The 144,179-nt window shown below is 41.8% G+C and overlaps 2 protein-coding genes across 14 annotated transcripts in view; one reads left to right on the top strand and one right to left on the bottom strand.

Annotated features, from left to right (window-relative positions):
• The window catches only part of KDM6A (lysine demethylase 6A), a 209,309-nt gene extending 207,491 nt beyond the window's left edge, over window positions 1–1,818 (top strand). For all 12 annotated transcript variants that reach the window (XM_033412200.2, XM_033412202.2, XM_004283395.4 and 9 more), the window contains one exon: window positions 947–1,818. In XM_033412200.2, the coding sequence (XP_033268091.1) occupies window positions 947–976 (30 nt within the window). In that variant the 3' untranslated portion in view covers window positions 977–1,818. The remainder of the gene's footprint in view (window positions 1–946) is intronic.
• Window positions 1,819–39,678: 37,860 nt separating this feature from the next.
• Window positions 39,679–115,308, bottom strand: DIPK2B (divergent protein kinase domain 2B). Of its 2 annotated transcripts, none has more exons than XM_033412198.2 (5): window positions 115,190–115,308; window positions 82,210–82,474; window positions 48,109–48,282; window positions 44,775–45,063; window positions 39,679–43,494 (listed from the first exon to the last, which is right to left on the bottom strand). In XM_033412198.2, coding segments are annotated over exons 1-5 (1,071 nt in total). In that variant the 5' UTR covers window positions 115,192–115,308; the 3' UTR covers window positions 39,679–43,153. The 2 variants fall into 2 exon arrangements, with proteins under 2 accessions (XP_033268089.1, XP_004283442.1); XM_004283394.3 differs by lacking the exon at window positions 115,190–115,308 and adding an exon at window positions 90,635–91,056.
• Window positions 115,309–144,179: the final 28,871 nt, after the last annotated feature.

The raw sequence follows: 144,179 nt of genomic DNA on the forward strand, positions 1-144,179 counted from the left end.
TTCACTTTTCTTCCTGGGTGAGACCAGCCCTAAATAATGTCACAGTAATTACATTTAAAAATCTGTGTGCTTTTAGAACACTGTCACATCCTTTATGTCATTTGATCTCAGTTGATAAAATGTTTGTGTTTATAGGTTATTAGTGTCCACAATATGAATCAGTATGTATGCTTTTAAATATACTTCTGCTTTTAGAGCTAATTGTATTTATTTAAAATCTTGTCCTTGCCAGAAGTATTAACTTTATGGGGATATTTGATGGAGCTTAACTTCCTGCAATGTTATATAACCTTATGAAATTCAAGTATCTTTATAAATTGCATACAGTTTTTAATTTTAAACAGCAGATGCTTAGGGGGAAGCATTTTACTCTAGCACATCAGTAGTTTTATGAATAGAAGAGAATTGTTGAATTCCCTCAGTACTTTTTCTCTTACATATGTGATCAGAAACTGAACTTTTGAAATTTAGCTCCTGATACTTTCACTTGAATGGTCTTCAGGATTGCTTGAAGAAGAAGAAAATTATCTGGAATATGTTAAACAAAATTTATTATCTAGTTGAGTTAGCTTCTGAAGCAAGTCACTAATGAAATCATAATTGATTTGTTATATTATTTTCCACAAGCCTTCTTTATATTTTTAAGCAATCTCAAAAAATGGTCAACCTAATAACATTCTAAGAGTTTTTGACTAATTGGTGAACAAGTACCAAAAAATGTGGATGTGCTGAGTTGGGTAATGGTCTCAGATTCTTAGGAAAATTGACCAGGTGGGAGACAGTAAGGGAGGTTGGTTTTGCTTGACAGAGTGTGGCAGGCCGTTGAACTTTCTTGAGAATTGTTATTTCCTTTACTTTCATACACAGGCTGTGTTTGTAACCTGGAGCTAGGGAACACTATTAACAATTTGTATACCAAAGTAACATACTTTACTTTTCTTTTCAGGCTCCTCCATTACCATCCTCCTCATCTTGATATTGTTCCATGGACATTAAATGAGAACTTTTCTGCTATTCAGGAACTAACCCAGTTCTGCACCACTGGTTTTTGTAGCTATCTCGTAAGGCTGCTGGCTGAAAACTGTGTCTATGCAACCTTCCAAGTGCGGAGTGTCAACCAACTGGACAGGGGAGAGCATTGCTCCTACTCCAGGACTCTCACAAAGCTGATCAGCTGTACTTCAGAAAAAAAAATAATAATTTCCATGTTTTGTATATATCTGACAAAACTGGCAACATCATACAGACTACTGACTTGAAGACAACCTCTTTTATATTTCTCTATTTCTGGGCTGATGAATTGGTTTTCATCTATCTTTCCCCCTTCAGAATTTTCCTTGGAAAAAAATACTAGCCTAGCTGGTCATTTCTTTGTAAGGTAGTTAGCAATTTTAAGTCTTTCTTTGGTCAACTTTTTTTTAATGTGAAAAGTTAGGTAAGGAACTTTTTTACTGCTTTTATGTTTTTCTGTCTTGTTTTGAAACCATGACGGTTATTACACTTTTGGTTCCTAAATAAAAAGTTTAAAAAATTAACAGCCAAGTCACAAAGATAATGGATTGCACATAGACTAAGGAATAAACCAGATTTGTGATTTTTGTTTCTAATCTTGATGTAAATTTACACTATTTATAAATACATATTTATTGCTTGAAAATATTTGTGAATGGAATGCTGTTATTTTTTCCAGATTTACCTGCCATTGAAATTTTAAGGAGTTCTGTAATTTCAAACACTACTCCTATTACATTTTCTATGTGTAAATAAAACTGCTTAGCATTGTACAGAAACTTTTATTAAAATTGTTTAATGTTTAAAGAGGTTTCTATTGTTTGAGTTTTAAAAAGACTTTATGTACAGTGCCCAGTTTTTGTTCATTTTTCAAATCTGATTATATATATTTTATATATACTTGTATATGTATATATAATATATATAGAAATCTGGATATATATGTATAAAGATTTAGAGCTTAAATTTTTCTCGTTTTAAGTTTCACATCTATGGTAGATTTTTGAGGTGTCTACTGTAAAGTATTGCTTACAAAAGTATGATTATTTTTAAAGAAATATATATGGTATGTATCTTCAAGACCTAAAATGTCAGACTGGTTTATTGTTAAGTTGCAATTACTGCAATGACAGACCAATAAACAGTTGCTGCCAAAATGTAGTATAATAGTAGAAAACAAATAGTGATTGAACTTAAGATTTCAAAGGGAATGTTCTATGGGCTTGACAAATCCTGTACATCACTTAGTAGTGTTTTATATGGAAAAAAGATTCAGATGAAGGGCTCTATTTTAGAATGCAAATAAATTAAGAGACTTATTTTTTAATGTTAGGCAGTTTTGACATTTCATGCTTTCCTGCTTGCATGACATGATTTGGGCAGGGGAGGGAGTCTTCCAATTCCACATCACTAATAAAATATAGTAAGCTATATTAGCATTAACACGTCACTTCTAATTACCAATAGTATTTCATTTTATAATAATGGTACCTTGTATTTGGCACATATTCTCATTTTATCATGCTGTTCTCTCTAAGGTTTTTCCAGGAATATTCAATGAAGGCGCATAGAGAATGCTATAAAGGAAGTTATATATAACTAAAGAGAATTTATAATCCTAACTGGTGAAATGCTGTGCTGACTGCATTAACAAGTGCTCTTTTTCAGATAGTTGTGGAGTATGTTGTCCTCCTAGAAACCGTTTGAAGGCTTTAAAGCACAGAGATATTTTATCCAATTAGTTAATAATTTGGTAAATAATTGAATTTGAATATCTACTAGCAGCAATCATCTCTTAAAATTTCAGAAGGAAATAATTACAAATTTTAGTTAAGAAGCAAGAGTGCTTGTCTAAGTGCTGCTTAAGATGTTTAACCACTGATTTTTTAAAAGAACTCAAGACGGGCTTCCCTGGTGGGCAGTGGCTGAGAGTCCGCCTGCCGATGCAGGGGACACGGCTTCGTGCCCCGGTCTGGGAAGATCCCACATGCCGCGGAGCGGCTGGGCCCCCGTGAGCCATGGCCGCTGAGCCTGCGCGTCCCGGAGCCTGTGCTCTGCAACGGGAGAGGCCACAACAGTGAGAGAGGCCCACGTATCGCCAATGAGAAAAAAAAAAAAAAAGACAAAACATTTTTGCAAATAAAAATTGCAAGTCAAAGAAATTAACACAACGTTGTAAATCAACTATACTTTAATTAAAAAAAAAAGTGCTATCCAGAAGCAAAGATTATAAGAATGCTAAAGCTATGCCTAAATGTTCCTTAACCATTCCTAGTTTATCTTACTAACACAGTGTCTCATTTTTTCTATGGTTTTATTAAGATGGTTTATTGCCAAGATTAACATAAGTTGTCTGACATTTAAGAGTAATTTAGTGGTGTTTCACTAATACAATATTTGGAAGTTAAAGGTTCAGAGTAATACTTGCTCACTTAGTGTTTGAATGGGTAGAGGATAAGAGACAAGTCAAACCTATCACCATTAGTCTGAGGTGTAACTAGATGAACAGAGTCTTGTGTAAACTGCTTTCTTTTCTTCAATTTAACTGCTTTAATAACTTACATTTTTCAGGTTGCAGAAGAAATAGCATGCTTTTTTTCTCTCTTTTCTTTTTACTGCTTATATAGGTAAATCCAGCTAAGCACACACTATCTGGGTGCCTTAATAATGAAATGAGTTTGCATCATTTGCACACACATTGTTTAGAGAAAGAAACTAATTATATGACATATTAAAAAAAGGTGTTGATCCAGAAAGTGAGAACTAAATCATATTCTTTTCTCGTTGTCACCAGCTAAACAGGAACTCTTACACCATCAGTATAGCAATTTAACTTGTTTAACCCATTTAAGTTAAATCAATTAAATTTTGGCTTCTGTATTTTGAACTAAAATCTAAGTCACTTTTCCAAAGTAGTATTTGACAGTTGGGACTCTCAAATTACTAGTAATAGGTAACTGAAATAAAAGATCACGTAATATTATGAAATTACATTAAATGAAGTGTCTGCTTCTCAGAACTTAAATCTTTAAATTATCATGTGTATTTTCATTTAGTCAATATATTTATTTAGTATCTCCTAAAAAATGAATCTGAATAAGATGTGATCCCTGCCTTTTACTCTTCATACATGCACCTCATATGGGAGATTCATGTAATATGTCAAGCAGAACCTAGAAGAGATAAGAAAGGTGAATAGTATTGATTGGGACTTGCATTTCAGCAGGGTTTGTATCACACCTAGAGCAAGAGGATTTGGGAACTTTGACTAAGGGATTAGAGGAGTGTACTGGAGAGTGGAAGCCCCCGATGTTGAAAAGCCTCCTCTGCCGTGAGAGATGTTTACACTTTACCCTGTAGTTAATGTGGAACCATGCACAGAATTAAGCAAAAGAACAGCATTGAATTTGCAGTAGTCTTCGTGCCTGCTTTATCTTCCACATTGCTGCTAGAGGGGCATTTCTAAAACACAGAAATTCAAGGAAGAGGTGATTTGGACTTGGACTTTGGATGTTGTGAGGATGGAAATAGGAGCGCAGATTTGGAAGACAAAAGTAAAGTCCACAGGACCCATTAGATGTCTACCCGTGGGTGGAGGCCCTTCTAACTAGAATGGAAAATCTGAGTACAACTGCTTGTAACGCACCTAAGTAGTTGAAATTAGGAGAGACCTGAACCGGAACCATGTATCTTGCTGTCCATCATCGAGGTGGTGCTTAGAGCCAGAGGAGGTAAGATCATACAGGAACTGTATGGTGAGGAGAGGTCGATCAAATACCCACCTAGGAACGTCAGCATGTAAGGGGAGAGGAGATTGCAAAGGAGCAGAAAGCTAAAAGAAACCAGCCAGGGTGATCTTAGACACGCTAAAGTTTTTCAAAAGTAACAATTCCATGTTGCAAAGATGAGGATTAAATGGATTTCTTTGGATTTGGCACAAGATGGTTGGTGACATTTGCCAGAGCACCTTCAGTGGAGCAACAACCGGATGGATTGCAGTGGACGGGAAGAGGTGCTGAATTTGAGGGGGTGGTGGAGTCACTTCGGTCTTCCAAGAGCGCCAGGGATGCAACTACATTGGTCTTTGTGAAACAGCAAACAGTCATCAATTTTAAACATTTTGTATCATTGTCTTGAGTGCTTTACACAGTAATTAATACTTTTGTATATATACCATGAAGCAACCCATGTGGTATTTTGGTTTTGAAAGGAAGAAATACTTTTCAGTTGAACATGGAAATGAGGATGGTATTTTTTTAGTATGGCCTAAAGATACCTACCCTTTACTGAATACTGTTGCAAAGCATAGTGCTAAGTACTTTAAATATATTCTCTTTAGTCCTCACAATGACCCTCTGATGTACTGTTTTAGCCTCATCTTACACATACGTAAATTGAGGCAAAGAGAGGATCATGTAACTTGCCCAAGGTTTGTGGTTATTAAGTATTGAAGGTAAGATTCCAACTATGTTGATCCGACTCCAGAGCAAGTGCTATTCTACCTCCTACTGCAGAGAAATAGGAATTGCTGAGTGCTTACTCTGTAGTCACGTTTGAAAGAAACTTCATTTTGAATATTTCTTTAACAAGAGAAAAATGTTTTAAAATGTATAACGTATAATTAGGCTGACATTTTTATAGTCCAAACCAGAACCCCTTTGAGATCGAAAAGGGACAATGCTATTAGTTGGGCAGGACAACAGCCAAGAAATGGGGCTATCCTGGGCAAGCTGGGATGTACGTCATAGTGGTTACGTTTGTGTTAAGAAGAAGCATTTGGGTGCTGGAGAGGGTGTGGAGAAAAAGAAACCCTCTTGCACTGTTGGTGGGAATGTAAATTGGTACAGCCACTATGGAGAACAGTATGGAGCTTCCTTAAAAAACTAAAAATAGAATTACCATATGACCCAGCAATCCCACTACTGGGCATATACCCAGAGAAAACCATAATTCAAAAAGACACATGCACCCCAATGTTCATTGAAGCACTATTTACAATAGCCAGGTCATGGAAGCAACCCAAGTGTCCATAGACAGATGAATGGATAAAGATGTGGTACATATATACAATGGAATATTACTCAGCCATAAAAAGGAACGAAATTCAGTCATTTGTAGAGACGTGGATGGATCTAGAGACTCATACAGAGTGAAGTAAGTCAGAAAGAGAAAAGCAAATATCGTATATTAACGCATATATGTGGAACCTAGAAAAATGGTACAAATGAACCGGTTTGCAGGGCAGAAATGGAGACACAGATGTAGAGGTCAAACGTATGGACACCAAGGGGGAAAGAGGCGGGGGGATGGATTGGGAGATGGGGTTGACATATATACACTAATATGTATGAAATAGATAACTAATTTTAAAAAAAGGGAACACTGCTACAGATCCTACAGACAGTGAAAGGGTAATAAAGAACTATCACAAACAAAGCATTTGGGGAGTAGTAGTATTTACCTCCTCCTAACATCATATTCCTAGATTTTTGCGCTCTTAGAATGGGAAGGAAGCATGGGTTTAGGTTGCATGAGGACCCTCAATTGTGGTTGAAAAAGACGGTGAAAATGCAAGCAATGAATTAAAGTGGAAATGAGAAAGGAAAAGGAAATTCCTGTTAAGTCTTAGTGATGTCTACTGAGTTGTACCCATCCTAAAACCAAATAATGGCACTTCAACAAACTAACAAGAAAGCGAGTAATATTCTCAATGTAAAGATTAATATGCATTTTTCTAAACTCTTGGTCTGACTACCACTTACCAATCTAGTTTAAGGTGGGAATCTGATTTAACATATTCAAAGTATGAATTTTAAGTGTACCAACCTGAAAAAGATGTAGAATCAGTTTTCTCAGGGTTTTAAAACTTCAGTGCCATGTAGTCCAGTGCCATGTAATCACTTCGAAGTGATTAAACATGTCTTAATGTGAACAACAGAAAGATTCCTCATGAACATAGGGACTGTCTTAAGGTATTATAATCGTGTGTGAAAGTGTAGGATGGCTTCAAATAGATTAAAGGTATGATTAACACCAAGCAATACTCTGAATTACACCTACTTCCAAATGCCCAGTTACAACATTTGTTAAAGAGAGTAAGGGGAAGAAAAGAGAAAGCAAATTCACTGATTTTGTAGGCATGTATAGTTAATTGTAGCTAAGCATTAACTTTAGCTCTCCACTTTGTGATAGAATAATACACTTGGCAGGGTGAAACTAGATGAGAATGTTATCTTTAGAGAACTTGATATATGTGATTTAAGTGTCATCTTTCATTAAACGTACTCAGATGCAAATTTTGAAATGTCTGCACATGGAAAGGATTCTATGTCTAATAAATGGAAATCAGTACCCAAATCTACGATCAACAAGATTTTCTGGGTTACAGTACTGAAAACATTTGGGAGGGGTGGGGACAAGCTCAAAACGATATGAGTTATTGATACATCAAAAATTTCATTTAAGGAGCTTCCCTGGTGGCGCAGTGGTTGAGAGTCCGCCTGCTGATTCAGGGGACACGGGTTCGTGCCCCAGTCCGGGAAGATCCCACATGCCGCGGAGCGGCTGGGCCCGTGAGCCATGGCCGCTGAGCCTGCGCGTCCGGAGCCTGTGCTCCGCAACGGGAGAGGCCATAACAGTGAGAGGCCCACGTACCGAAAAAAAAAAAAAAATTTCATTTAAGAAAAACTAAGTACCAAAGGTTTGAAAATATAACTGCTGTATACAAAACCTGGATAGTTTGAAAATATTGATCAGCCTACAAATTATCCTGTCATAAATTTTTCTGTATCAGATGGGGCTCATAGTTCATGAATTGGAATTCCTTTGTAAGATTATCTCCATCTGCTCCTCCAGATAAGGTCTGCACAAAAATCTCATGAATAAGAGCCCACTGAAGAGCCGTGTGTGAACATTAGGTAATTTGCTAGTTGACATTGAAGTTCATGCTAGCACTCTGAAACCTGAATTTTAGGCTTGCTTCAGTATCCATCTAGCTCCCCACCTCCACCCTTTCTTTTGATTTAACTTTATTTTCAAAATATATAACATTTACATGGTTCAAAATGCAAAACTATATTAAAAGGTGCTTTCTGGGAAGTCTTGCTCCCATCCCTTTCACCTTCAGATTTCTCCACCCACCACTGATAAGTAACAATTTTCAATTTATTAACTCATATTTCCTGTGTTTCTCTTTCTAAAGTAAGTAAATTTGTTATATAGTCTTATTTCCCTTCTTTTTTACACAAGATGTAGCATGTTGTATACATTATTTGGCATCTTGGTTTTTTTGTTTGGTGTTTTTTTTTTTATAGCAGCTTTGTCATAGCAAAAATGAAAGGAAACAACCCAAATGTTCATCAACAGATTAATAAACAAGTTGTATATTAGCCATACAAAGGAATACTACTGAGCAATTAAAAAAATTTTATTGGGCTTCCCTGGTGGCACAGTGGTTGGGGGTCTGCCTGCTGGTGCAGGGGACGTGGGTTCGTGCCCTGGTCTAGGAGGATCCTGCGTGCCGCAGAGCGGCTGGGCCCGTGAGCCATGGCCGCTGGGCCTGCGCGTCTGGAGCCTGTGCTCCGCAATGGGAGAGGCTGCAGCGGTGAGGGGCCCGCGTACTGCAAAAAAAAAAAAAAAAAAAAAAATTATTGAATGAAAGATTTTTAAATTCTATAGTGCTTTACAATTTTCAAAAGTTTCACACACATGATTTCATATAATCCCATAACCCTTAAAAAAAAATCCCCTACCCCTATATTGTCTCTCCCCCTGCTCCCCAGCCCTCCCCGCACTACTAACCACTAGTTTGTTCTCTATATCTGGCACCTTGGTTTGTTTTTCTTTTTTCCACTGAATATATCCTAAAAATTATTATCAATTCATGGGACTCCACTGTTGTTTGCATGTACTATATCCAAATGATGGACATTTGAGGGTGTTTTCAGTCTTTTGATATTTCAAATAGTGTCTCAATGCACTTATGCATATGTTGTTTTGTGTTTATGGAGGTATATATCTTCAGGGTAGAGTCCTAGAGATTTGATTGCTGGGCCAAAAGGTAAGTGCATATATAGTTTTGCTTGATAATACCCTTCATAGCTATACTGTGTTGCACTCACCCCAGCAATGTATGAACTTGGCTATTTTTCCTACAGTCTCGCCAACAGACTGTATTGCGGAGCCTTTTGGAATTTTGCAAATATGATTGGTGAAAATGGAATCTTAAGATAAATTTAATTTTAATTTTAGGTTGACAGATTTTTCATATAGTTAGAGACTATTTGCCTGTGTTTTAAACTTGCTTTTTTATCTTTTGAGATATGGTTGCATACAGTAAGCTGAACAGATCCTAAGTGTACAGTTTGATGAGTTTTGACAAATGCGTACACCATACCTCAATCAAGAATGTATTGCCAAATATACAATGGAGAAAAGACAGCCTCTTCAATAAGTGGTGCTGGGAAAACTGGACAGCTACATGTAACAGAATGAAATTAGAACAGTCCCTAACACCATACAAAAATTAACTCAAAATGGATTAAAGATCTAAATATAAGGCCAGACACTATCAAACTCTTAGAGGAAAACATAGGCAGAACACTCTATGACACACATCACAGCAAGATCCCTTTTGACCCACCTCCTAGAGAAATGGAAATAAAAACAAAAATAAACAAATGGGACCTAATGAAACTTCAAAGCTTTTGCACAGCAACGGAAACCATAAACAAGACCAAAAGACAACCCTCAGAATGGGAGAAAATATTTGCAAATGAAGCAACTGACAAAGGATTAATCTCCAAAATTTACAAGCAGCTCATGCAGCTCAATATCAAAAAAACAAACAAACAACCCAATCCAAAAATGGGCAGAAGACCTAAGTAGACATTTCTCCAAAGAAGATATACAGATTGCCAACAAACACATGAAAGAATGCTCAACATCATTAATCATTAGAGAAATGCAAATCAAAACTACAATGAGATATCATCTCACACCAGTCAGAATGGCCATCATCAAAAATCTACAAACAATAAATGCTGGAGAGGGTGTGGAGAAAAGCGAACCCTCTTGCACTGTTGGTGGGAATGTAAATGGATACAGCCACTGTGGAGAACAGTATGGAGGTTCCTTAAAAAACTAAAAATAGAACTAACTACCATACGACCCAGCAATCCCACTACTGGGCATATACTCTGAGAAAACCATAATTCAAAAAGAGTCATGTACCACAGTGTTCATTGCAGCTCTATTTACAACAGCCAGGACATGGAAGCAACCTAAGTGTCCATCGACAAATGAATGGATAACGATGTGGCACATATATACAATGGAATATTACTCAGCCATAAAAAGAAACGAAATTGAGTTATTTGTAGTGAGTTGGATGGACTTAGAGTCTGTCCTACAGGGTGAAGTAAGTCAGAAAGAGAAAAACAAATACCGTATGCTAACACATATATATGGAATCTAAAAAAAAAAAAAAAAAAGTCATGAGGAACCTAGGGGCAAGACGGGAATAAAGACGCAGACCTACTAGAGAATGGACTTGAGGATACGGGGAGGGGGAAGGGTAAGCTGGCACAAAGTGAGAGAGTGGCATGGACATATATACACTACCAAACGTAAAATAGATAGCTAGTGGGAAGCAGCCACATAGCACAGGGAGATCAGCTCAGTGCTTTGTGACCACCTAGGGGGGTGGGATACGGAGGGTCGGAGGGAGGGAGACGCAAGAGGGAAGAGATATGGGGATATATGTTTATGTATAGCTGATTCACTTTGTCATAAAGCAGAAACTAACACACCACTGTAAAGCAATTACACTCCAATAAAGATTTTTTTTTAAAAAAAGAAAAAGTACTGCCATTGCCCTAGAAAGTTCCCTTGAGTCCTTTTCTATTCTATCACCTCCTCCCTTGCCATTCTCCCAGGCAACCACTTTTCTGATTTCTGTCCCCATATATTAATTTTTCTATTTTTAAACTTCATAGAAATGAAAGCATGCAAAATGTACTTTTTTGTGTGTTTGACTTCTCTCACTAAGCATAACGTTTTTGAAATTCATCTATGTTCATGGGTGTATCTATCAGTAGTTCCTTCTTTTTTTATTGCTGAGTATGATTTCATTGTATGAATAGAATACAATGTTTTTATCAATTCTCCTGCTAATTGTATTGGGTTGTTTCCAATTTTTGCTTCTGATTTTTTTTTTTTCCCGAGAAGAAACATGGCTGGATCATAAGTTGGGTATATATTTAACTTTGTGAGAAATTGTTAGACATTTTTCCGAAGTGGTTGTACCAGTTTATACTTCTCCAGCAATATGTGAGAGCTCTAGTTGCTCTGCATCCTTACAGAGATTTGGTGTTGTTAGATTTCAAAAGTTTAGCCATTCTAGTCAATGTATTCTCCTATGTTTTCTACTAGGAGCCTTATAGTTTTAGTTTTTACAGTTAGGTGTATAAGTCATATCAATTTAGTTTTTGTGTTCTATGAAGTGTTTCAATCAGCTAGTGTAAGTTTTCCAACTTTGCTTTTCTTTTTCAAAGTTGTTTTAGCTTTCTAGGTCTTTTGTATTTCTAGATGAATTTTAGCTTGCCAATTTAAAAAAAATTCTTTTGGAATTTTGACTGAGACTGCACTGAATCTATAGCTCAATCTGTGGAGAATTGACATCTTGACAATATTGAGTTTTCAAACGCATTAAAATCATATTTTTCCATTGATTTAGATCTTCTGTAATTTCTCTCAGCAGTATTTTGTAGTTTTCAGTAAACAGATCTTCATATCCCTAAGTCTTTTATATTTTTGATGCTACTATGAATTGTGTTTTTAAAATTATAATTTCCAATTGTTTATTGCTATTTTATAGAACTATAAATGATTACTGAATATTGACCTTGTATCCTGCAAACTTGCTAAGCTCATTTATTAGTTCTAGTAGATTTTCTGTAGATTTTTAGGGTTTTCTGCATAAAGAATTATGCCATCTGTGAATCAAGATAGTTTAACTGCTTCCTTCCCTTGTATTATTGCCTTTTATTTCTTTTTCTTGTTTTTTGCACTGGCTGGAACCTCCAGTACAATGTTGAAGTGGTCAGAGAAGACATCATTGTCTGTTCCCAGTTTTAGGGGAAAGTAAGTATGATGTTAATTGAATGTTTTTCAGTGTTTTTCATCTTGTTTTTCATCTTCAGGATGTCCCTTGAAGATTGAGGATGGCCCCTTCTATTGCTGGTTTGCTGAGATTTTAAAAATCAGAAATGTATGTCGAATTTTATAAAATGATTTTTCTGCATTGATTGAGATGATTATATGGTTTTTCTTTTTTAGTTTGCTACTATGGTGAATTACATTGATTGATTTTTTTTTTTTTTTTTTTTTTGCGGTACGTAGGCCCCTCATTGTTGTGGTCTCTCCCGCTGCGGAGCACAGGCTCCGGACGCGCAGGCTCAGCGGCCATGGCTCACGGGCCCAGCCGCTCCGCGGCATGTGGGATCTTCCCAGACCGGGGCACGAACCCGTGTCCCCTGCATCGGCAGGCGGACTCTCAACCACTGTGCCACCAAGGAAGCCCTGATTGATTTTTAAATGTTAAACTAATCTTATACTCTTGGGATAAACCCACTTGCTCATGATGTTTTATTATTTTATATATTTTTGCCAATTTTTTGAACTGAATTTTTACATCTGTGTTCATGAGGGATATTGGTCAACAATTTTATTTTCTGATAATGTTTTTGTCTGGTTTTGTTATCAGGGTAATGTTGGCCTCAGAGAATGAGTTGGGAAGTATTTTCTCCAGTTCTCTTGAGTTTACGTAGAATTGGTATTTCTAAATAAAATATTTGATAGAATATTTTAATTACAAAATTAATTTCTTTAGTTTATATATTTCTTCTGAAGTGAGCTTTGGTAGTTTGTGGCTTTCAGGTAATTTATCCTTTTAACCTCTGTGGAATCTATAGTTCTGTGTCACTCCTGATATTAGCAAATTGTGCCTTTTTTTTTCCCCCATCAGTTTGGCAAGTGGTTTACAAATTTTCTTGATCTGCTCAAAAAACTAATTTTGTTTTTCATTGATTTTCCCCTATTGTATCTCTGTTTTCTTTTTTCCTTGATTTTCTCTCTCATCTATATTATTTTCCTTCCTTCTGTTTACTTCAGGTTTCTTTAGCTGCTCTTATTCTAGTTTCTTTAGGTGGAAACTGAGATCATTGATTTGAGACATTTTCAGGTATAGTCATTTGGTTCTATAAATTTCCATCTAATTAATGCTTTATCTGTGTGTCAGGGGTCCCCCAAGACCAGGCTCAGGCTTGCTGATTTGCTAGAAAGAATCACAGGACTAAGAAGCTGTTTTATGCAGTTATAGTTTATTACGGTGGGGATACAGATTAAATTCAGCAAAGGGAACACACACATGGGGAGAAGTATGGGAGAGACCAGGCTCAAGGTTCCAGGTGTCCCCTCCCAGTGGAGTTGCCCGGGATGTGCTTAATTCCGCCAGCAACAGTGTGTGACAAATGTACAAAGTGTTGCCAACCAGGAAAACTCCAGGATTTTTATTGGGGGTCAGCACCTGCATGACCTCAGCTACTCAGACTCCAGACCAAGACTCACAGATAAAATGCACGTATTCACTATAAATCACATTAGCAGCATAAACTATCTGGTCAAACTGGTACAGCATGGCCAAGACAGACATTAAAAAAAAAAAACAAAACCCACAATACTCTTAACAGAACATTCCAAGAGCTCAATGTTTAGTTCCCAGGAGATGGCCAAGAGTTTTTCCTGGGAATGTGCAGAATTTGAGCAATCCAGTCCTACTGAGTTAGCCTTTTTCTTTACAAGCTGCCTTCCACAAACTTGGATGTAATGTATTTTCATTTTCATTCATTTCAAGATACTTTCTGGTTTCCCCTTTGATTTCTTCTTTCAAACATGGATTATTTAACACTGTGTTACTTTAGCTTCCAACTGTTCGGGGCTTTTCAAGATATTTTTCTTTATTTCTAATTTAATTCCACTACAGTCAGAGAATATATTTTGTATGTCTTGAATTCTGTTAGATTAATTGAGACTGTTTTATGGCCTGGAATATGGCCCTTGGTAAATGTTCCATGTGTGATTGAAAAGAATGTATATTCTGCTGTTGGATAGAATTTTCTATAATTGACAGGGCAAGTTTCTTGATAGTATTATTCAAGTCTATTTCTATACTGATTTTCTGTCTATTTTTTCTATCAGTTATTGAGAGAGTAGTGTTGATCTCTACAACCAAAATTGTGGATTGTCTATTTTTCCTTGCAATTCTTTCAGATTTTACTTCATGTATTTTGAAGCCGTGTTATTCATTGCAAAAGCATTTAGGATTGTTATGTTCACTTGATGAACTGACCCCTTTATCATTATGAGATGACCTTTTTTATTCCTGGTAATATTCTTTGCTCCAAGTTCTGTTTTGATCTTTGAGCAAAGATCAAAAAACTCCAGCTTTTCTTTTTTATTCTTGGCCATGCCACGTGGCTTGCGGGATCTTAGTTTGGCAGTGAAAGCGCAGAGTCCTAACCATTGGACTGCCAGGGAATTCCCTACTCCAGCTTTTTTTGATTAGCATTAGCATGTTGTACTTTTTTTATGCGTTTGCTTTTAACCTTTAAATAAGGTTTAAATAACCTAAATAAGGTAACCCAAATAACCTTTAAATGTCTTTAAATTAAAAAAATTTTTTTAAATTTTGTTGCTATAACAAATTACCACAAACTTAGTGGCTTAAAGCAACACACATTCATTATCTTATAGTTCTGTAGGTTACGAGTCCAGTATCCATCTCACTAGATTAAGTCAAGGTGTCAGCAGATTGCATTCCTTTCTGGAGTCTCTAGGGGAAAAATCTCTTTCCTGCTCATTTGGGTTGTTGACAAAATTCAGTTTCTTGTTCTTGTAGGACAGAGGTTCCCATTTTCTTACTAAAAACTGAAAGCCATTTCCAGCTTCTAGAGGCTGCTGCATTCTTTGCCTTGTGGACCTCTTCCTCCATCTTCAAAGCTAGCAATGGTTGGTTGAGTCCTTCTTATGTCACATTTCTCTCCCTTATTTTGTCACATCTCTTGGACCCAGCCAGGAAAGCTCCTTTGCTTTTAAGGACTCCTGTGATTAGGTTGGACCCACCTGCGTATTCCAGGATAATATCCCATCTCAAGGTCCATACCCTTAATCACATCTGTGAAGTCATTTTTGCCATGTAAGATAATATGTTCAAGGGTCGGGTGTGGATATCTTTGGAGAGGGGATGGGGGGCATTATTCAGCCTACCACAGGTTGTATATGCCATTTGTATTTAGTGTGCTTATTGATATACTTTGATTTAAATCTACTACTTTGCTCTTTGTTTTTCATTGCTCCCATTTGTGTTTTGTTCTCTTTTTCCTCTTCTTCTGTCTTCTTTTGTATTGATTTTTTATGCTTCTATTTCCTCTCTTTTGTTGGCTTATGAGCTATGGCTCTTTGTTGTATTATTTTAGTAGTTGTTTTAGGGTTTATATTATACATCTTTAAATTATCACAGTCTACCTTCACATATTATATCACTTTAAATATAGTTTAATAACCTTAAAACATTATACTTCTATTTCTGTCATACATTTTACATCACATAGATTATAAACCCTACACACATTGTTGTTAGAATTTTTCTCTGGCTGCTTTAAAGATTTCATCTTTTTTCCCTAGTTTTAAGCAATTTGATTATGAGTGTCTTGGTGTAACTTTATTCGTGTATCTTTGGCTTGACATTCTTTGGGTTGCCTGAATCTGTGGAATTATAGTTTTCATCAAATTTGAAAAATTTCAGCCATTATTCCTTCAAATATTAGATTTTGAGTCTTCCTTTAAGTATTCTAAGGATTCATATGTTAGGCTACTTAAAATTTTCCCATAGCTCACTGATCATCTGTTCCCTTTTTTTTTTGTTTTTTGCCTTTTTAGTTTCTGGGTTTCATATTGGATTGTTTCTATCACTGTCTTTCATTTCACTAAATTTTACTTCCACTGTGTCTAATTTGCTCTTGATCCTAACTAGTATATATTTTACATCTTAGACATTGTTATTTTTATCTCTAAGAAGTTTGATTTGGATATTCTTAATATCTTCCATGTCTTCTGCTTTCCTTTCCTTTCTTGAACATATATAATGTAGTTTAATAACTTTAATGTCCTTGTTTACTCATTCTATCATCTATATCACTTCTAGGTTTATTTTGATTGATTTTTCTTGAAATTATGGGTCATATTTTCTTGTTTCTTTGCATGCCTGATGATTTATATTTAATGCCAGACAGTGTGAATTCTACCTTGTTAGGTTCTGTCTTACTTCTATAAGTATTCTTGGGCTTGTTTTGGGATGTAGTTAAGTTACTTGGAAACAGTTTGAAACTTTCAGGTCTTGCTTTTAAACTATATTAGGTGAGACTAGAACAGTGTTCAATCTAGTTCTAATTTTGTCCCACTACTGAGGCAAAAGCATTCAGAGCATTCTACCTGATGCCATGTGATTTATGAGGTTTTTCTAATCCAGTTGGTGGGAACAGGAACAGGAACTATAATTGGCTAAGTTAGCTCCAAAGGACTCTTTCTCTAATCTTTTTGTGTGGTTCCCCTCTCCCTTACACCTTCTGGTCTCAAGTAGTTTCTTCACACCCATGTTGATCCTTTCAGTTGGAAGACTTGAAAGGAATCATAGGCAAATCTCCAGAGATATTGTTTTGTGCATTTCCACCTACTCTGGCGCTCTGGATTTTTAGCTGTCTTGGCCACCTTGAATTCTCAATTCTGTATCTTCAACTCAGGGAAAGTACTGAGTTCTGGGTTCCCTATCTCTTGGTTGCAGTCTGGAAACTCTCTCCAAGCAATAAACTGGGGCAGTGATTACTGTCTTGTGATGCCTGTTTCCAATGTCTAAAAACTATTGCTTCATATAATTTGTCCAGTTATTTTTTAAGGCAAGAGAGTAAGTTCTGATACTCCATCTTGCTGGAAGCAGAATTCTCTGCTTTTTGTTATAGAACTATTCTCCTTTACTTTTTTATGATTGTTGAATTTTATTCCTTTTTCATTGCTGTTGCAAATAGAATTTTCTCTTCCACTATGTCTTAGAAATAATAATTGTTTGATATATAAAGACTATTAATTTTTCTGTGTTACTTTTATATTGTTGCCTTCCTAAACTTTTCTTATTATTTGTATTAGTTTCAGCGTTAATTATCTTGGGTTTTACAGATATATTATTTTAACTATAAATATAGTTCTACCACTTCCCTTCCTATTTTTATGCCTCTAACTGTTTTGTTTGGTTGTACTGGTTAATATCTCCGTACAATGCTAAATATTCACACTCTTCTATTTCAAACCTAATATTGACAACTAACCTCAACTTGTATCAGCTAGGTTTATTTTTAAAGCCTCAGACTGATGTTAAGTTAGGGAACAGTCTGGTGACCAGTGAAGAAAGTCTCTTTTCAAAGTGGGGTTAAATTGAGGGAATCCAGGATCCAATAGTGGATGGTCCCCAGAATGTCTAACAATGTATTGTGAACATTCAAGTGGTTATTATGCTCAACAACATGTATGGGTAAATGAATGTTCTGATCCACTGTGTTCTAAGCCTTTTAGTTTCCCATTGAAGACCTTTCTGTTGCCTTTTCTGCTGCTATTGGATAGAGTGTTCTATAAACATCAATTAGGTCTAGTTGGTTGGTAGTATTCAGATTTTCTATATCTTTGCAGACTGTGCTACTTGCTCCACTGATTATATAGAGAGAAATTTTGATGTCTCCAAGTATAACTGTGTTGTCCATTTTCCCTTTAAATTCTGTCTGGTTTTGCTTCATGTATTTTGGGTCTCTATAGTTAGGTGCATAAATGTTTAGGGTGGCTATGTCTTCTTGGAGAATTGACCTTTTATTGCTGACAATTTTCCCTGTTCTGAAATCTACTCTGCCTGACAATATTATAGATACTCCAGCTTTTTTTGTTTAGTTTTATCATTGTGTGTATGTATTTAATGGGTATGCATTTCTCAGGACAGGAAAGGTATGAACAAGAGATATAACTTTTTTGTATAATTTATATTTAGAGTTCCCATTAACTGACTGAGAGACAACCACAGTCAACTCAGGGTTCAAGACCCTCTCCAGTGTTGAATCTCAGTTCTGCAGGGGACTTAAGTGACACCAAGGCTTGAGGAGGGGGAGTCACTCTGTCAATGCAAACATCTGCCAATATACCTCATTCCCCATTGTCTCCTGTTATCGGGTCACACAGACTTGTTCTTCATCCTGGACATCAGGCCTCTCTCCATTGTTGCCAGCTCTTAGGGCCCCATCCACACTGCTCTCAGCTTCATGAAAATACTTTCTGGGTCTCTTTGTGCTGTATTGGCATGTGAGAAGACTCTGGAAGGCTGCCTTGGGCATTTCTTCCTTGAGTACCCCACATCCGCCCCCCTCCCTTCCCCCTCCATTTCTTTGGAGCTGCCACAATGCAGTTTGATCTGGGGTAGAAGAAATATTCATTTTTATAAGTTTTTATTTTAATAATATATAATATTTTGATATTTTTCTAACTTATCGAAAAATTGTAAGATTAGAACAAAGATCTTTATTCAGATTCACCAATTGCTTACAATTAGCCACATTTGCTTTGTCATTCTTTCTATGTTGCACGTGTCTTTCCTAAATCATCTGAAACTAAACAAAAACCAAAAATAGAGTAAATCAATAAAATAAAATATTAGTTCTTTGGAAAGATCAACAAAATTGATAAACTTTTACTAGACCAACCAAGCAAAAAGAAGACACAAATTATCAAACCCAGGAATGAAAAGGGAGGGCATTCTACTGACCTTACAAAAATTAAAAGCATCATAAGCAAATGTTATGAACAACTTTAGGCCAACAAACTAAACAATTTAGGTGTCTTAGGCACACATTACCAAAACTGACTCAAGAAGTAGAATCCAAATTTAGGAATATACTCAAGAGAAATGAAAGCATGTCTACATGAAGACTTGTGCACAAATATTCATGACAGCATTATTCATAATAGCCAAAAAGTAGAAAGAACCAAATGTCCATCAACTAATGAATACATAAATAAAAGTGGTCTATCTGTACAATGGAACAGTATTCAACCATAAAAAGGAATGAGGTATTGGTGAATCTTACAGCATGGATGAACCTTGAAAACATTATGCAAGTGAAAGAAGCCAGTCATACAAGACCTCATAGTGTATGATTCCATTTATATAAAATGCCAAATAGGCAAACCTATAGAGACAGAAAGTAGATTAGTGGTTGCCTCAGGCAGAAAGAGAGAATGGAGAAATTGGGGGAGGAGAGATAAAGGCTAAAGAGCTTGCAGCTTCTTTTTGGGGTGAAGCAAATATTCTAAAATTGATTGTGGCAATGATCGTACAACTTTGTAGATATACTAAACTCTACACTTTAAATGGATAAATTTTAAGGTTTGTGAATTATATCTTAATAAAGTTGTTACCAAAGAAAAATTAGAAAAAGCTGAATGGTAACAATAACAAGTAAAGAGATTAAGCTGGTAATTAAAATACATCCCACAAAGAAATGCATAGGCCCAGATGGCTTCATTGGTGATTTCTCTTAAATATTTAAGAAGAAGTAATGTCATTCCTTTACAAGCTCTTCCATAAAATAGAAGAGAAGGGGACACTTCCCTATGAATTCTATGAAAATAATATTACCCTGATACTAAAGCCAGACAAAAATACCACAAGAAAGAAAGATCACAGACCAATATCCCATGAACATAGATACAAAAATTCTTCAGAAAATATTATCAAACTGGATCCAGCAACATACACAAAAGAAGTATGCATCATGACCAACTGGGATTTATCTCAAGAATGCAAGTTTAGTTTAACATCCAAAAATCAATTAATCTAATATAACTTATTAACAGAAGTCCAAAACTACACAATCATCTCAATATTTGCCACACAAAAAAATCTGAAAAACTGAATACCTATTCAAGAAAAAATAATCTCAGCAAACTCAGATAGGAGGAAAACTTCTCAACCTGATAAAGGGTTTCTATGAAAACTCCACAGTTATCATCACACTTAATGATGAGAGACTGAATGCTTTGCAAGATCAGAAAAAAAGACAAAGATGTCCACTCTCATTTTTATTCCATCATTGTACTGGAGGTTTTGGTCATTTCACTAGGCAAGAAAAAGAAATAAAAGGCACCCAGCAGACTTTTTGAGGGGGGAGGTGTGGTGTTTCTTTTTTTTTTTTTTTTGTCATCTCCGATTGGCATTTCTGGGTTTCCAGCTTCTACAATACCTAGTCCAGGATATATGGAGGCAAAAAGAAACCCAGGGAACTCATGCATGTCATTCTTCAGGATCCTGGGCTCCTAGCCGATCAGCTGCCATGTCTTCTCTTCACCTTTCAAAGTCATTTTAATATTTGTTTTTTTAAAATATAATATTCAGGTTTTCTACCTTAGTGGAAAGGATAGAAAGAAGCATGTCCATTCCATCTTGGTCCATAACCAGAGGTCTGGAATATTTATTATTAAAATGTTTATTTTGGAATAATTTTAGATTTTCAGAAAAGTTGCAAAGGTAGTACGGAGAATTCACCTATACTATTCACCCAGTTTCCCCTAATGTTAACATCTTATATAACCATGTTATCTTGATCAAAACTATGAAATTAACATTGGTACAATTCTGTTAACTAAACTCCAGACTATTCGGATTTCACCAGTTTTTCCACTAATGTCTTCTTGCTGTTCCAAGATCCAATCCAGGATACTACACTATATTTAGTCATCATATCACCTTAGTTTCTTCCAATTTGTGACAATTTCCTGAGTCTTTCCTTGTTTTTTATGACCTTAAAATTTTTGAAAGCACTGAAAAGCTCTAAAAAGATAAGAAACTGGCTACATGGGGGGACTTCCAGGGATAGCAAACTAGGTCACTTGGGGCCAGGGGTGAGAGTAAGACTTCTCTCTGTCTACCCTTTAGTTGTGTGCCTTTTGAATTTTGTATTCTCAGTAACCATTAAGATACTGCTTTTATTAGCCAGAGTTCTCCAGAGAAACAAAATCAACAGAACGTATGTGTGTGTCTATACACACACGTATGTATGTATATGTATGTGTGTGTGTATATGTGTGTGTGTGTATATATATGTATGTGTGTGTATATATATATATATATATATATATATATATATATATATATATATATAGCGAGAGAGAGAAAGAGAGAGAGAGAGAGAGAGAGAGACTGACTTATAATGGCTCATGCAAATGTGGAGGTTTGGCAAGTCCAAAATCTGCTGGGTAGGCCAGCAGGCTGGAGACCCAGGGAAGAGTTGCAGCTCATCAAAGGCCATGTACTGGCATAATTCATTCTTGCTCAGAGAGGTTAGTTAGTCTTTGTTCTAATAAAACCTTCAACTGATTGGATAAGGTTCACCCACATAATGGAGGGTAATCTACTCAAAGTCCATCAATTTAAATGTTAATCTCATCTAGAAAACAGCTTCACAGAAAACATCCATAATTATGTTTGACCAAATATCTGGGCACCGTGGCCCAGCCAAGTTGACACATAAAATTAACCATCAAACTGCTTGTTTTAAAATTATTTGTTTAAAAAAGACATTTGAAGAGTACTGGTCAGGTATTTTGTAGAATATCTCTCAGTTTTGGTTTGTCTGATGTTTTTTTCATGATTAGATTTGAGTTATGGGTTTTGAGGATGAACACTACAGAGCTAAAGTGCCTTTCTCACCATATCATATCAGTGGGTTCATGATATCACATAACTTTGTTACTGGTGATTTTGACCTTGATCATTTGGTTTAGGTGCTGTCCACACGTATTTTTAGTTTAAAGTTACTATTTTCCCTCTCCATACTCTATTCTTTCAAGGTGAGTCACTAAGTTCAGACCATGCTCATGAGGAGGAAATTAAGCTTTACCTCCTAGAGGGGGTAGAATCTATATGTATGTTATGTGGAATTCTTCTGTAAGGAAATTTATTCTGTAAGGAATAGTTGTACCATCTCCCCCATTTATTTATTCATTCATTTAATCAATTATTTATATCAGTATTGACTCATGGATATTTATCTTATTTTTGGAGTTATAATCAAGTACTACTGTTATTTATTTTGTTGCTCAAATTATTCCAGCTTTGGCCAATGAGAGCTCTTTCAAGTTGGTTCTTGTGTTCTTTTGACAAGCCTCCTTGCATTTTTATGGTTTTTTTTGTTTTTGTTTCTGTTTTTTTGCGGTATGTGGGCCTCTCACTGTTGTGGCCTCTCCCATTGCGGAGCACAGGCTCCGGACGCGCAGGCTCAGCGGCCATGGCTCACGGGCCCAGCCGCTCCGCGGCACGTGGGATCTTCCTGGACCAGGGCATGAACCCGTGTCCCCTGCATCAGCAGGCAGACTCTCAACCACTGTGCCACCAGGGAAGCCCCCTCCTTGCATTTTTAAAAACCATTTCCTAATTTTCTGGTACCACAAAATGCTCCAATCTCATCTTGTATTTTCTGTGCCCCAGCCCTAGACTTAGTCATTTCTCTTAGGAGCCCTGGTTCCTTTTATTGATGAATGGTGTTAGAAACCTAGGTCTGGGTGATAGGTGTGCTCATTGCTACTGGGCTGTCACTGCTTTTGGACCCTCTACAATGACAAAACTAGGAAATATATGTATGTGTACTAATTCATGTATACACATATATCCACAATTCTATCTGCATATATTTTAAAATACACGAGTTCACTGACATTAAAAAGTACATGGAAATTAATGCAAAAAATTAAAATCATTCCTTGCCTTCCCAATCTTCCATAATTGTTTCATCTATAACAACAAAAAAAAAGTGATGTAATTACATACATACACACATAAACATGGGTTTATATTGGTATTGGTGACTTGAATCCAGCATTACAGTGTTCAGTCTAGCCTTCTGTCTTCCCCCTTTGTTTATTTGTAACTACTTACTCTGGTACCATGGCTCCTATTATATACAATTTACTTATTTGTTCAGCCCTAAAATACACGTAAAGTAGTTTCAGAATTACTATCCTGCATCCCTGTGAAGAAAAAACTTTACAAAGTAGAGTACAGTATTTTTATATAGTTCTTTTTGTCTTTAGTCTTTGAGTAGCTAATTAAAATACCGTTTTCCAAAGTTACTTTGGTCAGCTCCTTTTATTATACCCACCCACATTGATGAAGTTATGTCATACATCTGTAATACAGTTAGATTCATTTGTCGTCGTCTGCATTCCATCCATCCTGGTCTCCCCTGACAACTTTGTTGATTTTTTAAAATTTATATACAGGAAAGTTCACTCTATATGCATAGAGTCATGTATCCACCACCCCCAGAAGAGTTCAATCACCCTAAAAATTTACCTTTGTGTCCTTTCCCAGCTCCTCACACACCCACCCAGGGCCAGGGCCTTTTTGAAGGGTTGGTTTCCAAGTCTGCAGAAACCCTGACACTGACTCACTGAAACTATTGAGATGAGACAAACTGGGGTGCAACAGAACACAAGAATGTGATTTCTTCCTTCTGGCTGCCCTCTAGAGGCTGGATGAGAAGCCTGCATCAACTTCCAGAAGGAACAGAAAAGGTCTGTAACCATCAGTTGGACCTTTGTCTTTCTCAGATACTGTATTTCACACAAGTAGTAAGTGGTTGTGATTATATATGTCTTCCTTCTGGAAAACCATAAAGTCGAAAAGTCTACTTACCCAGACTGGTGGGGAAAAAACGTCTCTTAATATTAAGAACATGACCTCATGACCTAATCTTTAAGCAGCGCTGTGAGAGGCCAGAGAGGAGACCTATGTTTTTGAATAGACACCTTGCAATTGACAGTGAAGTAGGTATAACATTTTTCTTATGTGCCACTGTATTCAATTGAAAATATTTCATTTGGTATTTTTGCATCTCTAGTTATTAGCGAGATGGGTTTACAGTATTTTTTTTTCCCTTTGCTATGTTTGGGCAGGTTTTGGTATCAGGATTTTGCTCCTTTTAAAAAATACGTGTAAGGATGACACACTGGATATGGATAACGACCCAGATCTGGTCTACTTTTGGAGCTGATAACTGGGGGCAAGTGAGGCTGTGAGCCTCATGGGAGTCCTAGCAGGGAAAACTTGAGTGGAGCTTTGTTCTGGATGGACTGGTCAAGCTTTGGAACCAGAGTAGGAGAGCTCCAGGGAGGGGATTAGAATGAGGTGGCAACTGGAAAACACTCAGGTCACCAGGGCATGGATCTCAAGGTGGGGGTTGGGGGCTGGCATTGGATTCCCTCAGGTGGGTTTGATCATCTGGACTTCCAAGAGACCAAAGGTAGCTAAAAGGGTGAACTGTGTCCTTTCCATGTCTGAGTCTAGGGAGATGTGAAGTGACCTTGGAGCAGGAGGGTTTTCTTCTAGGGCTTCAGCAGGTAACTGGTAGCCTGCCTGTTGCTACGGTGAGCCCCTGAGAGATGAGACCACTTAGTCTTCTACCACATTGGGATCTATTGCCCCTGTTCTTTAGTAACTGGACTTCAGCCCCAAGTAAAACTAACTCATCTAAGGAGTCCCAGAAGCTAGACAAAGGAGGTAATTCAGATCATGGTTAACACATGTTCACCAAAACTTGTTCAAGATAACCACTTGAATTAAAAAAAATGAACATGGGAGGAGTCACTTTCAGTGCAAAATATTTTCTGAGTCAGCATAACTTCCCAACTGCTCAATTCAGGAACTGATTAGAAAAAAAGGATGGTCATTGTTAGGACACAACATGGTGGCTTGTAAACTCAAGTGAAGAAATACTTCAAAGCACAGAGCAAAACACAAAGATGGAAAACTTGAGGAACTTGTCATAAATTGGGGTGAATGTATGCATGAATTTCTTTAGTGTACACCCAAGAGCAGAACTGCTAGGTCATAAGGGTATGTGTATCTTCACCTTTATCAGAATATGCTTAACCATTTTCTAATGAGATGGTACCAGTTTGCATACCCATCAGCCATTCTGAGTTACCTTTGCTGCACATCCTCCCCAACATTTGGTATTATCAGACTTTTAAATGTTTGCCAATATGATACGCGTATTGTGTTATATCATCATGGTGTTAATTTGTATTCCCTCTTTAACAATGAAGTTGAACAGTTTTTCATATGTTTATCAGCTATTTAGATTTACTTCTTTGAAATAGCTATTTCAGCATTTTGCTCATTCTTATACTGAGTTGTCTTTTCCCCTTTCATTTGGGTGTAAGTATTCTTTATAAATTCTGAATGTGAGTCCTTCGTTAATGAATGAGTTGCAAATATCTTCTCCCACTTTGTGGCTTCTTTATGGAGTCATCTGATGAATAAAAATTTGTAATTTTAGTGTAGTCAGATGTATCAATCTTTTGTTTTATGATTAGTGCTTTTTGTGTCTTGTTTAAGAAAACTTTCCTTGGTCTCATGTCATGAAAATATTCTCCCATATTCTATTCAATAGCTTCAAAGTTTTGTCTACATTTAGTTTTATAATCCATCAGAATGTTTATGTAAGGTGTGAAGTAGGGATCCAGGTTTTTAGCCTCTTTCAATCTGCCAAATATCCTCACATGAGTAGTAATCTTTTATTATCTCCCCCTCGTTCTAATCAAGGACCTCAACTGAGCACTCTCTAGCACTTCTCCCCCCACCTGAATTCTCATTAAACCAACATAGTTCAGATCTTCCCTTTCTCTCATATGGCAAAATGTTTCGTAGAGACAGTGAACAAGATAGTGAACATGGGGCTGATTGTATAATGGATAATGAAGACAAGAAGTGCTTAGTAAGAGGGAAACTACTGAGAGTCAGTTTCGGCAGGAAAGGCCCCTCCAGGAGGAGGTAGGCTTCAGCTGGGTTTTGGAGGACGATTAGTCCTAGGAAATCCCAAGCAGGAGAAAGAGCAAATGCAGGGGTGGGCTTGGGCTTGGAGTCTGGTGGTACATTCTGGTTGGTAGTCACTGCCACTGTGATCTGACCCTGTGGCCTGGCACACAGGATCTGCCTAGCTGGATCCCATTCCGAGGGTTGGAGGTGGGACGTGAATGTGACCAAAGGTCCTGACACCATCAAAACATTATAGCATGATGGTTAAGTATGTGGACTCTAGAGTCAGACCTAGGCTCAAATCCAGGTCCACTGCTTACTAGTGTGTGCCCATGGGCAATTTACTACTATGCACTGTATCGTGTCCCCCTCCCTAATTCATATGTTGAAACCCTAACTCCCAATGTGATGGCGTTTGGAGATGGGGCCTTGGTAGGTAATTAAGTTTGGATGACATCATGAGGGTGGGGCCTTCCGTGATGGAATTAGTGTCCTTATAAGAAAAGGCACCAGAGAACTTGCTCCCTCTCCCTGCCGTGTGGGGACATGGCAAAAAGACACTGTCTACAACCACGAAGAGAGTTCTCTCCAGAACCTAATCATGCTGGCACTCTGATCTTGGACTTCCAGCCTCCAGAACTGTGAGACCATAAATTTCTGTTATTTAAGCCACCCAATCTGTGGTAGTTTGTTATGGCGGCACCAACCTAAGACACTTATCTTCTCTAAGTCATGGTTTCCTCACCCATGAAAAGAATAATATAATATTTACCTCTCAGGGTTTATATGAGAAGTAAATGCAAGCAAGAAACAAACATGCAAATGACAAAATGATTTGTTCCTGGCACACAGTAAACATTCAACAAATCTGTGAAGTTACCCTTAAGGAGTGGAAATGGGGGTAGGGCAAACAGTCAGATATCATCGCAACTTTGGGGAACCCTCTTTAGCATCATAGATTCTGCAAAGGAGACCAGATCAGTTTCCTTGGTCTCCATGGTATGGGGTGGAATCAGTAGTCTTTATTCCAGACCCATCGCTAATACCCTCTCCTGAGTGCCATAGTACAGCTAAGGGATGAATGGATAAGACAGGGCCATCTATGAAGAGGTGGGTTCAAACCCCACAGATGGTGTCCACGTCATTTACGTTAGACTTGCCAGAATCTGAAGAAATTCAGCCAAGCACAAAATTTTAATTAAAAATAAAAACTTGAGCCCAGTCACGGCTCCCATTGCTATTGCATTTCATTGCCATCAGACACACCTGCCTTTGGACAATTAGAAGCATTGGATGGCTTCCTTGATTGGGAAAAATTGGGGCAGTTCTTTGATGCTCTAAATCTATCTGTGAGCCGGGCCTCTGGCCATCCCTCCAATGTCTAGTTGGTCTCGATGAGGGCTTTGGACCCAGACCAAACTGCCTTGGTCTTCTCTAGGAGAAATGGATTCTTCAGTAAAATGGGGAGTGTACATATGTCCCACGAAGACACGTACAAGAACATTCACAACGGCTTTATTTCTAATAGCTCCAAACTGGCAACAACTCAAATGTCCCTCAGTGGATGAATGGATCAACGATAGATGATATCTCCACACGATGGAGTTCTACTCAGCAATAAAAAGGAATGAAGAACAGATACACGACATGGATAAACCTCAAAAACATGTTGAGTGAAAGAAACCGGATGCAAAAGAGTACACACTGTGCAATTTAGGTGAACTTCAAGAACAGGCCAAACGAATCTATGGTGGGACCATCTGGAATTATGATGACCTTTGTTGCAGGTGGGAAGGGGCACAGTAGTGAATGGGAAGTTACACGGAGAACGTTTCTTGGGTAATGATGGTGCTCATGTGGGTGTAGAGATATGAAAATTCATCAAACGGTACACTGAAGAGGTACGCCTCTTAGATGTCTAAGTCATACCTCAATTAAAATAATAAGAAAGAAAGGGTGGGAAGTGAGGAACGGAATCATCAAACCAGCAGAACACGAAAGGCGGCTAGTTGGAAGAGCCACGTAGGCACGTCCTCTGCGGAAGGGAGCAGGCAGCTGCAGCGTGGCCCCGTGAATGGAGCCAGTGTTCCGGGCTGTTTCCTAGGGGCGTCTGTGTGGAGTCGGCCCAAGAGGGGAGGCCTGACTTGGTCTGGGTGCAGGGGCTGGCTCTACTGGGCCAGGGATTCCTCAGCCTCCAGAAACAAATTATGGCATTGTCTTTCTGGGAAGACAGATAATTTGCTAAAAATTGCACGAGCTTTTGCCAACCCTATTCACAGCCTCTTAACCTTTTGGCAGCTGCTTCAGGAACGTCACAGAGCCAGTTGAGACAGTTTCCAGAGTGTGACAGAGTGGGCGTTAATCCCACAGATTTGCTGCCAAACAGGAAGAAAAATGGCAACTTAAAAAAAAAAAAGGCAAGGACTTCCCTGGTGGCACAGTGGTTAAGAATTCGCCTGCCAGTGCAGGAGACACGGGTTTGAGCCCTGGTCTGGGAAGATCCCACATGCCGTGGAGCAACTAAGCCCATGTGCCACAACTACTGAGCCCGCGTGCCGCAACTACTGAAGCCCACGTGCCTAGAGCCCGTGCTCCGCAACAAGAGAAGCCACCGCAGTGAGAAGACCGCGCACTGCAACGAAGAGTAGCCCCCGCTCACCGCAACTAGAGAAAGCCCACGTGCAGCAACAAAGACCTAACACAGCCGGGGGTGGGGGGGGAGAAAGAAAATGGCAAAGGAATAGTGGTTGGAGACTAAGACTGCTTTACTGAAGGGCCAGAGTGCCTCCCAAAGCTGCTGCCCAGTTCTGTGCTGGAGTTTCCTCCTGTTCTCAGAGGGCCTCTCCCACCAACACCGTGGCCTCACTTGCTTGTTCTGTCTACGCTGAGCCGCTTTCTTCATGAGCAGAGTCGCTTGTCCCCTTTCACTCAGCCTAGAGTGGCCCCTGCTTCCCTTTCTTTCCTCCCATGGGTCCCAACAGTGGGACGACAAGTTGGATTTCTCTCTCTCTCCCTCCGTCTTCAACATGTAATTTTCATGCATCTATCCACGAAAAGCTCTATTGTGGATTACTCTTTGGTGTAACAGTAGCCCGAAATTATGCACGTGCAACCTTAACAAAAATTTTTTAATGTAAAAATATTACTCCCCATTTTCTATGAGTACATGAGGGCAATATAAACTATGATTCCCCGCACAACTCACAGCTCTAAGGAGCAACGCACAACTCAAATGGAAACTGAGAGAAAGCAGGCTGCGGATTTAGCACTGAAGCATATAAAACAAAAGGGATGGTCAATGTGAAAATGAGTTTTTCCAACTTTCATTGTTAGTCACCCAGTTTCTGAAATTCTTCTGAAACTTTGTGTGGGTTTCTTTTTAGTTCCTGGGACTTAACTGGAAAATAAACATCAAAACAGCTTCAGATTTTTTTTCAATAAGGTTTTATCTCGGTTTTTTTTTTAAAAAAGCAATCTTGGCGCTGCAAATGAAGTCTGTCTCAAAGTCAAGACCAAGACTCAGAGGCCTTGGTCAAGTCCTAGTTGGCCAGACTGTCTTGGGCATGGCTGGTCCCAGGCCACTGGGCATGCATGAGGGAGAAATCTCCGCTCTTTGAAAATGTCTGCATTTTTTCATAATAAAAAAATACATCTGGGGCTTCCCTGGTGGCGCAGTGGTTGAGAGTCCGCCTGCCGATGCAGGGGACACGGGTTCGTGCCCCAGTCCGGGAAGATCCCATGTGCCGCGGAGCGGCTGGGCCCGTGAGCCATGGCCACTGAGCCTGTGCGTCTGGAGCCTGTGCTCCGCAACGGGAGAGGCCACAACAGTGAGAGGCCCGCGTACAGCAAAACAAAACAAAACAAAACAAAACATCTGGATGCCTTTTCTTTTATTCTTGGTCCATGTTAATGCTTTCAATTTTTGTATAGTGAACACATACTTAATATTGTTATTAAAATATTTTTAAAGTTCAAAAAGAATATTTATTAAATACAGAAAAATAGAAATCATTTTCTAAAGAATCCAAAGCCCTTTATCTGAATCCAACCACTGTTAATATTTTGTTATCTTTACTTGCAGTCTTATTTCTGTGCAAAACTTTATTTACTGAAAAAGAAAAAGAAAGAAAAGAAACAAAAACAAAAAACAGGAACAGAAAAACTCAACACATATAGAACATTTTTTTTATCTGTTAGTTTCACTTAGCATTGGGGTCATGGCATTATAACTTCTCTGTAAATGGTATTTTAATGTACTTGCGTATATAATTGTGTGGGTGCAACCCTAAATACATAGGCATTTCTCCACTCTCGGGAATTTAAATTATATACAGCTCTCTGCTATTTAAAATAATGGTGTGATTATAATTTCAATGCATAAGTCTTCTGTTTCTTCTATTTAAAGTCTTCTAGTGTTGCTTTAGAAAAAAAATTTTTGGCAAAGTTATAGACGTATATAGTTTGGAGAGTCATATATTGCTGCAGGGATTGTTAAAAAAACCAGCTTCCCCCCACCTTTTCCCCTCATTTGCCTTGTCAAACGGCTAACAATATCTTTTAGCTAATTCTTTTGTCTACTTACTACCACTTCTGTAAATAACAGGTTTGAATGGAGACTTCTTGATTTTTCTGTTGTAGGCATTATCTGTTGAATCTCTGCTATGGAAGATACAGACTTGTTTTGCTTTATTTTTGTTCTTCCTCGCCCTCCCCTCCCATGCACACTCTTCCCATACTCCCAATATGAATATATCATCATTCTGGCTAAGTTAATATGTAGTATTGTTAAAAGAAAAATTTCCACAGACAATGTGCTGATCTAGTAGGCTTTTATTCAGTGATTCATGAATTATGGCAGCATCCAATCTAGCAGATAGGAAGGAACTCTGCAGAGCTGTACAAGGTGAGAGATTTTTATGGACCAAAGTGAGCAGAACAAGGAAGTCACACTGGGCATTTGCTGATGGGTTATATGGTGAAAAGGGAAGTGTTGGACCAGGTGAGGTATCTTGTGCAGAGCAGGCAAGCACTGATTGGCTGACCTAGGCCTTCCTTTTCCGGGAGAGCCGAGCATAGAAACTTATTTAAATTTTGGCTTGCTGGCATGTGGCTTAGCATGAGTGACTCCATCTTGGGCCTAATCTGGTTACTTTAACAGTTTTGATTCCTATGTCTATATAAATGCCATTCAAAGCTGAGCCATGTAGTATACAATGCTCACTTTTCCTTTCCTGCATAACTTTTTATTTTCTCAGAAGTTCTTAATTGTGTTGTTAAGTCCTTTGCTTGGTTTTCTATGTATTCACTGTTAATTCAAATCCGATGGTCTAAATCTTCTCTCAAGACATTCAGATGTATCAGGTTTGTATGAGTTGCATCTTCCCAAAGGTATGGCTCTTGAAGCCTTCCGACCTGCTCCCCTGTGGACTACACGGCCCTATGCCTGGTGCACAGCTGTCTCCTGGGACCACCCTTTGCCATCATCCAGGGACCTCTTCTCCTTTCTCCCATACTGGATCCCTTGTTTCCTATATCTCAGGTCTCCTTTATCTTGGTCTACGGTCCCCTTTTGGTAGAACATATCCTCCAATAGTGTCCTAAGACAGAGTGCTTGAAAATGAAAACTTCTGAAAATTTGGGTGTCTAAGATTGGTAGTTTGAATAGATATAGAACTGACTGATGTTTGGATAGAGAATTGAAGGTGGGAAATAGTTTTCTTTCAGAAGTTGGAAGTCACTCTCTACTGGCTTCTAATGTTGTTAAGAAATACAAGGCTGTTCTGACTCTTGACCCTTCATATGTGATCATCCGTCCCGCTCCCCAGCCTCCGGAAACTTGTAGGGTCTTTCCTTTGTCCCTAGAGCTCTGAACAGTCATCCTTTGTAATGGGCACTCCAAAAGTTCTTCCAATGTAAACACTAATGTCCTTTCATTCTGGGAAATTTAATTTTGTTGTTGATGATTTCCTCCTGTGTGTGTGTGTGTCTGTCTGTCTGTGTATGTTTCTATTTGTGTATCTGTGTGTGTGTGTCCATGTTTGTGTCTGTATCTGTGGTTGGGTATATGTGTCTGTGTCTCTATATATGCCTTTGTGTGTGTGCCTATGTCACTGTGTGGTGTCTGTGTGTCTGTCTATGTGTGTGTGTATCCTCTTTGGAAGTCTTATTATTCGATAAGACCTCCTGAACTAATTCTGTAATTAAATTTTTTCTCTCATTTTTAGTCTGACTTTTTGTTTGACTTCCTGGGAATTTTTCCACTGGCCAAACCTGGGAAAATTTGGATCACCCAAATAAATGATAATAATAAATTATAACTGTTGAATAAAATAAGAATCTCTGAGTCTATATGTATTTATATAAATGTATTAATAAGTAAGTAGGAGGGAAGAAAAGGTTTTTTTACACTAGAATGCCAACTAATAAATGTAAAAGGAATAATAAACATTTAAAAATCACCATTTGGCAACCATCACAGTAATAATTGATTCAGGCAAGAATCATCAGTGGATGCTAAAATTAGTGAGTGTGAGTTTGATGAATACAGGACATTTACATAATCTCAAAGTATTTCCTCTCCAATTACAGAGTAAATGTACAGTGGAGAAATCTGGCAGACCTCACCTTAACCAAGTGAATGTCACCAAAAATGGGACAAACTGACCTCATGTATTTTCTGATAGACTGCAATGAAGAGAGCACAGCATCACTTCTGAGGCATTCCTGCCCAAAATAAAAAAAACTAAACTGAGTCATGAGGGAACAACAGACAAATCCAGATTGATGGAAATTCTACAAAATAACCAGCCTTTCCTCTTTAAAGATGTCAAAGTGATGAAACACACAGGCTGAGAAACTGTTCCAGATTAAAGGAGACTAGAGACACATGCCAACTAAATGCAATATATGATCCGGAATTGATCCTGGGCCAGAAAAAAAGTTTTTCTATGAAGGACAATATTGGAGAAATTGGCAAAATTTGAATAAGGCCTGTAGGTAGATAACAGTGTTGTATCAGTGTTAATCCCCTGATTTTCAGAATTGTGCTGTGGTTATTATGTAAGCTTTTATTTTATTTTTAGGATATAAACTCTGAAGCATTTAGGGGCACATCTGCAATTTACTCTAAAAGGGTTCAGAAAAAAATGGAGGAGAGGGGTGGTGGGGGAGAGAGAGAGAGAGAGAGATGGAGAGGGAGAAAATGATAAAGCAAACACAGGAAAAAATTTAACACGGGAATGTGAATACAGGGTATATGGGAGTTATTTGTACTTTTCTTTCAACTTTTCTGAAAGCCTTAAATGATTTTAAAATAGTGTTAGAAAAAAATAGAAAGGAGTGAGGAACTAAAAAGATGACTGGATGCTCTAGACAGTCAGTGGGGTCTGCCAGCTGTGACCTTATGTGGCGGGGGTGGGAGGTGGTTGAGGGACTTCTGATGTTGGGATTTTTTAGCCTTTTCCCAGGAGGCTCACTTGTCAGTTCTCCTGCCTTGGGGGGAAGTGCACAGCCACTGTGCATACATGCGCTTAATCCCCCAGTTTTCAGGGTGACCTGCTGCCCTAGTCTCTGTGCTGTCCCTGAAAACCCTTGGATTGACTCCCTCCAGGGAAGGAGCTTCCGATCTGTTGGATCTTGGAGGGCCATCACCTGGCCATTACCCGGCTGTGAAGGGTTGGAAGATGGGGGAAAACTGGCATCCAATTCCTTCTTAAAATAGCCTCACCCTTATTTCAGCCTTCTCCCTAATTTCTTGAGGGATCTAGAGCCATAAATTCTTCAACGTTTTGAGAGATTTTGTGATGTGAATTGGGATGGTTCTCAGCGTCCTTTGTTGCCAGCTTAGGATTCAGTTCTTTTGGTCCTGCTAAGTTATTTGCTTTCCAGCTTTCAAAATTTTGTTTCTATTTTCTCCTCTCTCATTTCCCCATGTGGTAGTTTATACCTATTAAAAATTCCACTTACTCTCATTTTAGTAGGGGTTACAAGTGTTCAATCCATGATTTTTAACAGTCAGTCTGTGCATAACTCGCTCTGCATTCTTGATTACTTCCTTTGAATAGCGTCCCAGAAGTGAAATTATTGGGTAGAGTGTGCAATCCTTTTTGAGGCTCTTGATGAACATTGCCAGATTGCTTTTCGATAGGATTATATTTTCACCAAGTTTCCATGACTTGCCTCTTTTCCTGAAATTTTGCCTGCCTTGGGTAGGATTATTTTAAAAACACACACACGCACACAAATGTGTTATTTTGACGAAGGAAATATTAACTCACGTTTGGCACAATTCGCCCTAAAGAATGATTTTTTCAGAGAGAAGCTCCAGGTAGGGGCATGAGGTGGTAAGCTGGATTCAGCTAAATGGCTGGGGGCAGGTCGGGGGCGGGGTTTGGGTGAGGGTGTGTGAAGGGGGATTTCAACTCTCTACGTGAGGCACCATGGTTTGTAGGTAGAAAGGAAGGAATCAGAAGTGAGTGTGTGAGCCCCAAGTCTCTACTGCCTTCCAATGTGGTAGGGGTAACCCTGGTTCTAGTACAGGCATATTCACTTGGGCAAATTGAACAATGGAAATGGTGCAGTGGTTCTTCTACTCAATGAGCATCACCCTGGAGTGAGCCCTAGATGGCAGACCTGAATCTTAATTTTATTTATTTATTTATTTTTATTTATTTTTTAAAGTTGAAGTCGAGTTGATTTACAATGCTGTGCCAATCACTGCCATACAGCAAAGTGACTGAGTTATACACATCTGAATCTTCCTTTTAATCCAACTTAGTTTCCATGTGTTTTTCTTAGTCAGGGCCATCTTGTCACACATATAATGCTTTTGTCTTTTGTTTTATATAGCACAGCCCCAATATGCAAGCCAGCTTCTTTACCTGGTGCTGAACAATTTCTGCTTCATGCACTGAGTTGCCTTTTTGACTTTTTATTTTGGAAAAATTTTATTTAATTAATTAATTTATTTATTTTAAAAAATTAATTTATTTTTGGCTGTGTTGGGTCTTCGTTGCTGCACGCGGGCTTTCTCTAGTTGTGGCGAGCAGGGGCTACTCTTCGATGCGGAGCACGGGCTCTAGGGTGCGTGGGCTCAGTGACTGCAGCACGCAGGCTCAGTAGTTGTGGCTCGTGGGCTCTAGAGCACAGGCTCAGTAGCTGTGGTGCACGGGTTTTTAGTTGCTCCGCGGCATGTGGGATCTTCCATAAAATACTATGTACTGATCTAATAGATCTTATTGGAATTTCAACAGTTGTCCCACTGAGAAAGAGAAACGTGGACCATTGTAGCTGGGAACCGGCCTGGCATCGTCAGGCCTTCCTCTTGGTGTTGCTCAGAGCTGGCCTGGGCCTCGCAGCTGGGCCCTTTGTGTTCTCCTTGAACCTAAACAATTTCTCAGATCACTAACATTAAACAAGACCACTCTGTGACCACGATGAACCAAGACAAAAGAAGTCTACTAAGGTCTGAACACAAACAACGACATGAACATTGTTTAAACAAAAATGACCAAACATCCCCCTATCCTGGCTACTGTGAGTGACTGCTGCTTTCCTAACTATGGCATTACCTTGCTTCATTCCTCCTGCTTTATAGATAAGATCTATTGAGATGTGCAATCATGGATTTACCCCTCTTCCTGATAGCATTCAATCTAGAGCAAAGCCCTGCTTCCTTGAACCCTCCCCCAAATCACCTAAAGAGCCCAAATCTTCTACAAAGTCTTTTCTAGCCCCCTCTTACTGAGACACCTCACGTTGCTCCATGATGTGCGCTCTCCCTTGTTTTGATGAGCAATAACTCCATCTTGTGCAACTACAGCAGTGTTGCTGGTGAGTTTGGGCTGGTGGGTATCGACACCACTGATATCCTTTTTCTGCTCCAGGATCCAACTGAAGACCCCACATTGTATGTAGTTCTCATGTCTCCTTAGTCTCCTCCAATCTGTGACAATTCCTTAGTCTTTCTTGGTCTCTCATGGCTAGTGGTAGGTTGTCCCTCAATATGTCTGATGTTATCTCATGATTCAATTGAGGTTTGGCCTTTGGGGCAAGAATACCACCAAAGTGATGCGGTGCCCCTCTCAGTGCATCATATCGGAGGATACCTGATGTCTATGTGACTTATGACTAGTGACGTTGACCTTGATCACTTGGTAGAAGTTGTGTCTGCCAGGTGTCTTCAGCATAAATTTACTATTTTTCCCTTTGTAATTATGAGTGTGTTGTGGCGAGATAACTTTGAGACGATGCAAACATCCTGCTTCTCATACTATGATCTACTAGTTTTAGCCTCACTGGTGATACCTGCCTGCAAGAATTATTACTGTGGTGTTTGCCAAGTGGTGATTTTCCATTCCCATCATTTCTTCTACATTTACTAATTAGAATTCTACCATAAGGAAGAGCTCTTGCCTCCTCCATTTCTTTACTTATCTGTTTATTTATTTATATCAGTATGGTCTCGTAAGAATTGATTTTATTCTATGTGTTATTACTACCATTATTTATTTGATATACAAATTGTCCCAAATTTGCCTCCTGGGAGCCCCTTCCTTTCTGGCAACACAAGAGTATTCCAGGCTCATCTTGTACTTTCCCTGTCTAGTCTTGGAATCAGCCATTTCTCCAAAGAGCTCTGGTTTCTTTTACTGAAGAAACCAAGACCTGGGCACTAGGTACTGGGGTGTCACTGCTTATAGACCCTCTCAGAGACAGAGCTAAGAAATATATTTCTGTACACTCACATCTTAGTGATGTGAGCGGTGGGATGGAAACATACATCCGGATGAGTTGATGAGCTCCAAGACTGACCAAGTCCACCAGTGTGCACCCGGACAAACTCCTCTTTTGAGCACGAAGTGCTATTTGGGCATTTTGCCAATTGGTTCTGATGTCTGTCTGCTATTGAGGACCGTTTGTGAGCACTGACTGCTATTTGGGCATTGTGCATACATATGAGAAATCCTTAGAGAGTGTCATACAGAGTGAAGTAAGTCAGAAAGAGAAAAGCAACTATCGTATAATAACGCATATATGTGGAATCTAGAAAAATGGTATAGATGATCTTAGTTGCAAAGCAGAAATAGAGACACAGACGTAGAGAACAAATGTATGGATACCAAGGGGGAAGGGGTGGGGTGGGAGGAATTGGGAGAGTGGGATTGAAACATATACATTATTGGTACCATGTATAAAATAGACAACTGAGCGGAACATGCTGTATAGCACAGGGAACTCACCTAGTGCCCTGTGATAACCTAAATGGGAGGGAAGTCCAAAAGGGAGGGGATATCTGTATGTGTATAGCTGAATCAGTTTGCTGTACAGTATAAACTAACACAGTGTTGTAAAGCAGCTATACTCCAATAAAAATTAAAAAAAAAAAGAAAGCCTGAGTTCATAGTGATACCTCCAGTTCCAGTCTAACATCAGACTTCAAAATTGGAAGGAACACAAAATTCCCTCTTTCTTGACTTGTAACTCCTTTCTCGAGCCATGAGAAGCCCGTCTCTCACCATCCACAACATATTTACCTACTTGCTCAAAACTTAGTTTCGGAATTGCTAACCCAGATTTTCATGAGAAAAATATTTACTGACTAGAGCACAGATTTTGTGGATGGTTCTTTCTTTCCTCTCTCTTTTTAAATTGAGGTAAAATTCACATATCATAAAATTAACCGTTTTAAAGTGTGTGTACACTTCTTGATGTTTTTCATCTTATACTATGTAGTCAAAAGGCTTAGTTTCCAAGTTACTTAAGTTAGTTCCTCTGTGTAGTTATTTTATTCATTTGTAATACAGTTGGGTCCATCTGTTATTCTTTGTATTTCATTTTAGTTCAACCCACCTCCTGGTTGATCTTAACTATTTATTTGTGGGTTGTGTGAGGTATTCCCATGGTTCTAAGAGTCAGAGTTATACAAAAAGGCATGCTCAGAAAAGTTTCACTCCCCCCTCATCCCTGCTGCCCCACTCCCATTCCTCTCTTCTTTCCACCGCATTGACACCCACTCCCTGTAGGGAACGAATCTCATTAGCTTCTGGTTTATTCTTTATTTATTTTTTAATTTTTTTTTTGTGGTACGCGGGCCTCTCACTGTTGTGGCCTCTCCCGTTGCGGAGCACAGGCTCCAGACGCGCAGGCTCAGCGGCCATGGCTCACGGGCCTAGCTGCTCCGTGGCATGTGGGATCTTCCCGGACCGGGGCACGAACCCATGTCCCCTGCATTGGCAGGCGGACTCTCAACCACTGCGCCACCAGGGAAGCCCCCTGGTTTATTCTTTAGATCTATGTATCTATACACCCACACATGCATATACACACACACATACATATGTGTGTATGTGTGTATATCTTTTTTTGCATCACAGGTGAACGGATACATAAGTGTTTTCTTATATCTTCTTCTTTCTTACATGAAAGGTAGCATCCTATAAATAACCTTGTGAGCTTTTTTTTCCCTCATGTCATACTATATCTTGCAAATCATCCCATGTCAGTTCCTAGAGACCTTCCTTATTCATTTGTAGAACTGCATAGCACTCCTTTGTGTCGATGTACTGCAGTATATTCAACCACTCTCCCATGTACGGGCACTGAAGTTGTTTTCTGTATTTGCAATGACAAACAACGCTGCAATCAATAACTTTGACGTACTAATTTTGGTGAGAGAGGCTGGCACAAGATCTGAAAGCAGACGAGCCTGCTTCCAGAGCCGCTGATCCCTCTGCGCTGCCACAGGCAGCTCAGACCTGAGACGATGCCCTGCTCACCCTAGTGGGCTGGGGGTGCTCTCTCTCCTTGTCTGCTTCTACAAAGAGCTCCAATGGGCGGGTCACTGGTTGCTCAGCTCCCCTTTGCTGGCCTATTCCTCTAAGTTGCCTTCTTAGAGGGTCATTACATCTGCAAATCAGGGCCCTCAGCCTAGGTGTTGACCATCCTGCACAGTCCGCAGATGCAACCATTTTTTAAAAATGACGTGAAAAGCTGCAGACCGATCTGACTATACTTGTGTGCACGTGAGCTCAGCTGTGTCAATATATGTGAGCAACAGGCCTGAAGTGGGCAGGAAAGCCACATCACCACACACAGGCAGTGAGCTGTGAGCTTTCAATGGGCCAAGAGGGATACTTGAACCTCTCGGATACTAAGCGCGGGTGGACTTCCCAAGGATCCCAACGTTACCTGCTCAAGGAGGATTCCCTCCTGAGCCTGGTGGAGACCTAGGCTGTGGAGGCGAGTGTAGTGGCTGCCCGGCTGCCAGTCATGATCATCCCAGAGTCTGGAGAGCGGGAGGGAAGAAAAATGGCCCCAGGCAGACTGTCCGGCAGCCTGCGGCAGCCTGGTGGTTCCTTTGGTCTGGAGCAGAGCTTTGGGACAGAGATCAGCGTCCCTCCAGAGAGGCTGCAGCACTCACCTTGGCTGTGTGAGGAGCCCTTTCTGCCAGGAAGCCCTCTGCTCTTGCCCTACATTTACCATTAAATATAGAACGCCCGTATGTGCCAGGCTCTTGAGAAACGGTGTATTATTTAAATAGGATAATAACCCTGCAAGGGTAAATCTTTTTCTCATCTTTTTATGAGTGAGGAAAGAGAGACTCAGAGAGGTTAAGCAGCTTGCCCAAGGTTACACAGTAACCAGCAGAGTCACGATTTGAAGCCAGGTCTGTCTGATTCCAGGGCTCTAGACCTTTTCAAAATGAATACAAATCCAACAAAGTATTTATTTTAGCTCTAGAGGAAACATTCAGGCTCATGCAGTCACTTATAGGCAGAAGTTAGATGCTACAGGGGAGGACTAGGAAAGCAGGAGACCTAAAAATTGTCACTTTGAGCAAATCGCTTGAATCAGTTTCCTTGTTTGAAAAGTAGGACTTGCCCGCAGGGCTGTGGGGACGCTGAGCTGATAGCTGAAGCCAATGGAGTCTGTTCTCCTATGTCAGTTTCTTTGCCATGATGGTTATTAAATATTTTATATCACCTCTGGCTCCACAGCTACTCCCCTTGGTTGTGGAGATCAAGTGAGACCCCAGTAAACTCCAAGAACCCTCTACACAGAGGTTAATTAGTATTCTCAGGCAGCCAGGGCTGGCTTCGTGGGCATCAACGTACAGCCGTACGGGGCCTGCACTTAGGTTAACACTCTGCTGGCCCCATCTTGCAATTCTCAGTGACAGGAGGCCCCACGTTTTCATTTTGCAGGGGGTCCCACAAATTATGCAGCCGGTCCTGCAGGCAGAAAGACAGTGGCTGGCGAAACGCAGAAAAAATAATGCCTCCAATCAGATTCCAGGGGGATGAGAACATAGTACGATGGCTAGGTCTCTTGAGGGTTGACTCACTTGTCTCCTGGCTGTTGAGGGGAAAGAGCTGTTCTCGAGGATGTGGCTGCGGCTTGTATATGTTCAACATGGTGTCTTTGTCCGTTTGGGCTGCTGTAACAATACCACAGACTGGGTGGCTTATAAGCAGCAATTATTTCTCACAGTTCCAGTGGTCAGGAAGTCCAAAATCATGGGGCTGGCAGACTCAGTGTCTGGAGAGAGCAAGCTTCTTGGTTCATAGCCAGGACCTTCTTGCTGTGTCCTCACATGGCGGAAGGAGTGAGGGAGCTGTCTGGGGTCTCTTTTATGAGAGCATTCATGAGGGCTCCACCCCCATGACCTCCAAATACCATCACATTGGGGGTTAGGATCTCAGCCTATGAATTTTTGCGGGGGACACAATAAATCAGTCTAAAGCACATGGTGTATGAAGAGCACAAAAGAAAAAGGATTGAAGAACACAGTCATTATTCTCAGCAAGAATATTTTCTGAGCACATGCTCTGTGCCTAGCCCTGTGCTGGTTGCTACGGGGAATACAAAGAGCTCTGTGCCACTAGCATCTTCAGGGAGCTCCCAGCTGGATGGGAAGGCGGAGCACAGATCTCTCTGGAATACCCTTGAGGTTAGCCTCAAATGGGTGCGGGCCTGGGGTTCAGGGGTACAGAGGTAGGATTCAGAAAAGGCTTGCTGGGAGCTGGGCTGTCAGGAAAAGCTTTGGGTCAAGGTAGGACTCAGGGTCTTCAATGATGCCCAGGACTTAGTCAGTGGAGGAACGGAACCGTCCAAGCCCCAGCCCTGGTTATGGACGCATAACACACTCCTTCCTGGTGGGTCTGGCTTTTGAATCCATCACAATAGACCGGAGCTGGGGAGCATTGCAAGTTGGGTTCTCTGGAAGCAGACACTAAGAGTTCGGTGTATGTGTTTGTTTCCTGTGGCTGCTATAACAAATGACTCCACAGTGAGGGCTTTAAACGATAGAAATTTATCCTCTCCGAGTTCGGAAGGCCAGAAGTCTAAGATCAATTTCACTGGGCTCAAAAAGCAAGGTGTTGGGAAGGGTGGTCAATCCTCGCTCTCCAGACCAAGCCAGGAAGCAACTGTCTCAAAGACTCTCAGGCAGCCCAAGCCTGCCCTCCCAGAAGCTTGGCCTGGCACCCTCACTGTTACAGTTGCCCCAGAGGTAGTGCCCGGAGCAGTCAAAAGGGAACTCCCAACCGCACCGCAGTGTACCACCGAACAGGACTTTCCTTGGCTACTCTTTAAATGTGAGTGGAGGGACCAGAATTGGGCAGGACAGAGGCTGAAGGGGAAGGCAAGAGGAGCCTGGACGGGTAGCAGGAGTTCTGGAACTATCCCAGCAAGTCACTCTTCCTCCCTGAGCCTCAGTTTCCCCGTCTGCAGCGTGAAGCCTATTAAGCCAGGCACTCTGACCTTAAAGGTGGTGATTCAGAGGTAGAAAAGAGGAAGCCGACTGAGAGGTGCCTGGGGGGTGGAGGGCTGGCAGGGAGGCTGGGCAAAGGTCCAAGGAAGCCTCACTAATGTTTGAGGGGCCCGGGCAGGAGTATGCACGGAGACCCACATACCACGTGGCTAAACATTTTAAAGACATAAAGCAAACTGCTGAATAAAATATATTCCGTTGGCTGACCTTGAAAAACTATTTTTAGAATGACCTGTAAGGCCAAGTTTGAATGAAAAATCTCAGACTACTTAAGAGTCCTGCCCTGGAGGCCACGGTGTGGAGAGAGCTGGCCCTGGTTCCCGGCTGTGGCTACAATGAGAATCTTCGAACTCACAGACCTTCTGCTCCAGGGAGCAGAACTGGCTGAGCGCCCTGCGCTGTGCTTTGAAATCCATCTTTGCGGTTGGGCTGAGGCCACGCTTCCCACGGGCTGTTCCCTGCCACAGGAATATAAGGGCTCTCCATTCTTGCGAAGCTCCTCTGATGGCTGGCTTTGCCTCGAGGACACCCTGACGGTCTCGCTGAAGCTTCTTTCGGTTGTGCAGATGGCAGTCTGGGATGCCCCAACCTGACCTTCTTGCCCTTGCTTGGGGGAGGGAGGGGTCAACCTTACAGCCCGGCCTGATGGCTCTCCCAGCCTTCTCCGGCTCCCTCCTCCTTTCCTCCCCCCCGCCAGGCATCTTCCTTAATGTTGATACAATCCTTGCCCATTTAATCCTGTCTTGACACCTGGTTCTCAGAGGACCTGGACAAACACATTGGCCCCCAGCCCAGCCCTCTTCTCTTCTTACCCCTGGCTCCTTCCCACACCATGAAGTGCCTCTCTGGACACTTCTGGGACAGAAGGGCCTTCCGTCCACGTGTCCCCTTGTCCTGCAGTCTCCTCACCCTGTGGCAGCACGGGGAGCGTAGCAGGAGGGCTAGGGCAGGGGTACAGTCTTCCCTCCGTGCCAGCCTTTTGACCTCCACGGCTCTGTCACATTTGCCCTGGCCGTGCATGCTTCTGGAACATTCTTTGTAACCACCTGGGCTGGGGGGAGGGAGCACGTGTCCCTGGCCCTTCATATCTCTGTGTTTTTGCACTAACTCAAGAGTCTGGTGGAGAAGAGAGAAAAATGAGGCTCAAAGAGGCCGAGTGAGCATCCACACCTGGTTCTTCCGATGCCCACCCTTGGGCTCTTCCATGGTGACCCAGCCAGTGGGGGTAATCATGCCACCCGATGGCATGACTGCCCTCTGATGTTTGGCATGTTCCTTTCTCCCTGGGAAACAAAGGTACCTTTCTCCCAGTGTCTAAAAGGGAGCAGCTTCTTTCAACCATGCAGCAAGCGAGCGGGCAGCGGAAGTTCAAGGAAGTGGTCCCCGGAGGCCAGCAAGGCTCCAACCCCTCAGAACTTATCATTATACTTGCAGTCTGGGTAGCGGTAGGCAAATCTGGGGTCACAGGTTCTCAGGGGCCTCAAGATGTCCTTCAGCCGGCTGGCGGCTTGGAGGACCTCGGGGTCTGGCTGGGTTCCCTCCCCACAGCGAGCGAGCTCGGCGTCTATCTCCTCCTGCAGCGGGGACGGGAACTTGGCCTGGAGAAGTGGGGGCAGCACCTGGCCACACACCAGCACCAGGCTCTGCTTCTCAGGGATGGTGTCGCAGGAGGGCAGCTCGGTCTGGCAGCCAGAGACCAGGCAGCTGAAGATGTCTTTATTCTCTCCCGCCCTGGAGGCCGCTTGGCTGCCTACAAGAGAATGGAAGACATCACACACCCTACAACCTGTTCTCCTTGCGGGAAGGCATCACTAATGAGAATTGCTGGGCAAAGTGGTTCAGACTCCTAGCATCTCCTGTCACCAGGAGATTTAGGGCTCAGGGACACAATGGCACCTGATGAGACCCTGGGGGGAACTCTCTTGGCTACAATAAGGTGAGGCCTGGGACTTCCCTGGCGGTCCAGTGGTTAAGACTCTGTGCTTCCACTGCAGGGGGCACGGATTTGATCCCTCGTCGGGGAAGTAAGAGCCTGCATGCCACCCAAAAAATTAAAAAAAAAAAAAGATGAGGCCTGGGGATGGAAAACGCACTTCTTCCTACCAGAACTTGGGCTTCTAATTGCAAGGTTCTCATGCATATCGTGATTCTCCCATTATTATGACTGAATTAGGGAGCTCGGGAAATTCCTAGGGCCGGTTTCATGTGCCCTCTTTAAACACAAAGTTGGGAGAAAAAACAGGTAATCCAGAATATGCCTTCCGTGGGTTGTAGGGGGACTGCTATTCAGCGGTTCACATATCCCGAATATTCTGGTATCAGCCCCACTTCTTCTCATTTGATTCTTCTTGAGAAAGGCAAATCAGGACATGAGTAAGCGTGGTTTAATTGGTCTATCTTTGTAGGCCTTCTCATATAAACAAAATCAGAAATTGGAAATTAAAATCCTCTGTCCTACTATTGGGCTCAGAATATCTAGTCACCATTACAGACTGCGATGTTCAAAGGGTTCTAGAACCCTGGATGAGCCTGTGCACATCATCAAAAACACGATTCACTCATACACCTCATTCGGTGCCATGTTTTTCAATTAGAAAACTTTATAAAAAGCAAAGGTGCCCAAATGGATTGCGAAATGTACCACTGAATCAGCCAGATAGTTCAGATAAAGCGTCTGATGAGAAAGGCTCTGAGGGGGAGATGTATGTCCCCGCGCCACACAGACCCAATCAGACAACGGCAGTGCCCTCAGAGGGTGAAGCTGGGGCCATAGCGCAGTGCAAATCTCCTCCTCCTGTACTGACAAGGTCAAGTCCGGTTCCCCTTTGGAGCTGGAGCAGAGACTTAAAACGGGGAGAGGGACTCTCTCCCGTCCCAAACTTGGGCTGCTCTCACTATGACACAGGGAGACTGGCGAGGCCCAGTGGTGTGAGCCACACCCCACCCCCAGGCCCCGTTGTCACTCCTCCCTAGCGCCTGTCACCCTGGCTTCCCCTCTGACAGCTGCTCAGCCAGGCCCATGCTGGGTACCTTCCTGCCTGTCGATGACGCCCAGTGCGCTGGCATCCCGGATGAACAGATGCCCGTTGTTGAAGATGCCAAACATGTCCACATCCACGTGGGTGAAGTAGAAGAAGTAGTTCAAATCGTTGCTTCTCAGGGACTCCAGGACACCCAGGAGCTGGTAGGCCAGGTCGGCCGCCTGGTCTGCGGGTGCACCATAGAATTCCTGCAGCGGGCTGGTGCTAGTGCTGACCAGAAATCTGCCGCAGGAGCCCAGGTACCTGGGCAGTGGCCATCCCTCAGCGCCTGGGAAGATCTGCCAAGCGAGAGGAGGAGGCATTAGAGGATTAGAGAGAAAAACCTCCTGAGACAGTTCCCTCCCTCTCTCTCTCTCCCCCTCCCTCCCTCCCTCCCTCCCTCTCTCTCATTCTCTCTCTCTCTCTCTCTCCAAGAGCAGACAGAAATATCAGCCTTACTCAGGTACCCAACGTCTCAAGACACGTCAGCAAAGCATCCCTTAACCTTGTTTATACCTCTTGGAACATGGCAATACCTTGCTCCCCCCGTCCCTCCCCCCACCACTTTTTTATTCCATTGTTGATGGAGGGATTCAGAAAAGGGAGCTCTTCTTTCCATATTGTAGATTGCATTTCAACGAAGTTGCCCCAAGCGAGGTAAGAGAATGCCGATGCCCTTGCTACAATTTTAGAGGGTATTCAGGCTTCAGGGAAATGTGTTTATTTGAAGAGTTGTACAGTTGAAGAAATATGACTAGCATTTCAGATTTCACAGACATCACGGCTTAGGAAGAGGTTATGGGGGAAAAAAGAGAGGGTCAACTTAAGGCTGATTTAAAGAAAATATTTTAAAAAATAACAGTGCAGGCAGTAGATTCTGGGATAGGGCAAAAATTATGAAGGTGACCCTTGGGTGACTCAAGTTTTGGGAACTGCTGCACTGGCCCTGGGCGTGGTCCTGGGCAAATCTGCCTGGTTGGGGTAATTACACACTCACAGAGACTCCCCAACTGACTGGAACGTTCTGACAGCCTAACACAGGTCTAGGGAAGCACACAGCTCTACCCAGTTTCCTCTGTCTCCTTGTAAGAGCTCCAGGAGTTTTGGATTAACATATACACACTACTATATATAAAATAGATAAACAACAAGGACCTACGGTATAGCACAGGGAACTCTACTGAATATTTTGTAATAACCTATAAGGGAAAAGGATCTGAAAAGAATATATATATATATATATATATATATATATATAAAACTGAATCACTTTGCTGTATACTTGAAACTAACACAATATTGTAAATTAACTATATCTCAATTTAAAAAAAAGAGTGGAGGGAATATCCTAGCTTTTTTTTTTTTTGACTATTTACTGAGGCAGCTATATCTAGAATGGTGTTTCTTTATGGGAGAAATGACAGAAACTATAAATATTAACACTTTTTTCCCTCATTTTCCTTCTTAAAAAAACAAAGTCATCCCCCTTTCTGATAATTTTCTGTGGCCTTCTGCCGTTTTAACCCGCTCACCATGTTGTGAAGAACCTTTACTTGTCCCCCCCCTCCGCCCACTGGGGCCTCTCCACTGTGTGCCATGCAGAGAGGCCCCCGGCCCCCTGGCGATGTCTAAATGTGCGGCCACGAGTCATCCCTGGGTTGGGGGCAGATCGACGCCATGCCCTTCCTGGGCGGAGCTCAGGGTGGATGAAGACTCCCAGCCCAGACCTCTCAGGAGCCAGGGCTGGAAGCAGCCAGGTCACCTGCCTTGGCCACTAAGTGTAGGACAATTGGAGAAGAAGGCCTCTGAGCGTGAAGGAAAACCAGCAATTCCTTCTTCTCCTCTAGGATTTCAAATGCCAACGTTAGTAGGCAGCTTTTAGCAGGAAGAGCGTGGACCCTGAAGTCAGACAGCTCTGGGTTTGGGTTCCATTGCTGACACTGGCTAAGGGACTGTGGCCAAGTCACTTCACAGCTCTGGGCTCCACTTACCTCATCTGGAAGAGGGGACAATAATAATATTCCTGTGGGGTTGTCGAGTTGTGAGCATTAAATGAGATAATGATGTAAAACATTTAACACAGTGCCTGGCACATAGCTAGTGCTCAAGAAATGAGTTGTTATTATGTACTTAGCCATCATGCCTTTGGCCAATGATATATAGTTAATATATTATATATAAAAATAATATGGGGCTTCCCTGGTGGCGCAGTGGTTGAGAGTCCGCCTGCTGATGCAGGGGACACGGGTTCGTGCCCCGGTCCGGGAAGATCTCACATGCCGTGGAGCAGCTGGGCCCGTGAGCCATGGCCGCTGAGCCTGCGCGTCCGGAGCCTGTGCTCCGCGACGGGAGAGGCCACAACAGTGAGAGGCCCGTGTAACGCAAAAAAAAAAAAAAAAAAAAAAAAAAAGTTATTATATAATATCTCATAAATAATTTTAATAATATAAATAATTAGAATTAAATATATTATAAACAATTAGAACAAAATAATATAGTATAAATAATATTAAAATAATAATTATATTATAAATAATTATATTTATTTATAAATAATCATAATAACTAATATAATTATTAATTAGAATGATTAATATTAACACAATACTACAAATAATTAAAATATAATCTCGATATAATTATTATAGTTATTAAAGTCGATATAATATTATAAATAATTATAATATAATATAATTAATAACACTACTAATTATTATTAACTGTTGTGGGGCTTCCTCCTCCTCCACCCCCTCCCCTTCCTGCACCTTCTCCTTTGCCTCTTTCTCCTCCCTCTCTTCGTCTCCCGCCCCCTCTTTTTTTTTTTTTTTTGCTGTACGTGGGCCTCTCACTGTTGTGGTCTCTCCTGTTGCGGAGCACAGGCTCCGGCCGCGCAGGCTCAGCGGCCATGGCTCACGGGCCCAGCCGCTCCGCGGCATGTGGAATCTTCCTGGACCGGGGCACGAACCCATGTCCCCTGCATTGGAAGGCGGACTCTCAACCACTGCGCCACTAGGGAAGCCCCTCGTACTGATCTTTGAGACACCTGGTCAAAGTCGCCCTCCTCCACAAAGCCCTTCTGGGCTGCCTCTGGCCGTGAAAGTGGCCATTCCCCGCCGCCCCTCCACCCCAGCTCCCACACCTCTTTCCTCTGCAGCAACCACAGCACTTCCCCACTGCAGAAGCCAACACATATTTACTAAATGCCACAAAGGTACTAATGTGGGCTGGTGGCCCCAAGGTGTGCAGTGATGGCAGAGACAGCTCAACCCAGGGCCTGCTCCCTCGGAGCCGGAAGTGAACCCGCTCCCTGGACGGGCTTTCCGGGGCCGGGGGTCCCTGCATACCTGTAGGAGGATGGGATGGGCGTTGACAGCTAGCGTGTAGAGGAGACGCAGCTTGTCGCGGTCCGTGAAGTGGTCCATGAAGATGCTGCCAGCGTCGGCCACCTCCGCATAGCGCCGGACCACGCGATCCAGGAGTCGCTGTGACGGGCAGCGCAAGAGGGGGCTGGGCAGGCCCTGCAGCAGGTGGGAGAGATTCCAGGAGGAGGAAAGTGTGCTGAGTGCTCGTGGGCACCGGCAGGACCGGCACGGGCAGGCCCTGCTATTGGGGGAGATCGTGGGGTTGTGGGGGACCAACTAGGCCCTGAGGGGGTCTGGGGGGGTTATGGAGCACAGTACCCCTGGGGGGCGTGGTGGGAGGGCCCTGGGAAGGCTATGTGAGGGAGGGCGGGAGTCGAGAAGGGACTGAGCGGTCCTGGGGTCAGGGGAGGCGGGCACTGGGCAGGCAGTGCATCCCTAGCAAGCAGCTGGAGCCTTGGAGACCCTGTGTCTCCACCCGCAGTTTGCAACTGAGGAACTGGAAGTCTGCAGAGTGTAGGTAGGTGTTGGAAGGGCTGGATTCAGGATTTGAACCTGATATGAACTGCATGGTTGCCCTCCCCACACCCCACCACATTCATATGTTGAAACCCTAATCCCCAGTGTGATGGTATTAGGAGGTGGGGCCTTTGGGAGGTCACTTGGTCATGAGAGATAGTGAGTTCCCCAAGTCACACATACCTAGTATTTGTACTAAGACAGTACACCAGGTGAGAAGCAGGTAGGTGGAGCCAGGTAGGACCTGCATCCTTATCTTTACTGGGGTTGTAACCCTGTAGCTGGGTGAGCTCAGAGCACTCATTCATTCACTCACCCACCAACATTTGCAGGGAGTCTACCAAGGACCAGACTGTATTTGAGGCACTGCAGATGCAAAGGGGACCACAGTCAACACTGCCCTCCCAGGCCTGTCGGGCGGGGGAGACCATCAAATGCCCAGCAGTTACGACGTGGTGCAGAGGGAGCTATGACTGGTGTGAGGTCAGGGAGATATGGGAGCCCACAGGAGCAGGGCCACACCAGAATTTTGGAGGCGTTGGCACCTCCAAAATCCTTTGCCTTCATGGGCCCCTTCCTCCATAAAAAATATTAAAAATGATATTTTACAACTGCATCGGTACAAATACCTTAATATTATATATTCAAACATGTTCTTGGATCTAAAAGATCGAATTTTTCTTCTGATTTTAAAAGAAATCAAAACATATTTGTGGGCCCCTCAAAGGCTTCTTGGAAGACAGTGAAGTCTAAGTGGAGGCCTGAAGCAAGGGTAGAGTTAGCGTGCAAAGAGGGTGGGAGGGTATCTGTGCAGAGGCAACAAGCTGTACAAAAACCTTAGTGACGCATATGACTGCCCAGAATAAAGATTCCATTCTCAGCTTCCTTTGCAGCTAGGTGTGGTAACGTGACTAGGTGCTGGTCAATGAGATATAAGTAGAAATTTCTGAGAAAGGCCCTTAAAGGGAGCGGGTGTATCCTTCTTTACTCCTTCTTCCTTCCTGACTGGAATGTGGAAGTGATGGCTGGTGCTTGGGCAGCCATCTTGGACCAGGGCATGCTAAGGGTTGTAGAGCAGAAAAATGAAAGTAGCCTGGATCTCTGACAATCCCAGAGCCACTATATCAGCCCTGGACAGCTATGTATCAGTTTTTTTTATGTAAAAGAAAAGTATATTTTGATCTTGTTTAAGCCACTGTTACTTGGATTTTTTGTCACATGCAGCTGAGTCTAATCCTAAATGTCACAGAAGAAAAGAATGGAGGCAGGAAGATCAGTTAAGAAGATGCAATGGTCCAGGTGTGAGATGAGAGAATGAAAAGATTTGAGGGTAGTAGAATCTACAAGTCTTGGTGATCGGCTGAATGGGGGAGGGGGCCAAGGAAAAAGGAGGTGTCAGAGCTAGTACCCAACATGAGGGTGGACACCAGAGGTATCATTTGTGGAGGTGATTTTAAAACATGTTCACAAACTCTTTGACACTCCTCCCATCGAGGGTGGAGTCTAATTCCCTTCCCCTAGAGTATGGACTGGCTTTGGTGACTCTAGTGACTGGAATGCTTATGGGAGTGATGCTGTATGACTTCTGAGCCTTGGCCATGAAAGGAGATACAACTTCTACTTGGCTCTCTCTTGTACCCAGCCAGCATGCTGTAAAGAAACCCAGGCTACATGGAGAGAAAGCAAGACCCTTAGCTCTCACCCAGATGAGTGCCTAGTTGACAGTCAACCTCCAACTTGCCAGACACATGACTTGGCCATTTTGGGAATGGGTCCTCCAGTGCTGTACTGAACCACCCCAGCTGATGCCATGTGGAGCCTCGTGAGCCTTCCTACCAAGCCCTGCCCAGATTGAATATTTGTGAGCAAAACTGATGATTCCTGTTGTTTTAAGCCCCTGGTTTTGAAGTGGTTTGTTACTCAGCAATAAATAACTGGTATATTTGCTGAGAAGGTTCTGGGCCATCTCTAGAACTATAGCTGGAAGAGGCTCTAAATCCATCTGGTACCCCAATCTCCCTTTATGGTGGAGGCAGCTGCTTCCCAAGGTCCCACTCACAGAGTGGGGCTGCATCTACTCCTGTTTGGTTTGTGCTGGCCAAGTGCAAGCCCACAGTGATATTGGCCAACGGCAAACAGAATTAGGAAACCAAACATTTCCAATAAAATAATGATTCATTATTTTATTGGAAATACACACTTTCTGGGGATTGCCCATTGCTCTGGAGTTTCCAAATCACTACTCCCTTCTCTGTGCATGGGCAACAGGGCTAACTCACCATCTTCCAATGAAAGACAAAAGGAAAACCAAACACTGGCCTTCTGTTGCCCCTCCCTCTCTCATGCCCGGTTTCCTCATCCTTGCATTTCCTGTCTGGTGACATCCCTAGGGAACCAGCCAGTGGGTCAAGGTCTTCACGGTGTGGTGCAAGTGACCGGGCTTTTGCTCTGCTGCACTGTCACCTCACAGGGGTCTTCAGTGCACGGTGGTACTGAGAGAGATTGTCACGCTTCTCCACCTCAATCTCTAATAGTTTATAAAGCAGTCAATGAAATTTAATGGGTACATCATTGTGATGGTCAGTTTTATGTGTCAACTTGGCTAGGCTATGGTGCCCAGTTGTTCAATCAAACACTAATCTAGGTGTTGCTGTGAAGGTACTTTGTAGAGATGGTTAACATCTACAGTCAGTTGACTTAGTAAAGGAGATTATCTTTGATAATGTGGATGGGCCCGATCCAAGAAGTTGAAAGGCCTTAAGAGCAAAACTAAGGTTTCCCTGAGGAGGAAGAAATTCCACCTGTGGACTATAACATCAGGTCCTGCACAAGGTTCTCCAGCCTGCTGGCCTGTCCTATGGATTTTGGACTTGCCAGCCCCCCAATCTCATAAGCCAATTCCTTGAAATAAATCTGTTTTTTATATATATATATATATATATATATATATATATATATACACACACACACATATATATACAAACATATATACACACATACATATATATCATATAATATTATATGTTATATATAATTATATTGCATATTATTATTTTATATAAAATTTATTATATTAACATTTATACTATATTTATTAATATTGGTTAATAAATTATTAATATTGTATTTTTGTGTAATATGTTATCATAATACCATATGTACATTACATATATATAATATATACACACACATACACTGGTGCCAAGGGAAAAAGCACTTGTTCTGTGCGGAAACAACAACAACTGAGATGGAAATCTAGATTTGCTTTCACTTTTGAAGCTTCTAGTGAAATCTGAGTACACGAGAAGTAACTTCCCCAATGAGCTGTTTGACCTTCGGTTGGCTTTTATCCACATCCTGTCATGTGTTTTCTCAAAAAAATCACCAGCAATCAGCGGTGTCCCCATTTAAAGGGTTCTTACCGGAACAGAAGCGTGAAAGTTAAATTGTCTAGACAAATGATTCTGTGACTCTGATGGAGAGAGCTGTGCTGCTTGTTCCTCCCTAGAAGCCAGAGAGAGAGAAGAGAGTTCAAGAGAGCAGGAGGGGGCTTTCCTCAGAGCAGACCACAACTTAGAAGTCATGTGGATCTTCAGTAACCTACCCGGAATTGCCCTAGTCCTTCTCAAGTTCCATGCCATGGGTGAGATCTACCCAGCTTGAGGGTCCCGTTGGAAGTGGAAGATGGCAGCAGGGAGACAGCATCTCGGCTGGGGTTTGACCGCCTGCCATCACAGAACGTGGGGCACATGCAGCCCATTCCCAGTGGTCCTGTGTGTTGGTGAATTCCGGAGGGTGGCAAGGGAGCTGCATGTGGAGGGCTGATGCAGAATCCTCTGTGGTGATCACTATTTGAAACCATGGTTGGCAGGACACAGTTGGGGAAAGGAGGGTAACACTTTCTGGAAGTTCTAAGTGTCAGGCCATATGGCAAGCCTTTCACAGACATTATCCCGGCATACACAGGGACTTTTAGCTTTCAGTTTTCTCTTGCCCTGTGACTCTCCTGGAAATTTAAAGTGATTGATTTTAAAAGAGCTTAAACAGTTTGTGGAAAATGCAGTGACATTAAATTTCGCAGCTCGTGCTGGCCAATGCAAATGGTAGACTGCATTATCAAGTGATCTAGTAAAATGCTCCCATTTTCCAGATGAGAATACTAAGGTAGGGACCAGGAAAGGGAGGTGACTTGTTAAAGATCATGCTGCTTATTGGTGCACATTATCCTCAAGTTCATTTCCCATATTAATGATCCCACTTGGTTCTGGATGACTTTCAGCTGTTTCCACAAAGCAAATGCTACTCGAAAGGCAAACATTTATGAAGCAACCTAAATGTCCATCAACAGATGAATGGATAAAGAAGTAGTATATATATACACACACACACACACACACACACACACACACACACACACACACACTGGATTACTACTCAGCCATAGAAAAGAAAGAAATTTTGCCATTTGCAGCAACATGGATGAACCTGGAGGGCATTATGCTAAGTGAAATAAGTCAAACAGAGAAAGACAAATATTATATGATTTATCACTTATATGTGGAATTAAAAAAACACAACAAACTAGTGAATATAACAAAAAAGAAGGAGACTCACAGATATAGAGAACAAACTAGCAGTTACCAGTGGGGAGAGGGAAGGAGGGAAGGACAATATAAGGGTAGGGGATTAAAAGGTACAAACTATTAGGTATAAAATAAGCTACAGGGGTACATTGCACACCACAGAGAACATAGCCTATATTATTTAAGAAAATCAAAGCAAAGATTTACCACCACTGAATACACTTTTTCTGATGAAAAAAAATATGTAGAAGAAAGAACACTAGCTGCTCTTAGAAAGAGAAATCTAAGAAGTCGGCTTTCCTTTAAGATTGGAAGTCAGCAAGCTGAGGTCACAGTGCTAACAAGGCACGGTTTGATTCAGGAATCTGACCTTCTTTCCAAGGACATATCCAACTAATGAAGAGCTTCATGCTGAAATGAGAATTAATTTTCACTTCTCAGATAGAATCTGTTCTTTTGTTCTAAGGCTTTAAAGAACATAAAAATTAGGCAAATAAAAATTATGTTTGCAAATTACGGCACACCTCTAAAGATAGCAGATGTGCTAACTCCAGTCACTTTATTCCCCTCCTTACCCTTTCCAAGGGCTACCACCATCTTCCCCATCAATGGATCAGGACACAGGCGGTGCCCACACTGACTGTAGAGAATGGTTAGCCCGTGTACTTTTTTCCATGCACCAAGAGGATAGACGTTTCCAAAGTTGGCCATCATGGGCGTGTTCATTGTGAGATATTCAAATACTATGGAACTGTACAGTGTGAAAGTAAAAAAAAAAGTTCATGTTGCTGCCCACAGAGGCCACCATTGTTCTATGTGGGGATGTACGAATACACACATGTAGTGATACCAGAAGAAAAAAAAAGATTGGAAGTTAGCTTTTCCGCTAAGAAGGTTGCCCTGGCCAGCTCAATTTGGAAAGCTGAGGGAAATCTTGAACAAATGAGTTTTTACTTTGAGTGAATTTACTTTTATCAAGCTCTCCTAGCACCCAGGGAGAAGAGAAAGTTCTAGTGCTAATAAACCTGCGAGTTGTCTTTCTGGTTGCACACCTCAACACTTTTCACATGATTTAGTTGTTAAATACGCTTGTGAAGCAGGGTTTAGGTTAATTATGTATCCTAGTTAATCAATGTGTCCTAATTAGAACAATGACGATTCAATAACTATATCAGTTGTGGATAATTAACCGCAAAGTTCCGAAATATGTCTTCAAGCTGCATTGTATTCAAAACCATGAAAATCCCTGTTTGGTTTATGTTATTAAGAGAAACAGCTCACGGTTCTTTTCCAACTTCAGTAGATGGATTTTTCCCCCTCTTTTATTAAAGTTCTTTCTGATTTTTTTTTTTTAATCTGAAACCCAGACTCAATGTGGTTTGTTAACTTTTCATTCTACAAATGCTGGCCACCACAGTGATTATTTTGGAGAAACCCTCTGGGTAATTTTCAAAGTTCAGACATCCAAAAATGTCCTCATAAATCTCAGTCTTTTATGTTACTTTATGATGCAGCTCATCTCAGCCGCTGTTACGAGGTACCATAAGATATTGTAGCCTTATGACAGGCCCCTTGCCCCACTGGGAAGTTTCTCTCTGGTACCGTTCGCCTCGGCTGAGCAATTTAGGTTCCCTGCAACTTAGTCACTGATGGAAAGTTAGTCACAAAGGGTAGAAGCAGGGACAGGAAGTCAGCCAAGAGTGGGGCCAGAATTTGGAGTTTGCCTTGGATCATCTCAGAGCGGATAACATACCCTGCAGCGTTGACTAGATGTTAAAACAACATTAAATCAAAAACTAAACAGACTTGGTTGGGCGGGGTGAGGGATATAAAATGTTTCCCTCGCACTGGAAGGCCTGTCCCTGACAGAGCTCCCATTTCCACATAAAACAGAGCCTCTAGCTCTGTGACATCCTTTCTTTGGGCGGGGTTTCTGTTTGTTTAGATTCTTGATACTCCGCAGAGTTTCTGGGTTGAGCCCTGATAGAATGTTTGAGAAGTTCTGTTTAAATCGATGGGGAGGTCTCCCAGGAGAGAAGTAATGAAGATTCCCCCCAGACGTGATCTTCTTCACGTCTAACCTCTCCAGGCCACTGCCTGCCTCCATTCCATCTTGGAATTCATTGGCTTGGGGTGGGGTCTTGGCCTGGATAGGTGGGCAGCCTTCACCCCCCAGCTGCAAAGGTGAAAAACTGGATTCAATACCAACTTCGAGAGGCAGTATGACAAAGTAGTCACAAGCCTGTCCTTTAGAGGCAAGCTACCTGGGTTCAAATCCCAGCTCTGTCACTTAACAACAGCCTGACCTGGGGCAAGCTCTTGAATTGATCTGTGCCTTAGTTTCCTCGTGTGTAACTGAGGGATAATATAATAATAATAAGGGGACTCTGTGACTTATCTTCTAAACCTGGATAGTTTTGAGAGTGAAAGGGATGATATTAATAATTAAATCGGGACAGCTGGCGTATGTTGGAACTGTCTCAAGCAAACCTGAATGTATGGTTATCCTAATAATTGTGGTACCCACCTCATCAGGGTGTTGGGACGGTCAAATCTACGGGGAAAGTGTCTGGTACATTGTTGGGGTGGCTAGTAGAGTAGCCTTATTCAGGCTTCAGAGGTGGCGCTAGGCCTCTCTCTGACGGGACAATGACGCTAAAGCAGGCTGCATGCCAAACTGCTGAGCTACACCCAGGCCAGCAGGGGTGGCGGCACACACTGTAAACCACTAGATAAGACAAGGAGTAAGTCACAGGACTTCTTGCACCTTGAGGGCCTGGCCAGCCCCCAGGGATCAAGAACATTCCAAATACCGTATGCTAACACATATATATGGAATCTAAGAAAAAAAATGTCATGAAGAACCTAGGGGTAAGACGGGAATAAAGACAGAGACCTACTAGAGAACGGACTTGAGGATATGGGGAGGGGGAAGGGTAAGCTGTGACAAAGCGAGAGAGAGGCATGGACATATATACACTACCAAACGTAAGGTAGATAGCTAGTGGGAAGCAGCTGCATAGCACAGGGAGATCAGCTCGGTGCTTTGTGACCACCTAGAGGGGTGGGATAGGGAGGGTGGGAGGGAGGGAGATGCAAGAAGGAAGAGATATGGGAACATATGTATATGTGTAACTGATTCACTTTGTTATACAGCAGAAACTAACACACCATTGTAAAGCAATTATACTCCAATAAAGATGTTAAAAAAAAAAAAAAGAACATTCCAAGACTTATGAGTTAAGACCAAGGCATTTATGACAACAACCAGAGCTACAAACTTGCACGTAGGCTGACTGTTATCAGCCTGCGGCCTGGTGCTAAAAGCTGGGCTCCTTCAGTGACAAACGTCACCCGTGGGGTGGAAGCACCACCGGGGACCTTCCCAACTGGGACTCCAGATTGCTGTTCAAGGCACCTCCCAGCGCTTCTGGGACCTGGATGTAGGTGCTTCCCCAATTCGGTGATGTATAAACCTCTGTCTTTACTATTCTTTCTTAGTTAGTTATACTGTTCTTTTCTTAATTAGTATACTGTAATCTTTGTTAATTCAATAAACTCTCTCTAAATTCTTGTTTAACTGAGTGTAGAGTGATTATTTTGCCAGCGAATCCTAAGAACCTTGAAACCTAAAGTAAGGCTTTCGGCAAAACATATATGGGAAGGCTCTATGAGTATTTGCTATTATTTGCCCCAAAGATAGCACCTTTCTCAATTTTCCCACTTCTGTAAGTGACCTTACCATTCTCCCAGTCTTCCAGGTTAGAATATCTGGAGCTATTTTCAACTTCCTTATCTTAACGGCTGGTCTCTCTCGGCTTTGATTCCCTATGTCAAGTTGTGCTGTCATCATTGTGATCTCTAGCATCGTGTTGTGTCCATTTGTGTCATCAGTCACCTCTCCCCCAGCTTGTGCTCCCCCTGGGCTTAGCTGGCCTGGAGGTGTGCCTTTAGGCAAGTCCCTTTCCCTTTCTGAGGCCGTTTCCTCATCTCTCACGTGGGCATTATGGTAGATGGTTGGTTTACACCAGGTACGTCACTCGGTTGCCTGGCTCTAGCTGGCCCTCTGGACATTGTAGGTACCTGATACTACTTTCCTGGATGCGTGATAAACATCTCACTGTGCTTTACACACTGTGGAGGGCTTTGTGAACACAAGGTAGTGTTGTCAGTTCCAAGGGTCAATGGGGGTCAAGGGTAAAATGCCCCCTCCCCAAATTTCACAATAAAATGGATCTCTGAGTAGGAAATAAGGTTGCCTTTGGAGGGTCAAACAAATGTACTCCACATCGTGACTATGTTGACCCAGGACTGTCTTTAAATTTGGAAAAAAAACAGTTGGGAACCCCAGGAAACCCTAGTCAGGGAGCTCGGTAACTTCAGAGGGAAGGGTTGGGGAATGAGTGTTATCATCTTGTCCCCTATTTGGAGTGGGCAAATAGACATAGTGGTTGGTAAGATTGGGCACCCAGACAGGAAAATCCGAGGGTCAGGAGTTGGCTTTGGGGTCTGGGGAAAAGGGCACCCAGCCCGTGGTCTCCAGCAGCCTGTGGGCAGGTGGCCAGGCCACTGAGGATCACTTGGTTGACTTCCCTCTCGGATCAGTGCTCACCCAACAGGTTTCTGACTACGACTTATCTTCCACTGAGGAACCCTCCTTAGTGGTGGAGCCAGGATTTGAACCCAGGCCTGAATCCCAGGCCAGACTGTGCTGCTTTCTTGCATTGAAACTCAGCCTCTCCTCCCTACTTTCTTCACCAGAAGCTGTGTTTTGGGGGCCTTGTCCTACTTTTGCTACACAGCCTCACTGACCTCACTCCCTTGCCCATCCACCCCGCATACCACTTTTAGGTCCCATTTGTGGAAAGATCCACAGTCTTCAAATCACTTTTCTTTAGAAATGTAAATTCTCAGATTCTGCCTCAGACCTGCACAGTCAGAAGCTCTGGGGCTGCGACTCAGCAGTGCCAGTGTCAACCAGCCCTCCAGGGGATTCTGATGTCCGCTCAAGTGTGAGAACCACTGTCTTATAGAATAAAATTTAGCCCCTCACCCCCCTGCCCCAGTCCTACCATTGCAACGTCTACCCACTGCTCTTGACCCGTACTGTAATCAGGGGGCATGACACTTGCCACTTCCCACAATTACATCTTGTTCTCATTTTCATGGCTTTGCCCAGCACACTCTTCTTTTATTCCCTGGAAGATATGCCCTGGTCAGGGCTACCTCCCCTTGCCTACCTGTGCCCCTTACTGTCAAACCTTTAGCAGTCAGAGGCTCACTTGGTGGTGATCCTGGACCCTTCTTCCATGGGGTAGTCAACATCTTGGGTGACCCTGCTGGTGGAAGTGGTGACTAGCTTTTTCCTCCTATTGGAGTCTATCTCTTTCTTCCCACCTCGTCCGTCATCCATCTTCCTCCATTCAGGGGCCCCAGAGGCTTTGCCACTGAAGCATTTGTGGGTTGCTCCAAGATTTTCACTGCGGTAGATGAAATAATCATTGTGGCAGGCAATTCAGCTGATAGTTGGGACAGGCGGGGCAGCTGACACAGAGTAAAACACGTTATTTCATGGTCTGTCATTTTGATTCAGGTATGCCAAGGTTGGTCATAATTCTCCACTGGGCCATTTCATTTTATAGGCTGCTGTTTTTTTTTTCTTTCTCTCTTTCTTTCTTTTTAAATCAAAAGACAGGAAGCCAAGTGCTTGTGACAACTCATTTGTGCATGCAAAGTTGCAGAAACTCCCAATGAAACTCAGTAGCTTCTGCAAAGGTCCTGTGGTCCAGGAGGCTCAGAACGAATTCTGATTGTCAGGAAAACCTTCAAACCAGCCTCGAGTTTGCCTGGGGGGAGGGACTACCAGGCTTCTTTTTATCCCCACCCCCGCTGTTGAGGTTGTACCACCTGTATCAGCCAGGGTTCAATCAGAGAAGCAGAATCACTAGATTTTTAAAAAAAAACAGGATTTGAACTTATACAATTGTACAAGCAGGTTAAGTAGTCTCTGTAAGGCTGTTGATCTCCCATATGATGCTGGAGCTTGAAGTCCATAGGCAGGCAGCTGAGAAGGGAAGACAGACGCAAAATGGGGGAAGATCAAGGACAACATGAACCCACAAGCACAAGATGGAGCTCATGACAATGGACTGAAACCCATGTCAGTTCTTATTGCCTCTGAGCTTGATGGTGTGGAGACCTGAAGAAGCTGGGGCCCTTTGGCATGAAGCTAACCCTAGCCTGGGAGCCAGAGAAGATGAAGCAGGAGCCCAGGGGAAGGCAGAGCAGACATGCAATACCGTGTGTGAGCCACAAAATGGCCACTGTTGCCCTTCCGCCCTCCCAAACTCCCAACAGAATCTCTCTAACTGGAAACGTAAGGGAAGGGAAGTCTGGGAAATGTAGTTCAGCCTGGTCATGTTGACACATGCCAAACCTACCTCATCACCTTTGGCTCCTTTGCTTCTCTCTTGGTGACTTTTCTGCGACCTTACTGAAGTATCTCACTGGACCCCAACCACCCTAAGTATGTATTTGAGGAGTGGCGGTTTGTCGTTCTGAGGAAAGCCTGGATAGAGGCACAGGCTCGGATAGGCCGCTCTGGGCCAGGGTTGTGGGTGAGGAGCTCTCTGTCAGATGGGAGCCAGTGACGGACTGTCTGGTTAGGTCCTGGTTGGCTGAGCCTCCTTTCTGTTGCCAACCCCAACCCCTATTTCCCCCACCTTTGGTGCCCTCACTCCCCTGCACCCTGGTACCGTCTACCAGATCCTTTCTGGGATGGAGGGTAGGGTTAGGAGAGAGAGAAAAGCAGCCACTTCCTAGAGAATGGGTATGAGAAAGTAGAACAAGAGGCCCTGGAGAGAGAGGCTGCAAAGCCCAGAATGGCCAGAGCTGAGTGTTTATCCTGACAAGGAAGTGCTAGCCATCCAGACTAAGGTCGGTCACTAGACTCAATGGGTCTTTGGACTGCATTGCAGGGAGAACCAAAAGGAATTTGGGGAGTCTTCCCCCAACTCAAATATACTGTCCTAACCACTCATGTGGGTTAGGAAACTTGTCAAAACTCCCCCGAGGCTGTTGCAAATCATTTATTAAACAAAAATTTATCAAGCCCCTACTTTATATAAGGCATTGTGCTAAGCACGGGAGTCACACATTTAAATAAGAGAGGGTCCTGACCTCCAAAGAACTGGTACTCTGGTGGGGCAGAGTGACATTTATACTACAAAGTTCAGTACAGGGCAAGATGACACAAACGCTACAAGAGGTGTAAACAAAGTGCTGTGAGAATACAGAGGAGAGAGCAGTAGGGGAATCCAGGAAGGCTTCACAGACGAGGTGGCATGAACATGGTCTCGAAGAATGAGTAGGATTTTGTCAGGTGGACCTCTAACGTCAATGCATTTCAAGCTGAAGGATCAGAATTGAGCAAAAGCAAGGAACAGACTTAAAGGCCATATCTGGCCAATGGAATCATCAGGAAAGAAAGTTGGGACCAAACTGTGAGGCTCTTGAAAAGCATATTTAGGAATTTAGGTTTTATTCTACAGATATCATACATAATCTTAGAGGCAAAGCTTATTGGCCCTGAAGATGCCACGAACACCCTCAAAAACTGCTGATGGGAGTTCAATTCAGTTTGGTAATTTAAAAGATTTAAAAAGATTAAATTAAAAAGATTTAAAAATGTTCATACCCTTAGACCCAGTAATTCCACCACAGAAAGTAAGGAAGCAGCAAAGCATAGTACTTAAGGGTATGACTTCTGGAATCAGGAGATAGACCTTTGTTCAAATCCCAGTCCCAAACTTTTCTAGCCAGGTGATCTTGGGCCAGGTAAATAAATCTCCCTAAGCCTCAGATTCCCCATCTGTAAAATGAGAACAAGGATATCTCACAGGTTGTGAAGATTAACTGTGACAAATGTGTATGAAATGCCCCTGGCCCATAGAAAGTAGTCAGTACGTGGTAGTTTTGAAAAGGAAATTTGTCTCAAGAACATAGCACAGGGAGATCAGCTCGGTGCTTTGTGACCACCTAGAGGGGTGGGATAGGGAGGGTGGGAAGGAGGGAGATGCAAGAGGGAGGAGATATGGGAACATATGTATATGTATAACTGATTCACTTTGTTATAAAGCAGAAACTAACACACCATTGTAAAGCAATTATACTCCAATAAAGATGTAAAAAAACAACCAAAAAAAACATTAGTTCCTATAAGAAAATAGTTTTCATTCAGAGTTTCATTTTATTACCTTAAAATAAAGACACAGACCTACTAGAGCATGGACTTGAGGACACGGGGAGGGGGAAGGGTGAGCTGTGACAAAGCGAGAGAGAGGCATGGACATATATACACTACCAAACGTAAGGTAGATAGCTAGTGGGAAGCAGCCGCATAGCACAGGGAGATCAGCTCGGTGCTTTGGGACCGCCTGGAGGGGTGGGATAGGGAGGGTGGGAGGGAGGGAGACGCAAGAGGGAAGAGATATGGGAACATATGTATATGTATAACTGATTCACTTTGTTATAAAGCAGAAACTAACACACAATTGTAAAGTAATTATACTACAATAAAGATGTTAAAAAAAGAATATAATATAAAGTTCAGGCAAAGATGTTGCAGAAAGATGGTCATCAAAGTATTATTTATAATAATGACATCAAATGATATAAACACTCGTGAATAACATTATGGTCTACCCACGTGATGAAATGGGGCTTATAAAGAATTTTAATGATATGGGGAATAGTATGTGATATAACATTAAGCCATAGAGAAATATGCAACATGAAACATATAACTTATTTTTTCTTAAGTTAGATCTGACTAGAAAAAAGACTAGAAGTAAAAACACCAGTGTGTTAACGGTGATTGCCTCCGGGTGGTGGCTTAGAAAGCAATTTTTCCCCCTACTTCCTTATGAGTTTTTTTTTTTTTTTTTTTTTTTTTTTTTTTTTTTTTGCGGTACGCGGGCCTCTCACAGTTGTGGCCTCTCCCGTTGCAGAGCACAGGCTCCGGACGCGCAGGCTCAGCGGCCATGGCTCACGGGCCCAGCCGCTCTGCGGCACGTGGGATCCTCCCGGACCGGGGCATGAACCCGTGTCCCCTGCATCGGCAGGCAGACGCTCAACCACTGCGTCACCAGGGAAGCCCCTTATGCGTTTTTAAAAAATATACTTTATAAATTTTTATAATAAGTATATGTTATTTAATCATAAAAAGAAGGGAATTCCCTGGTGGTCCGGTGGTTAGGAATTGGCGCTTTCACTGTCAGGTCCCGTGTTCAATCCCTAGTTGGGGAACTAAGATCCCGCAAGCCGTGAGGCATGCCCCCCTCCAAAAAAAGTTAAACATTGAACTGGGAAGGGAAAGATCTGTTATTTTGAGAGTGTCGCAGGTAGCCAGGTTGAGGATGTGTCTGAGAAAGGAAAGGTGAGAGGCAAGGAGACAATTGATGGGAAGAGTTGAGGGTGCTGCATAGGAGAAGGACTTGGCTGAAGGTGTTCTCTGTGCACAGCCAGGAGGTCTGTGTCAAGGGAAGGAGGTCTGTCATGGGGGAACTCTTGCAGGAAAACGTGCTCAGACAATATGATGGCCTCCTGAGCTGTGAGGGCTTGAGGTATTAAGGTGAAACAGTTAACTAAAAGGGGAAGCCCTAGATTGTTCACCATTGGGTAATGGGCAGGACTTCAAGGAGGACAGAGAGATCAGATGGATCCAAGGATGATGAATATCAAGAATTAGGTAAGCCCCATGACTGTAGCCATCTGATCCTATAAAAATCAGATAGCGTCACATATAGGGTTCTTTAGACCCAGAACTGTGAGGAAAGGACTATAATTTTAGGGTGAAAAGAAGGTGCCAATCTCAAGATGCTAGAAGGCAGTTAGATTGGTTGGTTAATTAAAAAGTCATTTGTAGGGAATTCCATGGCGGTCCAGTGGTTAGGACTCCATGCTTTCACTGCTGCAGCCCGGGTTCGATCCCTAGTCGGGGAAGTAATATCCCACAAGCCATGCGGAGTGGCCCCCCCAAAAAAAGAAAAAGAAAAACAGAAGAAAAAAGTCATTTATATTCTAGAGACCCCCCCCCCCAAACAATGGCATATATGCTGTCCACTGTCTTGTCCCCAGAACTGGAAAGTGTCACAGGTAAATAACCACCTACTGAATCTGAATACATGATGTTGTACAGAAAGTCTCCACCACAGCCAATGCCATTTGGGAGGCCCTAGATGCCGGGTTAGCCTGAATCACTGACCTTCCCAGAAGCCTCTTGGTAGGAGGCAGTGCTTACCTAGAGAAAGTGGAGGAAGGGCAATTGGTTCTTGCTTTTCACCTTTCCTTTTGGTGTCTCATCTTCCTTTTGAGGTGCTGTGCTCAGAAGTGCTTGGACCAGCTTACCAGGCAAGCCCTTGGGGGAATCACCCCTCCTCCTCCTTAGCAAGAGGCCCCCCATCTATTTCTTCCTCCCCTGCCCTGGGTCAAAATGCCTCAGCCATCTCTCTTCCAAGATAACTATGGAGAGATCAAGCCCTGGAGAAGCTAATGGATAACTGTGTCACCATCCGTCTCACCCAAATTAGGTAGACATTTCTGGTATCAAGAGTCATATTCCAAGGAGTAGAAACCATGGGACTTTCAAGCTTGTTAACACCTGAGTCATGCCAGTAAAGATGCTCTCTTGGGGAAAGACGGGACTTTCAGAGAGTCTGAAATCTGACAGCCTCTAGAGATGACCAGGGAGTTAGCACAGGTGTGGATCAAGAGTCACCCTGAAGCCATGAATAGTGAGTGGTGAATGATGTCCTATTCATTCACTCATTCAATCACTCCTCTATTTCCCAAAGATTTATGAAGTGTCTACACAATGTCAGACATGTGTGTGGGAAGACATTGATGAATAAGATGCAGTGCCTCCCCTCAAGTAGTTCCCTGTCTGGTTGGAGAGTCAAAAAAAGAAAGAGAGAGAGGGAGAGAGAGAGGAAGGAAGGAAGGAAGGAAGGAAGGATGGAAGGAAGGAAGGAAGGAAAGAAGGAAGGAAGGAAGGAGGAAGGGAGGGAGGAGGGAAGGAAGGAGAGAAGGAAAGAAAGAAAAAGAAAGAAAGGAAGGAAAGAAAGAAAGAAAACAATGCCATGTACTCTATAGAAAGTGTTTTTCTGGTCTGCTGTAAGTGTGTTATTAAGTCAGATTCTCCTCTGGCTCTCATTGCAGGCTTGATTCCTTTCATATGTGCTGGGCTGAAAGCCACAGGTATTCCCCACACTTTCTTCAGCGTTGAAATAGTATCCAAAATGCCAAAGCCTTTTAGAATAAGGTGAGAGTTTCAAAAGCAAGAAAGATGGCTTTCATAGCTATATTTAGGATTTGCATATATGAATGCAATAGCACCAGTTTTTTTCTCTCCTGGACAGTAGATCATTTTGAGATTTCTAGTGCTGGCCATAACAGAGTAACTGGTATCAGTCTTACCCTTCTGATGCAAATAGCTATAAACCCACACAAAACATATAAAACAACTGTTTGTGGGAGTTGGACCACCACCCACATAGGGCAACAACCCTTGAGAGAAAGGATGCACATGAGCTGAGCCCCACATTCACACTGTCTTTTCCCCCAAGGACATTTTCCAAGCTGCAGTGCAGGGTCTTGCTGGGTAAAGGAAACAGCAATTAGGATTTGGGGCTGCCTGAGTAGCTGGGATTTGGGGGGCAGGGTCCTATAAAGGAAAAGCCACAGAGAAGGAGCGCCCAAAATATATGTGAAAGTTTCCCTCAGATCTTTGGCCAACTCCTAAGCTGCATAAGAACAAGGTGGGACTCTAGAGCCCTAGCAGAGAACCACGTTAGAAGGCTGTATCACTGAGCAGAGATTTCAGAGGCCACATAGCACTGGAGAGATGGGGGTCTGGGCTAGACATCTTAGTGAGCACCCTGGGCTTTTGATTGGACCTCAGAAAGTCCACATTCCAGTGGTAAGGCTCAGGTCCTACCAGCAAGGACCATGTCCTGGGAGTAAGGGCAAAACTGAAAGAGACCTGCACTAACGAAGTCTTAATCCCAGCCTCAACAGGATTAAGGCAGTGGTTCTAGACTGGGGGCAATTTTGCCCCGCAGAGGACATTCTGCACAACATCTGGAAACAGTTTGGGTTGTCACAGTTGGGGGTTGTGTTGCTACTGGCATCTAGGGGGTGGGGGCTGGGGGATGCTGCTAAGCATCTTAACAAATGCACAGGACAGCCCCCATCCCAATCCCCTAACAAAGAATGATCCAGCCCCAGATGTCAATAGTCACAAGACTGAGAAACCCTGGATTCAGGTGAGCAATTTCGTTGGCTGCTAGAGCAAAACTCAACCATCTTTAGGAGAAGACAATGTAATTTCGAACCTCTACCATGTGTTATCCTTAAAATCCAGCATACAGTTAAAAATTACCAAAAAATGTGCAGAAGCAAGAAAAACGAATTGATAATCAAGAAAAAAGAAAACAACCAACAAAAGCAGAAGTAGAATCAGAGATAATCTGGATTTTAGAATTAGCAAGTATAGAATTCAAAGTAACTGTGATTAAGATTTCAAGAGAATAGAAGAAAAGACAGGCAAAATTAATGAAAGGGAGAGAATTTCAACAGAGAATTGGAATCCACAAAAAAAAATTAAGTTGACATTTAGGAATACAAAATGCAATATCTGAAATTAAGAAGTTACTACTGGATTTAACACCAAACTGGGCACAGCAGAACATAAGATTAGTGAGCTATGTATGAGAGAGAATACATGAAAGCTTCTAGAAGTAAACAGGGGGATACCTTTGTGACCATGGGATAATCGAGATATTTAAAAGAAAATAATTGATAAACTGGACTTCATTGAAATTAAGAATGTCAGTTTATCGAGAGATACCATTAAGACAGTGAAAGGGCAAGCCATGGGCTGGGAGAAGATATTTGTAATACATTTATCCAACAAAGAACTCATATCCAGAATATAAGTGTAACTTTTACAAATCAGTGAGACAGACAACCCAATAAAAAATGGACAAACAGGTTATGCCAGGACTTTACAAAAGATGGAATCAAAACAGCCAATAAATATATGAAAAGGGCCCTTATATTGTAAGTTATGAGAAAAATACAAATTCAAACCACACAATGAGATATTGCTAGACACCCACCAAGATGACTAAAATGAAAGACTAACAGTATCAAGTGTTGATAAAAACGTGGAACAACAGAACTCTCTCTTCCGTTGCTTATAGGAGGAAATCAGTACAACTACTTTGGAAAACTGTTTGGCAGTATTGACTAAATCTGTCCATAGGTACAGTTATAACCCAGAAACTTCACTTCTGTATGCTTACGTTCACCAACTGACATAAATAAGAATGTTTGTTCATCAATGGTAGGATGAATAAATTGTGACATCATCACACACATCAGTGGAATATTCTACTGCAATGAAAAAACAAACTACTGGTCATGCAACAACATGGTTAAGTAGCATAACATGTTGAGGACATACTGTGTGATTCCATTTAAATGCAGTTCAAAACCAAATAAAAGTAATTTATGGTGATTTAGGTCGAAATAGTGGTTACCATTGGGAGGGGGTGAGGAGATCAACTGCTCCAGTTTGCCTGGGACTGAGGGGTTTCCCAGGATGTGGGACTTTCAGTGCTAAAACAGGGATAGTCTCAAGAAATTCAGATGGTTGGTCACCCTAGAGGCAGTCTTTTTAGGGAGGGCACATGAAAGAGCCTTCTGAGCCTTCTGAGGGGCTGGAAGTGTTCAGTGGATGGTGGTTACATGAATGAATACATGTATAAAAATTTATCTAGCTCTGCATGTTAGATTTGTGCATTTAAATATGTAACTTACACTTTGAAAAACTTTGAAAAGAACTCTATTTTACAAAGAATAGAGTGAAAAGAAACTAAAGATGTTTTGAGTAGGGCCATGGGGAGAATCTTGGTGGGTAACAAAGTAAAGGCCTAATTTTCATTCTTTTTTCTTTTTAAATATTGACATATGTCGTGAATTTTAAAATTTATTTATTTATGGCTGTGTTGGGTCTTCGTTTCTGCATGAGGGCTTTCTCTAGTTGCGGCAAGCAGGGGCCACTCTTCATTGCGGTGTGTGGGCCTCTCACTGTCGCGGCCTCTCTTGTCGCGGAGCACAGGCTCCAGACACGTAGGCTCACTAGTTGTGGCTCACGGGCCCAGTTGCTACGCGGCATGTGGGATCTTCCCAGACCAGGGCTCGAACCTGTGTCCCCTGCATTGGCAGGCAGATTCTCAACCACTGTGCCACCAGGGAAGCCCCCAATTTTCATTCTTAATGTTTGCTTGTCTTCTTTGACAGGTATTGGGAGTTTGATCTGAAAAGGGTGGAGCAAAACGGTGGTGAACAGGTATGGGAAGCCAAAATGCGTAAAGGAAGCTTCCATTGTTTGGAATGAGTTGTCCCACCTGGAAGATTCACAGAGACCTTGCAAACAATATCACTGAATCTTGGGCAGTGAATGCAGAGAACAGAAAAGGCATGAAAATCCATTTCTGATATTCAAAGGAGCAAAAGGGTAGATTTTACAAATTACTGGATCATAGGAAATATTCTAAGACAGGGTATTAATAGGATGATTTGTGCACCTCTAGAAGAGGAAGTGATGATCTTAAGTAGTTACTGAGGATTCATTTAACTGAATCATTCTAGACTATTTTTTCTTTGACATGGTTATTTGATTTTTAACCATAGAAATGCAATAGACTTAGTATATATAGACTTTAGTGAGGAATTCAATGGTAAGTCTTAGGATAACTCTTTTTTTTTTGTCTGGATTGGGTCTTCATTGCTGTGTGCAGGCTTTCCTCTAGTTTCAGTGAGTGGGGGCTACTCTTCGTTGCGGTGCGCGTGGGCTTCTCATTGCGGTGGCTTCTCTTGTAGCGGAGCATGGGTTCTAAGCGCACGGGTTTCAGTAGTTGTGGCTCGTGGGCTCTGTAGTTGTGGCTCGTGGGCTCTAGACCGCAGGCTTAGTAGTTGTGGCACATGGCCTTAGTTGCTCCGCGGCATGTGGGATCTTCCTGGCCCAGGGATCGAACCCGTGTCCCCTTCATTGGCAGGCAGATTCTTAACCACTGGGAAGTGGTTATCAGGGAAGTCCCTCATGATAACTCTTAAAGGAGACTGTGAATTAAGATTTTGATGGCATAGAAAATTAAGATGATTAGTAATTGGTTAACTGAGTTTACCTAACAGTGAACGGATTCATCCACATAGAGTAAGAAGGCTTTCTCTTTGGCCCTGTTCTATTTAATATTTTTATTAATGACTAGGACCTAGATAAAAGTCGTGTTCATCAAAATTGAACGTGATATGTAGTTGGGTTGATAGTGACTATAAGTAACACAATCAAGGTGACAGACTGGAGTAATGGATTTAATCTGAGAAGATCATACTTAATGGGATAAATAAAAGGTTCTGTTCTCGAAAACTAAAATCTAGCTGCACAAGGGGTTTTGGCTGACACAACTTTTCACATGTACCAGTAGGAAGGGAATGACCAAGATAGCAAAGAGAATTGGGAATGTTTAGATTGCAAAACCAGGATTTAGGAGGTGAATGTATGGGAGGGGGAAATGTTACGTTTAACACCAAGGAGTAGAAATAACTTAATAGTTAAAATTAGTGAAAGCTACAAGAAGACAGATTTGAGATGCACTTCCTAATGATCCGTTTGGTTCAAAGAAGGAACAGGTTGTTTCTGAAGGTAGTGAGTTTCCTGTCACTGTATGGTAGGACAAAGAATGGAAATAGTGTGAGAATTTGAACTGGTGGGCTTTCGAGGTTCTGTGAACTCCAAGAATCTATGACATATGTATGGTTCAGTGGGTAGTAATCTATTTTGATCTTTAACAAATTGACCTATTGCTCTGTGGTCTGCTGTCTCATGTTAGGACCAAATTGACATATAGATCCCCAGTTTTATGTCTTTTTGTCTTATTCCTCCCCATTAATGACCAAATTTGTATTGAGAGCTGCCTGACACAACACTGGATTGGCTTCCAGTTATCCTCTGAGCAGTGATTTGGCAAAGCAAATCACAGATTAGGGATATGTAGAGTTTTTAATCATTGTTATTTTCTTGATATGATTACTATTTCAGTTTTTTGCTCTGTGGTTCAAAAGATAATGTTTTTAAATGCCAGGTTTGGTAGGTTTTGGGGCTTCCCCGTTTCATTATTGTTTATGTCTGATTTTATTGCCTTTTAATCAGAGAAAAAAGCCTTCGGTATCTCTACTTTTTAAAATGTATTGAGGGGCTTCCCTGGTGGCGCAGTGGTTGAGAATCAGCCTGCCAATGCAGGGGACATGGGTTCGAGTTCTGGTCTGGGAGGATCCCACATGCCGCGGAGCAACTAGGCCCGTGAGCCACAACTACTGAGCCTGCGCGTCTGGAGCTTGTGCTCCGTAACAAGAGAGACCATGATAGTGAGAGGCCCGCGCACCGCGATGAAGAGTGGTCCCCGCTCCCTGCAACTAGAGAAAGCCCTTGCGCAGAAACGAAGACGCAACGCAGCCAAAAATAAATAAATAAAATGTATTGAATGTTTTTGTGGCCTAATAAACAGTTTTTAGAATGTGACCAATATATCAATTATTTCTATCATTAATTTTTTCAAGTGAATATCTTTATAGATATATATACCATATAGCTTAACCTCTGCTTACTGCATATTATGTGGACACACGTAGAGGCATAGCCAAACCCCAGGACTCTGAGCCAAGTCATGCTATAGCAAAAGCATTTGTCCCAGAGTACATCACGATAGGGATAGCGAGATAGCAAGGAAAGAAATCAAAGAACAAAGGGTGGCTTGATTTATTTAAGAAGGTGCTTGGTTGGCTAACATCTAAGTTCAGGGAAAGTGGAGAGCCCTGTGAAGGCTAAGTCTGCTCTAGATGGTCCATCCTGGTGACTGCCCAGGCTTCAGTAATGCTTTGGCTGGGAGCTGCCTCTATTCTGCATTTGAGACTCATTGAGAAGGAACCACTGGCAACTCATCTCATGTATACCTTCCCTGAGTCTTCTCTTGCCTCCTTTTTCTTTTCCAACTTGTCTGTGTCAAGGCTGGGGAAACCTTTCATTGTCTCCTTTTCACTCGTGAGATCCATCAAGAATAATTTAGGAGTCATTTTCGAGGACAGGCTGGGTGATCTATGAGTCATTTTTCTATGAGCCTAGGATACAATGGAGACCTGTAGATTCATAATTTAGCCACTGTCTTCTTCCAAAGGATCCCTTTGCCACAAATGCTGAGGTGACGAAGTCTCGGTGGTTTTAACTCTAAACATATCCCGTGATTCAAAGTCTTATTTGTTTCAACTCTCAACAATTATATGATGGAAAGGAGAAAGTGGACTCTGGGTTGGTGGGTTTCCTCCAGAAACTCGCATGGGCAACAAAAAAGAAGCACTACTACATCCCCACGGTCGCGGAGAGCCAAGTCTCGCGATCTCATAGTCACAAAGGGGCCCTGCTTTCCGAAGACCGTTCAGCCAGAGAGTGTGCGCTGATGTCCTGCGAATATTACTCTGTGTGACGGCGCTTTTAGTTGCTTAAATTTCCTCTTCCATTTCAGCTTTGATTTCCATGTCAGTTAGATAAGTATGAAAATGGTACATCTACCCATCAGCTGTTCTCCTTTCGGCATCAATATAGCCATGTCATTTTTGTAAAAAAATGAATGCAACTTTTTGGAAGGGTCTTTGACCTGGTAGTTTGTGAAGGATTAAAATATTTATAGTCTGAAAACTAGCTGTGACTACAATATAAAATTTCCATCTTCATTCAAACACTTTATCATAACCTGTCTTGTATCAGAACTAATCAAATCTGGTCTGTCTCCCCCATTGGGGTGTCATCTCTCAGAGTGCAGGGACCTTGTCTTGACAGCCTTATACCCTCCTAGGGCATAGCATATGTCCTGCAAACACCCCTTAAATATTTTTGAATTAAATTCAAACCAAAGGGGAATTTTATTATTCGTTTAGCAGTTACCTCTAAAACTATATTCTGATATAATGGTTAGCATGCATTTTGGTTACTTTGCTTATTTCCCTTATTGTATTTATGTGAATGAGACCAAGGAAGTAAAATTGCCAGGCATCCTGGTTTAAACAAAGCTCCCTGAACACTCTATACCACCATCTAGTGGGAGGAAAATCTCCATGGTCATCAAGCCGGTTCCCAATTGAGGAAGAAACGGGATCTGTGTATAGAACAATGTCAATAGCAGCTGGCAGTTGAGGGGATGGGAGGGGGACACGATGGAGGAGATGTGTTTTTCTCTGATTAGCCACGTGCTTCTGAGGGGGGTTGCCTCTTTGTGCCTGGCGTAATAGCAGAGGAAGCCTTCTTTGTGGTTTTGCGAACAAGCACATCATGACAAACCCTGGGTGCTGTTCTTGGCTGTGGTTCTATTTGTGGGCTAGTAATTTAGGCTGTGAGATATTCCCATTAGAACGACACAGCTTTTAGAGGAGAAAAGTCACAGTTTTATTAGCGTGTTACACACACACACACACACACACACATGCACACACACTGCATTGTTTCACCCTCTTGCTGATTCCTGGTCCTGTCCCACTTCCTTGGCAGCCCCTTGCTACAGTGTATTGCCTGTGGCTCAAGAGAGTGTCCTTAATACAAAACTGCACTTGGTCGTGCAGGAGGGGAAGCCATGAACTGGCTGGCTCAGATTCTGTTGGTAATCACTGGGGCTTCTCATCCAAGTTGACTTTCTTTATTCATAAGCAGGACCGACAGTCAATGTATACAAGTTTTTGTTTGAGCACTTGTTTTCATCTCTCTTGATTGGATGGGTGACTTTCTTTTCTCCCCACCTTTGGTGATGCTGGGTCTATTTGAAAGCACTTGATAGGTGAGTTTTGCTAAGAAGAAAAGAGCAGGAATTTGGGTACTGCCTGGATAAGGTCTGGGAGGGAAAGGATACAGAGCACCTTGTGCTTGCTGTGGGATCCTAAGGGCAAAGGGTCTCTGGAAAGGACAGGAGGGTGAAGAGACAGTGCCATAACTGGATGGCAATGACCTTGAGGTGGTGGATGAAAGAAGCATGGGTTTGTCCAGAGTTTATAAAATGGCTACTGAAATTTTTCTGGTTTTTATAAGGAAAGGAAAACTCTCTGGTGGGGATGGAAAGATGGACTAGGAGATCCCCCCCTCAAAAAAACGAAAAGAAAGAAAATGGTTATGATTTTGGCTGTGTCTAAACAAGGTGCTGTTAATGGATGCCTTTTTAGTAGAAAAAAGGAAAAGGAGTACCTTCAAGACGGCGGAGGAGTAAGACATGGAGATCACCTTCCTCCCCACAGATACACCAGAAATACATCTACACGTGGAACAACTCCTATAGAACACCTACAGAACGCTGGCAGAAGACCTCAGACCTCCCAAAAGGCAAGAAACCCCCCACGTACCTGGGTAGGGCAAAAGAAAAGAGAATAAACAGAGACAAAAGAATAGGGACGGGTCCTGCACCAGTGGGAGGGAGCTGTGAAGGAGGAAAGGTTTCCACACACTAGGAAGCCGCTTCGCGGGCGGAGACTGCGGGTGGTGAAGTGGGGGAGCTTCGGAGCCTCGGGGGAGAGCACAGCAACCGGGGTGCGGAGGGCAAAGCGGAGAGATTCCCGCACAGAGGATCGGTGCCGACCGGCACTCACCAGCCTGAGAGGCTTGTCTGCTCATCCGCCGGGGCGGGCGGGGCTGGGAGTTGAGGCTCGGGCTTCGGAGGTCTGATCGCAGGGAGAGGACTGGGGTTGGCTGCGTGAACACAGCCTGAAGGGGCCAGTGCACCACGGCTAGCCGGGAGGGAGTCCGGGGAAAAGTCTGGAGCTGCTGAAGAGGCAAGAGAACATTGTTTCGGGGTGCGCAAGGAGAGGGGATTCAGAGCACTGCCTAAACGAGCTCCAGTAATGGGCGTGAGTCATGGCTATCAGCTTGGACACCAGAGATGGGCATGAAACGCTAACGCTGCTGCTGCAGCCACCAAGAATCCTGAGTGCAAGCACTGGCCACACCCCCCACCATCCCTAGGAGCCTGTGCAGCCCGCCATTGCCAGGGTCCCATGATCCAGGGACAAATTCCCCGGGAGAGAACACGGTGTGCCTCAGGCTGTTGCAACATCATGCTGGCCTCTGCCACAGCAGGCTCACCCTGCATTCCAATTATAACTACAATACCCCTCCCTCCCCCGCCACCTGAATGAGCAAGAGCCCCCTAATCAGCTGCTGCTTTAACCCCGTCCTGTCTGGGCGGGAACAGATGCCTGAGGGCGACCTACACGCAGAGGTGGGGTCAAAACCAAAGCTGAACCCCAGGAGCTGGGCAAACAAAGAAGAGAAAGGGAAACTTCTCCATGCAACCTCAGGAGCAGCATATTAAATTCCCACTATCAACCTGATGTACCCTGCATCTGTGGAATACCTGAATAGACAACGAATCATCCCAAAATTGAGGCTGTGGACTTTGGGAGCAACTGTAGACTTGGGGTTTGCTGTCTATGACTGATTTGTCTCTGATTTTTATATTTATCTTAGTTTAGCGTTTAGCACTTGTTATCATTGGTGGATTTGTTTATTGGTTTGGTTGCTCTCTTCTTTATTATTATTATTTTATATTTAAATAATTTTTTTAATTAAAAATTTTTAAATTTATTATTATTATATTTTTTCTTTCTTTTTTTCTCGCTTTTCTTCTGAGCCATGTGGCTGACAAGGTCTTGATACTCTGGCCTTATGTCAGGCATGAGCCTCTGAGGTGAGAGAACCGAGTTCAGGACTTTGGACCACCAGAGACCTCCCGGCCCCATGTAATATCAATCGCCAAGAGCTCTCCCAGAGCTCTCCATCTCAACGCTAAGACCCAGCTCCACCCAACAGCCAGTAAGCTCCAGTGCTGGATGCCCCATGCCAAACAACTGGCAAGACAGGAACACAACCCCACCCGTTAGCAGAGAGGCTGCCTAAAATAGTACTAAGTTCACAGACACCCCAAAACACACCACTGGACATGGCCCTGCCCACCAGAAAGACAAGTTTCAGTGCCACCCACCAGAACACAGGCACCAGTCCCCTCCACCGGGAATCCTACACAAGCCACCAAACCAACCTCACCCACTGCGGGCAGACACCAAAAACAATGGGAACTACAAAACTGCAGCCTGCGAAAAGCAGACCCCAAACACAGTAAGTTAAGCAAAATGAGAACACAGAGAAAACACAGCAGATGAAGGAGCAAGGTAAAAACCCACCAGCCCAAACAAATGAAGAGGAAATAGGCAGTCTACCTGAAAAAGAATTCAGAGTAATGATAGTAAAGATGATCCAAAATCTTGGGAACAGAATGGAGAAAATACAGGAAACATTTAACAAGGACCTAGAAGAACTAAAGAGCAAACACAGAATGATGAACAACACAATAAATGAAATTTAAAATTCACTAGAACGGATCAATAGCAGAATAACTGAGGCAGAAGAACGGATAAGTGACCTGGAAGATAAAATAGTGGAAATAACTACCACAGAGCAAAATAAAGAAAAAAGAATGAAGAGAATTGAGGACAGTCTCAGAGACCTCTGGGACAATATTAAATGCACCAACATTCAAATTATAGGGGTCCCAGAAGAAGAAGAGAGAAAGAAATGGTCTGAGAAAATATTTGAAGAGATTATAGTTGAAAATTTCCCAAACACGAGAAAGGAAATAGTCAATCAAGTCCAAGAAGCCTAGAGAGTCCCATACAGGATAAATCCAAGGAGAAACATGCCAAGACACATATTAATCAAACTATCAAAAATTAAATACAAAGAAAAAATATTAAAAGCAGCAAGGGAAAAACAACAAATAACATACAAGGGAATCTCCTAAGGTTAACAGCTGATCTTTCAGCAGAAACTCTGCAAGCCAGAAGGGACTGGCAGGACATATTTAAAGTGATGAAAGGGAAAAACCTACAACCAAGATTACTCTACAGCAAGGATCTCATTCAGATTCGACGAAGAAATTAAAACCTTTACAGACAAGCAAAAGCTGAGAGAGCTCAGCACCACCAAACCAGCTTTAGCACCACCAAACCAAATGCTAAAGGAACTTCTCTAGTCAGGAAACACAAGAGAAGGAAAAGACGTAGAAAAACAAACCCCAAACAATTAGGAAAATGGTAATAGGAACATACATATTGATAATTAGCTTAAATGTAAATGGATTAAATGCTTCAACCAAAAGACATAGACTGGGTGAACGGATACAAAAACAAGACCTGTATATATGCTGCCTACAAGAGACCTACTTCAGACCTAGGGACACATACAGACTGAAAGGGAGGGGATGGAAAAAGATACTCCATGCAAAATGGAAATCAAAGAAAGCTGAGTAACAATTCTCATATCACACAGAATAGACGTTAAAATAGACAGTATTACAAGAGACAAAGGACACTACATAATGATCAAGGGATCAATCCAAGAAGAAGATATAACAATTGTAAATATTTATGCACCCAACATAGGAACACCTCAACACATAAAGGCAAATGCTAACAGCCATAAAAGGAGAAATCGACAATAACACAGTCATAATAGGAGACTTTAACATCCCACTTTCACCAATGGACAGATCATCCAAAATGAAAATAAATAAGGAAACACAAGCTGTAAATGATACATTAAACAAGATGGACTTAATTGATATTTATAGGACATTCCATCCAAAAACAACAGAATACTCTTTCTTCTCAAGTGCTCATGGAACATTCTTCAGGATAGATCATATCTTGGGTCACAAATCAAGCCTTGGGAAATTTAAGGAAATTGAAATCATATCAAGTATCTTTCCTGACAAGAACGCTATGACTAGATATCAATTACAGGAAAAAAATCTGTAAGAAATACAAACACATGAAGGCTAAACATACACTACTTAATAACCAAGAGATCACTGAAGCAATCAAAGAGGAAATCAAAAAATACCTAGAAACAAATGACAAAGAAAACACGACGACCCAAAACCTATGGGAAGCTACAAAAGCAGTTCTAAGAGGGAAGTTTACAGCAATACAATCCTACCTCAAGAAACAAGAAACATCTCAAATAAACAACCTAATTTTACACCTAAAGCAATTAGAGAAAGAAGAACAAAAAAACCCAAGGTTAGCAGAAGGAAAGAAATCATAAAGATCAGATCAGAAATAAATGAAAAAGAAATGAAGGAAACAATAGCAAAGATCAATAAAACTAAAAGCTGGTTCTTTGAGAAGATAAACAAAATTGATAAACCATTAGCCAGACTCAGCAAGAAAAAAAGGGAGAAGACTCAAATCGATAGAATTAGAAATGAAAAAGGAGAAGTAACAACAACACTGCAGAAATACAAAGGATCATGAGAGACTACTACAAGCAACTATATGCCAATAAAATGGACAACCTGGACGAAATGGACAAATTCTTAGAAAAGCACAACCTTCTGAGACTGAACCAGGAAGAAATAGAAAATATAAACAGAACAATCCCAAGCACTGAAATTGAAACTGTGATTAAAAATCTTCCAACAAACAAAAGCCCAGGACCAGATGGCTTCAAAGGCAAATTCTATGAAATATTAGAGAAGAGCTAATGTCTATCCTTCTCAAACTCTTCCAGAATATAGCAGAGGGAGGAACACTCCCAAACTCATTCTATGAGGCCAACATCACCCTGATACCAAAACCAGACAAAGATGTCACAAAAAAAGAAAACTACAGGTCAATATCACTGACAAACATAGGTGCAAAAGTCCTCAACAAAATACTAGCAAACAGAATCCAACAGAACATTAAAAGAATCATACACCATGACCAAGTGGGGTTTATCCCAGGAATGCAAGGATTCTTCAATATACGCAAATCAATCAATGTGATACACCATATTAACAAACTGAAGGAGAAAAACCATATGATCATCTCAATAGATGCAGAAAAAGCTTTCAACAAAATTCAACACCCAATTATGATAAAAACCCTGCAGAAAGTAGGCATAGAGGGAACTTTCCTCAACATAATAAAGGCCATATATGAGAAACCCACAGCCAACCTCGTTCTCAATGGTGAAAAAAGTGAAACCATTTCCACTAAGATCAGGTACAAGACAAGGTTGCCCACTCTCACCACTATTATTCAACATAGTTTTGGAAGTTTTAGCCACAGCAGTTAGAGAAGAAAAAGAAATAAAAGGAATCTAAATCAGCAAAGAAGAAGTAAAACTGTCACTGTTTGCAGATGACGTGATACTATACATAGAGAATCCTAAAGATGCTACCAGAAAACTACTAGAGCTAATCAGTGAATTTGGTAAAGTAGCAGGATACAAAATTAATGCACAGAAATCTCTGGCATTCCTCTACACTAATGATGAAAAATCTAAAATAGAAATTAGGGAAACACTCCCATTTACCATTGCAACAAAAAGAATAAAATACCTAGGAATAAACCTACCTAAGGAGACAAAAGACCTGTATGCAGAAAACTATAAGGCACTTATGAAAGAAATTAAAGGTGATACAAAGATATGGAGAGATATATCATGTTCCTGGATTGGAAGAATCAACATTGTGAAAATGACTATACTACCCAAAGCAATCTACAGATTCAATGCTGTCCCTATCAAGCTACCACTGGCATTTTTCACAGAACTAGAACAAAAAAATTTCACAATTTGTATGGAAACACAAAAGACCCTGAATAGCCAAAGCAATCTTGAGAAAGAAAAACAGAGCTGGGGAATCAGGCTCCCTGACTTCAGCCTATACTACAAAGCTACAGTAATCAAGACAGTATGATACTGGCACAAAAATAGAAATATAGATCAACAGAACAGGATAGAAAACCCAGAGATAAACCCACGCACATATGGTCACGTTATCGTGGATAAAGGAGGCAAGAATACACGATGGAGAAAAGACAGCCTCTTCAATAAGTGGTGCAGGGAAAACTGGACAACTGCATGTAAAACAATGAAATTAGAACACTCCCTAACACCGTATACAAAAATAAACTCAAATGGATTAAAGACCTAAATGTAAGGCCAGACACTATAAAACTCTTAGAAGAAACATAGGCAGAACACTCTCTGACATACATCACAGCAAGACCTTTTTTGACCCACCTCCTAGAGAAATGGAAATAAAAACAAAAATAAACAAATGGGACCTAATGAAACGTAAAAGTTTTGCACAGCAAGGGAAACCATAAACAGGACGAAAAGACAACCCTCAGAATGGGAGAAAATATTTGCAAATGAAGCAACTGACAAAGGATTAACCTCCAAATATACAAGTAGGTCATGCAGCTCAATATCAAAAAAACAAACAACCCAATTGAAAAATGGGCAGAAGACCTAAACAAACATTTCTCCAAAGAAAATATACAGATTGCCAACAAACACATGAAGGGATGCTCAACATCACTAATAATTAGAGAAATGCAAATCAAAACCACAATGTGGTATCACCTTACACCAGTCAGAATGGTCATCATCAAAAAATCTACAAACAGTAAATGTTGGAGAGGGTGTGGAGAAAGGGGGACCCTCTTGCACTGTTGGTGGGAATATAAATTGGTACAGCCACTATGGAGAACAGTATGGAGGTTCCTTAAAAATCTAAAAATAGAACTACCATTTGACCCAGCAATCCCACTACTGGGCATATACCCTGAGAAAACCATAATTCAAAGAGTCATGTACCACAATGTTCATTGCAGCTCTATTTACAATCGCCAGGACATGGAAGCAACCTAAGTGTCCATCGACAGATGAAAGGATAAAGAAGATGTGGCACATACATACAATGGAATATTACTCAGCCATAAAAAGAAACGAAATTGAGTTATTTGTAGTGAGGTGGATGAACCTAGAGACTGTCATACAGAGTGAAGTAAGTCAGAAAGAGGAAAACAAATACCATATGCTAACACATATATATGGAATCTAAAAAAAAAAAAGGTTTTGAAGAATCTAGGGGCAGGACAGGATTAAAGAGGTAGACATAGAGAATGGACTTGAGGATACGGGGAGGGGGACGGGTAAGCCGGGACAAAGTGAGAGAGTGGCGTGGGCATATATACGCTACCAAATGTAAAATAGATAGCTAGTGGGAAGCAACTGCATAGCACAGGGAGATCAGCTCGGTGCTTTGTGACCACCTAGAAGGGTGGGATAGGAAGGGTGGGAGGGAGACGCAAGTGGGAGGGGATATGGGGATATATGTATACATATAGCAGATTCACTTTGTTATACAGCAGAAACTAACACAACATTGTAAAGCAATTATACTCTAATAAAGATGTTAAAAAAAGAAAAGGAAAGAAGGAAAGCTTGTTTAGCTGTGTGTTAATGCACGATGACAAAATTGGTAGAGCAAGTTTTAGCACAAGAAATTGAAGAAAGGGACCCACTTATTACAACAACACTGCCATACGTATCTATGGTGATGGACTTTTTCTAAAACATCTTCATATCTATAAGCTCACTAGTATGAATGAATCTGGTAAAGCAGGCACTATTTGCTGCCTTTTGAGAAACAGGGAATCAAGGCACCCAGCACAGTGTCTGGTGATAGTAGGCATGCAATTAGGATTTCTTAACTAAGTGAAGTAGAGTCATGTGAAATCAAAGAATGTCAGAACTGGGAGGGCCTTTGAGATGATCCAGACACCTCCCCCCAGCACAGTTTTGGAGGACGAATGTCAGGGCAGAGTGGGGAAGTCCTAGACTTAAATGCAATGTCAACTGGTCAGTGAGTGAAGGATCCAAGTCAATAGTCTGTCCTTTGTCCCCATATAGGCTGTTATCATAACATCCACTACAGCACTTTGTGGTGGTTTGTGTTCTTGTCTGTCCTCACCATTGGGCCACATGATCCTGGGGGGCAGAGCTTGTGTCTGATTCATCTTTGTCACATGGATGAACAGGAACCAGAAGCTCTCTGCTCTTCCTGGGTCTCTGAGCTCCTTCATGTTCTGCCACAGCTGTTAGTGGCAGAGTCAGGACTCAACCACAGTTTCCAGACCCCAGGGATCCTTTGCCCCTACCACAATGTCTATACTCATCAAGGTAGATGGCATTAAATGTACTGGGCAGGTTGCTTTGGACTTCCTAGGCCTCCTGGGATAATCCCCACTGTATTATGGAAGTGTCTAGAAAATGAAGGAAAGAGGGAGTCTTCCTTAGTTCAAAGCCCAAGGCCAGTTTAGCCACTTTCTGTGGAATCTCAAGTGTATCTTGTGCACCAGGATGTTCTGTCCTTTGGTACATTTGCTAGGTCCCAGGTGGAGGTATCCAGGGCCGGTGCCTTGGGGGAAATGTGCCTGTCAGCGTGGGACCAGACAGCAATGGGGGCAGGAAGAAGTGATGGGATTTTCAAGGGGTTCTGAAACAAACCCTTGTATATCTTGTTTTGCTCTTCCTGGGGCCTTCTATTTGCTCCTGAGCACGTATTTGAGGCAAAGCAGAGGAGGTCTCATATTAGTCCTTCCCATGCCTCAGTATTAGCTGTGGTCAGCCTGAGAATGGCAGATGGTGGGTACCCAGGCCAGTGCATGGAGGCTCTGTCTGCAGAAAGAGAGGCACAGGGGCATTGCACCTAGGGTGTGTACCATGGTGTGGGCTTTGATATCTGTCCTCTGTCTTCTGGTTCTGCCCAGTGTTGAGAAGCTCCCATAAGGTTCTTCCCACCTGAGCCTCCACTTCCAGTTTCCCACACCAACTCCAAGACCCTTAGGTTGGGTCCTGCCACCACCTCCCCAACCTGGCAATAGTTTGACTTCCTCTGGCTTATTTTCTCCCCACTCCATGCCAGTGAGATTCATAAAGTGCAGAGTACAAAAGGACCACATTGGAAAGCTCAATATCAGATGATGGCCATGTCACCAGCAGCTCGATGCCTCTTGATTTCAAGGCAGTTTCCACACGACTTTAGAGTAAAGCCACATGGTCTTGCCACGTGGTCGAGATATGCAGGGACCAGTGATTCTGCTTTGTTCTGGGTTGCTCATCTCAAAGAGACCAAAAGGAAGGTCTGTTAGTGCTCAGAAGTTACCCAGGCAGCCTTATGTGCCCATATGAAGGGGCTAATGGCCTGGAGAGTCCAAGAAACAGACTTGGCATGCCCCTGAGGGATGCTAAATCCTCCAGCCTCATCATGACAGGGAGACTGAGGTGAGCCTCTCCTCTCTCATCTTTGCTGAAGGTGAGCGGCTCCTCAATCCTTTGAGGCAGCATCTTCTGCCCCAAGGGGCCAGCTGGATGTGTGTGGAGTTACATGACTGTGCTGGTCCGGATGAAAAACACGATACCAGTGGCGATAGTGCAGGAGGGGACAAATGCAGGATAAGATGGCACTGGCAACGTGCTGAAGTTCTGAAGGCAGCCTACTCGTGGGAGTGGGTAGGAGCTCTCAGATGTGAGGAGGGAGCTGTGTTATCAGAGTCTGCTTTTGCAGTGACTCAGGTTTGGTTCTTCTTCATGGTGGGAGATCAAAGAGGAAGCTGATTTTCAAAGTGGGGTCTCTGGATCATGAAACGGGATGCATATGGGAGCTTCTAAGAACGGTCACCGTTTAGGGGTTGGCAAACATTGTGGTGGGGTGGGGGGAAGGCTGGTGAGGGTCATCCGTCCTTCAGACCAGAGGTGGGAGCTGGGAACTGTTTTCCAAAGAGTCGCTGAGAGTCATATCAGAGAGAATGGAGAATGACAATGGGAAGGGTCCCTATAACTAAACCTGTTTAGTTCCTGTCTTGTCACAAGCCATGCTGTTACATGACATTGTTTTGTCCCACTTTAGACAGACTACAATTCCTTTTGCCCAGACTGAGATGTGAGCTGGGAATGGATTCTGCACCCTCTCCCCACCCCCAGGGCCAGTACTCTCACCTGCACCAGGTCCGGTGTGAGGCGCTTGGCCTGCAGCCATTTCTGGAACCTCCCTGTTTTCCGCAGAACGCGCTCAATGCTGCAGGTCTTTGGGGCAGCTGCGGAGGCACAGATTCTCCTGTCCGAGATCTCGTTTTGGTGTTTGCTGACCAGCCTTGAGATCTCCACGGGGCGCCAGGTTTTGAAATCATCCGAGTAATTTACAGGGTAAGAAGGCAAGTCGTCGGGAATCAGTCCAAGGCGTGAGGCCAGCCAGTTGTCAAACCTGGAAGAATAGCCCTTTGGGGATCAGCCTGGGAGCTGGAGAGAGGGAGCAGGGACTAAGCAGGGACGAGCCACACTGCCAGAGCCAGCAGAGCCCGGGGACAGGGAGATGGGGGAGAACATCTGCTCTGATCCATTTCTTCTCCTTAGACTGGGAAGCTCCAAGCTCTCCTGTGAGAGGACTATTTGTGTTTCCTCAAACTTAGGGAAGTGTATATGTGTTGTCAGAAAAGGTGAGGGATCTGCATACCGAAACCAAACTTTTATCTTTTTCATCCAAATGGCACAGAAGGGCTAGCCATGGCTTTCTGAACTTCTACTCCACATGAAGGCAGCAACTTTACATATGCTGGTACCTTTGATTCTCCTAATAACCCATCCCCACTTTACAGATGTGGAAACTGAGGCTTGCGGAGCTTAAGTGCCTTGCAAGTTCAGATAATATGTTGCTAAGCAGGGATGCAAACTCAGGGCTGCCTGTTAGAAAAACCCATGATCTTTCTGCTTCGCTGCACTGGTTCTAGCAAAGGCCCACTCTGTGAACAACGGCTGGGTCTTGAAACCACAGTTCTTGAAGAGGCTTCTGGTCCTGAACTGGGGAGGGCACTGCCTCTTCATATCCAACCCCAAAAAGCCCCATCAATTTTGCTTTCAGTCCACAGATAAGTTATCAGTACCAACCAAGTGTCAGGGAACAGTGGCTGCTAAAGGGTCACCAAATTCAAAGCTATGTGGGATCCAGGAGGTGTGTGATTCCACACAATGGAATCCTCCCCAGGGGAGAGGCACTGGCCTATTACCATTTGCTGATTTTCTAGGCACCACCTTGACCCTTTTCTCCAGTCATTCCTCCATCTGTGTGCCGACAGTTCCATCAGGGAAGAATGTTCAATCTCCTTCTGATTAATGTATGAAAAAGTACTAAGAAAATGTGTCTCTTCATTATTAATAATAATTGAGGGTTATACTGCAAATGAAAATTAGGCTTATATGTGATACATTTAATTTATTTTTTTAATTTATTTTATTGTAGTATAGTTGATTTACAATGTTGTGTTAATTTCTGTTGTACAGCAAAGTGATTCAGTTATACGTGTATATACATTCTTTTCCATATTCTTTTCTATTATGGTTCATCACAGGATATTGAATATAGTTCCCTGTGCTATACAGTAGGACCTTGTTGCTTTTAATTTAATTTCAATAAGAATCTTTAAATTCTTATTATTGGGCATTACTGGGCGACCTCATGATAATGAGTTTTGGAGGAACTAGCTCCAAACCCTACATTGTATTGTTTTCTCACTTATATGATACAGTTACCCTCTTAGGGTAACTAAGACTCTTAGACTGAAAGCTTTTCAAAGAAGGTGCTCTAAGAAACTGTCAGTAAGTACCTTCTGCAATGCAGGACCATTCAAACTGCAGTGGAAGTAGGCACAAATAATTCCATTCAAGGACATTGCCACAGATCTGTTTAGAAAGACCAGACACCGAAAACTTGCAAGGAATCAACTCTATTGGAATTTTTAGGACAACCATGGGAAATGATCCTCCCCACTGGGAGAATAAGGAAGGGCCTAGGCCTCCGAGGCAGGCCTGTTTCCTGTAGCTACTCTTGTTCATGGGGGTTCAAACCACCCCTCCCCAAGGGCCTGTGACTAAGGATTTATAACTAGGTGGCTCTCTTTGATAACAATAACAGCAATACACATTTATGAATCACTTTAGCAGTCACTTTGCTGAACTCTGTATGTGCATTAAGTCAGTTAAACCTTTCAACAAACCTATGAGGTCAGCACTGCTATTACCATGCAGATGAGGAAACTGAGGCACAGAGAAGTTCAGTGATTTGCTACAAGTCACACAGCCAGGAACTGGAGGAAGTAACCTTCAGGGCTCCAGAGCTTGTACTCTAAACCACTTTGCTGCTACTTAGTCCTCTATCATCTATTTTATGAATTTGTGCTTGGTAACAGACGGGTAACATTATTAGGAGTTATAGCTAGCAGGGTCCTTAAAGATGATTTTGTCCCTGTCCCCCTTCCATTATATATATATATATATATATATACACATATACATATATACATATATATACACATATACATATATGTATATATATACATATACATATATATATGTGTATATATATATGTGTATATATATATATATTTAATTCTTTTCCAGATTCTTTTTCCTTATAGGTTATTAGTTCTCTGCGCTATACAGTAGGTCTTTGTTGGTTATCTATTTTTTTAAACATCTTTATTGGAGTATAATTGCTTTGCAATGGTGTGTTAGTTTCTGCTTTATAACAAAGTGAATCAGCTATACATATGTTCCCATATCTCTTCCCTCTTGCGTCTCCCTCCCTCCCACCCTCCCTATCCCACCCCTCTAGGTGGTCACAAAGCACCGAGCTGATCTCCCTGTGCTATGAGGCTGCTTCCCACTAGCTATCTATTTTACACTTGGTAGTGTATATATGTCCATGCCACTCTCTCACTTTGTCCATTATAGTTTGAGGATGAGAAAATTGAAGATGACTTGTCTGAATAATCATAGAAAATTAGTGGCAGGGGAGGACAGATCTCAGGGGTCTCTGTCTCCCAGTTTGTGGGGATGGCATGGAGATGGATGCCCTACCCTGTGGGATAACCTCATTGTCTTCTTTTTCTGTCCCCACCTTCTGAGGAGGCTCTACTGAAAGGACAGCACTGACTTGGCAGGTGACTGTAATGGATCCCGGTGCATGTCCAGCCATGGCTTGAGGTGTCCCATGAGGACCAACTGAGGACAAATAAACAGGTTTACAGGACACACTTCTCCCCCTTTCCAAATGGTAATAACTTTAGGATGCTGAATGGGAAACAAATGAATATTCTTACAACTTTGATTACCTACTTTATTAAACTGAAGAATGTCAGTGAGAAAATGGGCCCTGCTGTTTATTCACTAAAATGTTAAAATCCTAGAATTTGGAAAACCACAAAATAGAGGCAGAGTTCTAATCTTCCTTCTGAACTGACATCATGGGCATGTTTGTAGTGACCCTGGCTGAGTTCCTCACTGGGTTAAAAGATGGACAAGCAAGATCATAGTTTCCCAGAGCTGGAAGGAAGAATAAATGTCATGTGGTCCCATCCCTGCAAGCTCCTCAACATGGAGAGCAGGCTGGGGGTGTAGGGGAGAGTGATAACATTGGAATGAGAATGTATATTTCTTGTGTTTGCATCCCGTCAAACACTAAGTTTGTAGCCACGCCTCCCTAAATATTTCGTGCCTCTCTTCCCTCTTCTCTACCCCTCAGGACACTTAAAACATCCAGCATCTTTCCAAAGCTCTCAGAATACAGTTCATACTTCACAAGGCTCTTCCTAAGCCCATCTCCTGCTGCTCCCCTCACAAGCTTGCGTTGGTCTCACCAAACCACTGACCATCCTTGGCTAAGCTGTATTGTTTTGGGCCTCTGAGCCTCCACTCATCGTGTTATATGCTGATCCCTTTATCTGAGACACTTTCTCTTTCCTCCCTGGATAATCCCTACCCGACACATTAAACCCCAGACAGGTATCATCTCTTCTGATTCTCACTCCCTCATCCCCCCAGTCTGAGATAGGTTCCCTCCCACATGCTCCCATGACATCCTGTGTAGGACATTTTGTATAGTCCTCATACTCTGCTTTAATCATTGGTTCATGTCTCTGTCTTCCTTCAGGGCCAGGACTGGGCCTCCTTCAACTTTGTAACTAAGTGCCTAGCAGAGTGCTTGGTTCCAAGTTAGTACCCAATGATTTTAGTTGGATGGATGGATGGTTGGATGGGTATTTGAATGAACAGATGGTTAAGTGAGTAGAGGAATACATGGAGGGATGGATGAATGGGATGCACAGAGTGAAGGTTGGGTGGAAGGATGCCTAGAGGGATGCTTGGATGAATGGGTGAATGGATGGATGGATGGGTGCATGTATGGAGGATTGAATGTGTAGATGGATATTTTTGCCATAAGCTCTGGGGCCCTGAAGCTCTCAAGATCTCTGAATTCATTTGAGGAAGTGAATTAAAGCAGTAATTACTATCACCTTCTGAGGTGAAGGAGAAAGACAAGGGCAAGGGAGAAGGGAAGGCAAAAAAAAAGCTTAATGATTTACTTATTTTGCTGTGAGTCATCCACCACTCAGAAGTATTTAAACATTCTTGAAGACTTTGGGAATGGGGGGTGAGGATGTAAGGCCATTTGGGTACAGTAAGGAAGGCAAGGTAAGACGTCCATCCTCGTAAGAGCCGAGGAATCCTTAGGAGTGATTCTGATCAGAAATACTGCCATTAAGTACCCCATACCCCACACTTTCACCTTACCTGTTACTCGCACATACGCAAATACTGATCAATCAGATCCTGGTAGAACTTGCCAGTTGGGGTGGTCACTTAGAATTTTATATATAAGGATATATTCAGTAGGAAGAATATGTAAATCAGGTTGACTCATTTTTCTAGCTTCCCTTAACTTATTCATTCATGATTTGAAAGTCAACATGTAATGCATGGAAAACTGGTACTGAAAACATTCTAATGGTCAAAGATCATTGGTTGTGTATGGGAAGCATCAGATTCATGATTACCATTCTTGCCAAAGAAAAGATAGGGAAAGAAGGAAAGGTGACATCCTTCCACCAGTCATGTGTCTTCAGCCTACCCAGCCAGTCCGGGGAGCTCACCCTCTGTTTGTTGCTGAACAACAAGCATTGTCCAATCCTTATTGAGGACCAGGACTGGAGTTCTAATGCTTGCCTGGCTATAGCATTTCAGCCTAACCTCTGAAAGTTTTGGATGGGCTTTCTCCTAAGGTAGCATTATGACCAGTTTTAAAAGTGGAGAAATGTTTGGAGATGAACAAAAACGATGAGCAAACACACCATTGGAAAGAGAGGCAAAGGATGTGAACTTGTAGACAATTTAGCAAAGAAGAAATACAAATGGGCAAGAAGCCTGCAAAAAGGGCTCAACTGAGAAGAAATCCATAATAAAAATAATAGTAATAGTAAACACTTCTGAGTATGCAAAAAGTAAACTCTATAGGTAGAAGTCTCCATTTGGAGATATATATATATCTCCAATATACTTGGAGATATATATATATATCTCATATATATATATATCATATATATATATCAGATATATATATCAGATATATATATATATATCTCATAATCCTAAAAGTTCACTGTATTTTTTGACCCAGAAATTTCACCTTTAGGAATTTGTTACAGGAATTAATCACTGATGTGCATAAAAGTCTAGCCACAGGGATCTTCAACATAGCACTGTTTATAATAATGAAAAGTGAAAAAAAAAACCCTTGTTACCCCACAATAGTTGATTAGTTAAATAAATTATGGTTGTTTGATGCAATCGAATACCATGAAACCACTAAAAATCAAATTGTGGAGAAGAATAGTTAATGTGGAAAAGTGTTCCGATACATGGTTAAATAAAAGTTTCCAAAAGAGTATGCATAATATGATCACATTTTTGTTGAAAAAATTTTAATCCATACTTAGAAAAAAGGTGGTAAGGATCATATACCAAAATGTTAACTAAACATTTTGAGGAATTGTCTGTGATTTTTATTTTGTGCTTTCTTTAATCAATATTTCCTGAAAATTCTAAAATAAAGAGATATCACTTTTAAAATAAGGAAAATACTATTTACAATGTAGAGAAAAGGCTATAACAAGTCCACGTTCCCAGAGCCACTTACTACCTCTCGCTGCTTCCTTGCGCTGAGGATGTGATTTCTCAACGTGAAGCATTCCAAACCTCAACCTGCCCCGCCTGGTGTTTCCCTGCTTGGATCTGCACACTTCCCTTTCAGGCGGGCGCACGTGGAAAATGAATTCTGAGGGAGCTGAAGTAATATCCTGAACTCAACTGGAACACAAACCTGTTTGGGGAAATGCTTCCTGAATATGGTCATTACCTGACTGTTGAGAAAAACCTCATTTCTTTCCACTTGAAGAGCCGACTGTAATATTCATACACTCTTGTTTACTTATCTGGAGGAGGATATGAATCTGGAGCTCTTCCTCAGTTGAATCCCTTAATTTCCCTCCCTCTTATCTTAAAATATGTCCATATTCTTACTGCCTTCTTTCTCCAAGGAATCAGTGCCACTTCCCCTGTGTTTTTGGTCCTCTCCATCCCATTTCTTAGGTGGGAAATCTTGAGTTCATTTCCAACATCTTCATTTCCTGTCACATCGAGTTGATCAACGAAATGATTCTCTAGCTGAACTGACTTGCATCCTTCCTGCCCTGCTTTGTTCCCAATGATCTTTCTCTTGGACTAGGAGAACTGGTCTGACAGCCCCTGCCAGCATCACCAGGCTGTTCTGCACACTGCTTTCCAGAAGATCTTTCCAAAATACAGGCCTCATCTTGTCCCCACCCTACTTAACATCCTCACCATTGCCTGCAGTACAGCTTCCTCAGTTGGAGGTCTTTCAACTTTTTAACATTCAAAATGCCTTAAAACATGGTCTAATAGGACATGTACACACTACTATATATAAAATAGATAACTAATAAGGACCTATTGTATAGCACAGGGAACTCAATACTCTGTAATGACCTATATGGGAAAAGAATCTAAAAAAGAGTGGATATATATATATGTATAACTGATTCACTTTGCTGTACACCTGAAACTAACACAACATTGTAAATCAACTATACTCCAATAAAAATTTTTTAAAAATGGCCTAATAGGAAAAGTTCACATCCACTCCCTATAACATCTACCATCTCACAAAAGAAGTTCTTTTTGTTGGTATTTTCTATTTGTTATTTCTGTTTAGTAACTTAGTAGAATACTCAAATATGTCTTTGGTTAATACAGATTGGAAATAAAATTATCGTAAATGAATGCCTTCTGCTTAGTCATCAAATCTTACAAGCCAGAGGCAGGGCCTTGGGGGAAGGCACAAGAGAAGAGGCCTATTACAAAGGGTCTATTGAAAAGGCTGGAGACCACTGGCTCACAGGTTAAGTCCCAAATCCTTGGTATGGCATTCAAGGCCCCTGGCCCCATCTGACCCTTCCAACCTCCTCCTGCTGCCATGCCTCCACATGTGCCCCATGCTCCAGCCACTAAGACTTCTCACCTCTTCCCACACCGCTGGGCCTTTGCTCAAGCTGATCCTTCTAACTTAAGCCCCTCTCCTCCCACTAAATTTCAGCTCATCCTTCAAGGTCTTGCTCAGAACACCTTCCCCTGGAGAAGCCTTTCTCCAGTCCCCATTTGGAATTAATATCCTCTCCCTGGACCTCCCCGAGGTCCTTTACACTTCACTTCTGGCCTGCATCAGATCAAGCCTTATTGTTATTTGTAACACCGTTCCCCTTCCCTGATATCCCGGAGGGCAATGACCAGAGTTATAGCAATGCCATTACAGCACGTGCTGGGTCTTGGCCATAGTAAAGGCCAAGTAAAGGCCAACACATTGACTGTGTGTTGGCAGGCCTGAATTCCAGAGTGTGGTACTATTCTTTGGTGAGAGCCAGGTGCATTGAGATTTACTAAACTTAGGTTTTCCTCTGATCAAGGCAACATCTCACAGCAGAAAACTTGTTCAGAAACTTTGGAGCAAACTGCCTCGGTTTGAATTCCAGATCTGCCACTTATGAGGTGGTGACCTTGGGCAAGTCACTGAACCTTGCTAGGTCTCAGTTCACTATCTGAATCATGAGTGCAAAACACTAACTGCCAGGATTGTTGTGAGGAGAAAATAAAAACAGCTTTAAATTGTCTGTCACATAGTAAGCTGTCTACAAATTTTATTTCCTTCCCACTAAGAGAAATGAACTTGGTAAACTCAATAGTCCCAGGCTACGCCATTCATAGAAAACTTTAAAACTTTAAGCTCCCATTTCCAAAGGAAACTTTGGATTTAACATTTAGAACTGGAATTTGGCTTCACACCTTACCCCCTTCCCATCCCAACTTTAACTCATTCCCACTATGATTAAATGGCTTTGCTTCAGCTCCCACCCATAAATTCATAAATTACATCCTGACTTGATTTCAAGAAACTCCTGGACATCATCACATGAAGGGAACAGAATTTTGCCCCTCAGAGTTATCTGATTGAGATTCTGACCTTATTTCTTCTTTAAAGAACTTCTTGCAAATAGATGTCCCGATGCAGGCATTACATTTATCAAGACCGAGGAAAGTCCTTCCAAAATTGTAGCTGGTTCTGACTCGGGGCACCAGAGAAGGAGAGGGAGAAGCCGGCGAGGAGACAGAGTAGCTCAGGCCTGAGACCCACAGCAGCAGGGCTGGCCAGCCCGGGTGGAGGGCTGCAGCTTCAGGCCCCAGCCGCGGCTCCATCATGGGCTCGGGACTCCAGCTGCAGCCCTTGGCTGCCCACTTAGGGCTGTGCAGAGGCAGGTCTTGGCAAAAGAGAGAGGGCTGGCTTCAGGGCGCTGACCCCATCCCAGCTTCCCAGGTTTCTGTTTGAGGATGCTAAGGAGCTTGGGGCTAACGAGGCTGGGGAGGAGGTGAGGAAGTCCATGGAGGATGCTGATAACACCGTTTCCAGAGTTACTCTTCCTCTGCCCTGGGGCGGCTGCTGCAGCCTGGGGAGGGGCTGACTAGCAGATTTCGGGAAGGACAATGGCCAGGGCCTCCCTGTGCAGTCTTTTTGACAAACACAGGATATCCTGGCTGGGCAGGAAAGGTCCATGCAGGATGTATGTCCGACCTGGTTTCCACCTGGGAGTGTCAAAGGATCTTGAAGGTCTCCGCCCTCCACTGTTTTAATTCTGGGTGTATCTGTCCCTATGGATCACACACACACACACAAACACACGCACACCAGCCCCTCCCCGGCCCCCTGCGGTAGATAATTTGGCCTGTCCCTTAACCAGCCATATTTGGCTGTGAAATAACTAGAAGTCATTTTACCGGCCATTAAAGGACACATTTGATACTGATTTGAAAGGTGAAGCCTTTTTACTCCTTAGGGAACAGACAAACGCAATCTGAGAAGAAAGGAGGGGAAAGGACCCGGTGGCCTCTGGCATGATAAGGGGAGGACCAGAAAGATCCTTCTGCCTGCACCCAGCTGTGTCTGTCCCTCTCCTCCTTGCCTGAAAGTCCCTCTTCCTTTACTGCCTGACCTCCCTTCTCAGTGGCCGGCCTGACTTGGTGGGATATGACTGCCCCAGGATGGCCTTCCTCATGACACCAAGAAAAGGTCCATAGCATGGAGCAGATGGCAGTGCTAATTTAGGAATATGTAGAGAGGACCAAATCAGGGAAGGCAGGCTTGTGTTGGGAGAAGAAAAAAAAGCTGGGCATGGCCTCAGGAGAATTGGGGAGTTTTGCTAAAGATTGATGGGAAGAGCAGGGTACGGGCAGTTCTCTGATGGTTAAGCATGTGCTTATTAGCTAACTGTATATGCTCCTCAGTCAAATGTCATGCTTTTTTTTTTTTTTTTTATCGTGGAGTTGTGAGAATTCTTTATGTATTCTAGATACTAGTTCTGTGTTGGTTATGTGGCTTGCAAATATTTTCTCCCAGGTGGTAACTTGTCTTTCGTCTTCTTAACGGGGTCTTTTGCATTGATAAAAAGTACAGAAATACTGAAAAAAAGGTACAGGGCTAAGTACAGATCCCTGGGGAAAGTGCTGCAAATGGTGTTCCAGATTCAATGTGATTTAACAAAATATATATTGTACTTACTGTTACCTCAAGGTTTTAATTTAGGTCCTGCAGGTGATCTCAGCAGCAGGGGAGCTAAGAGCCCAGGCAAGTTGCTCATGGACAGTACAGCAACACGTTGTAGGAAGGGCACTGACTAAAGTTACTAACTGTTCCAGTTTGCCCAGGGCTGTTGGTGTTAGTCCTGGAATCTCAGGTAACCCCTTAATCTTGGGAAAACTCGAATGATTGGTCGCCCATGTGAGGACCTGATAGACCTCCCATAAGAGTTGTATGAGATGAGATCTCAGGTGTGTCATTTGGCTATTAGGTTGAAGGACAACATTAAAGGTTGGAGGGCTTGAGAGGCACCTTGGAGGCAGACCTGTAGATCACACACACACACACACACATACACACACATACACACAGAGGTTTTTTTTTAAAACTTAGTTAACTTTTTCTCATGTCATTAAATATTCTTCCATGAGACCATTTATAAGTACTGCATTCCATTATATAGATGTCATACAATTTATTTAACAAATCCCTTATTTTTGACACTTTGGTTGCTGACGGGTAGGATTTTGACAGCTGAAACTCCCGAAAATGATGGAAACCAGATTTTTTTCCTCACTTCCAAAATGCCATGAATTGTAAGATCTACCATCAATTTAAATAGCAGCGTTTTAGAGGAAAAATATAAGAAACACTATATCAAGTATCCATTTAAAAGTGCTCTAAATTATCCCTATAACTTTAAATATATGCTACTTCCCATTTTTGAATCATGACCAAATTTTGGTTGTGTTTTTCACATTCAGAGTCTGAACGTATACTGAGTTGCTCATTTCAGGGGACTTGCTGCTTTTCATAATGTTCTCATGATTCTTAGTCTCTTTGGTACCTTTAGTGATATGGCAAGTATAGCAGGTAAGATTTTCAGTCTATACGTTCAGATGTGAAGACCTACCTTTACATTTTATAATTCATCCTAATTTTTATTTTGAGCCTTCCATTCTGGATTGGTGGGAAGTCTTAGCATGGTTATTTCTTGAGTTCTTCCCTTCTCTTCTGGAATTTCATTGTGGTTCGGTGAGATTTACTCAACATTCAGCCACTGGGTGGAGATGTTTGGTACCACTGCCCGCCATGGGGCCTGTTATGATTAGTCCAAGTTGCTTCTTAATCCCTTCAAACTCTACTTGGGGCTCATGCTTCAGCCTGCAAGACCGCCCACCACGCCTTTAGATGAACCTTGAGTGTCACTTCCTTTCTGGGGTTTGCCACTCCCTTACTCTTGCATTCCTGGTCCACCAAGAGGCCATATTTACTTTCTAACTTGCCACATTCTCCCCCTGACGGAATGAGAAAGGGACTGTCTGCTTGAATTGGTAGGGGATGGGAGGGGCAGAAAGAGGAAAATACAAGGGTAAAAAAACACAGGTTACTGTCTTCAAATGCTTTTCTGCCACACAAAATATATCAGGTTTTGCTTGCATGACTTATTTGGTTGGAACCATAGTTTCACTTTTTCCCATAATTGAGTTATTTGTCACTAGAAGTTAAAGAGCTTCCTTAAGAGTCAACCAGCCCCTGGGACAGATTTTTCAGAACCTAGCAACAATTCTTCATGATGTATACTCCACCAGGGCAGAGATTTTTTCTCTCTTTTGCCTCAAGCCTCCAGAGAAGTTTATAGCATATGCTGCCTCATTTTAAGTAAAAATTAGGGATCCAAGTTAATATACAGCTGCAATGACAATTAGATGAACTAATCCCTTCTACACTTTGCAAAATTCTCAGTCACAGGCAGCAAGGAGCCTTTTATAACTTCTTCTTTAATTCCGAGGCTGACAGTTTTCTTGTGACTTTGAGTATAAGGGGCTTCCTAATTTCAGAAACACTGAAGATTAAAAAAAATCTGTGGCTCAGCACTGAAGAAATCTGCAAGGCAGCCGACTGCCAGGAGGAGAAACAATAAAAGAAGTATTTTGATTTGTTTGATCCCAGGGGTGGGACACATGGGCAAATGGTGAGGCATAAATGAAGGACCCCACTGAAGGGGCCTTGGCTAGGAGGCCAGTGGTTTGGAGTGGCAGGGAAGGTCAATGTGAATGATGTGGGATGGATTAATGTGTGAAGGACACTGGGCATGACATGGAGTCGGTTTGAAGAAATGGTGCCCGAGACCAAGGACATGGCAGTAGGAATGAAAGCAAAGGGATAAATGTGAGGGGTAATAAGAAGCATGGTCTCCATGACTTGGAAACTGAGTCAATGAAGAGAATAAGGGAGAAGCAAAAATCCACGGAAACTCAGAGTTTTCAAATCTGGCTGTCTAGGAAAATATAATACCATTGATAGGTGCCGAGAATGAGGAAGATGAGCTGGCGTTGGAGGAAGATACAAATCCTGGTTTTGGATCTTTGAATTTAAAACATTAACTGCTAACATAGGTCTTATTAATTGATCTCCATGGATATGATTGCTTTAGAATATCAGAATGTGCCCACCTAAACTATTACCCAGTTCTCATATTTCCATCTTGATGATAAGGATATAGCCTTAGATTTTGATAAATATCTTACTGAAATCTGGTACTATATCACCAGCGTTCTCCTGACGTGAGTATGCCAGACTAGTAATGTAAAAAACAGTGAGATGAGCTATCACGGGATTTTCTTGGTGAACCCCTACTGACCCTTACTGATCTCCACTGCCCGTTGTAAGTGCTCACAAACAGTAGTTTTGCTCAGTATCCAGCCTAGACTTTCTAGAGGTCACCTTAAAAAAAACCCTGAACATCTTCGGTCTTCTGGCATCTCCCTTATTCAATATTGTAGCAGCTGTGGAGGTGCGCTGCTCTATCTCCTTTCATGAAAGAAGGTGTGGATCAACCGTGAAGAGTGCAGTTAGCTGATGCTCCCCAACTGTTAGCCCTTCAGGATCCAGCTCAGCTTTTGAGCTGAGGCCACACTCTTCCTGGGCAGCCCCTAGCCAATGACTGAGCATAGTGGAAGTAGTAAGGTCTGGCCATCTCTGCCGATCAGAATTCCTTTAATGAGGAATCTGTGGTCCAGAGCTCCCTGCTAGGTTGGCTGAGGCTTTGTCAGATCTGCATCGTGGTTTTAGGTACTCCCTGCCCCAAACGGCTTCCTCTCCCCAGGCATCTGCAAATCTCTAAACCTCTTGCACTCCTAACTGCATCTCAAGAGTCTGATTCCTGGAGGGCCCAAATGACACAAAAATGATTCTTCTATGCTCTCCTGACATTAGTCCTAGGATCAAATGTCTAAGTTTATTTTTGGAGGGGGGCTGAGAAATAATTTGTTTAACGTGAAGTCCCAAGGAAGAGATCTCATAATTCCCTCAGCTCTCTTGGGCTTTGATTCTTTCTCAAAAAATATTAACCCTACTCTTTAATATTTAAAAATTGTTCCCCTTGATGTAAAAGGTGGCAACCTGATAAGGTTCAGCTTTCTCTCTGTCCGCACCATCTTATTCAAGGGGGTAGATCTATTCTTTTGTGGTTCTTCTTTAGATGAGCATGGTTAAAAAATTTTGCCCTTAGCATGTTTACCATCCCTAGTTCCTCACTTTACAATTTTCCTGACCAGGACTTCAAAATCTCTAATAATACCTTACAATGTGGAGACTTCTGTAGTTTTATAAAGCACTTTCACATTTATTATTCCCCTAGATTCTTATAAGAAACTTGTGAAGGAGGAGGATGCAAAGCTAATAATTATTATTATAGATGAGGAAACTGAGGTTTAGAGATGTTTAATGGACAACAAATGTCACACAGCTAGTACGTACCAGACCTGAGGCTTGAACTCAGCTCCTCTGAAAGCATAACACAGGGCACCATCTACTCTACCACAGTGCCTCTCGAGATGTGGCGTGAGTTTGTACTGGTGGTTTCAGGGAGTCTAATTTGCATCCCCAGATGTGCAGAAGTGGCTCTGGGTTCTCAGAAGGCTTTCCACATATTTTGGGAACATACCCAAGGAACATGGCATCCTTCTGAATCAGTCACATGGGACTAACCTGTGCCCTCTTTGCTCTGCTCATCAGGGACCAATGCATGAATTGCTGGTGCCTGTGAAGATCTGTATGTTGTCATGAAGTGCCAGCAACTTCAGATGTCCAGGACTCACCTAGGAGAGGTTGCCAGCCATTGGGCTTCTTGGTACTGTTTCTCTTCCTCCATAACCCTGTGTTATTTTTCTCTATTCACCATCACCCTTGTGATGCTGGGTTTGATTTTTCTCTGCTTTCTTTCTTTCTTTCTTTTTTTAAACATCTTTAGGAGTATAATTGCTTTACAATGGTGTGTTAGTTTCTGCTATATAACAAAGTGAATCAGCTGTATATATACCTATATCCCCATATCTCCTCCCTTTTGCACCTCCCTCCCACCCTCGCTATCCCACCCCCCTAGGTGGTCACAAAGCACCGAGCTGATCTCCCTGTGCTATGCGGCTGCTTCCCACTAGCTATCTACCTTACGTTTGGTAGTGTATATATGTCCATGCTACTCTCTCGCTTCGTCCCAGCTTACACTTTTCCCTCCCTGTGTCCTCAACTCCATTCTCTACGTCTGAGTCTTTATTCCTGTCCTGCCCCTAGGTTCTTCAGAACCATTTTTTTCTTTTTTTTTAGATTCCACATATATCTGTTATCATACGATATTTGTTTTTCACTTTCTGACTTACTTCACCCTGTATGACAGACTCTAGATCCATCCACCTCACTACAAAAAACTCAATTTCATTTCTTTTTGTGGCTGAATAATATTCCATTGTGTATATGTGCCACATCTTCTTTATCCATTCATCTGTTGATGGACACTTAGGTTGCTTCCATGTCCTGGCTATTGTAAATAGAGCTGCAAAGAACATTGAGGTACATGACTCTTTTTGAATTATGGTTTTCTCAGGGTATATGCCCAGTAGTGGGATTGCTGAGTCGTATGGTAGCTTTATTTTTAGTTTTTTAAGGAACCTGCATATTGTGCTCCATAGTGGCTGAATCCATTTACATTCCCACCAGCAGTGCAAGAGGGTTCCCTTTTCTCCACACCCTCTCTAGCATTTATTGTTTGTAGATTTTTTGATGATGCCCATTCTGACTGGTGTGAGGTGATACCTCATTGTAGCTTTGATTTGCATTTCTCTAATGATTAGTCATGTCGAGCATCCTTTCATGTGTTTGTTGGCAATCGGTATACCTTCTTTGGAGAAGTGTCTATTTAGGTCTTCTGCCCATTTTTGGATTGGGTTGTTTGTTTTTTTGTTATTGAGCTGCATGAGCTGCTTGTAAATTTTGGAGATTAATCCTTTGTCCGTTGCTTCATTTGCAAATATATTCTCCCATTCTGACGGCTGTCTGTTCGTCTTGTTTATGGTTTCCTTTGCTGTGCAAAAGCTTTGAAGTTTCATTAGGTCCCATTTGTTTATTTTTGTTTTTACTTCCCTTTCTCTAGGAGGTGGGTCAAAAAAGATCTTGCTGTGATGTATGTCATAGAGTGTTCTGCCTATGTTTTCCTCTAAGAGGTTAATAGTGTCTGACTTACATTTAGGTCGTTAATCCATTTTGAGTTTATTTTTGTGTATGGTGTTAGGGAGTGTTCTAATATCATTCTTTTTACATGTAGCAGTCCAGATTTCCCAGCACCACATATCGAAGAGGCTCTCTTTTCTCCATTGTATATTCTTGCCTCCTTTATCAGAAATAAGGTGATCATATGTGTGTGGGTTTATCGCTGGGCTTTCTATCCTGTGCCATAGATCTATATTCCTGTTTTTATGCCAGTACCATACTGTCTTGATTACTGTAGCTTTGTAGTATAGTCTGAAGTCTGGGAGCCTGATTCCTCCATCTCCGTTTTTCTTTCTCAGGATTGCTTTGGCTATTCAGGGTCTTTTGTGTCTCCATACAAATTGTGCAACTTTTTTTTCTAGTTCTGTGAAAAATGCCAGTGGTAGTTTGATAGGGAATCTGTAGATTGCTTTGGGTAGTATAGTCATTTTCACAATGTTGATTCTTCCAATCCAAGAACATGGTATATTTCTCCATCTGTTGGTGTCATCTTTAATTTCTTTCATCAGTGTCTTATACTTTTCTGCATACAAGTCTTTTGTCTCCTTAGGTAGGTTTATTCCTAGGTATTTTATTCTTTTTGTTGCAATGGTAAATGGCAGTGTTTTGATAATTTCTCTTTCAGATTTTTCATCATTAGTGTATAGGAATGCAAGACATTGCTGTGCATTATTTTGTATCCTGCTATTTTACCAAATTCATTGATTAGTTCTAGTAGTTTTCTGTTAGTGTCTTTAGGATTCTCTAGGGATAGTATCATGTCATCTGCAAACAGTGACAGTTTTGCGTCTTCTTTTCCAATTTGGATTCCTCTTATTTCTTTTTCTTCTCTGATTGCTGTGCATAAAACTTCCAAAACTATGTTGAATAGTAGTGGTGAGAGTTGGCAACCTTGTCTTGCTCCTGATCTTAGTGGAAATGGTGTCAGTTTTCCACTATTGAGGACTATGTTGGCTGTGGGTTTGTCATATATGGCCTTTAATATGTTGAGGAAAGTTCCCTCTATGCCTACTTTCTGCAGGGTTTTTATCATAATTGGGTGTTGAATTTTGTTGAAAGCTTTTTCTGCATCTATTGAGATGATCATATGGTTTTTCTCCTTCAATTTTTTAATATGGTGTATCACATTGATTGATTTGTGTATATTGAAGAATCCTTGCATTCCTGGGGTAAACCCCACTTGATCATGGTGTATGATCCTTTTAATGGGTTGTTGGATTCTGTTCACTAGTATTTTTTTTGATGATTTTGCATCTATGTTTGTCAGTGATATTGGCCTGTAGTTTCCTTTCTTTGTGACATCTTTGTGTGGTTTTGGTATGAGGGTGATGGTGGCCTCATAGAATGAGTTTGGGAGTGTTCCTCCCTTGCTATATTTTGGAAGAGTTTGAGAAGGATAGACATTAGCTCTTCTCTAATATTTCATAGAATTTGCCTTTGAAGCCATCTGGTCCTGGGCTTTTGTTTGTTGGAAGATTTTTAATCACAGTTTCAATTTCAGTGCTTGGGATTGTTCTGTTTATATTTTCTATTTCTTCCTAGTTCAGTCTCTGAAGGTTGTGCTTTTCTAAGAATTTGTCCATTACTTCCAGGTTGTCCATTTTATTGGCATATAGTTGCTTGTAGTAATCTCTCATGATCCTTTGTATTTGTGCAGTGTCAGTTGCTACTTCTCCTTTTCCATTTCTAATTCTATTGATTTGAGTCTTCTCCCTTTTTTTCTTGCTGAGTCTGTCTAATGGTTTATCAATATTGTTTATCTTCTCAAAGAACCAGCTTTTAGTTTTATTGATCTTTGCTATTGTTTCCTTCATTTCTTTTTCATTTATTTCTGTTCTGATTTTATGATTTCTTTCCTCTTCTAACTTTGGGGGTTTCTTGTTCCTCTTTCTCTAACTGCTTTCGGTGTAAGGTTAGGATGTTTATTTGAGATGTTTCTTCTTTCTTGAGGTAGGATTGTATTGCTATAAACTTCCCTCTTAGAACTGCTTTTGTAGCTTCCCATAGGTTTTGGGTTGTTGTGTTTTCATTGTCATTTGTTTCTAGGTATTTTTTGATTTCCTCTTTGATTGCTTCAGTGATCTCGTGGCTATTAAGTAGTGTATGTTTAGCTTCCACGTGTTTGTATTTTTTACAGACTTTTTCCTGTAATTCATATCTAGTCTCATAGTGGTGTCATTGGAAAAGATACTTGATGCAATTTCAATTTTCTTAAATTTTCCAAGGCTTGATTTGTGACCCAAGATATGATCTATCCTGAAGAATGTTCCATGAGCACTTGAGAAGAAAGAGTATTCTATTGTTTTTGGATGGAATGTCCTATAAATATCAATTAAGTCCATCTTGTTTAATGTATCATTTACAGCTTGTGTTTCCTTATTTATTTTCATTTTGGATGATCTGTCCATTGGTGCAACTGGGGTGTTACGTCCCCCACTATGATTTTGTTACTGTCGATTTCTCCTTTTATGGCTGTTAGCATTTGCCTTATGTATTGAGGCGCTCCTATGTTGGGTGCATAAATATTTATAATTTTTATATCTTCTTCTTGGATTGATCCCTTGATCATTATGTAGTGTCCTTCTTTGTCCCTTGTAATAGTCTTTGTTTTAAAGTCTATTTTGTCTGGTATGAGAATTGCTACTCCAGCTTTCTTTTGATTTCCATTTGCATGGAATATCTTTTTCCATCCCCTTATTTTCAGTCTGTATGTGTCCCTAGGTCTGAAGTGGGTCTCTTGTAGACAGCATATATACGGCTCTTGTTTTTGGATCCATTCAGCCAGTCTATGTCTTTTGAATGGAGCATTTAATCCATTTAAATATAAATTAATTACCAATATGTATGTTCCTTTTACCATTTTCTTAATTGTTTTGGGCTTGTTTTTCTATGTCTTTTCCTTCTCTTGTGTTTCCTGACTAGAGAAGTTCCTTTAGCATTTGTTGTAAAGCTGGATTGGTGGTGCTGAATTCTCTCAGCTTTTGCTTGTCTGTAAATGTTTTAATTTCTCTGTCAAATCTTAATGAGATCCTTGCTGGGTAGAGTCATCTTGGTTGCAGGTTTTTCCCTTTCATCACTTTAAATATGTCCTGCCAGTCCCTTCTGGCTTGCAGAGTTTCTGCTGAAAGATCAGCTGTTAACCTTATGGAGAGTCCCTTGTATGTTATTTGTTGTTTTTCCCTTGCTGCTTTTAATATTTTTTCTTTGTTTTTAATTTTGTTTAATTAATATGTTTCTTGGCATGTTCCTCCTTGGATTTATCCTGTATGGGACTCTCTGCGCTTCCTGGACTTGATTAACTATTTCCTTTCCCATATTAGGGAACTTTCCAACTATAATCTCTTCAAATATTTTCTCAGTCCCTTTCTTTTTCTCTTCTTCTTTTGGGATCCCTATAATTTGAATGTTGACGTGTTTAATATTGTCCCAGAGGTCTCTGAGACTGTACTCAATTGTTCTCATTCTTTTTTCTTTATTCTGCTCTGCAGTAGTTATTTCCACTATATTTTTTTCTAGGACACTTATCCGTTCTTCTGCCTCAGTTATTCTGCTATTGATTCCTTCTAATGAATTTTTAATTTCATTTATTGTGTTGTTCATCATTGTTTGTTTGCTGTTTATTTCTTCTAGGTCCTTGTTAAAGATTTCTTGTATTTTCTCCATTCTATTTCCAGGATTTTGGATCATCTTTACTATCATTACTCTGAATTCTTTTTCAGGTAGACTGCCTATTTCCTCTTCATTTGTTTGGTCTGGTGGGTTTTTACCTTGCTCCTTCACTTGTTGTATGTTTTTCTGTCTTCTCATTTTGCTTACGTTACTGTGTTTGCGGTCTCCTTTTCTCAGGCTGCAGGCTCGTAGTTCCCATTGTTTTTGGTGTGTGTCCCCAGTGGTAAGGTTGGTTCAGTGTGTTGTGTAGGTTTCCTGGTGGAGGGGACTAGTGCCTGTGTTCTGGTGTATAAGTCTGGAACTTGGCTTTCTGGTAGACTGGTCCATGTCTGGTGGTGTGTTTTGGGGGGGATTTGTGGCCTTATTATGATTTTAGGCAGCCTCTCTGCTAATGGGTGGGGTTGTGTTCCTGTCTTGCTAGTTGTTTGGCATAGGGTGTCCAGCACTGTAGATTGCTGGTTGTTGAGTGCAGCTGGATCTTAGCATTGAGATGGAGATCTCTGGGACAGCTTTCACTGTTTGATATTATGTGGAGCTGGGAGGTCTCTGGTGGACCAATGTCCTGATCTCAGCTCTCCCACCTCAGAGGCACAGGCTTCACACCTGGCTGGAGCACCAAGACCCTGTCAGCCACATGGCTCAGAAGAAAAGGGAGGAACAAAGAAAGAAAGAAAAAAAATAAAATAAAGTTATTAAAATAAAAAATAATTATTAAAAATTAAAAAATAATAAGAAAAGGAAAAAAAAAGAAGGAAATAAAGAAGAGAGCAACCAACCCAAAAGACAAATCCACCAATGAAAACAAGTGTTAAAAACTATTCAAAAGAAAACTGGCCAAAACAAAACAAAACAAAATAAAAAAAACGGACAGAGAGGATCCTGGGACAAATGGTAAAAGCAAAGCTATACAGACAAAATCACAAAAGAAGCATACACATACACACTCACAAAAAGAGAAAAAGGAAAAATACATATATATCATTGCTCCCAAAGTCCACCGCCTCAATTTTGGGATGATTTGTTGTCTATTCAGGTATTCCAGAGATGCAGGGTACATCAAGTTGATTGTGGAGATTTAATCCGCTGCTCCTGAGGCTGCTGGGAGAGATTTCCCTTTCTCTTCTTTGTTCTCACAGCTCCCAGGGTTCAGCTTTGGATTTGGACCCGCCTCTGCGTGTAGGTCGCCGGAGAGCGTCTGTTCTTTGCTCAGAGAGGACGGGGGTTAAAGGAGCCGCTGATTCGGGGGCTCCGGCTCACTCAGGCCGTGGGGAGGGAGGGGTACGGATGCGGGGCGAGCCTGCGGCAGCAGAGGCTGGCGTGATGTTGCACCAGCCTGAGGCGCACCGAGCTTTCTCCCTGGGAAGTTGTCCCTGGATCCCGGGAACCTGGCAGTGGCGGGCGGCACAGGCTCCTGGAAGGGAGGTGTGGAGAGTGACCTGTGCTCGCACACAGGCTTCTTGGTGGAGGCAGCAGCAGCCTTAGCGTCTCCTGCCCGTCTCTGGGGTCTGCGCTGATAGCCGCGGCTCGCGCCCGTCTCTGGAGCTCGTTTAGGTGGTGCTTTGAATCCCCTCTCCTCGGGCACCCGGAAACAATGGTCTCTTGCCTCTTCGGCAGGTCCAGACTTTTCCCCGGACTCCCTCCTGGCTAGCTGTGGTGCATTAACCCCTGCAGGCTGTGTTCACGCCGCCAACCCCAGTCCTCTTCCGGGGCTCCGACAGAAGCCCGAGCCTCAGCTCCCAGCCCCGCCCGCCCCAGCGGGTGAGCAGACAAGCCTCTCGGGCTGGTGAGTGCTGGTCGGCACCGATCCTCTGTGCGGGAATCTCTCCGCTTTGCCCTCCACACCCCTGTGGCTGCGCTCTCCTCTGCGGCTCCGAAGCTCCCCCCTCCGCCACGCGCAGTCTCCGCCCGCGAAGGGGCTTCCTAGTGTGTGGAAACATTTCCTCCTTCACGGCTCCCTCCCACTGGTGCAGGTACCGTCCCTATTCTTTTGTCTCTGTTTATTCTTTTTTCTTTTGCCCTACCCAGGTACGTGGGGGGTTTCTTGCCTTTTGGGAGGTCTGAGGTCTTCTGCCAGCGTTCAGTAGGTGTTCTGTAGGAGTTGTTCCACGTGTAGATGTATTTCTGATGTATTTTTGGGGCGGAAGGTGATCTCCATGTCTTACTCTTCCACCGTCTTGAAGGTCCCTCCTCTCTGCTTTCTTATTCTGGCTTCGCTTTTGGATATTTTTCTTCCATCTTGCCGAAAAAAAACCCCAAACAAACAAACAAAACCAGAAGAAAAAACCCTACCTCCTCTCCAGTAACTTAGCTCCTAGAAGATGGTCCTCAAACCCTGCCACCTCTCCTGAAACCAGGAGACTAGTTTTTTTGCATCTTCTGTTATCCCAATGGTCAGTGGCTCAGGCAGGAAGGCAAATGTAGATATGTCCATCAGGCTATCGGACGCCTTCTTACATTGCCCATAACCCTTGAGTAGCAAAAGAAATGGTTATCTTTTATGGCTTCTGTGAAAGCTCTGCCCTGAACACCTCATGAAGCTGACCTTTTGAAACTTAGGCTGCTGCAGAACTCTGGACACTTTCTGCCCCTCAGTGTGTCCTTTGATGCTGGACATTTGGTTCCTCCCCTGACAGAGAGGAAAGAGAAGGAACACTTGAAGGAGCCTATGTTACTTTTTCAAATATTGTGTCTTTTTATTTTTTAAATAATAAAAGCAGTACATCTTCTTAATAGAAAACTTGGTAGATGAAAAAAAATTAAAGTGAACATTAATGGTTCTGGGTATGAACTGTAATTTTTTTTAATGCATTTACACCACACTTGCTTTTTTTTTTTTTTTTTTTTTTGTGGTACACGGGCCTCTCACTGCTGTGGTCTCTCCTGTTGTGGAGCACAGGCTCCGGACACGCACGCTCAGCAGCCATGGCTCACGGGCCCAGCCACTCCATGGCATGGGGGATCTTCCCGGACCGGGGCACGAACCTGTGTCCCCTGCATCAGCAGACGGACTCTCAACCACTGCGCCACCAGGGAAGCCCCATACTTGCTTTTTAACTTAAAAATACACTGAAATAATTTTCTGTGTCATTATTTTTCCTAAAGCGGAATTTTTCATGGATGTATAATATGTGCCGTAATTAATTGAACCAGTCCCTATTATTAAGACATCTGCTAAAAATTATGCAGGATTTAATTTCTCAAGTGGCAAAGTTTCAAAACAAACATTTTGGTTTTATTCCTGAAATCTTGGAAGGTATATCAGATAGGATATCTGTAACTGCAAATAACAGAATATTCCTACTGATATTTGTCTAAATACTACAAAATCTATTATCTCATGTATGAAGTCCAGAGATTTAGTGGGCTCCAGCAGCTCAAATACGTCATCAAAGAGACAGGATCTTCAGTGGTTAGGACTCCATGCTTTCACTGCCGAGGGCACGGGTTCAATCCCTGGTCAGGGAACTAAGATCCACAAGCCATGCCATGCGGCCAAAATAATAATAATAATAATAATAATAATAATAATAATAATAATAAAAGAGACAGGATCTTGCCATCTCTCCACTTTGCATGTTAAGTCAGTCCGTTTTCCCTCCAGGCTGGCTCCCCTGTTCATAAATTGGTGGCTGCACTTTGGGGCCTCACATTCAGACATGTCAACTCCTAGTAGAAGAATAGGAGACATCTCTTTTCTTGGAGCAAGAAACTGTTTCCCAGAAGTCTCTCTTCAGATCTCATTGGCTAGAATTGGATAAAATCCTACCCCATCACCGTGAAGAGGACTGAGATTACCATGTAGGAGTACATTTTCTTGCAGGGTGGACAGCTAAACCGAAACAAGGTGTGGTTAGGGAGGAAAAAAGTAGGGAAATGAATGCTGGCTAGTAGTGTCTTGGTTTGGGTTCCCCAGAAACGAACTCTGAAACAAGGATTTGAGGATTGAGAGGTGATCTCAGGAAATACTGGTAGGGGAGGAGGGAGCTAAGAGAGGGAAATGAAAGAAGCCAAGAAAGAGTACATTGCCAAGCTAGCTGCCACTGTGGGCAACTGGGATTCAGTCCTACTGGGGAATTCTGGGAGATAGTGGAGAGCACACACATTGGAGTTATTCCAACTGAGGGGCAGGGAGCTGGGGTATTACAGATCAACTCTCATCTGCCATTGGTTGAAGGCTGCTCTAGGGGATATTAATTCCATGGTAGTTCCAGCCTACCCCACATAGGCTGTCAATAGTCAGAGGAAGATCTCAGTCAAAGTGTTGCACTGTTTGAAGTTGGAAGCCATCCGTCAGGATGGGAATGAAGGAAGTACCAAGGGCAGGTGGGCTGAACATCCACAGTTTCCACCAAGGTGAGAAGCCAGCAGTGCGTCCTACCATAGGCACCTAGGGAATTACTTCGGGAAACACTTTCATCCTCCAATGTTGGGACTAGTTAATACATCAGGAAGAATCACAGAGCTTTAGAGCTGGAAGTAATTGTAGCAATTATCTAGACTAGTTTAACCTCCTATGCCATTTTAATTGGGGCCAAAAGAGGTCAATTGATGAGCTTGGGGTCAACGATGGCAGATCCTGGGGTAGGAATGCTGGCAGGACTAGTGTTTAGGGCAATGGCAGAGCAGGAGTGTTAATTTTTTGGCAAGAATTTATTTCAAATATTGACGTTGTTATTATGGAAGCATTCAGAATTCTGTTATGCTTCCTTATATTTATTTTACTATTTGAGTTTATTTTGAATTATAGTATATACGGGGTGGGGCATATAATATTTTTAGGGCTTCTTCTGAAGTTCCTGATCTAGACTTAAACCCAGGGGTCTGGGTTCAGTCTAGTGAGCACCGCCCTACATACACCAGGCTCCTCCTCCCAAGGGAAGGACTTTCACTGCTCTGCCCTGGGGCTGATGTCAACATCAGGCTCAAATGGGCCTGGGGCCACCTTGATCTTCTGAGAGTATTGTCCTCCAGATTGACTCAGCATCAAGAATTGAGCTGTTCCATAAAAAAAGAACAAAATAATGCCATTTGCAGCAACATGGATGGACCAGAGATTATCATATTAAGTGAAGTAAGTCAGAAAGAGAAAGACAAATACCATATGATATGTGGAATCTAAAATATGACACAAGTGAACTGATCTACAAAACAGAAACAGAATCAGATACATAGAGAATAGACTTGTGGTTGCCAAGGGGGAGGGGGGTGGGGGAGGGATGGACTGGGAGTTTGGGATTAGCAGATGCAAACTATTATATATAGAATGGATAAGCAACAAGGTACTGCGGTACTGCACAGGGAACTATATTCAATATCCTATGATAAAACATAATGAAAAAGAATATGAAAAAGAATGTATATATAATCACTTTGCTGTATGGCAGAAATTAATACAACATTATAAATCAACTATACTTCAATAAAATAAATTATAAAAAAAAAAAGAATGGAGCTGCTGAGTGGGAAGATACATGTGGATGAGCCTTGGTGTTTCTTGAATTGTGTTCCATGAGAAAACAAATCTGTAAGAATGCTCATAGGTTTTACAAGAATAAAGGCTTCTCTGGTTGTATAAATGTGGTTTTGCTGCTGTTGTGTTTAACTGCAGGGCTTTTTAGAGCTCTTAAAACATCAAAATGTTCTATGAAATTCCAAGAGAAGGGAATAGTACTCAATGTTTCCTACAAGTTTTTGAACAAGGAACACTTTCTAGCAGAAACTTTCACAAGCTAGTGTTCCTCACATCCCCCCAGAAATGCTAAGATGATCTCTACCTAACCAATCTTCCTGTGAAAGTCTTAGGTTGCCTGATTCCTCTTATAGTATGGAAAGCTCTGGATGGGGAATTGAGGCCTGGGCTATGTTTTCTTTCCTAGCGGGACATGGTATTATTGATGTTGTCATAAAGTATATTTGTGCTTAGTTTTCCAGGAGTGGTTGAGGGTTTGTGTCAATCCAGCTGTAGTTTACTTACTCTGCCTGTCTTGTGATCGAAACCAGATGACTTGCACCAGACAAAATGTGAAATCAGATGAGCCACAGCAGTTATGTTCCAACCAGTGGAACAAACTTCAATGGCCCCTGAGGACCTGGGACTGGGGACAATCCTTCTGGTTTCTTTTTAATTGTGTTTCCTTACTGTCTTCTCTTGGAAAAGCCTTCTGTGGTCTGCATGAGATCAATCAGTTAGTGTCTTCTATTTGCAAGGTCTTTTGCTCAGCAAAGAGATGAGAGCCAACAGGCAAACTCTTTGCACAGTTGCCAAGGATGGTTGAAATATGATCCTTAACAGCAGACCAGCAGGCTAGGATGGGCCCTCAGTGCTTTTCTTCAGAAGTCTTCTCATTCCCAAACCATTTTCAAACTGCAGTTTCCTTTCCTTTCTTGTGAAACAGTCAAAAGGCAGCTTTTTGTTGTGGAGGAGCAAATCTGAGTTCTGTGCCTTGACTGCTTATTGAAAGAGAAAGAGTTGGGGTGAATTGTGCTCCCCCAGCCAGCTCCTCATAGGCCTGAACTAACAGATACACAAACTGTGTGGGGGTCCCCTGGCTAATGATCACAAGTACATGCTCCCAAAGTGGCTTATTATCATCTATAGATTTAGCCAATACTATAGCTGGAAAAATCTTTGTACCCTGCGGCACTTCTGTTAGTCACGGGCATTAAAATTGGCAAAAAGATTCTACAACATGAGAGAAGGGAGATGTGGCATTTCATGTGGTAGCTTTGTTTTTGATTTTTTTTTGTTGTGCAACATAATGATTTGACTTACATATGTCATGAAATGGTTACCACAATAGGTTTAGTGAACATCCATCATCTCATATACGTACAAGTTTAAAGAAATAGAGAAAAAAAACCTTTTTTCCTTGTGATGAGAACGCTTAGGATTTCCTCTCTTAACAACTTTCCTATATAACATACCACACTGTTAATTACCTTTATCATGTTGTACATGACATCCCTAGTACTTATTTGTCTTATTACTGGAAGTTTGTACCTTTTGACTACCTCCCTCTAATTCCCTCTCCCCACTGCCTTCTGCCTCTTATAGCCACAAATCTAATTTCTTTTTCTATGAGTTTGTTTTTGAAGTATAATTGGCCTACAACACTATGTTAGTTCCTGGTACACATATACTGATTCAATATTTCTACACATTTCAAAATGTTCACCATGATAAGTCTAGTTGTCATCTGTCACCACACAAAGATATTACATAATTATTGACTATATTTCCCACATTGTTCATTTCAATGAACATTTATTTTGTAACTGAGTTTGTACCTCTTAATCTCCCTCACTTATTTTACTCCTGTCCTCTGGCAAACACCTGTTTGTTCTCTATATCTATGATTCTGTTTCTGTTTGGTTATGTTTGTTCATTTGTTTTGTTTCTAGATTCCACATATAAGTGAAATCAGACAGTATTTGTCTTTCTGTGTCTGACTTATTTCACTTAGCACAATGCCCTTGAGGGCCATCCATGTTGTCACAAATGACAAGATTCATTATTTTTTATGGGTGAGTAATATTCAGTTGTATATATACACAACTTCTTTATCCATTCGTCTATTGATGGACATTTAGGTTGCTTCCATATCTTGGCTATTGTAAATAATGCTGTAATGAACATAGGGGTGCATATATCTTTTCAAAATAATGTTTTCCCTTTCTTCAGAGAAATACCAAGAAGTGGAATTGTTGGAAAATATGGTATTTTTACTTTTAATTTTTTGAAAAATGTCCATACTGTTTTCCATAGTGGCTGCACCAATTTACATTCCCACCAACAGTGAACAAGGGCTTTTCTTTTCTCCACATCCTTGCCAACACTTGTTATTTCTCGTATTTTTTCTTCTTCTTTTTTTTTTTTTGCCATATGCGGGCCTCTCACTGTTGTGGTCTCTCCCGTTGCGGAGCACAGGCTCTGGACGTGCAGGCTCAGTGGCCATGGCTCACGGGCCTAGCCACTCTGCGGCATGTGGGATCCTTCCGGACCGGGGCACGAACCCGTGTCCCCTGTATCGGCAGGCGGACTCTCAACCACTGCACCACCAGGGAAGCCCATATTTCTTGTATTTTTGATACAAGCTGTTCTGACAGGTGTGAGGTGATATGTCATTGTGGTTTTGATTTGCATTTTCCTGATAATTAGTGATGTTGAGTATCGTTCATGTGTCTGTTGGCCATCTCTATGTCTTCTTTGGAAAACTGTCTATTCAGACCCTCTGTCCATTTTTAAAAATCAGGTTGCTTTTTTGATGTTGAGTTGTATGAGTTCTTTGTATATTTTTTGATAGTAACCCTTATTGGATATGTCATTTGAAAATATCTTCTCCCATTCGGTAGGCAGCATTTTCATTTTGTTGATAGTTTCCTTCACTGTGTAAAAGCTTTTTAGTTTGATGTAGTCCCATTTGTTTATTTTTGCTTTTGTTTCTGTTGCCTGAGGAGACATATTCAAAAAAAAATATTGCTAAGGCCAATGTCAAAAAGCATATGTCTATGTTTCCTTCTAGAATTTCTAGGGTTTCAGGTGTTACATTTAAGTATTTAATCCATTTTGAGTTTATTTTTGTATATTGTGTGAAAAAGTAGTCCAGTTTGGTTCATGCAGCTGTTCTACTATTTATTGAAAAGACTGTCTTTTCCCCATTGTATATTTTTTGCCTCTTTTGTTGTAGTTTAATTGCCCATGTAAGTTTGGGTTCAATTCTGGGCCCTCTATTCTGTTCCATTGATCTATGTGTCTGTTTTTGTGCCAGTACTATACTGTTTTGATTACTGTAGCTTTGTAGTATAGTTTGAAACCAGGGAGCATGATACCTCCAACTTTGTTATTTTTTCCCATGATTACTTTGGCTATTCAGGGTGTTTTGTGTTTCCATACAGATTTTAGAATTATTTGTTCTAGTCCTGTGAAAAATGCCAGTGGTATTTTGATAGGGATTGTATTGAATCTGTAGATTGCCTTGGGTAGTATTGTCATAGTAACAGTATTAATTCTTCCAATCCATGAGCATGGTATATCTTTCCATCTGTTTGTGTCATCTTCAATTTCTTTCATCAGTGTCTTATAGTTTTCCAAGTACAGGTCTTTTACCTCCTTAGTTAGATTTTTTCCCAGGTATTTTTTTCTTTTTGATGATTGTGAACGGGATTGATTTTTAACTTCTATTTCTGATAGTTTGTTGTTGGTGTATAGAAACACAATAGATTTCTACATATTAATTTTGTATCTTGCAACGTTACTAAATTCATTGAGTTCTAGTAGTTTTTTGGCCGTGTCTTTAGGATTTTCTATGTATAGTATCATGTCATCTGCAAATACTGACAGTTTACTTCTTCTTTTCCAATTCAAATGTCTTATTTCTTTTTCTCATCTGATTGCTGTGGCTAGGACTTCCAATACTATGCTGAATAAAAGTGGTGAGAGTGGGCATCCTTGTCTTGTTCCTTATCTTAGAGGAAATGCTTTCAGCTTCTCACCATTGAGTATGATGTCAGCTGTGGGCTTGTCATATATGGCCTTTATTACATTGAGGTATGTTTTCTCTATACGCACTTTGTTGAGAGTTTTGATCTTAAATGGATGTTGAATTCTGTCAAAAGTTTTTTTACATCTATTGAGATGACCATATGATTTTTATTCTTCAGTGTGTTAATGTGTGTATCACACTGTTTGACTTGCAGATACTGAACCATCATTGCATCCCTGGAATACATTTCACTTGATCATGGTGTATGACCCTTTTAATGTATTGTTGAATTTGGTTTGTTAATATTTTGTTGAGGACTTTTGAAGCTATGTTCATCAGTGATGTTGGCTTGTAATTTTCTTTTTCTGTGATATCTTTGTCCAGTTTTAGTATCAGTGTGTTGCTGGCCTCCTAGAATGAGTTCAGAAACGTTCCCTCCTGTGCAATTTTTTGGGAATGATTTGAGAAGGATAGGTGTTAACTTTTCTCTAAACGTTTGGTAGAAGTCACCTGTGGAGCCATCTGGTCCTGGACTTTTGTTTGTCAGGAGGTTTTATTGTTTGTTTATTTTTGCTGATATTTAGTGGTAATTTGTCTGTTCATATTTTCTATTTCTTCCTTGTTCAGTCTTAGGAGAGATTGTACATTTCTAGGAATTTGTCCCTCACAGCCAATCACTGTCCCCAGCCTCCATTGCCCTGTTGCCCTGTTGCCCTACAGAGCTGGAGGGGCTGTGGCAGTCCACCACTGTTAGAGATAAGGGCAATCCTGATGCACTGCCTGTGTAAGCACCAGCACTGGCCACCCCTGCCCCACTCAGACACTGTCCTGGGTTGGAGTCTCTTCAATGTCCCATAGCTGAGCTCTCTCCCTGGTTGTGGCAGCCCTCGCTTCAGTGCAGAGCTGGGAGGTGATGTAAGTGGGCTGGAGTGTTTGCTTGACTCAGGCTGGAGCACGCCCCAGGGTAGTCACAAGAAACTGGGCAGTCACTGGAGCAGTACTCAATCCGCCCTCTTCCCCTGCCTCATGAGCAAGCCAGCACTTGTGTGGTCCTCACAAGTGGAGTCCAGGCTTCCCACAGCCTTCCTGTTAGTCTCAGTGGCCCTCCAACTAGCCAAGGGGCTTGTCTCCCCTGTGTTGGACCCCAGGACTGGGATACCCAATATGTGACTCAAACCGCTCACTCTCCAGGGTGGGGAATCTCCACCTGTGTAATCCCCCTTTTCTTCTGAGTCTCCTCCCAGGGACACAGGTCCTGACTCAATCGTTTTTATTCCCTTCCTGCTCGATTACATGTGTCTTAAAGCCTTGGTTGTACAGGACTCTTTCTGCCAGTTTCCAGTTAGTTTCCAGTGAGAATTGTTCCACACGTTGATGAATTTTTGATGTGTTCATGGGGGGAGGTGAGTTCCACGTCCTCCTACTCCACCATCTTGATCAATCCCCCAACAGTAAGTGTTATTTAGTGAAACATTTGATTCATTTATATGTATGGGTCATGATGTAAAATATTTCTTACTCAGAGTCATGGTTGAAAAAATTGAAAAACACAGTTCTAGGATATCAGTCCAAAAGCATGGGGGACACTTGTGAGGATGAAAGAAGATGATTCAGGCAAAGTGCCAAGAGCTCAACATATTCAGCTGTTGTCAGGATGGGTTACAGAATTTGTGGGGCCCAATGCAAAATGAAAATATGAGACATCTTGTTCAAAAAGAAGGAAAAATGTGCTATTAAAGATACAAAATATAAAGCCTTTTCTTCTCTTCCATAGTCTCTCTTTACACTTCTCATGTTCCTTTTATTTGCTATTTTTAAAAATTTACTTATTTACTTTCACTGCACCGGGTCTTTTCGTTGTGGCATGTAGGATCTTTAGTAGCGGCATGCATGTGGGATCTAGTTCTCCGACCAGGGATTGAACCTTGGCCTCCTGCATTGGGAGCGTGGAGTCTTACCCACTGGACCATCAGGGAAGTCCCTATTTGCTATTTAAAGTCCTGTTCCCTTGGGCATGCATCTTGTGGGTTAAATGCAGACCTGAAGGGTCTGTGAACAGGGACCCTGGGGCTTTGCCCTGAGACTGGGTCCATGTGGCTCTCAAGCTTCTGGGTTCCCTCCCCCCTCCAGCTGCCAGATTGACAAGCAATACTGTGTGGCGGTGAAGTCTCTCCAGGCAGCTCCCCTTCCAAAGGGCTCACTGCTACAATCCACAGCAGATGAAAAGGAATGACTCCCAAAGGACTGCAACCTCTGTGCCTAGACCTGCTCAGTATCTGGATTGGTGGTGGGTGAGAGGCTTGGCCTCCCAACACCCCCTGAGTCATCCACTAAACGTGCTGAGGAGCTGTTAGCCCTGGCAAGGACCCCAGCCACCTTGCCCCACCTTGAGACGCCACAGGGCACATGTGCAGGTTCGCATGCCTGTGCCTAGGTCCTTGCTGGGGGCAGGGTGCAGCAGTGATCCTGGGTGGCCGGGGGCAGGGGGGCAGTGGAAACCATCCCAGGGAGGTGGGAGGCCCTAAGCCTCTGGAGCATGCTCCATTGTCCCATCTGACTTCACTTAGGAAACACCAATGAAAAGGTAAAATTATTAAGAATGTCAAGATGGTGACCACAGAGCATTAATCTCCAAGTGTGAGGCTGGATCAGGGGTCCCCAAGCTCATCCCCAGGTTCGATGATTCACAGGGAGGGTGCACAGCACTCAGCATATGGCTGTACTCACAACTAAGATTTATCACAGCAAAAGGAGACAAAGCACAATCAGCCCAGGGAAAAGGTGCATGGGGAGAAGTCCAGGGGAGACCAGGGGCAATTTTCCAAGAGTTTGCTCCCAGTGGAATCACAAACGACTTGTGACAACACATGTGAAATGTTGCCAACTACAGGTGGTCCTTATAGATATGGTGCCCAGGGTTTTTACTGGGGGCTGGTCACATAGGCACCCCTTGCTTCACACATCCCCGAATTCCAGACTCCCAGAAGGCAAGCAGGTGTTCAGCATAAACCTTAATGTTTGCACAAACAGTCTAGGCACAGTGAGCCGCCCTTATCAGTTCTGGGAATGGTGAGAATCCTTCCGAAATCCAAGTTCCAGGACTCCAGCCAAGAGCCAAACTTGCTAGCAGGCCTTTCCAAGGATAAGCAGTTGGCCTGCTGTGTTAACTCTTTTCAGCACAGGGAGCCTTCTGAATGTGGGCCCTGTGCAACCACAGAGAAGCTGGCCCTGGATGCTCTCCTTCTGCTGCTGTAAGGAACCCTTGTCCCAGGAAAAGACACAGGAGATTGAGGAGTACAGGCTGCTCTCTGAAGATGGTGGGCACAGAGAGGAGTCTTTGAAGACTTCAGGGTCAGTGGCTGTGAGGGCAGGGAGTTTTGGCTATTTGGCTCTGTGCCCTCTAGTATAGGGTGGAAAACAGAGGCTGAAAGTGCCCATTTTCACATTCTGTCCCTTAACCACTGACAAAGAGTCTCTCCTTGACCAAACTTTAGTCAGGCAGGCTCTTCTGAACCCTCTCCTCAACTCAGCCTTGACTATTGGGCTTCTGTGTTCATCTCTGCATTGTCTAATTTTAGCAAGAATCCTAAGTCAGTTTAGCCAGAATCCTCCATCCTTCATATCTGATTACCCTCCATGTCTGATAGGGTTCCTCATACCCCACCATCCCCCAGGTGATGTCTGATCACTCTGGCCTGACCTGTGAGGATTCTTAGTAATTTTCCATCCTCTGACTACCCCTCTTCCCCCATCCCCCACCCTGCCACTAACCTGTCCCTGCTCCTTGACTATAAATTCCCACCTTCTTTGCTGTATTCAGAGTTGAGCCCAATCTCCCTCCCCCACTGCAAAACCCCATAGCAGTGGGCTCTACACCTCTAGCAATGGTACTGAATAAAGTTTGCCTTACTGTTCTCTAACAAATGTCATGAATAACTTTTTCTTTACCACTGCCAGTCACGCCCTCTGCTTAACCTAACCCCTACGAACGCAGTGTCAGCATGGGAAGAGACAAGAGGAAAATATGATTAAAAAAATCAAAAGTGATAGCAATTACTTGTATCAGGAGATTAAGCAGACACTACTATTTCTTGATACATGTGCCCTTTGTTACTTCTCTGACTAAGAAGTGCACCTTCTAGAATTTAAAGAGAATAAAAACTTGAGAGTCTATGTGTGTTAGTTAACCACTGCTGCATAACAAACCACTCCAAAACATAGTGAGTGGCTTAACACACCAACCATTTACATGGCTCACAAGTCTGTAACTTGGTCTGGGTTCAGCTGGGCAGGTTCTTCTGTTGGTCTCAGCTGGGCTCCCTCGTACCTCTGCAGTTGGCTCCCCATCAGCTAGTGGCTGTGTTTCTAGAGTTTGGATGGCAGTAGCTGTGGCAACAGCGCTGACTGGGTCATGAGGCTCTCAGGCCAGGACATGTTTACATAGAGGCAGGTAGGTTTTCGGGAGAAACAGGCGATGGCAAGCTCCAATGCACAAGTTCTTTTGAAGTCTCTCCTTGTGTCACATATGCCAATATCCCATTGGCCAAAGCAAGTCATGTGGCCAACCCAGATGCAACAGGTGGAAAAATAGATTCCATCTTTTGATGCGGCGATCTATAATGTGCCTTTCAGGGGCATGGATGCTGGGAGTGGAAAAATTCATAGCTTTCTTTGTAATCTACACACTATGCTATTGATTCACTAGAACCCTATTTTAGGAAACAGAGAAATCAGTTACAACTGGTATAATCTTTAAATTGGATTCAAAACCACTCTAGGATTGGGTGCTCATTTATTCTTTTACGAAAATTGAGTCATTTTAAAGAAGTCTGAATCAAATATAAAGAAGAGCAAACAGCTCATTTTTAGGGGGCCTAAACAGTTTGACAACAACAACAAAATGCACACACACAAGCATTGATTTACTTTTCATTATAGGAAAAAACGTAAAACTATAAACTCTGTCTGAAAATTAATAGACATATCAGCAGAACACACTGGAACTCTTAACTCTTTCTGCCTAGCCGGAAGCCATTAATAAAGCCTGTTTATCTGTTTTGTGTTCTTTTCTTTTAGTTTGCTATTATTATACCATACTGTGGGTTGTTCTCTCTCCTCATTACTCAGACTTGAAATGTAGAGCAAGAAAGTAGCTTTCTTCTTCTTTTTTTTTTTACAGCTTTAACAGAAGAATTAAAGTCACACAGAATGTGTGCTGTCCCCTGAGTATTTAAGTTTTTAAAAAAGCAGAACTTTACATCTCTAAAATTGCCCTCAGGAATCTTAATTTGGACTTGACAACACTCACACAATGGGATTTTGATGCTTTTACTGTCAATAAACTTTAAAAATATGTCTTCTAATTCAAATACAGCCTCTGATTGCTTTTCCTTCTTCCTGCAAATTATATGTATTCAAAGGCATGAGAGCTAGCTCTTAGAAACGTTTAGCAGTCAGGCACAGACTAGGCTTTGGCACAGAAGGCCAGGGAGAACACTCTGGGGAGTGAAGACCCCTAGCCTCTGCCCTCTCCAAGGCAGAAAGTACCCTGGGAGGCGTCTCTTCACCCAGGGGCCTGGACAACCAGGCCTGCATTTCCTGTGGCCAGTAGCTGGTGGCACTGGGGTCATTCCCAGGGGTTGGTGCCCATGTTGAGTTGGAGGTCAGATGGAGGGCACCACCTCTTGGTATACACACTGCTGTAGGCACGTTATGAGGGGACTCACAAATGCTTTTACTTTACTCCTTTGAGCACGAGCCCTGTAGAAGAAATTGTTTTAGTCTGCTCAGGCTGCCATAACAAAATATCATAGAATGGGTGGCTGAAATAACAGACTTTTGTTTTTTCACAGTTCTGGAGGCTGAAAGTCCTAGGGCAGGGTGCCAGCATGGTCGGGTTCTGGTGAGGGCCCTCTTCCTGGCTTGCAGAGGGTGCATTCTCACTGTGTCCAAACATTGCCTTTCCTTGATGCATGCACGTGGAGAGAGAGCATTTTTGTATCTCTTTCATATCTCTTCCTCTTCTTATAAAGGCACTAATTCCACTCATGGGGGCTCCATCCTTATGACCTCATATAATCTAATTACGTCCCAAAAGTCCCACCTCTAAATATCATCAAATTGGGGGTTAAGGCTTCAACATAGGAATTTGGGCGAGGGGTAAAATTCAGTCTGTAACAGAAGTACTGATCTGGTGATGGGGTAGGGAGGGATCAGAGCTCCTGGGGGCTAGAAAACCTCACTCTACAGAACAATAATTTGCTTCTGGTACCCCCCTCCCAGTGCAGGTACCCAGGGCCAGCCTAAGAGCTCTTGAACTGCAGGCTCCTCCTCCTGCCCAGAACTACTATTGCTGAGCCCTTTCACAGCAGCACAGGGCAGCTAGCCAGGACCCTCTGGAAGGCTGGAAGCTACGCTGAGCACAGGAAGCTCTCCATATTCCCTCTTACTTCCTCTGGATATACCCTGTTACTCATGTAACACCAATAGACTGCATTTTCTAAAGATGGTTTAAACAATATCTTCCATCCCACGTGCTCTTCTATACCAGTGCCACTCCCATATTAAGAGGTAGAGTCTCTGTCCCATCTACTTGAAACTGATGGACTTTTTGACTGCCTCAACCAATAGAATGTGAAGAAAGTGATGTTGTGTGACTTTTGGGGGGGGGTTGTGCTTTTTTTTTTATTGTGTTTTCAATGGAGAAATATATCATCTGTTTACAAAATAACTCTTGAAAAATACGAGGAGTACAGATACTATAAAATAAAGCTAACTCCAGTCATGAGACACTACGTACAACATGCGAAAGCAACAGTCTGATATTCAGGTTATGAAAACTAGAATTAAAAAGTCACTACAGGGCTTCCCTGGTGGCGCAGTGGTTGAGAGTCTGCCTGCCGATGCAGGGGACACGGGTTCGTGTCCCGGTCTGGGAGGATCCCACATGCCGCGGAGCAGCTGGGCCCGTGAGCCATGGCTGCTGAGCATGCGCGTCCAGAGCCTGTGCTCCACAACGGGAGAGGCCACAACAGTGAGAGGCCCACGTACCACACACACACACACACACACAAAAGTCACTACACAGAAAATGTCCAAGTTCCCAGCTTGGCAAAACTTGGGTGCAGTTATATGAAAGATTTAATAAACTGAATTATTTTTTCTCCAATGTATAAACAAAATGACAAGACTAAATCTATGTGACTTTGGAGGTGTGATCATAAAAATGCTCTGCACTTCCATCTTAGTCTCTTGGTTTGCTCATTTGTGGAATTGGCCATCATGTTCTTAGGAAACTCAAGCGAGCCCATACAGAGAAATCACATGAGAGCCATGGAGAGTTCTGGATGATACCCAAGCTGAGGTTCCAGCCGATAGCCAAGTCACCCCCAGCCTTTGAATCTTTCCAGTGAAGCCTCCAGAAATTGAAGAGCAGAGGTAAGCCAAGCTGTCTCTACTGTCTTCTGCCCAAATTCCTGATCCATAGACTCCATGAGCAGAACAAAATGTTTCTTGGTTTACATCACCATGTTTAGAGAGGTTAGTTATGTTGAAATAGTGACTGGACCAGGGATTCCTACTTGGGATCCACAATCAGAAGAAAATGCACAATCCTATCCTAGGGAAGCAGCATTACAAGTAGGGTGACCAACAAAGAAGACATACAGATGGCCAAGAGGCACAGGAAAAGATGCTCCACATCACTAATAATTAGAAAAATGCACATCAAAACTACAATGAGGTATCACCTCACATCAGGTAGAATGGCCATCATCAAAAAATCTACAAACAATAAATGCTGGAGAGGGTGTGGAGAAAAGGGAACCCTCTTACACTGTTGGTGGGAATGTAAATTGATACAGCCACTATGGAGAACAGTATGGAGGTTTCTTAGAAAACTAAAAATAGAATTATCATATGACCCAGAAATCACACTGCTGGGTGTATACCCAGAGAAAACCATAATTCAAAAAGACACATGCACCCCAATATTCATTGCAGCACTATTTACAATAGCCAGGTCACGGAAGCAACCTAAATGCCCATCGACAGACAAATGGGTAAAGAAGATGTGGTGGGGGAGCTTCAAGATGGCGGAAGAGTAAGACGCAGAGATCACCTTCCTCCCCACAGATACATCAGAAATACATCTACACGTGGAACAACTCCTACAGAACACCCACTGAATGCTGTCAGAAGACCTCAGACATCCCCAAAGGCAAGAAACTCCCCACGTACCTGCGTACGGCAAAAGAAAAAAGAATAAACAGAGACAAAAGGATAGGGAAGGGACGTGCACCAGTGGGAGGGAGCTGTGAAGGAGGAAAGGTTTCTACACACTAGGAAGCCCCTTCGCGGCGGAGACTGCGGGTGGCGGAGGGGGTAAGCTTTGGAGCCGCGGAGGAGAGCACAGCAACAGGGGTGCGGAGGGCAAAGCGGAGAGATTCCCGCACCAGAGGATCAGTGCCGACCAGCACTCACCAGCCCGAGAGGCTTGTCTGCTCACCCGCCGGGGCGGGCGGGGCTGGGAGCTGAGGCTCGGGCTTTAGTCAGAGCGCAGGGAGAGGACTGGGGTTGGCTGTGTGAACACAGCCTGAATGGGTTAGTGCACCACAGCTAGCTGGGAGGGAGTCCGGGAAAATGTCTGGACCTGCCAGAAAGGCAAGAGATTTTTCTTGCCTCTTTGTTTCCTGGTGAGTGAGGAGAGGGGATTATGCACCCAACACAGGAGCACCCCAATACATAAGGCAAATACTAACAGCCATAAAAAGGGAAATTGACAGTAACACAATCATAGTAGGGAACTTTAACACCCCACTTTCACCAATGGACAGATCATCCAAAATGAAAATAAATAAGGAAACACAAGCTTTAAATGATACATTAAACAAGATGGACTTAATTGATATTTATAGGACATTCCATCCAAAAACAACAGAATATACATTCTTCTCAAGTGCTCATGGAATATTCTCCAGGATAGATCATATCTTGGGTCACAAATCAAGCCTTGGTAAATTTAAGAAAATTGAAATCGTATCAGGTATCTTTTCTGACAATGTTATGAGACGAGATATCAATTACAGGAAAAAATCTGTAAGAAATACAAACACATGGAGGCTGAACAATACACTACTCAAAAACCAAGACATCATTGAAGAAGTCAAAGAGGAAATCAAAAATACCTAGAAACAAATGACAATGAAAACACGATGACCCAAAACCTATGGGATGCAGCAAAAGCAGTTCTAAGAGGGAAGTTTATAACAATACAATCCTACCTTAAGAAACAAGAAACATCTCAAATAAACAACCTAACCTTACACCTAAAGCAATTAGAGAAAGAAGACAAAAAAATCCCCAAAGTTAGCAGAAGGAAAGAAATCATAAAGGTCAGGTCAGAAATAAATGAAAAAGAAATGAAGGAAATGAGAGCAAAGATCAATAAAACTAAAAAGTGGTTCTTTGAGAAGATAAACGAAACTGATAAACCATTAGCCGGACTCATCAAGAAAGAAAGGGAGAAGACTCAAATCAATAGAAGTAGAAATGAAAAAGGAGAAGTAACAACTGACACTGCAGAAATACAAAGGATCATGAGAGATTACTACAGGCAACGATATGCCAATAAAATGGACAACCTGGAAGTAATGGACAAATTCTTAGAAATGCACAACCTTTCGAGGCTGAGCCAGGAAGAAATAGAAAATATGAACAGACCAATCCCAAGCACTGAAATTGAAACTATGATTAAAAATCTTCCAACAAACAAAAGCCCAGGACCAGATGGCTTCACAGGAGAATTCTATCAAACGTTTAGAGAAGAGATAACACCTATCATTCTCAAACTCTTCCAAAATATAGCAGAGGGAGGAATACTCCCAAACTCATTCTATGAGGCCGCCATCACCCTCATACCAATACCAGAAAAGATATCACAAAGAAAGAAAACTACAGGCCAATATCACTGGTGAACATAGATGCAAAAATCCTGAACAAAATACTAGCAAACAGAATCCAACAGCACATTAAATGGATCATACACCATGATCAAGTGGGGTTTATCCCAGGAATGCAAGGATTCTTCAATATACGCAAATCAATCAATGTGATACACCATATTAACAAACTGTAGGAGAAAAACCATATGATAATCTAAATAGATGCAGAGAAAGCTTTTGACCCAATTCAACACCCATTTATGATAAAAACCCTGCAGAAAGTAGGCAAAGAGGAAACTTTCCTCAACATAATAAAGGCCATATATGACAAACCCACAGCCAACATAGTCCTCAATGGTGAAAAACTGAAAGCATTTCCACTAAGATCAGGAACAAGACAAGGTTGCCCACTCTCACCACTATTATTCAACACAGTTTTGGAAGTTGTAGCCACAGTAATCAGAGAAGAAACAGAAATAAGAGGTATCCACATCGTGAAAGAAGATGTAAAACTGTCACTGTTTGCAGATGACATGATCCTATACCTAGAGAATCCCAAAGATGCTACCAGAAAACTACTAGAACTAACCAATGAATTTGGTAAAGTAGCAGGATACAAAATGAATGCACAGAAATCTTTTGCATTCCTATAGACTAATGATGAAAAATCTAAAAGAGAAATTAAGAAAACACTGCCATTTACCATTGCAACAAAAAGAATAAAATATCTAAGAATAAACCTACCTAAGGAGAAAAAAGACCTGTATGCAGAAAACTATAAGGCACTTATGAAAGAAATTAAAGGTGATACAAATGGAGAGATATACCATGTTCTTCTTGGATTGGAAGAATCAACATTGTGAAAATGACTATAGTACCCAAAGCAGTCTACAGATTCAATGCAATCTCCATCAAACTACCACTGGCATTTTTCACTGAACTAGAACAAAAAATTTCAAAATTTGTATGGAAACACAAAAGACCCTGAATAGCCAAAGCAATCTTGGAAATGAAAAACGGAGCTGGAGGAATCAGGCTCCCTGTCTTCAGACTATACTACAAAGCTACTGTAATCAAGACAGTATGGTACTGGCAGAAGAACAGAAATATAGATCCATGGAACAGGATAGAAAGCCCAGAGATAAACCCACACATATATGATCACATTATCCTCGATAAAGGAGGCAAGAATGTAGAATGGAGAAAAGACAGCCTCTTCAATAAGTGGTGCTGGGAAAACTGGACAGCTACATGTAAAAGAATGAAATTAGAACACTCTGTAACATCATACACAAAAATAAACTCAAAATGGATTAAAGACCTGAATGTAAGGCTAGACAGTATAAAACTCTTAGTGGAAAACATAGGCAGAACCCTCTATGAGATAAATCACAGCAAGAACCTTTCTGACCCACCTCCTAGAGAAATGGAAATAAAAACAAAAATAAACAAATGAGGCCTAATGAAACTTAAAAGCTTTTGCACAGCTTAGGAAACCATAAACAAAGTGAAAAGACAACCGTCAAATAGGAGAAAATATTTGCAAATGAAGCAACAGACCAAGGATTAATCTCCAAAATTTACAAGCAGCTCATGCAGCTCAATAACAAAAAAACAAACAACCCAATCCAAAAATGGGCAGAAGACCTAAATAGACATTTCTCCAAAGAAGATATACAGATTGCCAACAAACACGTGAAAGAATGCTCAACATCATTAATCATTAGAGAAATGCAAATCAAAACTACAATGAGATATCATCTCACACCAGTCAGAATGGCCATCATCAAAAGATCTACAAACAATAAATGCTGGAGAAGGTGTGGAGAAAAGGGAACCCTCTTGCACTGTTGCTGGGAATGTAAATTGATACAGCCACTATGGAGAACAGTATGAAGGTCCCTTAAAAAACTAAAAATAGAACTACCATAAGACCCAGCAATCCCACTACTGGGCATATACCCTGAGAAAACCATAATTCAAAAAGCGTCATGTACCAAAATGTTCATTGCAGCTCTATTTACAATAGCCAGGACATGGAAGCAACCTAAGTGTCCATCAACAGATGAATGGTAAAAGAAGATGTGGCACATATATACAATGGAATATTACTCAGCCATAAAAAGAAACGAAACTGAGTTATTTGTAGTGAGGTGGATAGACCTAGAGTCTGTCATACAGAGTGAAGTAAGTCAGAAAGAGAAAAGCAAATACTGTATGCTAACACATATATATGGAATCTAAAAAAAAAAAAAGGTCATCTTAGCGGCAAGGCAGGAATAAAGACACAGGCCTACTAGAGAATGGCCTTGAGGATATGGGGACGGGGAAGTGTAAGCTGGGACAAAGTGAGAGAGAGGCATGGACATATATACACTACCAAACGTAAAATAGATAGCTAGTGAGCAGCAACCACATAGCACAGGGAGATCAGCTCGGTTCTTTGTGACCACCTAGAGGGGTGGGTTAGGCAGGGGTGGAGTGAGGGAGATGCAAGAGGGAAGAGATATGGGGACATATGTATATGTATAACTGATTCACTTTGTTATAAAGCAGAAACCAGCACTCCATTGTAAAGCAATTATACTGCAATAAATATGTTTAAGGGAAAAAAATGAAGAAGGTGTGGTACATATATACAATGGAATATTACTCAGCCATAAAAAGGAATGAAATTGGGTCATTTGTAGAGATGTGGATGGACCTAGAGACTGTCATGCAGAGTGAAGTAAGTCAGAAAGAGAAAAACAAATATCATATATTAACGCATATATGAGGAATCTAGAAAAATGTTACAGATGAACTGGTTTGCAAGGCAGAAATAGAGACACAGATGTAAAGAACAAATGTATGGACACCAAGTGGGGAAAGGTGAGGGGTGGGATGAATTGGGAGATTGGGATTGGCATATATACATTAATATATATAAAATAGATAACTAATGAGAACCTGCTGTATAGCACCAGGAACTCTACTTCACTTTGCTGTACAGTAGAATGTAACACTACATTGTAAAACAACTATACCCCAATAAAAACCAAAAACCAAAAACCAAACCAAACCAAAACAAAACAAAACAAACAAGTAAGTGACCACCTATCCTGGTTGCCTGTGACTGAGCAGTTTTCTGGAACGCAGGACTTTCAGTGCTAAATCCCAGGAAGTCCTGGGGAAAACTGGGGTGAGCTGATTACCTTAAATGAGGGTTAAGCCCCTCTAGGAAGGAATAATCAGTGCAAGAGATGGGTCTTTCCAGGGGTGGAGGATTTTTTCCAGCTTTATTAAGATATTTGTATAAGGTTAAGGTGTACAACATGATGGTGTGATACACATATATATAGCAAAATGTTTAGCACAATAAGGTTAGTAAACACATGCTTCACCTCACATAATTACCACTTTTTTTGTTGTTATGGTGAGATAATTTAAAATCTACTCTCATAGAAACTTTCAAGTATACAATACAATATTGTTAAGTATAATCACTGTGCTATACATTATATCACTGGAACTTATTTCTTTTATAACTGGAAGCTTGTACCCTTTGACCAACAGACATCTCCTCATTTCCACCCATCCTGGAGGACTTAAAGATGCACATAAAGAGCATTTGGAGCCTTATTTGCTTAATAGAAAACATTAAAAAAATAAAAACTTCTTAACCCTTAGGGATTAAGAATCTGGGTTGGAGAGTGGGAAAAGGGAGGAATTTAAGGGTGCATTTGTGTGTGTGTGTGTGTGTGTTTGTGTGTGTGTGTGTGTTGAGGAAGGTAGTTGTCATAGGAGAGGAAAGCTTCCATGCTGCTCACTTCTCAGGAAGCTGTTACTTGCCTGAGCAGGGGTGGGACTATGGTGAGGCAGGTGAGGTACTTGCCTCAGGTGCAGAATTCGAGGAGGTGCCAAAACAGTCAACAATCAAGATGTATAGTATTTTAATGCAATATTTTAAAAAACCAAATTGGCAATCTATAGCCCACAGGGCAGCTGCCTGTTATGATAAATAAAGAACCAAGGCCAGTATTAGGGTGAGAGAGTGAGGCAGAATTGGATCCTGTCTTTATGCAAAATATTGCTATTTTCTTCATCATGGACATTTTTCCACAGAAGACATACAGATGGTCAACAGGTACATGAAAAAATGCTCAGCATTATTAATCATCAGGGAATGTAAATCAAAACCACAATGAGATATCACCTCTCACCTGTTAGAATGGCTATCATCAAGATGACAAAGAGATAACAAGTGTTGACAAGGATGTGGAGAAAAGGGAACCCTCCTGCACCATTGGTAGGAATGTAAATTGGTGCAGCCACTATGGAAAACAGTATGAAGGCTCCTCAAAAAATTAAAAACAGAACTACGATATCACCCAGCAATTCCACTTCTGGGCATTTATCCAAAGAAAACAAAAACACTAACTCTAAAAGAAATATGCACCCCTATGCTTATTACACCATTATTTACAATAGCCAGGCTATGGGAGCAACCTAAGTGTCCACCGATGAATGAAAGGATAAAGAAGATGTGGTATATTTATACAATGGAATATTATTCCACATAAAAAGAATAAAATCTTGCCATTTTTGACAACGTAGATGGCCCTTGAGGGCATTATGCTCAGTGAGATAAGTCATACAGAGAAAGAAAAATACTGTATGATATCTCTTACATGGGAAATCTAAAAAAACATTTAGCGATGTTGAACATCTTTTCATGTGCCTCTTGGCCATCTGTATGTCTTCTTTGCAGAAATGTCTATTTAGGTCTCCTGCCCTTTTTTTTACTGGGTTGTTTGTTTTTTTGATATTGAGCTACATGAGCTCTTTGTAAATTTTGAAGACTAATCCCTTGTTGGTTGCATTGTTTGCAAATATTTTCTCCCATTCTGTGGGTTGTCTTTTCGTTTTGTTACAATGAGATATCACCTCACACCAGTCAGAATGGCCATCATCAAAAAATCTGCAAACAATAAATGCTGGAGAGGGTGTGGAGAGAAGGGAACCCTCCTACACTGTTGGTGGGAATGTAAATTGGTGAAGCCACTATGGAGAACAGTATGGAGGTTCCTTAAGAAAACTATAAATAGAGCTACCATATGATCCAGCAATCCCACTCCTGGGCATATATCTGGAGAAAAACATGGTTTGAAAGGATACATGCATCCCAGTGTTCATAGCCAAGACATGGAAGCAACCATCAACAGATGAATGGATAAAGAAGATGTGGTACATATATACAATGGAATATTACTCAGCCATTAAAAAGAATGAAATAATGCCATTTTCAGCAACATGGATGGACCTGGAGATTATTGTACTAAGTGAAGTAAGTCAGACAGGGAAAGATATATGATACCGCTTATATGTGGAATCTAAAAAAATGATACAAATAAACTTACTTACAAAACAGAAGCAAACTCACAGACTTGAGAAAGAACTTATGGTTACCAGGGGGAAAGGATGGGAGGGAGGGATAGACCAGGAGTTTGGGATTGACATGTACACACTGCTATATTTAAAATAGATAACCAACAAGAACCTACTGTATAGCACAAGGAACTCTGCTCAATATTCTGTAATAACCTAAGTGGGAAAAGAATTTGAAAAAGAATAGATACATGTATATGTATAACTGAATCACTTTGCTGTACACTTGAAACTAATACAACATTGTTAATCAATTATACTCCAATATAAAATTTAAAAAACCCCACCAAACTCATAGATACAGAGAATGGATTGGTGGAGGTTTCTAGAGGCAGGGGTAGGGGGTGGGAAAAATGGGTTAACTGCCTTTTTTTTTTTTTAGTGTAAATAAATTGAATAATTTATAATAATAATAAATAAAAGACTAGTGGTTACCCTTGTGGTAGTATAGACTTTGGGAATGTTTGGGGGTGTAAAAAATATTTCATTAAGCTGTTATTTATCTTAATTTCTGAGATTTTGGCACTACCTTAAATGTTGTGCTCTAGTGAGAGCCTCACTTGCTTCACCCTAGTTCTGATACCAAGCAGGACCCTGTGGGACTCCTGGGCACAAAGGCCTTTCTGTGTCCCCCATTTCTTGATTATAGGAAATAGGCTTCATTCAGCCTCCATGACATTCCCTGAGTTCCAATGGGCAGGTTCAAACAGATGCTAATTAGGGAAGGAAGGGGATGCAGAGACAAGGAGGAACAGTCAAAAATAGTGCAGCCTTGGGGCAGGGTCCTGGTTCCCCCTCAAGGGATACACAAACAATATCTTTGAGCTGTTTTGCAGACACTGAAGCCCCCACCAGGTGGGAGAAGTTAACTGTATGCTGCCCACAAGCACGTAGACCCCGTACTGGTTGGAACCAGAAGGTTGATGATACCAACTCCCACTTACCTCACCACCAACCAATCAGAAGAATGTCCACCAGCTGACCATGCCCTCTTTGAAGCATTATTATAAAACTTCTCACTACCCCCTCCAGGTTGGAACACACAGTTTTTGAGGGCATTAGCCCACTGTGGCCCCCTTTGCCTGGCAAAGCAATAATACTATTTTTTTTCTACTTCACCCAAAACTCTGTCTCCGAGATTTAATTCAGTGTTGGGGTACAGAGGCCAGGTTCGGCTTCAGTTCTCCCACCTTATTTGGAAAACCCCACCTCCTAACAGTAGCCAGAAGCTGTTGGCCACCCTCTTGAAGGTCTTAGACCCCCTTTGCTGGTGTGGTACGCCTCTCTCCCACCTTCTGTGGGCTTTGCTCCTAATGGCCTGCGCTTTTGACCTTCTGCAGAGGCTCATCCTTGGACTGCTGAGGCCAGAAGTGCCTGAAGATTTTTGTCCTTGGGTTGACCCTTAGCCAATGTCTGACAGATACAGAAGTACAAAAGCTCAGCTCGCTTGCCTCCGGCCCTCTTAAACTCTGAAGAGCAGTTTTTGCCTCGGAGCTCTGTGCAGTAGCAGCTGAGGCTGGAGCATCACCTAAACTCCCATCCTTGCTTGGCACTGTCGCCTGATCCCTTCCCAGTTTCTCTCAGAAGCACCTTCTGCATAAATCACGTCTGCCTGAGTTCTCATCCCAGAGGCTGCTTCTGGAAGAATCCCACCACTCAGTAAAACTTAAGAGCCCAAACTTAAGAGCCCGTAGAACTCTTGTTTTTTTCAGGTTCTGCCTATGAAGTAAGGTTTCCTTAGCAATGAGATTCATCACTATGGCAACTGTGAGTCATGGTTACCAAGGGAAACTCGACTTTCTGAAAAGAGAGATCGGTACTCGTCGCTTATCTTGGTATTTTTTTCCCCCTCAATTCTACTTTTTCTCTCCATGGGAGTTGTGTGTGGGCTGTAGGGTTCTTTGCTTCTCTTAAAATGGTTCCTTTTAATGAAACTTGCATGATCAGGCATGTGACTGGAGAGACCACTGCTTGGTTGCCCCTTGAGAGTGCCATGACCCCAGCTAGACGCCAGGGTGCAGGGCACCCACAGATGTGGTTGGTCCACAGAGTGAGGTCAAGACATAAAACAGCCCAGTGTTCTATAGCCACTCCACTCTGCCAGACTCTCCCCTGAAGTACCCAGGGAAGGGGGTGGCTGAGGGCTGGCGGGTACAATTGTAGCACCTCAATATATGAAGCTTTACCATAATTTCAAATTGATGTTTCAGTGAAGGATGTTGGTACCTATGTAATGTATTTTTAAGTCAAAAGGACCTATGAAAAGCAGCTAGCTCTTCGTATAAGGCTTTGTTCTCTTGATGGTAAACTGTTTTTGCTTTTTCGTGAACAGGTCTCTCTCTTCAGGGCTGACACTGTGTGTGGTCTCCTGCTAGCTCAGGCTGCCTTGGCTGATGAGGAGGGCTAGCAGACTGGCAGGTGCCCTCTTGCCATTCTGTCCTGCTGCCTACTGGTTTCTCAGGAGAGAAGTGCAGTGCAGGGGTCAGGGCTGAGAGAATGGAGACACCTTGCTGGCTTTATTTTAAAAAAGCAACTCACAACACAAAAGCCCTCTATTATTCTAAAAAGCCTTTCTCTTTCCTGTTCTACTCTCTGTTTCCATGGAAATGGAGCTAGTCACCAGCCAGTAAGTCAATGGCTGCAATGGTTGTATATTGTTCTTTGTTCTCTTCTTCGTGGAAGGAAAACACCTTGATTTCTATTTGTCCTCTTTGTCAGTGACAAGGTACTGTCATTGTAAAGCCCCGGATCAGACACTGAGTCATGACTGGGGCCAAGGAGAGGAGAATGCACGGGCTTTCAGAAGAAAGGCCCTCTTCTTCCTCTTTGCCACCAAGCCCTGGAATAAATGCATCAGGAACTGAGATGGGGGAGGGGGGCAGAGTTGATCCAGTCCCCCTAACCACTAAGTTCAACCAGCAGACTCAGTGATGGAGGTGCTCCCTGGCTTGACATCGAGACTTAGCTGTTTGGCTGGTTGTTCCCTTGGGGAAGAAATAACTCAGGGTGAGTCCATATTGAGGCAGAGTAGATTAGTGCCAGTGTAGTGAGCACCACTGGCACCCCACCCAGACCCCTTCCATTCCTTTTACAAATGCTGTGTGCCCATCCCCCAGCATCTTCAGGCTTTGCTGCTCATGACTGGAACCCGTGACCTTCAGAGGCTTGTCCCAGGGCACAAGACTCACTTCATCTGTATAGATGTAATTTGATTGCATCTGCAAGACCCTACTTCCAAATAAGGTCATACTCACAGATGCTGAGTGTTAAGATTTCACCAAATGTTTTGGGAAGACACAACTGAACTCACATCGCAGTGCTATCTTTGTATACGTTTGTCCTCTCTGATAAGATGACATTTGAGCAAAGACCTGGATAGAGTGAAAGGGTCAGCCAGAGTGAGCTATGTGGTTATTAAGAAGAACAGTAAATGAAAAGGCCCTGAGGCAGGAGCAGGCTTGGTAGACTCCAGGAGCATCAAAGAGGCCGGTGTTTCTAGAATAGAGTGAGCAAGGAGGGAGCGAGGTGGTAGGAGACAAGGTCAGAAAGGTAGCAGAGGGCTAGATTGTGTAGAGTCTGATACACAGCATGGAGAGGACTTTGGCTTTGACCCTGAGAAAGATGGGAGCCACCGAAGGGTCATGAGCAGAGGAGGGATGTGATCTGACTTATGATTTTCAAAGATCCCTCAGGCTGATGTGTGGAGAATAGACTAAAGGGAAGGGATGGGGGAAACAGATTGTCCAGAGAGGAGGCTGTGGTGAAAACCTGGGTGAGAGGTGATACTGACTTGGACCAGAGTTGTAGCCTGGAAGGTGGCAAGTGGCTGAATTTTAGGCATATTTGGAAGGTAGAGCCCAGCACAGTAACTGCTCATTTACCCTCTCAGCAACATAGTGAGGTAAGCACTTATTATCCCCATTTTACAAACAAGTAAACCAAGGCTTGTTTTATTTTATTTTATTTATTTGCTTTAGTTTCTTTTTATCATTCTTGGTTCCAAGATGTAAGTCATATGACAAGTCAGAAGGGCTGTTTGAGTCTTAGAAGCAGAAGAGAAATTAAGTAAGGGGTGATCTGCTCAGAATGTCAATGTGGAAAATAATCAATGAAGTTGCTCCATATTTGGATATTTGAATGATTAACTCAAAGTTTTAGTCTCTCAGTTGTGTATGATCTGAAGCATGAAGAGATATCAAAAAGTTGGATGTCTATTCTCAACCACAGGTCACTTGACCAGGGTGAGAAGCCTATCATATCACCTCTGTCTGCATGGTCTCCTCACCCATTTTCTTTTATACTAGACTCCCTCTTTTACCAAATATTTGTAAACTTAGTATTGCTGGTATCTCCCACTACTGAAAGAGCCCTAGGCCTGTTTTAATCAGAAAGCTTAATAAGCTTGCCCAGAGTCACTCAGCTGCTAGTATGAGGTAGAATGAGGCCTGGCACCTAAGTCTGTCCAGCACTGGCACCGAGGTCTTAACAACCGTGGTAAAAGTTCAACATCCTCTTTGCTGTCACGCTGTTTGGCTGTGGGCTGGCAATGTGGCCTGTAGGTAGAAAAGAGTCTGTAGTGGGCTGGATGGTGGCCCTCAAAAAGTCATGTCCACACCCTAACTCCCAGAACCTATGGTGTGACCTTATTTGGAAAAAGGGTCTTTGCAGATGTAATTAAGTTAAGGACTTTAAATGGGGAGATTATCTTGGGTGCACCTGAAATCCAATGACAAGTGTCCTTATAAGAGACAGAAGAGAAGACATATGAGCTGGGGAAACTGGAGATTATCGAAACTCTCCGAACTCCATTTTTCTCATCTCTACTTTGCAAGGGAATAACATAGTCCTTGCCGGGCTCTGGGGAAGATTAAATTAAATAATGTTTTGAAGTGCCTGTAGGGCTGAAGGCCAGCTGGCCACCGGCTTGGGACACCGCCCTGTCACAATTAGGCTCAGGATGAAGCAGGTGTCCTCAGAAGGAAGTGAAAATTGAGCGGAATTATTATCAGATGAAGTATTCTTAGAAGCCATTTAAGTCTTAGACTATTATCTAGTCACTTTATTTTTTTATTTTTTTTAAATTAATTTATTTATTTTTGGCTGTGTTGGGTCTTCGTTTCTGTGTGAGGGCTTTCTCTAGTTGCGGCGAGTGGGGGCCACTCTTCATCGCGGTGTGCGGGCCTCTCACTGCGGCGTCCTCTCTTGTTGCGGAGCACAGGCTCCAGACGCGCAGGCTCAGTAATTGTGGCTCACGGGCCCAGTTGCTCTGCGGCATGTGGGATCTTCCCAGACCAGGGCTCGAACCCGTGTCCCCTGCATTGGCAGGCAGACTCTCATCCACTGCACCACCAGGGAAGCCCTATCTGGTCACTTTAAACTTATTCTTATTGGAATACATATTAATGATATGTTAGTACAATTAATTACTTCTTCTTAGCTTAAGCAAATTAGTGTGCATTTACATGACAAGCAAGAAAAAAGTAAGAGTGTTACCTGCAGAATATCGGAACCCCCGTTGTGTGTGCGCAGGAGTGGCTGTGATTTGAGGTAAGCGGGGAGAGTCTCCTTGTGCTATATGCCAAACTGCAAAATCTTAAAAAGCGCTGACATTTCCTTCCTTAAAAGCTTTCTGAAGACTGTTGTACATTCATTTGGCAGAATGGGAGAGAAAGTTGTCAGATAAAGTGCTGTCAGGAACCAGATGATTTGGTTGGCACTTTGCTACCTCTCAGGGAGCAAGGTCTTCATGAGACCTGGCAAGGGGCTAGGGTGGTGGTTTGAAAACATGTCCACAAATTCATGAAGCCTCCTCCCATTAAGAGGTGGAGTTTAACTGCCTCCCCCTTGAACATAGGCCGGCTTTAGTGACTTGCTTCTAAGGAACAGGATGCAGTGTTGTTTCCCAGTCTATGTCAGAAAATTCAATACCCCTTCTGTGTGGTTCTCTCTCTCTCAGGACACACACCTTTGGATCTCTGAGCCATCATGTAAGAAGTCTGGCTACTGAAGTCGCCATGCTGGAGAGACCACGTGGAGATAGAGATGTTTAAGGAGCCCCAGCTGTTCCAGGCTCTAGCCGTTTGAGTTCTTGCAGCCCATGCAGACCTGTGAGTGAAGAGGCCTTTGAGATGCCCTCATCTCTGGCCACCATCTGGCTGCAACTACATGAGACACCCTGAGTGAGAAACTACCAAGCTGAACTCAGTCAACCCCCAGTCCGGGAGAGAAAATAACAAATGATTGTTGTCATTGTACGCCACTAAGTTTGGGGTAGTTTGTTATCCAGCAGTAGATAACTGGAAGAGAAGAGTGTATTTGGATGGTGACTTGGGGGGAGGTGGAAGGAGAAGGAAAATGAATGGGATAGTGGAGGTGTGATGGGCTGTAGTGGTTGAGGACATTGCAGATGGAGAGCTCTGGTTGGCCAGTGAAATTAGCCATATTTGTTATTCATTCATTTGCTCAAGTTTATTGAGGCCCTACTTTGCTAGACACTGAGTATAGAGAGAGACACAAGATCCAGTATCTTCCCTTAAGAAGCTTATAATCTAGTAAGGTAAACTAGGGAAACAGACACAATCATCCGAGATGTACATTATATAAAAGTAGCATAGGAAATGAAAAATCATTTTTATCTGGGAAGGGTACAGGGATACCAGGGAGTCAGGGAAGGCTTCTTCAAGGTCAGAGTTTTGAGGAATGAATAGAAGTAGAGGTAGATTTACTGTGAAGCTAATGAATTTTAAGCTATAGGGCCCCTTACATGCATGGGCTCTTTCCAAGGCCCTAGGATGGGCCATAGTAATATACACATACAGTTCTATATTTTTGCAAAAATTTAAAAAGTAAGATATTTTTAAACTGCAATTTCTGAAGACCTTATATTAGTTAAGGTTCTCCAGAGAAACAGAATATTTATTTGTTTGTTTTATTTTTGTTTGTTATAAGGAATTGGCTCATGTGATTGAAAAGTCCCAAGATCTGCAGTTGCCAGCTGGAGACCCAGGAGAACTGGTAGTATAGTTTCAGTCGGAGTCCAAAGGCCTGAGAGCCAATGGTATAAATTCCACTCCAAGGGCAGGAGAAGACCACCAACCCAGCTCAAAGGTCAGGCAAACATAGTTTCCTCTTACTCGAACTTTTTGTCCTACAAACCTTCAACTGATTAGATAGGACCCATACACATTAGGGAGGACAATCTGCTTTACTCAGTTACCAATTCAAAAAATTTTTAAATTTTTATTGAAGTATAGTTGATTTGCAATGTTGTGTTAGTTTTTGGTGTGCAGCAAAGTGATATATATATATATGTATATATGTGTATATATATATATTTTTTTCAGATTCTTTTCCATTATAGGTTATTACAAGATATTGAGTACAGTTCCCTGTGCTATACAGTAGGTCCTTGTTGCTTATCTATTTTATATATAGTAGTATGTGTATGTTAACCAATTCAAATGTTAATCTCAACCAAAAACTCCCTCACAGACACACTCCAAATAATGTTTGACCAAATGTTTGGGCACTCCATAGCTCAGTCAAGTTGACACATAAAATTAACCATCACGAACCTCTGTCTTGTTTCATTCTGACTTTTACTCCATGACACTTCCCCTCATGTTAGGTGGTGTCAGATAGTATTGGAGTGGTGTCTAATTCTGAGGATCTAACTAAGAGGAAGTTGAGATGGGGTTACATTTAGTTTGGATTTAGTGGGATAAAAATTGACAAGTTGTATAAAGTCACTTCTGTGTACAGTTAAGTTATTGCTAGCCACCCTGGTGTAGGAATAGCTTCAAGGAGTACCTTTACCATCCACTGTGTAGATTCCCTTGGCATTGTGATATGGAAGATCAGTCACTGAGATTGTGTCATGATATGAACATATGCTTATATCCAGCATCAGAATTACATGGGTAGCATAGAGAAACATTTGTGTTCCGATGGAAAACTATGCATTGTCTAGGGGACACTGCTCTTAATTATCAGTTTCTGAGTCTATGGCATAAATTGAAAATAAACTACAGCAATGCAAAAATAATTCTTGTCTAAAGACATGCAAATTCTGTCCTATCTGGTAAAAGATTCAACTGACTTCCCTAACCCCTGTAGAAAAACTAGATTATAAAGTCTCTTGAAGAATCTCTGTTCTGATCAGCTTACAAAGACAAATAAGCACTTATGTAAATTGGATAGACCCCAAATTACCAAAAAACAAGGAAATTGAACTTCTGATACTTTAAATGTGCCAGAAGAAAAAAAATTCTTACAGAAACTAATTCAAAAATGTTTAAGAATACAATTTCTTAATCTAGATAAATCTTTGGTAAATAAGACTGATTTACTGTTTTTGGTAAAATAAAAACAATTGCATCTTCTCTATGAGTGTTAAAGTATAATATAAGCACACATTTTATTCTACTTAGGTATGTTCTTCTTGACTTATGAAGATTTAGTGACCAGATAAACTAGCATTATTGTTTAAGGTTATGAAAAATGTAAATTTGTGTTTCACTAAATTGAATTGTTATTCTCATAAATTTTATTTCAACAGAAATTATGCTTCGTAGTATGCCCACTCGAGATAATTCCCAGGATTTTTAGGATACTCAAAAATTGGATTGTTATTAAATTGATAATTAATAGATGTTCATTGGATACCTAGATCATTTCTAAATAAGTTAGAATACTGAAACAGTGGTCATTAAGCATAACTTTAAATTTATATCCCTTTGTTTCTTATTTTTATGTGCTATAGAGAGGCTATATCTTTGGGTCTGTTAAGTAATGTGTTGATTTTTGCCACATTGAGAGTTTGTATAAAGAATGTGTGTGACTATAGAAAGTTGCGTTAACGTGTATTCATGAGCTCTAAAATCCTCACATACAAGTTCCTCTACCCTCTTATATCATCTGACTGGAGACTGTAAATTAAATTGACAAAAGACAGATTAACAGAAGAAAAAACAGAGTTTATTTGTGCGTGCAACATGCATGCATGTGGGAGAGCTCTTGATGAGTAACTCAAACGGGTGGTTAGAATTTGAGGCTATATACCAACTTAGTAAGTGATGGGGAGAGCAAGAAAAGGCACTTTTCAGAACAATTTTCAGGAGAACAAACAGGAGATAAAGTTTGTGATGATATTTGTCTATACAGGTATGAGTGGTCTCCTTCATGGGCCATAAAATTCTCCTGGAGAAGGAATTTGGGGTAGGTTTTATTAGCATTCGCCCTTCTGGGAGTAGATCCAACCCGAAGAGGAATTTATGACAGCCTTATTTCATAGAAGTTCCTGCTTTTAGTCAAATAAGGGAAGTTCTGAGAGAGTGTGGTTTTTTCCCCCCTGCATCTGTTGAATCTCAAAAGCCTTCAGCTTAAAATAATCTTTATACCAACTCTGGGTTTCCTAATAGGTCCCGATAGTTATAATGAATATAGATGATTGAAACTCCACTTGGGAGTAATAGTTTCAGAGAAATACACTTGTGGATATGCTTCTGTATTTCAAGGAAAATAGTAGTTTTGCCTTAAAAACATCAGTTCTCAGAGTTTTGCTTGTATTTTTTTGGGGGGGGTGTCCTCCAAAACTCTTTATACTCTTCAACCTTGTTGAGGACCCCAAAGGTGTTGTTCGTTGTTGCTGTTTTTCTGGGTTCTAACTAATGATACTAACGTATGCTAACACATATATATGGAATCTAAAAAAAAAATGGTCATGAAGAACCTAGGGGCAAGATGGGAATAAAAACGCAGACCTACTAGAGAATGGACTTGAGGATACGGGGAGGGGGAAGTGTAAGCTGGGACAAAGTGAGAGAGTGGCATGGACATATATACACTACCAAATGTAAAACCGATAGCTAGTGGGAAGCAGCCGCATAGCACAGGGAGATCAGCTCGGTGCTTTGTGACCACCTAGGGGTGGGAGGGAGGGAGATGCAAGAGGGAAGAGATATGGGGTTATATGTATATGTATAACTGGTTCACTTTGTTATAAAGCAGAAACTAACACACCATTGTAAAGCAATTATACTCCAGTAAAGATGTTTAAAAAAAAAAGAAATAATTAGGTTTATTTGATAAGTTACTATTAATGAGTTGCATGAAGAGTTGTCAAATCAGAAGAGATGCTTAGCTTTCTCTAGGTTAAATTGGCATAGGTAACTTTTTTAATAAAAGTATTTTAGAATTTGGACATTGTTTGGGAAGTTCCTAGAAATATGTCAATGCCCTCACTTTCTAGAATACGATGCTGTATCCTAGAGCCTTGAGGTTGCTTTGCGAGATGACATTAGTCAATAACAGTATAGTGTCACCAGTCATAATTTTGGGTGTTATTTAAAATGCTTTTTTGGCTACAGTCCTTCTTTTTACATTTACATTTAGGCCAATGGTTTTCAATTAAAGGTGCCCATTGGACTTACCTATGGAGTTTAATACAGATGTCTAGGACCTACTCCAGACTCATGGAATCTCTTTCCTTGATATTCTTGATATATTCTTGGTATATTCATGATATATTATTTTTTAGGATTACTATATGATATGATATAATATTACACCATATTGACATTGTATTATATTATATATTATGCCTCAAAATTTTTTCTCTGTAAAAATGTTTATTCATTTTTATAAATCAGATGCAATGTTCATTGTCTTCCTTGAAAATAGTCTTAATCATAATACTTATAGACATTTTGTCTAGAATTTTTTGGATTGGCTTTATTATTCTGTTTTTCATGCCACAGAACTAAACACATTTCCTTGTCAGTTGCATTATTCTTGCTATGAACTCTTGTCAGATCTTTCACTTTTGAAAATTATCGGTAGTAAATTGAATGCAGCTATTTTGAGTCTCTGTCATCTACAGATAATTTTTTTTCAGTTGTTGTTTTATTCTGATGTTTCTCAGAAGGTACTGCAATCAGCACAGGCCAAACTTCTTGTCTTCAACAAAGAAGGAATGTCTCAGAGTCTTATGGACAAGGACTCTACTGGGTACTTCAGAGAAGAGACTCTTGGCTACAGGCTTCCAGTGGCATCACTTAGAAAACTTTGAGACCATACCAGTGGGCTGAATTAGTCAAGGTAGGCTCTAACCCAAGATACAGAGGAACGAGAATTACACATAACCAAATGCACTGAAGAGAGATGACAGTTTTGTTTGGACTATTACTGATGCTATTTTTAAAAAATTTTTTATCTTATATTGGAGTATAGTTGATTAACAATGTTGTGTTAGTTTCAGGTGATGTTTGCTGTAGTCTGAATGCTTATGTCCCCTCCCCCCCAAATTCATGTGTTGAAACTTAACCCCCAATGTGATGGTATTAGGAGGTGGGGCCTTGAGGAGGTGATTAGTTCATGAGGGTGGAGGCCTCAAGAATGGAATCAGTGCCTTCATAAAAGAGACCCCAGAGAGCTAGTTTACCCTTTCCACCATGTGAGGACACAGTGAGAAGAAGCCCATCTATGAGCATGTGGGACCTCATCAGACTCCGAATTGTTGGTGTCTTGATCTTGGACTTTCCAGCCTCCAGAACTGTGAGAAATTTCTGTTGTTTATAAGCTACCCAGCCTATGATATTTTGTTATAATAGCTTGAACAACTAAGGCAGTGTTCTATTTTCTATTTATAAGGAAGCCCTTTCTCTTTCTTCTTAAGATATCTGTAACCCATAACGATTTGGCAGATTCTGCTTTTGAAAACTGAAATGAAACATTTGTAAAAGATATTTTGTCCTCTCTGTTTGACTCCCTTCAGAATTCAGAAACTCTTTTTGAGTCTTCTTCCTTTTTATGGCAATATCATTATTTGCATAGATTGTACCTGTTTTTTTTTAAACCAGAATATAATTGGAAAAAAAATGGTCATGCAACCAAGGCCTTCCTTGAAGTGTCATATTTGAGAATGATGTTCATTTAATCAGGTACGACCAGCCCATTATGAGGAATTAGGTTGGCTTTATGGAGTCAGTGCTGACAAAGACCTCTGGGAAAAACTGGCCTAGTACCTGGCTCACATGATCCCAGCCTTAGAAACAGTGAGGAAGCCATTTCCTGTCTGTCTCCAGAAACTTAGGATAAGTTGGGGGAACATCAAGAAAAAAGGTATTTACTCAAATTTATGGGTTCGGCTGGTGACCAGAACCCATAACCTGGTGGCAAGAGTTTCTTGGCGTGGCTTCCTAACTTCAGCACAGCAAATAAGAAGAGGCATTTAAAAGTCAAATCTGAGACTCCTTATGAAAATTTCCAGCAAACTTAAAGAAGGCTTAATATGTGGTGGGTTAACCCTCTTGCTGCATCTATGTAAGTAATCAGGCCACACCTAATGAGACCAACCTTATTTTATGATCATGAATAATCTTTATTATCTTTATTTGAGATTATTTTTGATGTCAAGTGGGGAGACTGTAACAGAAAAAGTACTTCAGTGGAAAACTATGCTTTGTCTAAAGGACATTCCACCAGGTTATCAGATTCTGGGAGCCATTTTACAACTCTATAAATTGTAAATACAGTAACAGCGATACAAAATAACTCTTGGCCATAGACGTGTAAATTCTGTTCTGTCCTGGAGAGGTTCAACTGATCTCCCTCCTTGACTGTGGATAAAACCAATTCTGCCTCCATTTGCCGATTCATTTCAATATTCTTTTACTCCATATAAACTCATGCTTTTTGACCTCACCTTTATAACATCTGCTTGGATCCTTATTGATTGAGTTAAAGTAAAATTTTTAGCATGTATTCCTTTTTATATTAGTATAAGAGTTATGCTTTTACCTTTTCTGGAGTATTATCTTTTAACGGTAGTGAGGAAAAACAAAGTTTGAAATGTACTAAGGCTCCTAGAAGCTAGTCAGATGTGTAACATTCTGAGTGGGGGATTTGGTTCTCCAAGATGCCTAGTCAAAGCAGAAGATTTTTCCTGTTAGGAAGTATTTAATGATGTGGCAAATACAACCATAAATGAGCTTTGGAAGTGGATCAAGTTGTTAATTAATAAAATTTGTCTATTTTTGGGGGGGAGGTTTGTGATGCTTGTGTTATATGCTTTAAACTTTATATAGCATATGTTTTTAGATTTGTAATTTGATGGGATATATTTCCTAATTCTAAATAGCTATTTACTATTAAATCTAATCTTGCATTGCTAATATTGTATTCTATTTCTTATTTATTTATTTTTGTAATAACTTCTTTTTTTAACATCTTTATTGGAGTATAATTGCTTTACAATGGTGTGTTTGTTGCTGCTTTAGAACAAAGTGAATCAGCTATACATATACATATGTTCCCATATCTCTTCCCTCTTGCATCTCCCTCCCACTCTCCCTATCCCACCCCTCTAGGTAGACACAAAGCACCGGGCTGATCTCCCTGTGCTATGCGGCTACTTCCCACTAGCTATCTATTTTACATTTGGTAGTCTATATATGTCCATGCCTCTCTCTCACTTCATCCCATATGACCCAGCAATCCCACTACTGGGCATATACCCTGAGAAAACCATAATTCAAAAAGTGTCATGTACCACAATGTTCACTGCAGCTCTATTTACAATAGCCAGGACATGGAAGCAACCTAAGTGTCCATCGACAGATGAATGGATAAAGAAGATGTGGCACATATATATAATGGAATATTACTCAGCCATAAAAAGAGACGAAATTGAGTTGTTTGTAGTGAGGTGGATGGACCTAGAGTCTGTCCTACAGAGTGAAGTAAGTCAGAAAGAGAAAGACAAATACCACATGCTAACACATATACATGGAATTAAAAAAAACAGGTTATGTGTTCTATTTCTTAAAGAGGGCCTCTAAATGTATAAGCTTTAGGCTCTACAACACTTGGATCCTCATCCCCACCCAAGGCATGTGTTTTGTTTTCTTAAATGTAGGCTTTTAAATTTGGAATTGGTTATGATCATTGTCCCTTTCCACTCTGAAATTTCCTCTGTCCAACTTCCCCTTGTGTCCAGTAGCCTTGGAGTTGCAAGCAACAGGTGTCAAAGAAAAACCAGAGCTTCACAGTAGCTAAAGCCATAAAAACAGATGTTATTCAAGACTATTGCAATAGGGAAAAAGAGACCTCAGTGTAGAAGTAGGCTTAATTCAGAATATAGCATGGGCATGTGGGAATTTATAGCCAAGGAGCAGGGAGGGGGTTGATGAATTAAAAAATTACTAAGAAGAAACATCAGTGTAGAAGAGGAGATTCTGCTTAAACTAACCTATCAGGATTCTTGCTGAAGGTAGGATCAAACATCACCTGGGGGATAGTGGAGTTTAAGGAACATGATCAGATATTGAAGGTGATCGGGTATCAAGGGTTGGGGATTCTGGCTAAACTGAATTTAACAGGATTCTTGCTAAAACTGGACAATGCAGAGATGAACATGGAAGCCCAAAAGTCAAGACCTAGTTGAAAAGTTCAGGGGAGCCTGAGTAAAGTTTGGTCAAGGAGAGACTCTTTGTCACAGGTCATATTAGGAATTCAGCAAAGGGAAGTTGAATTAGGGACATATTTAATTTGGGTATAGTGGGCTATAATTATGTGTTCCTCATTCACTTTTGTCCAATAAAAAACAAATCCAGACTTGGTAAGGTGAAATTTTACTCAAAAGGATTATTGCTGGTGGGGGAAAGGGATACTGCAATAGGGAGAATACTCTGACTGTAGATATGAAGGCCTCTCAAGGACTGGCCATAAAAAGGGTTTCTTTTATAGAGAGGGGTAAACTAGGCTAGAAAGAACTGGGTCTGGGGAAGAGGGATGAATGGGTGGTTTGAACAGATAGCAGATCAGAGGATATTCTACCTGGAGGCCATCTTATTCTTAGGGGGAGTAGTATGCTGGCTCAGGCTGAATGTGGGCCAAAGTCCAGAAGCTTGGAGGAAGGAGAAAAGCTTAACCAAAGTTCAGTTAGCAAGCATTTTGTTTTGATTGAGCAGGGAGGACAAGTGGTTCAGCCCCATTTATGAGGCAAAGAATGGGAATTTGGAGGGTCTGTGTCTGGTCTTGTCATAGATAAACAAGGGGGCATCTATGAGTCCTATGTTAAGTCATATGGGGTAGGGGAGTTCTTTGTGGTAAACCATTTCCCAGAACATAAAAGGGTGGTGAGATTTACTAATCATCACTGTTTTCCTAGGAACACAGGGCTCAAGTAAAATTCAACATTGTCACTTTTGAATGTAATTACTATTATTATTTTTATAAATTTATTTATTTTATTTATTTATTTTTGGCTATGTTGGGTCTTCATTTCTGTGTGCGGGCCTTCTCTAGTTGCGGCGAGCAGGGGCTACTCTTGGTTGCAGTGCGTGGGCTTCTCATTGTGGTGTCTTCTCTTGATGCAGAGCACGGGCTCTAGGCACATGGGCTTCAGTAGTTGTGGCATGTAGACTCAGTAGTTGTGGCTCTCGGGCTCTAGAACGCAGGCTCAGTAGTTGTGGTGCATAGGCTTAGTTGCCCCGCAGCATGTGGGATCTTCCTGGACCAGGGCTCAAACCCTTGTCCCCTGCATTGGCAGGCGGATTCTTAACCACTGCGCCACCAGGGAAATCTGAATGTAACGATTATTTCTAGCTATCCCAGTATAAAAATGGCCTCTAGGAATAATCCTACTACCCACAACAATGACCAACCAGGTGTTGTGACAGAAAAATGCAGGGTCCTTCCTTAAGAGGCAGAGATAAATTTCTAATAAAAGCAATGAATAGGCTCTTGGATTATGATAATCCAGTTAACAAAGAGAGAGAAGTTATAAGGACACATTGGGAAAAGATTTAAATTTCCTGTTGATTTGACATGAAATATTAACATCCCTGAAGGCAACACACAATTCCTGATACAACACACCATAGGATAGTGAGGACATAGTGGATAATGGGTATTGTCAATCCAAAGACTATTAAAGATTAAAGATTCAACAACTGAACAAGAAAACTTGAAATGCCCTGAAAGAAACTTGATAGAGGTTTTCTTGATGACTATCCTAAAAATTTACACATTACACAGGTTGTGAAGCTGAAAGAAATATTTCTAAACTGCCAATTAAAAAAATTAATTTTGATCACCTGGGCTAGAAGGAAAACAATGATCTTTTCATTCTTTCTATTGACAATTATATTACAAAATCATTGAAGAGGCAATCAAATGTATTGTGGTTGATTTTTAGAATAATGGCCCCCAAATCATCATGCATCCTTGCTTTCAAATCTCTTAGCAAAGTGACTTTGCAGTTCCTGTGTCATGAGGTGGTATCCATTTCCCCACTCCTTGAATCTGCAAAGGCCTTGTGAATTGTTTTCATCGATAGAGTGCAGTGGAAGTAACACTGCACCTTCTGCCTCGCAGTTTCTATTGGCACCTGCTTGGAATGCTCTTGTTACAATGTAAGGAAGACCAGGCTAGATGGTAAGAAACGATGTAGAGAAAGAAGCTCAGCTGACAGACAGCATCAAGGCCACAGACATGTGGGTGAGGCCATCTTAGAGCATCCAGCCTTTCTAGCCGCCATCTGATTGCAACAGCATGACTCAGCCCAGATGACACCCACCCACTCAAACCAGAGAATTGTGAGAAATGATAAACCTTTGTTGTTTTAAACCACCAAGCCACTAAGTTTTAGAGTTGTTTGACAGCAGTAGATAACTTATACAGGCGTGCAGAAAAAAAAAAAGCAAGCAAATAGTATGGAGGTATGTCAAGTGATTAATTAATACACAAAAATGTCATGGGAGTGATGTCAGCATCATGGCAGTGAGAGTCATCCCTTTTATCTCTTCCCTTTGGTTTACAACTAATCAGACATCCATAACTGAAAAAAATTATGCTTCTGCATAGCATACCAGGATACCTGAGAGATTCATCCATCTGTGCACCAAAAATGCGGGAGGAGGATTGGACTGTGGAGGAGGTGGCTGAATGAGGTGGTGGCAGAGATGGTGACAGCAGAGAAGGTGGCAGCTGGTCTGGCAGTGAGCCAGCACAACCTTTCTGGCAGATGAGATGGAGGGTGAAGGTGGTGAGTGGGAGTCTGCCTGGCTACACATGATGAAGCTGGAGGAATCGGTTTCTTTCTCTGAAGAGAGACCATAGTGACTAGGGGGAGAGAAAGGAAAGGGAAGTAGGCAGGAAAAGAGCTGAAGGAAAGCATCTCTTGCTGTCTGCCCTGGGAGGCAAGAGAACTGCCCATGGACCCCTGGGATCCCTCAAATTGAGGATTTCCCTACTGGACCATGGGCACACCCAAAGACCCAAGTGCTAAGTACAGACCTCCCTCTACTCTGCCACCACACTTTGCTTTTTTTTTTTTTTCTTTAAATGTATGTGCTCCCAACCTTAACAAGTAGCTCTGGTAAGAGAAACCAAAAAACTTGTGCTATAATGCCACCTTCTGGAAAACAAAAGGAAGGTTCCTAACTACCAACTTGTTGAATTGTTAGAATCAAAGTAAACAAAACCTTGCCTACATAAGAAGTGTGTTTGCTACTTCTAATGTGGTGATTGAGGCACTTCTCATCAAGCACCATGAAAAATCATGGTAGTACAGTATCACAAAAAGAAACTGACAATTTTCCAGCAACTGAACCCAAAGACATGGAATATTGTAATCCAACTGATGAAGAATTTAAAATAGCTGTTATGAAGAAAATCAACCAGCTATAGGAAAACTCAGAAATGCAAAACAATAAAATTAGTGAACAGAAGGAGTACTTTACCAAAAAGATTGAAATCCCCCAAAAAAGAACCAAACAGAAATTCTGGAGCTGAAGAACTCAGTAAATGAGATGAAGAATGCATTAAGATGTACTGAAAATAGAGCAGATCATATGGAAGAGAGAATTA

Source organism: Orcinus orca, chromosome X (genome assembly GCF_937001465.1).
Source record: "Orcinus orca chromosome X, mOrcOrc1.1, whole genome shotgun sequence".
NCBI classification, from domain to species: Eukaryota; Metazoa; Chordata; class Mammalia; order Artiodactyla; family Delphinidae; genus Orcinus; species Orcinus orca.

Coding starts and splice junctions, on each gene's coding strand:
- DIPK2B (XM_004283394.3), bottom strand. CDS start 90,870: ATGATGGAGCCGCGGCTGGGGCCTGAAGCTGCAGCCCTCCACCCGGGC. Junction 48,283..82,209: donor TCACACCGGACCTGGTGCAG/GTGAGAGTACTG, acceptor CACCTGCTGCAG/GGCCTGCCCAGCCCCCTCTT. Junction 45,064..48,108: donor CCCATCCCATCCTCCTACAG/GTATGCAGGGAC, acceptor CTCGCTTGGCAG/ATCTTCCCAGGCGCTGAGGG.